The sequence below is a fragment of the Mercenaria mercenaria genome, chromosome 11 (genome assembly GCF_021730395.1).
Source record: "Mercenaria mercenaria strain notata chromosome 11, MADL_Memer_1, whole genome shotgun sequence".
NCBI lineage: Eukaryota > Metazoa > Mollusca > Bivalvia > Venerida > Veneridae > Mercenaria > Mercenaria mercenaria.
In genome coordinates this window covers 59,457,549-59,601,727 of record NC_069371.1, presented here as the reverse complement: position 1 = coordinate 59,601,727, position 144,179 = coordinate 59,457,549, and the positions used below count along the sequence as shown (strand labels likewise).

General features: G+C 34.7%; 2 protein-coding genes across 4 annotated transcripts; one reads left to right on the top strand and one right to left on the bottom strand.

Moving 5' to 3' along the window:
* Positions 1 to 63,759: 63,759 nt before the first annotated feature.
* LOC123532884 (uncharacterized) lies at positions 63,760 to 67,035 on the top strand. Its single transcript, XM_053517523.1, has 4 exons — positions 63,760 to 63,911; positions 64,938 to 65,052; positions 65,785 to 65,997; positions 66,901 to 67,035. Exons 1-4 carry the CDS (start codon positions 63,869 to 63,871, stop codon positions 66,962 to 66,964), a joined length of 435 nt encoding a protein of 144 aa, XP_053373498.1. The 5' UTR covers positions 63,760 to 63,868; the 3' UTR covers positions 66,965 to 67,035.
* Positions 67,036 to 72,575: 5,540 nt separating this feature from the next.
* On the bottom strand, positions 72,576 to 143,811 carry LOC123532902 (solute carrier family 28 member 3-like). Of its 3 annotated transcripts, none has more exons than XM_053517519.1 (14): positions 143,687 to 143,811; positions 124,015 to 124,290; positions 121,529 to 121,676; positions 90,529 to 90,760; positions 85,990 to 86,143; positions 85,165 to 85,356; positions 83,784 to 83,945; positions 82,253 to 82,378; positions 80,932 to 81,062; positions 79,444 to 79,618; positions 77,967 to 78,090; positions 77,367 to 77,509; positions 74,387 to 74,567; positions 72,576 to 73,237 (listed from the first exon to the last, which is right to left on the bottom strand). In XM_053517519.1, exons 2-14 carry the CDS (start codon positions 124,270 to 124,272, stop codon positions 73,212 to 73,214), a joined length of 2,052 nt encoding a protein of 683 aa, XP_053373494.1. In that variant the 5' UTR covers positions 124,273 to 124,290; positions 143,687 to 143,811; the 3' UTR covers positions 72,576 to 73,211. The 3 variants fall into 3 exon arrangements, with proteins under 3 accessions (XP_053373494.1, XP_053373495.1, XP_053373493.1); XM_053517520.1 differs by lacking the exons at positions 74,387 to 74,567; positions 143,687 to 143,811 and adding exons at positions 74,139 to 74,319; positions 130,893 to 131,063; XM_053517518.1 differs by lacking the exon at positions 143,687 to 143,811 and adding an exon at positions 130,893 to 131,060.
* Between the last annotated feature and the right edge of the window lie 368 nt (positions 143,812 to 144,179).

Sequence of the window (144,179 nt, the reverse complement as noted above, 5' to 3'; positions counted from 1 at the left end):
CTCTCAACAATGAGCACCAATTTCTTCTATAGGGATGGTCAACAATATCTTGGTCCAAAATATATCGCCTTTGGCATATACAAACTGCTATCTGGAATTATTTTACCAAACGTTCCAGTCTAGACGAATGCCTGCAGCGAAAATGATAAAATGTGTACAATTTATCAGAAACTATCTAGATATTGTACCGTTCTTAATTATGATGCATTCTTCCAGAGATCCGAATATTGCAGACAGTATTTGTTTAAGGCAACGCTGAATCAAACGTAGGATAAATATTAATTTACTAGCATCTTTTATACAGCCAGGAAATATTGATCTATCTGGAAGTAGAAGCTTTTACATAAATAACACTAGGTGAGCCTGAAATATAGCACACACTCGTATACCTACGAAAGACCCATGGTGACATTTCAACTTCATTATTTCACGATTTCTATTTCAACTTCATTATTTCACGATTTCTGCTTCCTGATTTCACGATTTCCACTTCATGAATTCACGAATTCACGATTTCTGCTTCCTGATTTCACGATTTCCACTTCATGAATTCGCGATTTCACGATTTCCACTTCATGAATTCACGATTTCACGAATTCACGATTTCACGAAAAAACTTCACGATTTCTTGATTTCACGATTTCATGATTTCACGATTTCTTGATTTCACGATTTCCACTTCATGAATTCACGATTTCACGATTTCTGCTTCCTGAATTCACGATTTCCACTTCTTGAATTCACGATTTCACGATTTCCACTTCATGAATTCACGATTTCACGAATTCATGATTTCACGAAAAAACTTCACGATTTCTTGATTTCACGATTTCCACTTCATGAATTCATGATTTCACGAATTCATGATTCACGAAAAAACTTCACGATTTCTTGATTTCACGATTTCCACTTCATGAATTCACGATTTCACGATTTCTGCTTCCTGAATTCATGATTTCCACTTCACGAATTCACAATTTCACGATTTCCACTTCATGAATTCACGATTTCCACTTCACGAATTCACGATTTCCACTTCACGAATTCACGATTTCCACTTCATGAATTCACGATTTCACGATTTCCACTTCACGAATTCACGATTTCCACTTCATGAATTCACGATTACACGATTTCCACTTCACGAATTCACGATTGTGAAATCGTGAATTCGTGAATTGGAAATCGTGAAATCGTGAATTCATGAAGTGGAAATTGTGAAATCGAGAATTCGTGAAGTGGAAATCGTGAATTCATGAAGTGGAAATCGTGAAATAGTGAATTCATGAAGTGGAAATCGTGAATTCAGGAAGCAGAAATCGTGAAATCGTGAATTCATGAAGTGGAAATCGTGAAATCGTGAAATCAAGAAATCGTAAAGTTTTTTCGTGAAATCGTGAATTCGTGAAATCGTGAATTCATGAAGTGGAAATCGTGAATTCATGAAGTGGAAATCGTGAATTCAGGAAGCAGAAATCGTGAAATCGTGAATTCATGAAGTGGAAATCGTGAAATCAGGAAGCAGAAATCGTGAAATAATGAAGTTGAAATGTCACCACGGGTCTTTCGTACCTTTGCCTCATATGCTTAGAATAGCGAATACTTTTCATCAAAAAAATTTCATTGCCCATTAATCATTTTAAATTAATATCAACTTATGCTTATTAACATAGAGTTTCAGGTGTAAACCAAATGTTTTTATCTTTTATTATGTATGAAAATCGAAAATTCTGCATTGATTATGTTGGTTAGCTCGGGATTAATTCCAAAATTCTCAAAGAAGAGCAGCTCATGGAATAGCTGTCGACATAAGAAAATGTGCATAAAAGTTTGTATTGAAAGGAAGCACGTGTAATGGTTTTGTAATTATAGCTCGCTTTATTGGAACACATTTTGTAATATTATACATTCACAATTCCTAGGATATTTAATACAGATATCTATTAACAAAATGAAGTAAGTAGTTAAGATTTCGCCATGTAATCAAATATATGGGCATGTTTAAATAAAGTTTAATGAGAATAAAATAACTAAAATTAAACTAGTAATCAAGTGCTTTTGCACACTATTTAAAATCAATTAAAAGATATAAATGCTATATAGAGTAAAAAAACAGTACAATTTTGTTGAACATTTGTTTTACTACCGCGTCTAAAACGATGATTCAGGGTAAGAATTTTTCCTGAGTTTAAAGTATCACACCGACACAATTAAATGTCAAATGGCGACTTTCCAGCTGTACTTAGTGGATGAAGACACTAAGTGTCCCTCCGAGGAGGATTATGGCACGGGTTGGAATCGTGATAGAAACACCCAGCTGGATGACTTCCTCACATGAAAACATTCTACCACAAGCGTTGCTCTGAACTCACAGCGGTGAGGGGTAAGTGACCTTTCCAAACCAGTGACATTTACAACTCGGGTTAGGAGCCTCCTCTGGGGAAATGTTGAGGTATCATGCCACAAAACTTCTTAGACTCCCAACTGTCGCGCCATTCCAAAGCATTGTTCCTATTTTTAATGTGCGTTATGTTCTGACTAAATGGTTTTATTTTTGGGTTTCTTTGTTGATCGTGTTTTACCCTGTATTTATATTTATTTCTTTACGCTAAAATGTACACCCAAGATGAGTATTAAACGCACACCGTCTCTTGTATCGTTCGTGTGTTGCTCTATTTTCGTATGCTATGTCCAGATATTTCCACGTATTCTACTTTAAATTCTTTCAGTTGTTATTTGTTTTGAATAGTGTTAATTTCAGCATTTACTGTATAAAGAAACACAAGATATCCCAGCAAACATTGATCCTTTTTAATCTACCAGAGAAAGTTCATTGTACAAGTAAACAAGGATCAGCATCCAGCAGGAAAGGCCAGTCTCCAAAAATGCAGATGCATCCCCCCCCCCCTCCCCCACACACACCTTAACAATCAAAATTGGAAAATATTCATTGCCCAGACTGTTTCGAAGTTTGTTTAAAGTCCAATAAGATTTAGAAACTCTAAAATCAGCATCTATTGTTTTTTATAAATATAAAATTGATATATTTCAAGGTCAGTAAGAGTGCTTTCGTTTTGAAAGATTAGCTCGATTATTTCTTTGCGGAAAATGTTGTTTTTAAAGATTTGGATACTTCTGCTATATCTATATACAAAATAAATCCCAAATGTCTAATGAAAGCTTATACATTTATACGTTGTTTCCATCCTGCCTGTATGACGTTCGTTAACGGTGATGATCTTAAACGTTTTAAATATATTTGATACTCAAACTAACCTATACCATGCCTTAAAAGTTATTCAGAAGATATTTCTTGATATTCATTAGTTCGTTTTGGAATATGAATTTAGATGGCCCAAATCATTACCTGTACTAAATTAAACCGTAAAGTATTTTCTACTACATGTACTACTACCTGTTAATTAGTTTTGATAAAAACATCAAACTATTAGTAAACAATTATAAAACACAGAATAAACCTGTCAATATCGTTTTTTCTAGGGTGCCTCAAGTAAACGGATTTAATGAGACAGAATTGTAACTCCAACATTAGAAAAAAATATGGTTGAATCCTGCGGGTCTGTTTTGAATTTTGCTCACTTCATTCAAAAATAACCTTGGGGCAGAAGTAAAACCTACCTACATTTCTTCCACAATATGTAATCTAAAGAGTGAAGGCAAAATAGAGAACTTTTACCGCATGTAACTCAGTATTTTTAAAGATGTCTAACTCTACCACTTCTGTTTTAGAGGTAAATTCCCTTTGAACAGCAAGAAATCGCTTATCAAATGAAAATTTTCCACTTTTGTACTACAAATCAATAATAAGTCTTGAATAAAGTAAAAGCTTACTAGAAAAAAGGAAAATAAGGGAAAAAATTTGATTCAGTGGGGCTTCCCCCCCCCCCCCCCCCCCCCCCCCTTTAACATTGCAGTCAAAGTAGGTTTATGTTAGGAATTGAATACTCTTCAAAAAGGAAGTACTCTATTTCGGGTCAAATACCTTAAGTTTACCCTCACATCAACTATAACTGTTATGGTCATTTGCCTCCTACTGCCTTAGACAGCTTGTGTGAATTAAATTGTAATACATACCAGATTTATATAGCGCCCTTTTCATGATAAACACGTTCAAAGGCGCTTTACATATAGCAAACGCAGTCACACAGGGCGCGAAATTCATTATCTACTAGTAAAGGCACAGAGCGATCTGTCCGACTATAACTTAATCTAGCTCTTAGCGAACAGACAGTCTGGTTCTTTAACGTGCCCGGTGTATAGCATCGATACTAGCGAAGTTGTCTTTCCTGTGAAGAACAAGCACAGGCCTCTTAGTTATGTGGGATCTCAGGAATTTCCAGTGCCTGGACCGGGATACGAACTCCAGACCTCTGGATTGACAGTCAAGTGTGTTACCACTAGACCACCGGTCCATCTCATAATGGCTGCTTTGAAAACCATCTAACGATGTACAAAACTATTTCATTGGAATACAGTTCATACGTTGCTTATACATCAATGTGTGTTAGGCTTAAGAAGCACAGAAATGCATATTCATGACTTTATCATACTTGGACTTTGTTGTTATATTAAAAACTCGCAAACGACATCTGCAGGTGCATTAGAATGTAAAGTTAGAGGTCGTTTTGGCTTTTATGATAAGATGTTTAAAAGATCGATCGCCTGACCTTTATTTTGATTGAAAGAAAGCAACTTATAGCTAGCTGCTATCAAAATGAGGATCAATTGTTAGCTTTAGCGCTGACAGACGAGTATGAACCACTTTTTGACTTCTTGTCCATTCACGAGTCGCACTTACAATTTTTTCTGTGACGCAGTGGTTCACAGATTACGCAAAACATATAAATACCATTATATGATTCAACAATGTATGATTTCACTTGAAGTTCTTTCAGTCCTGAAATAGACATTATTCTTGACATCATATCTCTCCTACTCTCCTAGGAGGATGCAGCTGTGACCTCTGTTCCATATATACAACTGTGTGGCGGAGAGAAAATCAATCACATAAATAATAAAATAAAAGACAAGCCATTTGTGCCATTGAATGTTAAGCTTCTGGGGACAAATTGACATTTATGTCTCGGAAAAAAAGTTCCCTAAATGTCATTGCGAGTTCGTTGTTTGCAGATACAGATCCATTGCCTTTTGATGGCAAAAATAAATGGTAGATATATACAATATGTAAAGTGTTTTAAAATTGTATTATATTTACATTAGCAAACACTACCGGGTTTGTCATTTGCACTACCACGTATTGGTGACTTGCTTCTAACAAATAGAAGATTATTTCTTCTTTCTTAATGAGTATGACGTTTAACAAACACCTATGTTAAAATTACCATAACCATCAGCTAAAGTGCAAAGTTGTTTTAGTTTATATTCTATAATACATACATTTCATTATTATTACAATTAAAACAAAGAAAACATTTTTAATGACTTCTCATATAAATAAAATACTGTTGAAACGATTCTTTTTCACCTGAAATATCAGTGCTGATGTTTGCTTGTAAAGTACAGTATAATAGAACTGAAGAAAAATATCCATTTAATGACTTTGATATTATAAAAGGGGCATATATAGGGACATTTTTGAACTTAACTGGTGTAAATAGACGCTCCCAAAAAATAAATACGATTATATCATACTTATCATCAGTTTCTTGCCCTTTTTGCAAATTGTATATAATGATATGTACCACTTGTCATTTTCTTACCCTACTTGCAAAGTCTGATTATTTATATGTACCAAGCTCTTAGAGAAAAGCGTTAATTTAGTGAATTTTTCATACTTAAGGTTCTCCATTGCCGTCAACATATGATAAATAGCATTTTATCAACATAAGCATTTTATCAACATACAAGTAGGTGAATGCTGCAGGCATACGCCATGAGCCCAGTGACATAAGAACATATATATTTTGAATAGTATTTGTAAATAAAACAACTAAACAAAACGATTTTTATCTAAAATTCAAATCAAAAGTAAGGTAAAAGACAGATATTGAAAGTCTTTATTGCAGAAACATTTAAACTAAAAAAGCAAAACAGTTAACGTAGTTTAGTAAATTAGTTAGTAAAACTGTCTGAGGATCAAAACGCACCTAAATATATTAATATGCATTGCATTGCAACAAATAAATGGGTCACAGGAAAACCCATATATTAATATGTATGTAAAATAGTATTAAATGTCTGGAGTATACTCATCAATATGGTGTGAGCTTAACCAGTGACCCCCAAAAATGGAAGAGGAATCCTTCATATTCTCTATGTGATTTCAGACCATGCATCGTACGTAAATGCACATGCACAATAAAATGTCTTGTCAGCGCTCTGGAATAAGTAAGAGTCGGATAACATCACGCTATTTGAAAATCAATCGCAGTTTTTTTATCATTCATTAAGAGTTTGAAAGATGGGCAGGAAATTTATGTTTGTCAGAATGGTGTGTAGAATGTGCTATTATCATTAAAAAGACATTCATCTTTCATCTTGCGATTGCAAATGTATTTCCTGTATTTCTGATTAATTTAACATTGATAAATTGAAGATTAATTTAATATTTCTAGTAAGAATTAATATTAGTTTCACTGTGTTACAAAATGTAGTTTTAAGAAAAGAATGAAATTTCATCTGAAACAACGCTAAAAGTCTTTTGTCCCTCACTGATTACTAATCGGAATGAGAAATATTTGCAACTGCTTATACCCCAACAAGTGCAACTGCTTATACCCCAACAAGTAAACATTCCTATCAAGACTGAAACACACTCATTATCTATTTTGTTTTGTGAATTCACCATTTTATGAACATACTTTGATAGCTGTCAATCACGGATCGATACATGAAACCTGTTATCTCGTCATATACAAAATCTGTTCCATATTTGCGAACAAAAGACCTGTCGTTAAATAATTATGTAACTAAACTGTCATGTGTTCAAGTCATTAGTGTGTTTCTGTCGAATACTTTTTATCTGATATTTTTCCATTGCCTGTATTATTAAGAAGACTTAGTTACAAAATGAAACTATCATAATTATGACAATTAAAACGGCAAAAGACAATGAAGGAAATATAAATAGTTCAAAGGGTCTAAGTGCTTTTGATTAGAATGTGGCTGCCATATGTTTTGTTATTAATATAAAATATATTATTTTCATGTTAAATCCAATGTTTGAGAATTGTTTCCTCAATGTATTTGTCATAGGTTTGACAATATGATTAACATTATAGAAAGTACTATAAACTGCACTGTTTTGATTATCTCCCTTTGTGATGTTGACTGTCATGTGTAATATTGAAATTGGCATTTTTTCTAACTATTCAATTATGTTTTGTCTCTAACTGGACAGAAACATTATTCGTTTTTAACATAGAATTAACAGCCTTATGGAATTTTACGGAATTCCTTTTCTCGTATAAAAAACAGGAACACATAACACGTATTTCTGCCTTTATCTTGATTTTTACCTATTACCTCCCTCTGTGAGTTTCTATAAATAAATGTCTACAATATGAATAAAAACTTTGGGGATGAATAACATTACTCATATTTAATCGCTTTTCTCCCAGTATTTGTTGGTTGTGCCTGCAACTTCAAGTGGCATATCGAGGTTATAAATACTTAATTGTAAAATGTATTTCAAAATCAAACAGTCAGTGTCACATAATGGATTCGTATCTGTTTCAACATTAAATATCATTAAGAGAACCTATCGGTTCTGAAGAGTAAGCATTAATAGAGAGCAAGTTTTAAGTATGTGATAATACGCACGTATGTTAATCACCTGTATATATTTATTTTTCTTGAAACCATCTCAGCAATATGATGGTTTTCATCCATTGACTTCAAGTCGCTTGTCTCACACCAATGCTGGTTCCTTGCTTTGGGTATTGACTTTCTTTGAAAGCAATCTAATTGGCTTACGGAAGTTCGGTTGTTCAACCCGGGTGCACGCCCGTGCATGAACAATGCACGGATGGGCCTCTTAATCTTCCTTCTTAATGAAATTCTTGATGTTCACATGAATTGTGTCTATGTGACGTTACACCTAACATTAATTCATTTGATTATTTATCATAACTAATGAGAAACTGAAACTTATTAATCCATACCATGACATATGCAATGGCGTTGTACATTTAATTAAAAAAATCTTAAAAATATAAATGATGAAATGTAAAAACGCACAAAAATCTAAAAACTAACACCTGCTGTTATCACATATAAACAATTATCAAAAAATAAAACAATGCCATGATGTCTCTAAAATACAGTGTCTTAAGAGTTCATTTTAATGTATCAAGTGATTTACTTTTGTGTAGTTCTAAGATAGTTGATTCTGAAACTGTTATTATCAAAGGTTTTGCACTAAGTCTTGTTGTATGGGACAGCATAACGATATTCAGAATTTTCTGACGATCTCAAACCTTGTCTACTAGAAATATACTATATATATAAAATACTGTAAGCAATTCTGTTAGGTGCATAGGTGCTCTGCCAATGTGACAGCTATACATGAAAGAAGGTAATTCTAATGCTTTAAGTAGCTATAAAATACCCTTCTTGTATTTGTAGTTGTGAGTTGACTGAAAATATAAGGAATATTCTACTACAAACTATTTGTTACGCACAAAGAACCTTCATTACAAACGAAACTATTTATGTTACAAACATTAGAAATTTCTGGAAATAATTGAAATTCAGTCATGCATAGAATATGGGAGAAGATGATTTAACTATTTCAATTTTAATTAAATTTGTGACTAAGAAATTTCGTTTCTATTAAATTAAAAACTAAAGTTTGATTAAATTAAGAAATATTCAGTGATATTTATATTTCAGCAAATTGTGGGAATTCTTTCTACAGTGTCTTTGGATAAAATGTCCATATAATGTGTTCGGTGTTGATTAATCTGTGTCAACCTTTACTATCAATGAATACTGCGTGATTTTTTGTTTGCTTTGATACTGTATATCTTAGGACTTTGTTTCTTGTATTCACTCTACATTGTTAATGCATTCTTTTAATTTCTTTGAACGAATTTTATTATTGTTCTCGTTACATATTTATAGGAGAGTTCCATCTGAGAGCTTTACAAACGGTTATCTACCGAAATTTATATCCCGAATGAAATATACAGAAAGCCCTTTGAATGTCAACTTTCAGTTATCACACTGAAGTATTAAAATAAATAAAAAAATACCTGAAATGTTTTGCAAAAAGATAATGTCTTTGATGAAAACTTCTTCAAGACGTATATTTATTACAATCGAAATTCTTGTTTCTATTGTCAAAAGTAAAATTTGAAATATTTTTTAAAATTAGGACCATTACTTCCTGCAAAACACATGTTTTGTACTTTTGTGCAAACCATTTCACGGTGTACAAAATAAGAATTAATAATGCTTCTTTTATAGACTTGTATACTTATCATTAACCTTTAAGGAAAAGGCGGCCATCTCTAAATCGATAAATGGTGAAACCCGTCCGCATGGAAAAGTGATATGAATTGTCTGGAAACTAAAAACTCGATTAAATTAACGAAATGCAATACACAAATCAATTCGTTATATTACATTATTTAACAGTAAAGCAGCCTAAAGCAGGTGATTGTTATTATATGTTTCCAGACTGTGAGAGAAGTGAAGGTTTCAAGACGTGCAATTGTAAAAGCAAGTACGAATGAATCATTTCCGAAAACTTGTTGCAAACAATAATCATACATTTATTGCAAACTGTCTACATATCAAACATTGGTGCAAACAGGAAGACCTTAATGTTGATTTATTTGTACGTTACTCGTTACTGAGGAAATGATATAAATAACGATGTTAATTGGGTTGTTTACAATCGATGACATTTATTAATTTTGTTCTGCTTTTCGCATACGACGGAGTTATTTAATTGTGCACACACGGCTGAAGTTTTGCAATCTTCAAATAACAAAAAACATAAAGATTTCTAAACAGAAAATACATTCGATCTTTAACCTTAAACTAAGTAATGAGACGATAGAAGTCGTGACACTATATAAATGCTTAGCAGTAACGTTTTTTAAAAACGATATGACGAAGCAATCCTTCCATTGCAATTTCTATATAAAGTACTCAATGCTAGAAAATCAACAAATCCAGGCGGTTTGTATGGAGGGCTTGGAAGACAGTTAAAAATACAGCGAAACGCCATACTCCATACTGATACAACAAAAAAAAATATATTGTATCCTTAAAATGATTCTAATGGTGAAAATACGTACAAAGAAAACAACTGGGCTTATTACGTCAAATGCACCCTAAATGAAATGGGAATGTCAAACCTTTGGTTAACGAATGATTAAAATAAAAATAATTTCATACATAAATAAAACCTTAAGAAACAACTCTGTACGTTATCAAATGTGAGACTGGCTGAATCTGGCCGCTTGCTTTATTAAGTGTAGGAAGACCAAGTCATATTTTCTGATTTTGCGATAAACTTGCGTTAATACAGATCAGCTCACGCGGAAAACCCATTCTACTCGATCCTCGGAGGATGGCCAAAACGAGTACCAAGGCTCCGACTCGAAGTTATTTCGTGTCAGCCGTTTTCCGTCAAGGAATTTCGATATCTGATTTATGCGAAGTCACTCGAAGGAAATCCTCGAAGTGATTCAAAATGAAATCTTATTAGCGGAATACGCACCTATATTGGTCTCTTTCATTTCCGAGTCACTTGACGGAATTCCTTCAAGTGATTCCGAGACGAATAATTAATTACCTACAAAAATTTAAATGGGCCTTAGAATAACTTCCAGGACAGATTTCAGATTAATTGGAGCAGGGTGATTATATTTTACATAGTGATAGGCGAAATAACACAGTATTTCTAAATAAAAATAATACTGTTGTATTTTCATCCTACTTTAAAATAAACCATTTTTTTCTGTTTACTTATGATATTTTATCACTTTTGAGTGGACACGGCTGTAGTATCTTTTATCCTATTGATAATTCCTTCCAAATGAATTAATTAAAAAAGGACCATTTTCATGACGAAAATTAATCATTTCTCCTAAAATTTTCATTAATTAATAAAGGTCACTTTTCTTTCACAGTCCTTATCTTAACGTTTATCTAGTCTTATACAGTTTCTAATTAAGTCCATTTTAAATCAATTTATTTCTAAATCTAATTTGCACTGTCAGAAACTATTTCAATATAATATTTAACAAATCACTATTTTTAACGGCAGTTATTTGAAATTTTGTTTAGTTTTATATAATTCTTAATACTTAACAATTTACATTTCTAGCGGGCGTATTTTTAAAATTTATCTGGTTATAAATTATTTATAATTTAGTGCATTTTCATGACTTGATTTTTAAATTAAAGTCAGAAATTATTCCTAAATCAAAATTTAACAAAGCAGTTTCTTTTGACGGCGCTCATTTGGAAATTAGTTTAATTATATATGATTAATAATTTAGTCCGTTCTACATAAATTTACTTCTAAATCTAATTCGCATGTATTTCAATATCATACTAAAGAATTACTTTTAGCGGGTGTTATTTTAAAGTTTATCTATTAATAAATTATTCTAAATTAAGTGCATAAATTATTACACGACTTTTTCCTAAATTTAATTCACAAAGTCGGAAATTATTTAAATATAAAAAATTAACAAATCACTTGCCTTTAACGACGGTGATTTGAAAGTTTGTTTAATTTCGTATGATTAATAATTTAGTTTATTATACATTAATATACGTCTTAATCTAATTCGCATGGTCAGAAATGTGTATATTATTTTGCGATAAACTTGCAGGAATCTAATGTGTATATTATTTTGCGATAAACTTGCAGGAATCTTATGTGTATATTATTTTGCGGAAAACTTGCAGAAATCTAATGTGTATATTATTTTGCGATAAACTTGCAGGAATGTAATGCGTTTGTTATTTGCGATAAACTTGCAGGAATCCAAAGTGTATATTATCTTGCGATAAACTTGTAGAAATGTAATGTGTTTGTTATTTGCGATAAACTTGCAGGAATCCAAAGTATATATCATTTTGCGATAAACTTGCATCAATACAACGTGTATATTATTTTGCGATAAACTTGCATCATCCAATGTGTATAGTATATTATTTTGCAATAAACTTGCAAGAATCCAATAGAACGTTATTATCAGGCACGTGATAGTTTTACATTTTACGTTACAGCCGGAAAACTAAATCTTATTTATGAAAATATATATCTATAGTAAATTAAAGTTAAAGTAAATAGCTCTCTTGTTTCTCTCATTCCTTATTTTGTTCTAAATATGGGTCTTTATGAATGAATTAAGAAGTATTATACCCATTGCAAGTGTTATTAAATCGCCAAGACGAATTATGTACTATTTTTTCCCATTTTTAACAGGGATAGAAAGAAAAACTACTCTCCCTCTCTCTATTTGAACCTTTCCATACAAAATGTAAAACGCTTTTACTTAAATTACAAAAATGGCAACACCTGGCTAGAAATACAGTACTTCACATGTACGTACTGCATGTACATCTGCTGACTGGAAGTCACACAAAAACGACGTGGCTTTCAAAAAGATAACTTTATGATACAGGTGTCGTACTAAAGCTTACAATCCGCCCTTGATAATGATAAACTGACCACAGCTGCAATCCTTAAATGTCTCTACTTGGTTTGCTGTGATAGTCCCCTTTTCCAGAACACTTCTTGCTTTAACGCTTTGCTCTCTGTGGCTAATGTCAGTATATTTAGAAACTTGTCCCATGAAAGTGAATGACAATGAGTTTTTTCCTTTGCATTAGTGACCATCTGAAAGAGAATGTGCTGAAGTTATTCGTCGTAGAAAAAAAAACGAAACAAAATTGCAGCCCTACGAAACCTTTGTAAAACATTAAAAGAGAACCATTTAAATTGTTAAAGTGTCGTGTTTGGTTGTGCTATTTGCAAAATGCGAGATAGATAATAGAATAACACAAATGATTTGAAAACCTCATAAACTTTTTGTCTTAATACAATTCGCTGACCATCTTTTTAAAAGAGATTTCTTGTTTGGTAATTGCTATATCATATATACTTGATAGCAAAGGTTAGAATATTTTATTAACATAGTAGAACATTTATTGAATCCATTTATTTTTATTAACTCCCTTTATGATTCTGACATTGAAATTATCATGTGTAACATTGAATGTAGCGCTTTTCTGACCATGAAATCAAGCATGTTTTGTTTTTCTACTTGGACGGATGTTTTATCCCATGCAAACATAAAATAGTAAGTACAATGACACTTTAATAACCTCTTCAAATAAAACGTTTTCAGTATTACTAGATACACACGAGCGCAAGACAAAGAATTTTCCGAAGTCCGTGACACTTTGTCACAGAAGTATCTAGTAATGACTAAAAAATCTTGAAACTTAATCGCAAGTACGGTAGAAAATGATAATTATATATATATTAAGTTCTTGTAAAGTAAAGCAGCAACACTTTAACCAATTTGAAAGTAATTATATATGACCCGTTATTTTTAGCGAACAATTTTGAGACGCACAACATGTGCTACGCTACAATTATAATATTGCCTGTGATGACTAGGATGTTGAACTCTTAGATAAGAAAGAAATTACTATGGTAAATGCATGTTATCATTTTATTTTAAAAGACTTGATACATTAAAGACATATTCCGGATGGGCAATACAGAATTGATCATAGAAGAAAGAATAAGGAATACGGATTAACCTTTAAGGAAAATGCGGCCAACACTGACTTTATACTGATTACTGGCAATGTCTGCACCGATAAATGATTACATTCGCTGGAAACAGACAAAAGAACATCTATATTTAATCTAACGAAATCTCGTCTAGACTTTGATTAGGTAGCAATACCAAGAATATACAGTTTTATTAGCATCAGACAAACATTTTGTAGACGTGTACGTGCACACCAACATGTAAGGGCAAGTGAATTATTGTCCTAAACTTGATGCAATGTCTCATTGTTATGCACTCCAAATTTGGTCTTAATTCATATTGCTAACATTTAACTGCTAAATTGTACAAATATAGACCCTGCCATTTCTTAAAATAAGTTGAGGGTATCCTCACAACAAAAATGTCCGTAAGACAGCCAATGCTCGACTGATTGAATTATTGTCTCATAAGCAAGAAAATATTATCCTAAATGTTAAAATATCTATCGTTTCAATCCAGTATATGCATTATTTTTGGAGATAGAAACTTGCATGCAAAACATAAACCAGAAGTTTAATGTTCAAAAGGGGACATAATTTGACCAAAATGCATGTCAGAGTTATGGGACTTGATGCTATCAACTAGTTTTATAACAACGATGGCACATGTGAAGTTCCAATTCAATATCTGCATATGTTCTGCAGATAGTTACTTGCTCGCAGAACTTTAACCAGAATTTTCTGAGTTCAAAACGGAGCATAATTTGCCTAAAATACATGTCAGAGATATGGGACTTGACCAAGTGGGGTTGATAATTGATCTAGAAAAAGAAAAAATAAGTTTCAAATCTATATGCCTTTAAATAATTGCTGGATTTCTAAGTTCAAAAGGGGCATAATTTGGCCAAAATGCAGGTCAGAGTTATGGGACTTGATGCTATCAACTAGTTTTATAACCCGAAGACACATGTGAAGTTTCAATTCAATATCTGCATTAGTTTTGGAGATAGTAACTTGCATGTAAAACATTAACCAGGATTTTCTAAGTCTAAAAGGGGCATAATTTGCCCAAAATACATGTCAGAGTTATGGGACTTGACCCAGTGAGGTTGGTAATTGACCTAGAAAAAGAAAATATAAGTTTCAAAGCTATATGCCGGAAGCACAGGGTCGTCAAAAGCATTGTCTGTAATTCAATAGATATTGCAGAACAAAATATCTAATGCGCTAGACTCACATATAGAACTATACTGCGTTTTAAAGAACCCTTAAAATCAAAATATAATTTCAGTTACGAGACTTTCTTCCTATCGAAGTACTACAATTTGACTCTATCATATGATTAATTGTTTATAAATGAATAATACTGTAGAAGAAATTATGTGCTTTAATGCATGTTATTAAAATCATAAAAGATGCTAATTTAGCCTGTTGCAGGTCGTTCAGCGTATCGTCGAAATGACTGAAAGAATGTCGGAGCATGCGCATGGTATCTGAATTTCATGCTTTCCTAGAAAGAGTCATAATTATTTCATCTTTAAATATTTTGAGTCATAGAAAGACAAATGTATCATAATGTTTATTTTTTGCATTTAGGATGTCATTTTCGTATTTCATATGAGTGATATAGTCCTCAAACATAATTATTTGAAAATTCTATCTTTAGCATGTAACAAACAACGTGAATTGAAAGGAAATGTGCAGATATAATGAATACATTTTTAACAGAAACTAAAATGGCCTACAATATCTGAAATACCGTGAATGGGAAGAAGAAAAGTGTTCACAAATGGAATGTTATTCTAGACGGTGATGGTAAAAAAAGGAAACACAAATTAGGAAATATGGAAACGTACAACCATAACAGATCGAATCACGTAGAAAATGGCAATTTATTTTACATAAAAAACTTAGAAAGTTACGTGATTGATCTATGTATTATGTGTTATCACAGGGTTTTCTAGTAAATAATAATAAAACATAGTCTGAAGCTTGGAAGCTGTAGTTTTATTGATAATCAAATGTTAGACTGGTGAGAATTAGAGACTTTGTTACTTGTCTGACTGAAAAATTATGAGTAAGCGTTCTCTTTAATATTAGCGGCAAACTTGCAATAAACTGACGCAACCGTAATGATATGGAGACTGCATTCCCCTCCAGAGAGCCAAACCTTTTCTATGTAAATGTATATTTTTAGTGTGCTAAAGTTAAGAGTGAGAATGTCCATGTTTCGTCTTTTGTTTATGTATAATTTGGGGTTTTCTTAAATAAATCTGAGATATTTCTATTTTCAAAATAGAACAGCTCTTCGAAGAGCTTTTTACATGAATGTGGTGATGTTAACGAGAATGGTCTAAAAGTTGTAAAACATGCAAATAAAATCAAATCTATTAGAACACTGTCCTGAAGCAATAATGTAATTGTGCAAATTGACTAGACTTCATTGAGTCCTATAACGAGAGACAATGAAATACTATGCTAGTGTGCAAACCCCATCAAGCCCCCATCATTTAGCACCGGTCAATCGTAGAATAGAAAATTCCGTACGAGACGACTTAACGGCCGATACACGGCACTTCAAGTTACTGATAGCAAGTGATTAAATACAGAAAGAAAATCATTCGGAAGCATAATGCAAGCAAAATAAATGAGGACTCAGTTTATCTGAGTCTGTTCGCGGTGAATGGTGTAACACCTCTCACGCCCCTTAAGCAGAATTCTATTAAATAAGCATGAAATTACTTCATGATCCCAAAATACCTAAAAATGTTATAACACCGAGTCAAAGTACGGGTAAACTTTTCATGGCATGCACGCGACACTCAGTGCCTGTTTTGTTGCGATAGATAGTAACATCTGTGGAAGCATAAACACAGCCAGGAGAAAAAATAGAAGACTTGGTATGTTTTCGTGAGATGTAATAAAATTTGCAACACCTTTTACACCCCTTAGCCTCTAAGTCTACCATGAATGTTGATTTTGCGATGTCTTCATGATTAGTCGTTTGGTATGTCCTGAACTGACCTCAGTAATTTGCCACATCTATCCTGATGAAGGTCTTTAATATGGCTTGTAGCGGACTTAGTACTGTTAGATACAGTATCTTGACAGTCATTTTACACAATTAAAAAGAAAGGAATTCACATAACATCGTATTCGGCATGTATATCTGATTATGAATCGATCTTAAGTATTGTGACAAAATGACCTTGTAGACTATAAAGGTTTTTTTTCTATTTTATTTTCACAGCAGGCCCATTCAAGTCTACCCTTACATTCAATCAGAGCTGTTATATATCGATCTCTTCAGGTCGTTCACCACGACATTCATGTTGTATTAATGTACTGTATAATATTTTAACTTGATCATTCGGCCTGCGTGGTTCGAATTCTCCCGCTTTATCGGCCTTTGGTATTTGGATATGGAGCCTGATTTTCAATTTTGTATTTTTGCAGTTTCTGTGATATGAAGGCTCCGTAATCTCAGATCCCCTCTCAATCTTCCACTTTGTTTAGTTCCGCTCATTTTTTATTTCTCGTTTAGGGCAAAAGGCAAACTGGGGACCATACGTTGTTTTCATAGAATTGCACCCTGTGTGCCATTGAAGGTTCCATGTAAGCGCAGTATGAATATCTCTAAATGCATTTTTGTACTTTCAATATGTATGAATGTTGAGTTCTGCTCAACCCGAGGCTAGAAGGCGTGGACGGTAGCTTGCATTGTACCGTCCATGAACAGGCGCAATCAAACCGAGCCTGCAACATTTTCATTTTTGTCGTGTTGGGCGACCTTCGGATTTCCACTTTTTCCATTTAATCTCTAAAAATCTTTTAGACGCTTAACATATTCCGGAACATTGTTCTTAAAGTTTACAGAGAAAATATGCAAATATGTCCAAGTCAATAAGTTTATAGCAAATGCCACACTTCAAAAATTGAACTTAATAAGTTCAGATGACTGTCACAGTAACTTGTATTGATATATTATTTTACAATTTTAACTTTTCTCCGCACAATACGACACAAATTTAAACCTAAATGATGAACGAAAAGTAATTCCCGCAGGCATTATGTACGGGTTTTATTCAATTGTGGTTGCCTTTTGCACTGAAAGAAATCGATCGCAACATCAGCAACAAAACTTCATAATTATGCCTTTGAGACCATATTTATCAAATTATGTGTTGAAAAATAACTTAACCGTGTATTTTCGCTTCATCACAGATCTTTTATCTATACACCTCAATATTATCATGGTGCATGGGTGCTTTGAACTTTCGGTCGCCATGACAACACAAATATCATTTATTTGTAAAATGTTGTAGAATTTCATTTTCCTTACATAACTGATTTTCAGTGTACTATTTTTTAGTTTCTGCATAAACATAAGAAAAACAGTGATTTTTCAGAATTATAATACATTTTTTTTCATATTATATACTTATCATTGGAACCATTAAATCATTGGAGAAAATCTGCTTAAAAAGTGTTCTTTTGTTCTTTTGTTAGTTAGCTTTCCCTCTTTTAAACACATGCATGTATTTATCTAAGGTTGTGACTAAATCACTTATCATTCATAAATGTTAACTATATATAAAAACATATTATTTATTAACACAATTAACTTGAAGTTGGGAATTATGATTTTATCCATATTTATTATTGACAGTTGTCAAAATTTGTAGAATAAGGTCATTCTTAAATCTAACCTCTGGTGTCATTCTTAAAACAGATTCAAAATGGTCGCCGCGCACCTACTCTGGCTTATACAAATATTTCATATCATTTCTACTTAATTTCCAATTTAAATATTCCTAATAGTCGTGAATTTGTAAATAAGACTGATCATCCCAGGTAGGTATAAAATGCCGTCAACAATAATTTACACCATTTCGCTTTTGTAATTTAGTAAATGACCTACGCCTTGTTAATTAGCCTCTAATTCTGTGTTATTTATCGGACAAAAATATCGTGAATCTAGCCAGAGCAAATTAAGGCTGACGAGGTAGACCTAAGAAGAAATAAAAACTACTATCTGGCAAAGCAGTAAAGCACAGTCGAGCGATCAAGGGCCGGATGACCCTCTTTAACATTTAAGCCGTAAAAACATAATGTTTCTAAAAGATATAACATAACTTAAGATTTTCCCGCTTTGTTGACGTTAAGAATGCTTGTGGAAAATTAAAGTGTTACATATTAACAATGAAATATTTAATGTTTTTTTTTTATTTTAAGTGTAATATTGGTCGTAATACTGCGGGGTATTCTAACCTGAAAACTTGCAAAAGAATGATGATATCGAGAGATTCGAATCAAATGATGTCATATCAAATTCATTTCTGAGATAATTAAATTATGTGACTAAATTTCAGTGAGAAAAAGAATGTGAAAATCTAATATGCAGAAAAAACTGTAAATAACTGCACATAGGGTTTATATAAGTTTCCTACCAAGCCACATTGGCGCCTTTCATACTACCAACGCTGGATCAACGGCGATATCGCAGAATTATTGCCATAACTGATTTACCATGTGACACGAAATTAAATTGCTTTGTAGGAAAGAGTATTTAAAAGTTGGGCAAAATATAAAATCTTCTGAAATTGATACAGCGCCGGAAAGGCTGGATAATAGGATAGTTCATTTGCTGTTTCGGGTATTTTAAATAAAATTTCAAGTTTGCTACAACACGGTTTCCTACCAAATTGCCTTTTTGTGCTTGCTCAAAGTGGAAGTAAAGTGTTGTAATATATGAACCAAGGAAAGAGTGTTTAACCAACTTCACATTTCTTACTTCATACGTCATAAGCATTCTTACATCTTAAAACATATAATGAAAGCTTGACAACATACCTTGAGTCAAGACGGACGGCATGAAAGACTAGGAATAGGGGTTAACGTATACCTATTTTCAGATGCAAGTGTTGTTTAAAACAGAACTGCTATATCTGTTAGGAAAATGAACTAAGCGTAAAATTGAAGTGAAATCCTAAAGTCTTCCGTCAAGCGTTTATCTTAAATACTGCAATTCTTATACAGACAGTAGTCAGATTAATTCCTGTTTTGAAAATGTCTGGTCTTTATTGTTGGCGCATGTAACGCTGCTCTTTAAGTTTATATCCTACTTAGATATTTTCCGAAACATCTCTTCCAGACAATTCAATATCTCAGGCGCTGTTTTTTTAAAGTACATACAACGAGCTCTTGTTGCAGAATTGATTAAGATGCTTTTTAAGCTTACATCCTTATTCTTAATCTAATATAACAGTTACTGTCTGTGAATACAAGTACAAAAATATGTTAAATACAAAATGATCAATTAAGAACAAATAAATACGATGAATTACAAAAGATACAGTTGTTATGATACAGAATCGAATTTGAAATTGGCGAAAAAACCACTGACAATTTTTACGACGGTCTGGCTTAAAACCTTTATCAGTAACACAAGTCATTCTTTATTCAATTATTAACTTCTTGTTATATTTTTAATAGGAAAACTAATATATAATGACATGGAAACATCTAAAACAGGTATTTTTAACTAAAGGGGTGTTGTTGTTTTTTTCACACACAAAAAAAATCCGAAAATGCCTGAACATGTTCTCACTTTAACAGAAGATATATATATGTATATAAAATTCAGATAAAAAGAAAGAGAAATTAGGAAAAAATGTTGTTAACATTTAAGTATATCCAGATAGTAAATTGCCTGGAAACAACTATGACGTTCCGTCAGAAGTTGGAGATATATGTGTAACGTTATTAACGCTAAACAAGACGAACGTCATAATCAATGTAAACTCCGATCAAATCTAAAAAATAACGTTTGTAATTCTTTCATTTTGAATTATACACTATAATAAATTTCTAATTACACACTAAGCAAATATTATTGAAGCACATGCCAAAAATAACGGTACACATTTGTCAACATATCAGATGGTATAACTGAATCAAAAATATTCAGTCGTGTGTAATCTGTAATACCTTCGTACATACAATTTACAGTGAAATATCTAGTACTTTCAAAACTGATACATGTCCGTCTTCATGCAAAATAAATGTTTTGTTTTTGATTTTACTATTTTCAATAACATGATAAATAAAATGAATAGATAATGCTTTGATAAGGGCTTTTAGTTCCATTTAGTTCATGAACTAGAGGATTGGATGGTGATATTACAAAGTAATGTCCTCTGATAAAGAGTCATCTGTAGTACTTGCTTGTAGGTAGAAAAATGTCAGGTTTTAATTGTTTCTACGGAACCACTTTGAAATGTTTGTTTAAAGGATTATCATTATATTGAAAGGTTCATTAGATGGAATGCAGATGGAATGGATTTAAAAAGGATGTATACAAAGTTGTCAATTATTTCCCTAAAATAAGTTATGACATAGATTAGGTTAGCGAGTATGAGATATTCCGATAATTACCGACGTTTAGCGGATGTGGTTTATTTCAAACACCTTGATAAACTCCACGAATTGTATTTTTACTTAAGGAGGTAGGTTACCTTGTTACCAGGGTAAATTCAAATTAGTTGAACCGCAGCCTTTTTTTTTTGTATTTCGTTTAATTTAATGTTTTGACTTCTACAATCTCAATTTCGTTTATCTCTGGCCCTTCAAATACAATTTTTATACAGGTTTGAAGAACATGACCCTCCAAATGTATTTTATATAGAAAGAAGAAGGAAAATACGAATATTTAACAGTTTTCAGTGCATTTTTGTTTCATTGTCATCCGTAGAAGTCTGCATAATTAATAATTTTACTAGTATACGCGTTAGCTTTCTAAAATAAGCTTAAAAATATATGTCGCGGGGCTCGTGTTTCTGACCAACATGGAATATTTGGGTAATATTATTAGCAAAATACCAAGCACTTCACATGGTACCCTATTTTTCTTAAAGTTTAAAGTAACCATGCCAACAGAGATGTTTAAAATAGCTTATATCTTGCTTTTTATTGTGATTTTCTATAAAAAATATTAAATAAGATAATCTTCTTGTAAATGTAGCTTTAAAACATTTTCTTTCTAACGTAAGTAATATTTTCGTGTTAATTGCATTTGTTTAAACAAATTTCACAGCTTAAAATACTTACAGCAGTACCCCTCTATTGACATTTTTTATGGAAAAATCGTTCTGCATGCTGCTATTGTTATAATGGATATTGTTGAAATGCAAATAAAATGCAGAAGCTGTGTTCCTTAAACAAACCAGTGTCAACGCTTTTGAATTTTACATTTAGATATATAGGTCGCGGGCTTCGTTTCCATGGTAACATCAATTTAATTCAAGAAACCACAATTTTCTACTGAAATTGGAACAATTTTAGAGCTTAGTTTTAATATATAAGTAACAAATTATCAACGGAAACTGAAAAATCAGACTGCCCAATTTTATTTGAAAATGACCGTATTAAGTAACCTTTCACCCAGCTATATTCCCAATAACATTGGTTACCATCATCCATTTTCTTACATTCCGCATAACATTACAATATAACTACATGAAAGAAGCAAAATATTGATTATTATTCAGAGCGAAAGACACATAAAAATATTTAAGCAAATAAGGGCTGTTTAAAAATAGTTCAAATAAAGAAAATGCACAGAATTACGTACTTTCAAAATAAAAGCTATTAATTTTGCGCGGTAACTGACACGTATGTCATGACGTCAATGACGACATTTTAAAGCAACAATGTTTTGAAGCGTTTCTGCTGCAATTTATTCATTATTTCTGCATTATTAAACCATTAAGCATCAGATCGGAGACAGGTTCATGATTTTTTTTCTGAAGAATGCACATACAAACACATTTAATTTGTCGTAAACGTCGTCGTAAATCGTCACGTTAGCTTCCGGTTGGACATGCGCACATACAAATATTAAGGTAACCTACCTCCTTAACGCGGCCATTAATATAACAATTCATAACCCTTTTAAAAGCTTTTATCAAACATAGCAAAAGTCTATTATTTATTTGAACATAACATTTTCACGTACATAGCATTCAGTAACCTAGCTTCTTAACTTTGAGTCTCATAGTTCTCTCCCATCTGTTTACATCAAAAATATTTTCGACATATAAACCAGTCTGGCGGCTATGTAAACTTATGCTATTTGTCGTGTCTCTTTCTTTCAAAGTTATTACTTTGTACTTGGAAAATGAATGATATAAATAAACATTACCTATGGTAGATAAAACAACCCCTGTTTTGTGACAGGTTTGACAGGTGCACTATCATTCAAACATAGAAAATCCAAAATTAAGGATCTATTAAACCTGTTACACTACAGTATCAGACTTTTCAACATTCGTGTCAAGTGGGTTTGGAAGTTCATTAACGACTGGAAACTTAAGAAACATATGTACAACAGTACGATCTTGTTAATATTATGTTATTATTTTTTATTTTGGAAAACGTAGAAATATAAATGAATGCTATTCTTTTTGATTCGATATTGTTACATGCAATGTATATCTAAAGGTTAACAAAAGTAGCTGTCCCTTTTAACGACTGCTGACAGATACTATGTTATCTGAATAACAGAAAGTGCCAATAATATGCCAATTTATCCTCTCATTTTCTCTCAAGGCGCGTGAATCTATTTTAGGAGAGAAGCCGAACTATCATCTGTTAACTTTTTTCCATCAAAAACAGTGCGAAAAATTGTATTAATGGGATTCATTTCTGTCTTGGTTTATTTTTTTCTGGCAGTCGTTAAAACGTTTTCGATTTAAGAAACAAACGATCAATCTAGATGACGGATCAATTTGGTAATCCGCGCACTTTTCGACATGTCTTAACCAACAGAATGTGTCTCAAACAAGATCAAAAGGAAAACAGTAGATACTATTGCAACATTTAAAGCAAGTTTTATAATGGTGTTTATCTTAAGTGCAGGTTTAAATCTTTTGAAAGTGCACACAAATTAGATTTAGATGACAAATTCCAAAGTTGAGGCCGCACGCTTTAGTACTCTATCTCTGTCAAAGTATTGAAGTTGCTTAAACCTTATTTATCTTAAATACATCACGTACTTAAATCATATAATGCATATTCAATCAAGTTTTCTATCAATTTTTTGCAAAGGATGTGAAAACGAGCTTTCATTGAAAGAACTTTACTATTTCACTTCCTTTCTTTATTTACTTTATCACTTCATACATTATATTTGGCATTTTAAAACTCCAATGTAATCGTATGCTATAAGACCGGAACAAATGTTTTTAAATATTTTTATATCTCTTGCAGACAATTTATATTGGCACTGGTTTTATAATTTATTTGGCGTTCTCGAGCTAGTCATTTCTTTTCTCTCAATGACCTACTTTTACCCGTCTACAGCTATGGAGTAAAAGTCACACTTCATCTGAACACAAATTAGAATCTAAAACTGTAATATTGAACATATAACTTTAATTTGAAAATGTTAAGAATATTAAGTTGTCTTTAAGTGTTGTTTTTTTTCTAAACAAGCATTAATTTATGCCAACGATAAAACATGTATATAGACTAGAGAATTACCCAATGAAGAAGAATGTTTATGTCTACGTCATTCAAGTTTAGCCTAAAGCAGAGAATATATCTTGAAAAAGGTAACTGAAATATTGTAGATGACAGTAGGAATCCTGTCATTGATAGAACTTGCAATTTAACTGTATTTCTGCAGATTAATTATACTAAAGTAAATATGTTAAAAGCAATTCAACACTTTACAAATTTATATAACTAATCAATTTCTCCTCTTTAATTAAATGTAAAAATATTTATTCTAACTGAATATCTTCTTGCTTCCAATTTTGTTTTAAAAGTATCACTATCACTTACATTGAACATAAAGTGTAAATCACTAAAATGTACAATTTCTTTCACCTTAGAGACAAAAAAAATGTTTTCCTAAATATGAAAACTTATTAGCACATAATTATGTAGGTGTTCATACCTTTATGAACATTATGATAACATATTTACAACTTGAATAAAGTAAAATGTTTCTGCTTCCATTTAACGTCAAACTGAAAACTAGAGGTGCTTTTGAGAAAAGCGCATGTCTCCCACAACTGCCCATTGAAAAATGTCTAGTTTCTCTCGATGGCTTTGATAAATGGACCCCATTGAAAAATGTTCAGTTTCTCTCGATGGCTGATGAATGGACTAAATCAGTAATTCAAGGGCCATAATTCAAAAGTTCCTGGGCGAATTTGGCTAGTTATCGAACTTGGCCGAGGTCTTATGGTCAAACACATTTTGTTCAAGTTTGGTGAAGATCGGATGAGAAATGTTCGACTTAGAGTGCGGACAAGCTTTGTGACAGACAGACACACACACACACACACACACACACACAGACTGGAGTAAATCAATATGTCTCCAACACCACTGTGTGGTGAGAGACATAACTAGCGTATTTCTTAAAGCTCACAGTGTCAGTTTACAGATCAACATATACCAACAATTGACAATTCAATCCAGGGGGATGAAATGATAACGTTGATAATAAGAAAAAACACAAGAGGGCTATGATGACCATATATCGCTCACCTGTTAAACGTGGCCTTAGAATCATCAAGATAAACATTCTGGCCAAGTTTCATGAAGATAGGGTCATAAATGTGGCCTCAAGAGTGTTAACAAGCTTTTCATTTGATTTGACTTTGACTCCATATAACCCAGTTTTAAACGTGGCATAGGAGTTATTAAGATAAACATTCTGACCGAGTTTCATAAAGATAGCGTCATCAATGTGGCCTCTAGGATGTAAACAAGCTTTTCCTTTGATTTGACCTGGTGACCTATTTTTTTATTCTACATGACCCAGTTTCTAACTTTGCCTAGGGATCATCAAGATATATATTCTCTGCAAGTTTGTATCAAATCAAAGCATAAATGAAACCTCTATATGACTGAAAGGGCCAAAATAGAAAAGTTTGCCCCTTTCAGGGTCAGTAACTCTAGAACCCATGATGGAATCTAGCTGGTTTACAAAAGGAACCGAGATCTTATTGTGACTTAAATTGCGGTTAAAATCGAACGTAAAATGTCAATTCTATCGTGTTCAAAAGGTAAAAAATAACAAATTTTGGTGTTTTCAGGGGTCAATTAGGGGCCGTAACTCCGGAACCTATGATTGAATCCAAGATCTATTGTTGTTAAAGATATTTTGCAAGATCGTATCAAATCAAACCATAAATGAAGTCTCTATATGGCTACAAATGCCAAAATAGCAAAATTTAGGCCCTTTAAGGAGCAAGCTGTGTGCAAGTTTGATGAAAATTTATTGCAAAATGTGGTCCCTGTCGTGTTCACAAGCCAAAATAGTAAATTTTGGCCCTTCAAGGGGTAATAACTCTTAAACCTTTAATGGGATCTGGCCAGTTTTCGAAAGGAAACGAGATATTACGCGAATCCAAGTTGTGTGAAAGTTTGATTAAAGTCAGTTTCAAAATGTGGTCTCTATCGTGTTCACAAGAAATTGCGAACGGACGGCGGGCGGAGGGACGACGGACGAAAGGCGAATAAAAATCTCACCTGGTCACTACGTGACAGGTGAGGTAAAAAGGGCGGAATGTAACCGAACTTAACTGAACAGAACAGAACAAAGCTTTTATTTCACCTAGCTGTTTATGGAAAATATAACCATGAGGTTTGAGAACAATAATTTTCAGTGTAAGCCATGAGAAAAGTGTGCATGTTGTATATCAAATACAGAGAGTTTTGAACATATGTAGGCCATATTTTGTCTGCCTGATCAGTTGTTGGGAAAAGGGCTTATTAAGTATGTTTTCATTTTTGACCACTTTTTCATTACAGATTTTATTCAGTTTATTGGACAATTCGGAGTTATATCACTTAGACTTTCGTCGGTAGGTACCAGATCTACATATTTCTGATATGAAGCAACTTTAATATTATCATATTAATTCAAAACCTTAAATTATAATGGCATTATATTTATTGTTGAAAAAAAGGCCAGACGTAAGTATCGATAGGATGAAAATCTATATCTGATATCCGAAGTTCTTTGTTAAATAGTATCTACGCGAGTAGTATTTGCAGGATGCATTTACAGTTCTAAAAGTACTATAAAATGAAATTACATAAATGTTCATTTCATTGTAGAGCAAAAGGTTATAGACTGTAAAAGGCTATGCAATATGGATAAATGCGATATGAGATTTAGAAATTATTAAACAGTGCATTTATTAAGTATTTAAGTTTGAATTGTTATACATAACTATGAGCTATCATTTTCTCGATGTTGGATGCTTATGTCCTCTTCACTAGCGAATGTTCCTTGTTAATCTAAGGGAGAGTATCCGTTACGTATCAAATTGTTCTCCAGCAACATTTGCAATAATACACCGTTACTTACATGTCATTCCCCATTATGCTTCACTTGATTATTCTTTTTATTTATTGATGGCTCATTGTTAAATGTAAATCATGTCCTAGTTTAACTCATTGTTTACTGTAAAGCATGTTCTTGTTTTGAGACACCATGTATGTCAACAATTTATTTATAATCTAGGCCTCACCAAATTAAGAAGTTGTTCATCGGATTTGCCGCTCGTATATTTTCAGAAACATAAAAAAAAAATTTGTTTGTTTTTGGCTTGCGCTCGCCTCATTGAAAAAAATCAATCCAAAATTGTTTGGTGCGCTACCTTTTACGGACGTAAAAGTGTATAAATGCTTATAAGTCCAGTCCCAGATTGTTTTCAAATGGATTTTAATCAAAATAAATACATACTACGCACACATCGTCTATAATAAATCATAACACTTATAGTTAGTTGCATTAAAGTTATTTCCCCTTTATGCAGTTACGCCAATTTCTTCAAAACCAAATTACATGCTAAAAAAATCGGTTTATTTCATTGAAAACTGGATGAAGAAAAGCTTACTAATTTATTTGATAACATCAATCTACATTATTTTGGTAAGGGTAAATACTTATTGATGCATGTCACTTATCTGTTTTCTGTTTTTCCTGTCCAAATGATCAGCATTTGGCAAACGATTTGCATACGAAAGTTGGTCGGGTAAGGAATTTACATTATGAGTTGTTTTCAGAACCGTTTCGATTTTCAAATTTTCCAATCATTTATTTGACTAATGTTAATGCTAATGCACGTTAATCTCCATTTCAGACTTTAATTGAGACTTTGTTTCAACAAATTTAATATGTTATGAAACTTTAAAGTTAGAAAAAGAGCTGTAGGCTACAAGAAGATACCATGCTCGACTTTTCTGAATTAGAGCTTTGCCAGTAAAAGGGGCATGACAGTCAGAAGCTTTGAAAGTACAGAGCTATTGGTCATTATATAAAACTTAATATTTGATTTATCAAGAACTTTGTAAAGTCAGCTAAGAATGCTACATTATTCAAGTCATATATGTATGCGATAAGTATGGTGTAAGGTTATGCATTGTTGTTTATTACATATTTTCTAACAGCATTTTCAAAAGCATGCATTATTTGATTACAGTGTACTGTATGACACTGTTAATACATTTTTTTCACGAGTTCGCTTTGTTTGGCGTCTGCAGGTCAGATTTTCTCAATCCCTGGGGAGTTACTTTTTAATTTAAAAGGGCTATGCATTCTATTTTAAGGTTTTTATTAGTCAGCCGAGAGCCAAATGAAGATAAATATATTTCTTCGCTCTTCGCTCGCTCCTGATTTTCTCAAAAACCTAAACAAATATTTAAATTATTTTTTCGCTCGCCGCCTCAATTTTTTCAGAAAAAAATCCGATAAACAATTTATCAATTTGGTGTGGCCTAATCTCCATTTCAGACTTTATTTGAGACTTTGTTTGAACAAATTAAATATGTTATGGAATTCAAAGTCAGAAAAAGATCTGTACATAAGACATCATGCCCGACTTTTCTGAAACAGAGCTTTGCCAGTAAAAGGGGCATAATAGTCAGAAGCTATTAATGTACAGAGCTATAGGTCATTATATAAAACTTACCTGGGTAGATTGAGTAGCTTATGAGGCTTGATAATCTTTCACTTTACTAACCCCAACGCAGCCATTATAGTCCAAAAGGACTGCTTGCCATTATCGAAGATGATGATGATGATGACTTAATTAAAAATATTCTATGTTAAAAAGGGGCATAACTCTGTCTAGATTCAGACTTAAGAGTATTGCTTCTCCTGGTGTAGACTTTGACAGTAAATAACTGTTCTAAGTTTCAAATCAGAAGCTTTAATAGATCTAGTAACACTCACATAGATATTTGATGTATCAAAAACTTTGTAAAGTCAGCTAAGAATGCTACATTTTCATAGCAGTAAATATTCAAGTCACATATGTATGTGATAAGTATGGTGTAAGGTTATGCATTGTTGTTTTTACATTTTTTCTAACAGCATTTTCAAAAGCATGCATTATTTGATTACAGTGTACTGTATGACAATGTTATTACCTTTTTTTTCACGAGTTCGCTTTGTTGTGCGTCTGCAGGTCAGATTTTCTCAATCCCTGGGGACTTACTTTTTAATTTAAAAGGGCTATACATTCTATTTTAAGGTTTTTATTCGTCAGTCGAGAGCCAAATGAAGACAAATATATTTCTTCGCTCTTCGCTCGCTCCTGATTTTCTCAAAAACCAAAAAACTATTTAAATTATTTTTTCGTTCGCCGCCTCAAATTTTTCAGAAAAAAATCCGATGAACAACTTATCAATTTGGTGTGGCCCTATGGCTATCTTGAGCGTTCCATCACAGATGCTGATAAATGGGGTGCTAAACATTAGTTTAAAGTCTGGGTCGTTTTCAGGGGTTACCATAATCTTCTTTAATTTATTTTTGGTGAGGCAAGAAAGAAAATGCCTTAATCTTCCATGATATTTTAAAAAGGAAGCTGTATGATGACAGAAAAAGAACCTAAGCAAGATCTGGATTCGGACTATTCCTGCACATTAGAATTGGACTTTACGACTTGTTAACATTTTCAAGGTATTTCATGTTGTTAATAGTTGCTGGTTTGTTTTTCTGTTACCTTTAATAATTTAAGTAACCAGCAGTTGATGCCTTTTAATATAACAATAAAACTATATTATTCACACAGCAAATGATGTTTCGATTTCTCATTTTCCTAGCACTGACTTCCAGACAGAATCTGTATAGACATGTACAGTAAACTTACTCGAGTGACCACGCCTGTTCAGTATGGTGACTGATTTCTGCCATTTCGTGTTTTCGTGTTGGCGGGGCGAAAACACGACAACACCGAAACACGAAAACTCGACAAAAACCTAATTTGTCGAGTTTTCGTGTTTTCGTGTCGGCGGGGCGAAAACACAAAAACAGACAAATTTTACGCGAAAACTCGACGTTTAAAGGGCGCCGTCACAATTTATTTATCTGTCGGGTTTTCGTGTTGGCGGGTATAAATATGTCGTGTCGGCGCCCTTTATTTGTCGTGTGTTCGTGTTTTCGCCCCGCCGACACGACAACACGAATAAAACGAACAATTCTTTTCAGACATCCCTTATAAAATGTAGAGTAATTCTGAAGCCAGTGGCAAAGGGTTTTAGAAGCATTTTTCTTTCTTTTCGAACGAACCGCCAATTTAAAATTTATTTATATTCACTAAAACTGCATTAGGAGATTTGAGATTATAAAATGATACAATAAAATGTCAGATGTCAGTTATCGTTTTAAGAATACAAAGTGTATGTATTACTGACCCGGTTCCGGAAATATTTCACTGGGGTGCAGGGAGCGGCAACAGTTAAAGAATGAAGGCGGCATCGGCGAGCCGAGTGTGGTTAGGTACGGAAGGGGGTAACCCCTCATGTTATTAGTTGGGTTGGGTGCAACTATGACGAGTACAGGTCATTTTGGGGGTTGGGGTTGGGGGTGGTGGCGATATGGCACGGCCATCGGCCCCGGCCCAGGACCCGAGCCTGTACAATTAGAAAAATAATTACGTATATGCGTAGGCCTCAATAAAGATTAACTTATTCACACGAAATACTCAACCCCCGTATTTCAAAATTTGGGCTCAAAAATGCAGCAGAGGCCACCATTCCATACATATATTTCAAACATTTAAAGGCAGACACGCCCTGACCAACCTAACATGAGGGGTTACCCCCTTCCATACTTAGCCCCACTAGATGTTTAAAAAAGAATTTGTCGTGTTTTCGTGTCGGCGGGGCGAAAACACGACAACACGAAAACTCGACAAATTATGTATTTGTCGTGTTTTCGTGTTTTCGTGTCGGCGGGGCGAAAACACGAAAACACGACAAATACATAACTTGTCGAGTTTTCGTGTTGTCGTGTTTTCGGCCCGCCGACACGAAAACACGAAAACACGGCAAATAAAGGGCACCGACTCGACATATTTATACCCGCCAACACGAAAACTCGACGGATAAACTGTCGTGTCGGCGCCCTTTAAACGTCGAGTTTTCGCGTAAAATTTGTCGTGTTTTCGTGTTTTCGCCCCGCCGACACGACAACACGAAAACTCGACAAATTAGACTTTTGTCGTGTTTTCGCCCCGCCAACAGGAAATCACGAAATGGCAGAAATCAGCCACTATAGTTAAGAGACAACCTGAATTTAGGGACCACTTTTTCAGTTCCACTCACTTTCTGTTGTGAGCCGGCCCGCTTAGCTCAGTAGGTAGAGCGTTGGTCTACGGATCGCGGGACGCGAGTTCGATTCCCAGGTTGGGCGTATGTTCTCCTTGACGATTTGATAAAAGACACTGTGTCTGAAATCATTCGTCCTCCACCTCTGATAATTCATGTGGTGTGGGGAAGTTGGCAGTTACTTGCGGAGAACAGGTTTGTACTGGTACAGTTTCCAGGAACACTGGTTAGGTTAACTGCCCGCCGTTACATGACTGAAATACTGTTGAAAAACGGCGTTAAACCCAAAACAAACAAAAAAATCACTTTCTGTTGTTAAAGAACATATTTTGCTGTTGAATTGTTTTAGGAAAGCTGTTGGGTTAAAATATGGCAATTTGCCATTCCATTATGTGGTCTCTTAATTTTACTTGTTTATTTTTAGTTTAACACCGCTTTTAAACAGTATTTCAGTTGTGTAACGGCTGGCAGTTAACCCAACAAGTGTTCCTTGATTCTTTACCGGTACAAACCTGCTCTCTGAAAGTAACTGCCATCTGAATCAGAGATAGAAGATGAATTATTTCAGACACAATGTCTTTTATCAAATCGTCACGGAGAACATACGTTACGCCCAGGGATCGAGCTCACGAACCCATGATCCGTAGATCTGCATTTACGCGTAACTATTAGCTATCATTTTCTCGAAGTCGGATGCTTATGTCCTCTTCTCTAGCGAAAGGTGCATGTTAATCTAAGGGAGAGTATCCGTTACGTATCAAATCGTTCTCCAGCAACATTTGCAATATAATCAGACATTCTGTAAAAGAAAGCGACCATTCCAATGCAGTATCGATAGGTTAGGCTGACCTTATCTATAAAAGCTGTAAAGGCACAGTTCTCCTGAAAGGTTGCACAATCAATAACGACTACTGACGTTACATTTGAAATTGCCTGCAGGATTTCATTACCAGTACAATAATGATTTATGAGTATTCTTGGCTTACGTTTCCTCTGAAAATTAACGTAATGAACACGCTGCAGTGATATCAGTGAGCTGCTTGCATGCCTGGCTATCTAATTAATGTGGTCTAAGATAACTGTAATACTTCACTGCAGGAAATGATTTGGGAAAACAATTACTGGAGAGTTGTTTAATCTGTTTAAATATTTATCCCGTCCATTCATGTCTCTGGAGGCTGCGAATCCCTTTCTTGTGTTAAACAAAGAAGATTTAAGGCCACCTTTGAAAATATGAAAGGAATAATAGGAATTGGCAAAGTATGTTGTCGGGTAGAGTGTGACATAAAAATATTCCATTCAATAGTTGATGTGAGAACATTGTAAAAAAGTAAGATGTCATGGGGATAATAGTTAATGTTTCACAGAGCCTGCTTGGGCGACCTGTGCTTTCCACTTTTTGATTCTATGACATACAAACTGTGATTTTATTGCATAAAACTTCTTTTTTGTTGGGAAAATAAACTGGATCGTGTTAGAATCAACGATGAAACGTTTTGAAATTTACATTCATATATAAAAGCCAAGATATTCTGACACAAACAACATAATCCTGTACCAAAAACAAATGTGAACGAGAAACTTCACATTGTGAAAAAAATGACAATAATTTAAACTTCTATCAAGAGCGCCATTTTGAGGAATTAAAATGTCATCGCTAACAAGCTTAGCAAGGAGACAATCGAGAAGAAATTGTGACATATTTCCCTCCGGGGTCGTGGCTAAGTCTGCAATGTCTAGGATTACAACAGCGTTAAAGTAATGACAGGAACATGTAAAAGTAGTATTACATCAATAAGTTCTAAGTAAATGCAGTCTACACAGACATTTATCAACATAATTTAGGCCATTGCTCAGGTAAAAGCAGACAAAGTTTCTTCTTCCGGCATTATTTCAAAGATCGGCGAGTACCTGTTGCAAACTGGATGACTTCCTTACATGACGACCAACACAAGAAATGGAAAAGCACCCGAAGTCGGAGACCTTAATCACTCCGATGCGGAGGATCCATTTGAATTACTGAAATATTTTATAACTGCCCGTCCACCAAGAAGCAAGATTACCTCTGGCGATAATAATTCGAACTATTAATAAATTTACAAGAAAATCAAAAAAAAAGTATTTTAAAAGGAACATGTCAGAGAAACAATAAATATCAAAATGTCTAGTACAAAATCGTATATAAAGATATCCAATATGTATCTTTTATTGAAGTATTTTAATTTTAGGTTCTAACTTTAAATGGAAAATTCTGTCAGAATAATTTGTATATCTGATATATTGATAACGTAACACATAAGCACAGATAGTGCTTGACTCCCTTTTTATGATGTCATTGCTATAATTATTGTTGAATTGCTGTAAATAATAGGATCTGGATCATTTATGGACGATTTGGGTTAATTACAGCGATAGCTGAATCCCAGCATCACACATTATGTGATATACAATAGTTAAGGGAACCAGATATTTGATAAAGCAAGTACTCGTTGTAAAACACTATGTAAAAATTTGGACCAATCAGAACTTATTCTATAAATAGCACCAATCAAAGCTCAAGTCTGCTAAGATATAAATAGGTAGATGGATGACAGAGAGCTCATTCGGTATCCAGCGATAGAAGAAGACACATCGAGAATTCAACTAATAATTTATCCCAGTACCTTGATAAGGAAGTTATTGCAACTACACTGTCAGGGCAGATAAATTATTAAAAAGAAGACGTTTGAAGTTCATAAACTAAAGAAGAGTTTCAGAATTTCAACAAGGAGTTTTACCTTAAGGGTAGTTGAATGCTATAGACGATAGCATATATAGGCTGAGCATCGGGAAGACGAGACAGAGATCCAGAGTTTGGTAATCTAAAGAGATAGTAGGAGACTTCCAGCTTATAGATGGTTCAGCGTTATTGGAGAAGTACAGCCAAGGCCTAGGGGATATACCTATACGGTTGGTGAATGCTACATATGATAGCATATAGGCGCTGAGCATCCAGGAGTCAGGGCGATCATATAGAGTTGTAACTTCAATTAAGAGGACAGAGGCCGAGCATCTATGCGATAGGACTCGTATGTTGTTGATTCAAAGACATTGTCTGACGGGAACTTCAACAAAAGGACCAGTCAAGTATAGAGTCTCCAGCCTATAGGAGTTTGAGCTAATTATTGTTAATTGAAGATTGTTAGTTTGAAATATTTAGTGATTCGCCTGATCCCTGGAAGTATCTAGCTCATAATTGAAATCATTTAAGAATCATTGGTACACGAATCATTTAGGCAAAGTAGCCAGAGGAAAATATTATATAAGAGATATTTGGTCTCACCAGCTATACGTTTTAACAAAGGACATTCTATTTCGTTTGTCAGCTAGTCTAAGACATAGTCACCTTAGCGATAGGACCCATTTCATTGTTCAAGATACTAAAGGCGTAGGCACTTCTCTGGGTCATATAACTCGTATCCTGACAAATTCTTCATCAAGTGATGCTTTTAACTTTATTTAACAGAATAATTGTATTTGCGGAGCTACATTCAAAATTTAATAGCATATAAAACAGTCATTTGTTTACAACTATTTCAATATTTTTAAAGTAGTACACATTTATTCTGTGCTTAGCTATACATGAATTAGGTGTGCACTATTTTTACACCAGATATATTTTACTGAATGTGTTTATGGCTCAATACTGCTTCAATATTTAACATGAAGCTCACCTGAGCATGAAGTGTACGTGGAGAGCTTTTAGGATCGTTGGATGCCCTTCGTCTGTCTATTCATTCACATTTTTTAAGAGAACATCTCTTCCTGAATCATCTTAAAACAAACTAAAAAGGAATGTTCTTTTGAAGGTTCATATTCATATTCCGTCACGACGAGGCAATCCTTGTAGATTTCTGTTTGCCATGGCATGAAAAACTTGAAATAAAATCTTTTCAGAAACAACAGACATACTGACCCGGTTTATCAATAATTTTAACAAATTCCTTCAAGCCATGATAATTTGTTAATATGGACACCAGTCTGTGCTGTAGGTTTTCATTATATCGCTATATTGGACTATATTTTTTCACTTTATTTCAAAATAATTTAATGTTTACCAAAACTCCTTCATATAATTGCGCTTGCCACCAGGGAATCGTGCAAGATTTCTCAATATGTATGTGCAAGTATGTTGTAAAATTTTGAGTTTTCTTTGCAGGAATTGCAATCCGATTTCAATGTAATTTTATTGTAGTATATCTTTAAGGGACGCTCTAATACCCGGATTGCTAAAATTAATTTGATTCATGAAAAAAAACATCATTGCAGCCAGATGATGGCGTGATTACTTTCCCTACGTAGAGATACATATGAAAAAAATGCTGGTCCAAATTTGAAGAAATGTCACAGAAATGTTCCTTCGTTGACTCCAAGCCATACTTCTTCAAATCATTCCAGTTTGTCAAAGTATGGCTACAAGAGAGTATTTTTTTCCTAAACGTGTATTGTGCAGATATTTTAATTTCCAAAATTGTCTAAGAAAGCTGTGGAACTCAGGTCCTACAAATTTATTGACATGACGTAAATAACAGCTCACTTTCTATTAGTTCGACAAGTATTGTGATATATGTCAGTACTGCATTTCTTCTAAAGTTTCCATTAATAAATGAATTAATGTTCGTACCATTACCACCTAAATAATTCAGTTTAAAGTGCTTCAATTTAAGAGCATATTATTTTTCGACATGAAACAGCTCGGTTAGTTTTTACTAATGTATTTTAGCTCAAAAGCTTCAATCTTATTTAAACCTATTTCAAATCTGCTTCCTTAAAACTCAGTACTGGTGATATGTCAGACGCTGTGGTCGCGACCTTAGTGGGGCTCGAACCCACGACCAACGAATTGAGCGACGGAAACCTTAGCCAATAGACCATCGTTCAGTTGGTTACTCTTGTTTACATACATAGCATCGCCATGCAGTCGTTTGTAATTAACAGTGGAAACTTGTAATATCATGTGCTGCAGGTTATAGATTCTTTGATACATTTACTGAATGACTTGTAGGGTGTTTGTAATTAACAGTGGAAACTTGTAATATCATGTGCTGCAGGTTATAGATTCTTTGATACATTTACGGAATGACTTGTAGGGTGTAGAACAACTACTTTTGAATATTGACCGGCAAGTTATTCAATAAGTGTTTGTTTACATGGCATCAGAAATAAATTGACAGGTTAGTTTCTTTCTGTCAGTGTTTTACTTTAGCCTAAAATACCTGTGTTTAACTAAAGACCGGTCAATAGTAGAAAGTATGGACCGGCTATTTATTTAAGATATATCCTGGTCACGTAAAGCAAGTTGTATTGTATTCATTCTCTTTTTATACTAAAAGTAACATATTAAAGAACAAGCTGTTCAAATATGTGCGCGCGAACGTGCGTGCATGCGCGCGTGCGTGCGTATTTAAAAGTGTCACAAACATCAAAGCAACATATTCCAAACGAATCTATAAACAGTGACAATCCGACATTTAATACTTGCTTCTTTCGAAATTCTACCTAGGCTGGAGAAGTTTGTAATTCCTGTTAATGTCTTTCTTTATGCGTGACATATCCCTTCACATAATTTTGTATTTTGTTTATGGGACTAGACCTTTAAATATTTTAAAGACGACAGCCTTAACGAAGTAATAACATTTGATACGAAGTATTGAAATGCAAATATGAAATAACTTTCATATTTCTGATATGATATAACTTTAATAGTATCATATTAATTCAAAACCTTTAAATTTCATTGATAATGACATCATATTTATTGTTGGAAAAAAAAGACGAGAAGTAAGAAAATCTATATCTTATATCCTAAGTCCTAAATGCCATTTCTTTGTAAAATAGTATCTACGCAAGCAGTATTTGCAGGAAGTATGTACTTCAAGATCAAACTACATAAATGTTCATTTCATTGTAGAACAAAAGGTTGTATACTGTAAAAGGCATTGTAATATGGATAAATGCAATATGAAATTTAGAACGTATTAAATAGTGCATTAGTATTTTAGTTTGTTTCGATTTTTTGTTGGGTTTAACGTCGCACTGACACAATTATAGGTCATATCGCGACTTTCCAGCTTTTGATGGTGGAGGAAGACCCCAGGTGCCCCTCCGTGCATTATTTCATCACGAGCGGGCACCTGGGTAGAACCACAGACCTTCCGTAAGCCAGCTGGATGAAGAATTCGACGCCTCGAGTAAGGCTCGAACCCACATCGATGAGGGGCATGAAGAATCCGACGCCCCGAGTGATGCTCGAACCCATATCGATGAGGGGCAATTTTAGTTTGTTTCATTATAGGAACATATTAGCTCTCATTTTATAGACGTTGGATCTTTATGTCCTCTTCACTAGCAAATTTTAATCTATGGGAGAGTATCCGATAAGTATCAAATCGTTCTCCAGCAACATGTGCAATATAATCAGACATTCTGTAACAGAAAGCGACCATTCAAACACAGTATCGATAGGTTAGGCTGACCTTATCTTTAAAAGCTGTTAAGACACAGTTTTCCCGAAAGGTTGCACAATCAATAACGACTGCAGAAAGACGTTACATTTGAAATTGCCTGCAGAATTTCAATACCTATACAATGCTTTATGAGTTTGCTTTGAGATGCTTGCATGCGTGGCTATCTAATTAGCGTGGTCTATGGCACTGTAAGACTTCACTGCAGGAAAAGATTTGAGAAATAAATTGAGTGTTGTTTAATCTGTTTAGATATTTATCCCTTTTTCGTGGTTAACATAGAAAATTTTCAGGGCACGCTTCAAAACATGAAAGAAATAATAAAAATTGGCAAAGTATGTTGTCGGGTGGAGTGAGACATAAAAATATTTCATTCAGATGTTGTTTTGAGAACATTGTAAAAAGTTAGTTATCATGGGGACAATACTTAATGTTTTATACAGCCTGCTTAAACTGGTCAAAATTACTAAGGGTAGCTATGTTAATAGGGAAGGTCAACTGTCTTTTATTATGGGCCTTCTTTGTTTGTTCCGCTTTTCAGAACAATATGTGTAACTAACTAGGCCGTTAGAACGAAAAGTTAAACTTTTTAACTCGCCATTTTCAACAGAAAAAAAAACGAAATAGAGGAAACACATTCTGTACAGAGTTGGATACTAATGTATAGTTTATATCGGAAGACTAAGAAAAAAGACTAAGATGAAATAATTGTATAAAACATATGAAAAGTAATGGATTTGTTCATCATAACAAAAGCATCTCGGACGCTTTACTCTTTGTAAATCATTGTGCTTTTCCTTACGAAATGATATGTCACAAACAGTGATTTGTCGTTGAAACAAATCATTGTTTGGACAAATCACTGTTTAGAGTTTAGGTACGAAGGCGTTACAAAGATAGGCATCTGAACGTTAAACAACGAAAATTATTGAGATATATTATTTAGATTCTAACGCATTATCGATATTCACCAAACATTTGCCTACTGTATGTGGTTTTCTTGTCCAGCTTGCCGCTATGACTGGTAACTCCATGACATACAAACTGATTTTGTGACTTTGTTGAATAAAATTCTTTTTTTATTAGGAAAATAAATCAGGTCGTGTTAGAATAAACGATGATACAATTTGAAATTTATATATCAAAAAGTAAAAAGATATTATGACACAAACAATATAGTTTAAGAATTTTTGACAAGACTTCTTGTACCAAAAAGAGATGTGAATCAGAAACTTCACATTTTGAAAAATGACAATAATTTATGAAATACGTCAATTTTGTTAACGTGATTATCCGCTTGATATTATTGTGTTTCGCTGAAGTCTTTTTTACCAAAAGGAAATAACGTTGGTTCGGAGAATATTAAGAACTCTCAGATCCCTTTCATTAATGAAAAGCCGCATTAAATTTTGAGGAATTAAAATGTCAACGCCGACAGTCTTAGCAAGGAGAAAATCGAGAAGAAATTGTGATATTTTCACTCCAGGCGTCCTAGCTTAGTTTGCAGTGTCTGGAATTATATCAACGTGAGGCGGATCACAGGAAAATACTACATCAATAAGTGAATGCAATATACACAGACATTTATCAACATAATTATGGTCATAATGAACTTCTGCGGTAAAAGCAGACAAACGTTCCGCTTCAAACATCGGCGAGCATCTGGGCAAAATCATAGACCATCCGCAAACTGGATGGTTTCTTTACATTACGACACAGGCGTGGACTCGAATCAACACAGGGAATTGAAAAGTACCCGAAGTAAGCGACCTTAATCATTCTGCTACGGAGGACCCATTTAAGTTACTGAATTATTTTATAACTGCCCGTACACAAAGAATAAAAAATACAAACTAGTAAAAATAATGCGAAATATTATTAATAATATTTCAACATCTGAAAAGTATTTTAAAAAGGACATGCCAGAGAAACAATGAATATCAAAATGTCTAGTACAAAATCGTGTATAAAGATATCCTATATACATCTTTTACTGAAGTAGGTACTAACTTAAAATAATAAATTCCCCATCAAATGCTTTTAACTTCACGTAAAGCATAAATTGTATTTGCGAAGCTACATTCACAATTGAATAGTGTCATTTGTTTACAAACATTTCAGTGTTTTTCAAAGTTGTACACATTTATACTGTGCTTAGCTATACATGCATTACGTATGCACTATTTTTACACAAAATATATTTTACTGACTGTGTTTATGATTCAATACTGCTTCAGTATTCAACATGAACACGGAGCTCGTAGCGTTCCCGTGACAGGGGAATAACACCGAATAGAAAGACAACTCCGGGCCATTTATACCCCGGTCACAAGAACGCTACAAGCTCCGCACGAGTAGGTTTCCAGTCGAATTGTGACAAACTCGTACGGCGTCCATACGGACATCGTTGACTCGCACGAGCGTCGTACGGATCTTTTGATCTCGTAGAGGATTCGGGTTTCACCGAACTCGTAGATATTTTCGAGGCCGGGGGCAGCTCGCAGGAGCCCGTACGGGAACCGCACGGGCCCAGGAAGAGCTCATACGGGCATACCACGATGTCCGTGCTGATTTGGAAAGCTGCGAGGCTTGCCGATGCTCGCTCGACTATCGCAGAGGATTCGCACGGTCAACGTACGATGTCCGTAATATATTAAGGACACCGTGCGGAGAACGTGCGATGTCTATACGGAACTCGCAGGGCGTTACGATCGTCGTACGGGCTCCGTCAGACTTCCTTGGTGGACATCGTACGAGGTATAGCCGGGCTCCTTGCGAACTCCGTACGACTTGTCTGCGATGTCCTACGATTGAAACTGAAATTTTTTCAGACGTCGCCGAACTGATTTATTCTTGTTGCACCATACCGTGCGAACGCCGTACGAACCCACGAGCACCGTACGAGGTACGGCCGGGCTTCTTACGAGCTCCGCACGAGTTGTCAGCGATGTTCGTATGGATATCCTACGATTGCATCCTCTAAAGATCGAACGGGGGCCGTAGGTACCAGGCGCTACGATTGTACAGAGACCATAAAGATTGTAAAATTGGTGGACTCGTACGATTTTTCAAAAACCGTACTGACATCTTACGGTTTTGTGACCGAGGCATAAATTAACTAGTTGTACACGCGTCTCAGCTGTCAATTCACCTCTCATGTGTTACTGTTTTACCAGAAATGTGTAATTTCTAGTACCGATAAGAACTTGTGCTACTCTTATAATCTGTCCGCTAAAGCATTTATTGTAGCATCATATGTCGCCAACGTTAAAGCATGTATTATACCAAACAATTACGTTTCCAAAATTGCATCTTTATATTCAGAAAGTTTGGCAATGCTTATAAAACTATTGAAAACGACAGATTTTTTTAATGTAAATTCAGCTAGGAAATCGTTTTTAGTTTGCCTTCTTCGTCTTGTGTTATTTTGTCGGCTTCCATTATGTGTTTTGATTGTGATGAATAATTTTTATGTTTTGTTTCCTTTCTGAACTTCCATGTAAATAATTCAGCGCATTCAATGTCTACAACAGGAGAAACAATCACCATAACTCTGATTTGAATTTTGAGTTATGCACCTTTCTAACTTTTTTTTTTTTTGTTTAAGTTTTTTATGAAGTCAAATATCTTGCCATTCAAAGGAAGATACAAAGAATTATGTCATTTACGCATTGCAGAGCAAACAACATACAAAGAATGACACTATTCAGAAGAATGGACAATATCAAATTTGTATCTTCTTTAAAACATTATAAACGTTCAAAACATACTTGTACAATAAATCGAATTGACATTGACTTCCTTTTTAGACAGGAACAGCCATAGACACTTAAATCATCAGGTCAGAATGCTCGTTATCTATTAAAGCGGTGAAGACCCAATTTGTCTGAAAGGTTCCATCAAAAGGCTTAATTTATCACATCAACTGAAAGCCTAGGTGAAGAAAATTAACACAAAAAAAGAAATTTCTGTCTAGAAATCCATTGATGCTTCGATTTATTTCCCGAGAAGATGGTAATTAGAGGCGCACAGGTGTGTATTTTGTATTATTCATTGGCTACTCAATTATCCAAAGGAAGTCTCTTCTATACACCAAAGCGACTTTATCTGAACAAACTGACTTGGAAATAATATAAATTATAGATAACATATTGCAATAAAAGTATGTTTTCAGTAAATTAGATACTCGCCTACAGTTTTGGTACAGTTTTTTCAACATGTCCAACAAGTTTTGAATAGAACGTACATATGATATTGAAAAATAAAAAATGGGTGAAATTAAAGTTAGATTTTGGTAAACGTGCAAGTAGAATGTAAACTTTCTGCATTATTTCAAAAGCGTTGCAACGGTTTAGTACCTTGAAGCCAATACTTTTCGTTATTTGTAAGAATATCTTGCAAAATCACTATTTCAATCAGTTTGTACCACTTGTCACTTTCAGATTCCTTTTTTTTATTATTATTATTTTGATATTCGAGTTAAATTACTTTTCGCCTAAAATGTGTGGGTTAGTCTCTTTAATTATAATACGTTGTCGGTATTTCATGGTTTCATGGTTTCAGCCTGGTCTTGAAAGTGGACATTTTAATTTCACAGATAACATCAATGGTAATTATATTTAATGATCCTTTTATTACATATGTCCACTTTTTTATTTAAGAAATAATATATTTTATGTAGTGATTTGGCGCTGAATAAAATCATTGTTTGGAAATCAGATGCGAAAGAATTATATCACGAAGACGCATCTGAACGAGAGATCATTGTATGAGATATATTATTTCGATTCTAACACGTTACCAATGATTTTTAAGTACATCCTTGAAGACATCCATTAAATATTCGCCTGTGTTCTGTTGGTGTCTTTTCCAGTGCGCAGCTATGCCTTTTAACGCTATGACGTAATAACTGGGACGTCAGAAAAAATGAATTGTTTAAGAAATAAGATGTGTGTTGGGGGTGTAAACGCTGTCAGCTGGGTAATTGCGTACGAATACACATCAACGTACCGGGGATACGCCACGAACCGGGGAATTCCCCAGTTCAATATAACAATACCTGACCTTGAAATTAGTCATCTCTCACCATTTGAGTCTATTCTGAGCGATAGAAATTTTTTTCCCCGGTAGGTAGGTTTTAGTCATCACACAGTTAGAATTTCCTTCGCCATTTACTGCAGTTCGCCGGTTAAGCTGTATACAACTCGTAGTACATACACACCAAGGTTTAAATCATTATCACTGATCTAACTATGTTTTCGACATTTTTAGCTCATTGGTGAAATAAAAATTTTGATTATTAATTAATTACCAATCTAAGATGTTCTCCGTTCACAAGACAATGTCATATATATCTATATTTCCAGATATCTTGTCCGGCTTATTGTTTCACCATTTCGCTTTTATTGCTATGTTAATAAAATGATTTGATAATAGAAAATACTAAATTGAGAATATCATTATATTCAGGAGCATCACTCAGAATTTTGGTCTATCAATTATACAGTTTACAAAGTTTCAACTTCAAGCTACTTATATATATGCATTGATTTTTTCCGGAAATATCTGTTAGTATTAGATCTATAAAGAAGTTCTTCGAGCTGTTCACTACAGTCAGTGCCATGTGTTAATAGATGACACCACTAAATTATAATAATGTTATAAAATGCATTGTATGTTACAGTCTGCGTTTATACTGTTAAGCGTGCAAAAACAAGGCATTTCATTTAAGAAACACAGAAATAATTGAAAGTAACATCACCCCCTAACACTGCCAGTTTCAGTTACATTCGTCCATGATTCGTCTCTATGAAAAATAAATTGGATAACACCTCTTCTGTTGGTTCCATGCCATAAACCCATTTCTATGTTACAAAGTTCAACGGATACACGGGTGCAATTTTATCCGAAAATAGAACGCACGCCGTGCTAGTTAGATGGGACCAAAACAAGCTCTTTGGAGATGTAATAAAATTTCGATTAACTTTTCTAGCAGGAATTGAGTTTTAATTTAAAACGTTTACAAAAGACGCAACTTGGTTTTAATACCGATTATAGATCCACGCGGATGGTGCTGAAGTACTATAGTATTTTTGTAGGTTTTTTACAGTTCATTTTGGTCACGTGATGAAGAATTGTTTTGGTCATGTGATCAAAGCAAGCATGCTCATTTTCATACGACAAATTTGTACTTAAGCAGTGCATTTTTTGATAAAGTTGAATCTCAGAAGCTTTCTGAAAGTTAAACAGACTTGAATTTCGTAAAATTTATTGAGGACATGGAACTACTTGTTCTTCGGTTTCGGATAAAAATATTGACCGTAAATTTGTAGTATGGTAAATCTGTGGTCACGCTTAGCTCACATCGTCACAAAATTGGAAAAAAGACTTTCCGAGTGTGGGATTCGAACACCCGACCCTCGCAAATTCTGGAAGGTTAACTATGTAAAGTAAACGTATTAGTGAAGCCTGGTTTTCTAAAAAAGATAAAAACAAAATCTTTTTATACGAAAATATATTGGTAACAAAATAAATATGACTGGACATGCTGTTAACTTTGTTTAAGTCTTTGTTAATAAAATGAAATAAGGCACTGCCTCAATCGGTAATTTCATGACTGACATGCTGTTAACTTTGTTTAAGTCTTTGTTAATAAAATGAAATAAGGCACTGCCTCAATCGGTAATTTCCGACTTCAACTCATCCCATAACATTTGAGGGTCCCCGATAATGTTGTTATAACTTCCGACCTAACTTCCGACCTAACCCTTTTGTATATTTACATTGATGTATTTATGTATGCTTGTTGTATGTATGTGAATAGAATATGTATATGTATACAATAATATATGAATAAACTGATTAAACTAAACATTTGAAAAGAACTGTCTAATGACGGCACGGACCGAAGGACACATTATCGCATGTAACCGTAGAGGGTTCGATCCCGATTTTCGTCGCTTCGCGCAGGATCGATTACCTATCAATTTAAAGGTACATTTTGGAATAAAAACAACACTGCCCATATTTGTACTAATGTGCAAGACGTTGCGGTTCGGACAAGATATGTGGACGCTTATTAGGCACAAGGAAAAAGCGTATTCTTCCAAAAAATCCGAAGTCAGACGCTCAGTGCACGTGCCGGAAAAATCTTTTTTAATTCGATAGTATATATCTCATTCGGTATATCGCATGTTGCCGTAGAGGGATCGAATTCGATTTTCGTCGCTTCGCAAGAAATAACAATTTTTATGCAAAATGCAGGGATTCCGTATTATTGCGGAGTTTGAATGAACGGTTCCCTGATTTTTGGTTCCTGTTCACACATATTGAACCTAAAATTTTACTTTGCAAATAAGCGCGAAAGTTTTGTCGGAGAGAGAAAACGCAAATAAAAATAAATGCTTTGTCACTGTCATTCTTCCTGATTTAGGGTTATGTGCTTGTCTCAGTTCTATCTTATTCAAATTAATTACCTACATACTACTATTGTTTTCGTCTTAACTTTAACACATATTTGCCTTCACTCTCAGCGAGGGTCATGGGTTAATATCCTACTCTTGGGACGTCATTTTTACCAATTTAAAATACCGTATCTTTTTTAAACTTATCATGATAAAATATCAAACGGTACTAGAGTTTAAATCATGATAATGTATACAATTTATATATAATAATACACATTTCAAATGTAGGAACACAACAACTGAAATATTACCCCGATTGGGAGATAATCCCAGTAAGTTGTCTGGTATTTTTTGGAGGGGGGGGGGTGTTGTTGTTGTTTGCATGATTTCCTTATTCCGAGTGTTTTTATAGGAATCACTAATATGTTAAGACTGTTAATTCTGCCTTCGGAATGAGTAGAATTGAAGCAAAAATAAATTGTCTGCTTAGCACAGATTTGTGAATGCTTAATGAAAATATTTAGTTAAACATGAAGAAGGAACTAAAATATACAATATTACTTAATATCGAAGTTCAACAGTTGCTGTAGGCAATGAAAAGTGATTTAAACATAAAATTGAAACAATCAGATACTGTTTTGTGCTTTATTATGTATCTTTATAATGTGTCTGGTTTGTTATTCGATTGTTCTATATCTTTTCATAAACAGTTATTTTAATGTTAACATTTGATATAGACAACTTTGAATGTCGAATATTAACGTACTACATGTTCTTACATACAGAATATAGAACTTCCTCTATTGACTGACCGCCTCTGTGTTCGGGTGGTTAGAATCGCTTAAAATCAGTCTAATCTTTCACTAATTTAGGGACATGAGTTCGATCCCTGCTACCGACAGTTTGAGTACTAGTATTTGATATTTCCAGGAACGATTTTTGGGTAAACTGCCCGTCTGACATAACTGAAATACTGTTTAAAAATGGCGTAAATCCCATCAAATCAAATCAAATCCCCCTATTTATTTTTCTCATATATATGGTATGTAACAGGAGCTTAAAGTAAAGAAAAGAACTTCCGCATACACCATTTTAATAGCTAGTTCCTCGTTTCAACTATACACACGCACCCGCTTAGTAATACACTTGTACCTCTGTTAGTCTTTACACTAACTCCCCGTTTCCTTGAAACACACAATTCCGCATTTCGTCTATACACAAACACCCGGTTTGTTACACATTCACCTCAGTTGGTTTAAACACAAAATTCCCCGTTTTGAATGTGAAAAATCTTATTGCTTAACAATTGAAGATAGCTTTAATCTAAAGCATGGAATAATTTAAAGATAAGTATAAGAGTTGATAGAAATATGATAACTGTAGCTACAGTAATAAAGACGTTCCCAGTTGGTAGGTTTATAACTTACATCCCCGATTGGTATTGTTTACAAGTATGTGTGCGCGTGTGTGTGCGAGCGTGCGTGCGTGCGTTCGGGTTTAACGTCTTTTTCAATTTTTTTCAGCCATATAAACGGCGGTGTCTACTTGTAGTAGTGAGCACAATGCCCAACTTTATAGTGCTGCCTCAATGGAATATCACGCCGTAGACACGTGGAATGATACCCCTCCCAGTCACATTATACTGACACCAAGCTAGACTGGTCTCAGTCCTTACATTTGCCAGTCATAGTCTTTTTTCATATTTTATTGAGTCGGCTAAACGCTGAAAGCGTTTGACGAGTCCTTGCTACCGCCCGATTTCTCATTCTCATTAAATGGCCTCACAACACAGCGAATTGATGTAGTTCCATTAGATTGTCTTTAATTTCAAAGAGTTCATTGATCGGATGAAGTTCAGTTATTTCAATCCCATTTGCTACGACCAATATACGATGTAATCTGTCAAATTCATGAAGTGTAATTGTGCAATACTCGAATAAAGCCGCGTATTTTCTTCCGCGGTAACTCATTAAGCATAAACAGGCATAACGATTCTGCGGGATTTGGTAATACATTTGCGCATATGATTATGGTGACTAATTTTATGACCTTTTATCTCAAAATTGCAAATCTGATGTTCACAAATTCAAATAAAAACTGCATATTAACTTATTAGCCAACTTATCCATTTGTTACCCTGTCCGTTTCAGAAAATAATCTTTAAAATCATTGCGCAAATAACAAATTTATTGCGCTGTGCATTTCATGAATTGCGCAGGCTTACAAAGATTGCGTAACATCCAGCGAAAGACAAAGTTTAGTTCCAGAACATACTGCTAGTATTTTATAGGGTCGGGTACCTCTGAAAGCATTGGAATGTCTCTTATCAAAGAGTTTACCACATCGATGAAATTAAATTATGACTGCTTCATTTTAAATGACCCGAATAATATATGTGCAGTACGTTAATTCTTCCGCGAGACTTCGCGGATGAATCCTAACTACATTCTGGGCACTTGTCGGAGAACACACGTGACCTGTTTATAACAACGCTCCTACGACTTTGCGTTTGAAAATACGGACTTCGGTTTACCGAAAAAATACTACGAAGATCGGCCAGATAAAAATGATGCAAAATCGCGAGTGACGAAAATGCAAACGTCTATAACTTCTTTCTAAATTGAAAGCTTTCTGGAATTTTGACTGGTTCGGATGATTTGCGTACGATTCAAGTCGCAAAAAAATGAAACCGTCACCCATTCATGATGACACATGGTATGAAGTCAGTAAACGGATAAATTATCGGAAGAAGAAGCTGTTACTGGTTTGGTTAATTACTACTGATTTTAAAAATGATTTTATTTCTTATTTTTCGAGAAATAAACAATCGGCGAAACATTAAATTGTATTTTCTTGTGGTTTTGGAAATCGAAAGTAGATCGTTTGTGTCAGACTGCTTTGACGAAACGAAACAACTTTTTTTATGAAAATGATTTAAATAAGAGGTAATTTCACCGTAAACTTCAATGTCAGATACTGCCAATTGCTGCTAAACTTTCTTCGTATCATCACAATTTGAAAAACATATTGTTGAGACTGGAGATTTTGGCGGTATTAAGAAAAGTGTACGTATCCAGATATAATATTTTTGATAAATATCAAGCTGTGTTAGGAAATTTTAACATTCAAGTAACAGACATGATAGATATTATTGTAACAGAAATGATTCTAGAATTTATGTTTATAACACATACATAGAATCTATATCAGACTTCTATTCTCTTCCTGAGGCATGACCTAAAAGTAAAAATATGAAGTGACAGTCATTCATACTTTGGATATTGTAATACTAAAAAGAATCTAGGTAATATTTAGAAATTGAAACAATCATAAAATTTTCAGTTAGAAATCGCACCAAAGGCTGTATCAAGGGTGTACATTTTCAAAATTTTCTTGTGGTGATACCCAAACCCTACTTGCAGGAGGGGGTATCCTCCCACACCCTACCCCCATATTGCCACTTTACAGTTTGATACATTTGCCCTTTTACCACCTGCAACAATGCCCATTCAAATCTGACTGCAATTCAAGGGAACACCCCTCCCCACACCCACCCTGCTACCGACCACGTAAAAATGGCTCAAATATTTTTCAGCCCAGTCTAGGCCTGTCTGTTTACATGAATCAAAATGGATAATTAAAAGTGCATGGACTTGGGGACTACTGACATGGTTTTGAAGGGGTTAACAGGTCTGAAAAAGAATAAATGATGGTTTTAACTAAAAAAAAAGAACTGCATTAATTAGTATCGGTTTTCTTTTCCGAAATTGGTAGCTAGTCCGAGTAACTTCCCTTAGTTTCGAATGCGCAATTTTCCTGTGTAAACATTCATGACACAATATGTTAACACTCAGCAACATTAACATATCTTTAAACGCAAAAGTAAGTATACTTTAAATTCACATTACTTATAATATGATTGAACAATATCTAATGTATGACACGGTTATCGCCAGGCCCGTTATCTGTAAAATATCTGAACAGTTCTTTCGTCCATCTGTTACAAATTGCATGTGGCAGTACGCGCTATAAAATTTCAATATATAAATTGTCATATTCAAATTTTATCATGTGCGGATATATACCAGCCGATACTTGCCTGCTTTGGTAATGCCGGAGGCAAATGTTTACTGGAAAAATATATATAGTCATGGGCAGTATCTTAGTGTCAGCTGTCAAATTGTAGCTTGTACTTTCAGCATTTTTATTTTTGCGAACCACTCCTCAATTTTAGAGAAATATATTGGGTTTAAATACTTGTATAATAGGCATCGATTGAATGTCTATTTCATCGATTGTAACAAAATCTCTGTTCTGTTGGGGGAAAAATACTAAAAACAAACTGAAAGTGGTAGGCTATACTACCAGCACATCAATCATTAGCCGACTCTCAGGCCCTTCAGGCCTTTGATGTTAAATTACTTCCCTTCATAGTTATAACATGGTTACCTTTTCTTGCTGCCGAATGTAAGGTCTGATAATACAGCCAGATATTCAAAAGGGAGCAATCTATAAACAGGGAGAAATCTATATATGAAAGATATCTGACAAGGAAATACATTAGTATATAAAAAAACTTATCATCAGACTAGTAGCTAGTCTAACACCAAGCTGACCAGTCCTAGCACTATCCTCTTAATGCTGAGTGCAAAGCGAGGAAGCTACTAGTACTGATTTTTTTCGTCTTTGGTATGACGCGGCCGGGGATCGAACCCAAGACCTCCCGCACTTGTAGCGGACGCTCTACCACTAGGCTACCGAGGCGGTAAAAAGAAATAATATATCCCAAACAGTAATTTGTCTCTGAAATATTGCAGATGACAGTAGGAATCCTGTGTAGTCATTGTACATATTGGTAGTACTTGCAACTTAACTGTATTTCTGCAGATAACATATTGAATTCAACAGGTTCCAATTTTATACACCTGCTAATCTATTGATTCAACAGTTTCCAAATTTACTAGTTAATTAGGGAATTGAATTGTCATATATTGTAATGATTCAATTTGTGCTGTCGCTGAGACATACAGCAGATGCAGTCAAACGTTATCCAGAGTGAAAGGTTTATGAAACCTCTAGAAGACATCGTTATTTACATGTCATTCCCCATTACGCTTCACTTTTCATTTATTGATGACCAACTGTTAACTGTTAAGCATGTCCTAGTTTTACTCATTCTTTACTGTAAAGCATGTCCTTGTTTTGAGCCATCATGTATGTCAACAAGTTATTTATATTATAGGGTTTCCCAGAGGGTTCCAGCACAGATGCTGATAAACTTGGTGCTAACATTAGATTAAAGTCTGGGTCGTTTTCATAATTTTGTTTACTTTATTCTTAGTGAAGCAAGAAAGAAAATGCCTTAAATTTCCATTATACTTTTAAAAGGAAGCTGTCTGAGGACAGAAAAAAGAACCTAAGCTGGATCTTCTTGAAAAACCTTTCCTGTATTTCTTAATAACAAAATATTACCAGTTTGGACATTTAACATTTGATGGATTTACATACATTAACACTGTGGATTTAAAAATATCATTAAAGAGATGACTTATATTCTTGGTATAATATTATACTAAATTTAGTTTAGATTCTGTGTGAAATTTTGAATTAATACTGATTGAATTTAAATTTGACCAGAACAGGATTTGGACTATTCTTGCATATTAGAATTTGAATTTACGGCTAGTTTATATTTTCAAGGTTTTTCAAATGGTTTATAGTTGCTGCTTGGATTTTCTTTATTACCTTTAGTATTTAAAATAACCAGCAGTTGATACATTTTAAACATAACAACAAAACTATACTATTCACTCAGCAAATGATGTTTCAATTTTTCATTCTCCTAGTTCTGGCCTTCCAGACAGAATCCGTGTAGACACGTACAAGCAAACTTACTCAAGTGGCCACGTCTGTTAAGAACCATCTGCATTTAGGGACCACTTTTTCAGTTCCACTCCCTTTCTGTTGTTAAAAAAAAAAACCTAGTTTGTTGTTAAATTGTTTTAGGAGAGCTGTTGCATTACGATATAGCATTTTGTCATTCCCAGAAGAGGTATCTTAATTTGCTTGTTTGTTTTGGGTTTAACACCAGTTTTCAACGGTATTTCAGTTATGTAACGGCGGGCAGTTAACCTAACAGTGTTCCTGCATTCTGTACCAGTACAAACCTGTTCTCTGAAAGTAACTGCCAACTTCCTCACATAAATCAGAGGTAGATGATGAATGATTTGAGACACTATGTCTTTTATCAATTAGTCATGGAGGACATATGCTACACACAGGAATTAAACTCACGGCCCCATGGTCCGTAGATCTACACTCTTCCTGTTGAGCTATGTAGGCTGGCGGTCTCTTAATGCAAGTTGTACTGTATATTTTATTATATTTTTACACTCTAAAAATGACATATGAATGAACAAGCTGTTCATTTTTCAAACTTACCCTAAGCCTTCTTTACACAAGGGAAACAATCTGTTTATATAGTGAAATTGTTGAGTGAACACCGTTTGTTAAACCTAATCCTGTCCATGATATATCAGTGCAAAGGAAAAGTAACCTATCTATGTTAAATGCTATCCATGATAACACAGTCAAGCATCTAACAGTCCTGAAATTGATTTCTATGATTTTCCCCTATTTCTAGATATTTTTCCCATACTTTGACGCATATACATGGGTAGTAGAGATTGTTCTCTTTCCAGCAGTAAACTTTTCAGCATATTTTACCTTGTGAAATTCTGTGGGTTTTGACTTTTTCAAAAAAATCGTCTGTTTGTTGACTTTCACCACAGAAATTGTCACATTTTCCCCATGGCATTAATTTATTTGATCTTTACATAGTTTTCTATTCAGATTGCTAATCCGTGTGGCAATTATGCATGCTTTTTCCCTGCCTAGAGGTAAAAAGTGCACAGTTTGCAGGACGTTCTAGGTCAAAAGCCACCTAAGCCTACCATAAAGTCTTAGCGGAGTTGTCTCCTTTTTTTCCAAATATTTTACCCAGGATCATTTTTCCAGCTCAAATAACATTTTTTTTTTCAGAAAATGATATTGTAATATTTTTTCAGTCTACGTACTTTGATGCAATTAACTACACATATATCTAAAATAGATTGTTCTACCTTAAGTTTGTACTTTTAGTTACATTGCCTACATAACTTCTTGCTTTATGCGTGAAATTGTGCCCCCTTAGCACAGTTTTAACATGCAAGCTTATTGTGTATGTTATCTTATTTGTCGTGCAAGTTTGTCTTTGTGGTCGTATTTTGTTTATGGGACTAGACCTTTAAATGTTTTAAAAGACGACAGTTTTAATTAAGTAATAACATTTGATACGAAGTATTGAAATGCTAATATAAAATAACTTTCATATTTCTGATAAGAAGTAACTTTAATATTATAATATTAATTCAAAACCTTTAAATTTCATTGACAATGACATCATATTTATTGTTGAAAAAGAAGACGAAAAGTAAGTATCGATAGGATGAAAATCTGATATCCGAAGTCTTAAATTTCTTTGTAAAATAGTATCTACGCGAGCAGTATTTGCCGAATTTACAATATTACAAGTACTACAAATTGAAATTATATAAAGTTAATTTCATTGTAGAGCAAAAGGTTGTATACAGCAAAGCGCAGTACAATATGGATAAATGTAATGTGAGATTTAGAACTTATTAAACAATGCATTTATTAAGTATTTAAGTTTGTATTACTATACGTAATATTAACTATTATTTTATCGACGTTGGATGCTTATGTCCTCTTCACTAGCGAATGTTCCATGTTAACCTAAGGGAGAGTATTCGTTACGTATCAAATTGTTCTCCAGCAACATTTGCAATATAAGCACACATTCTGTAACAGAAAGCGACCATTCCAATACAGTATCGATAGGTTAGGCTGACCTGATCTATAAAAGCTGTGAAGACACAGTTCTGCTGAAAGGTTGCACAATCAATAACGACTACTGAAAGACGGTGCACTTGAAACTGCCTGCAGAATTTCATTACCGATACAATAATGATTTATCAGTATTTTTGGCTTATCTTTCTTCTGAAAATTAAAGTTAAGAACACGCAGCAGTGATATCAATGAGATGATGTTTACATGTGTGGCTATCGAATTAACGTGGTCTAAGTCAACTGCAGGAAATAATTTGGGAAAACAATTACTGGAGAGTTGTTTAATCTGTTTAAATATTCATCCCGTCCATTCATATATATCTGGATGCTGTGAATCCCTCTCTCCTGTTAAACATAGAAGATTTAAGGCCACTTTTGAAAACATGAAAGGAATAATAGGAATTGGCAATGTATGTTGTCGGGTTGAGTGTGACATAAAAATATTCCATTCAGAGGTTGATGTGAGAACATTGTAAAAAGTAAGATGTCACGGCGATTATTCTTAATGTTTCACAGAGCCTGCTTAATCTGGTCAAGACGAAGTTGAGGCAGTTATGTTATTAGAGAATGCCTAAAGCCTGCTTGAACTGTTCAAGATTAGTAAGTGTAGTTATGTTACTAGCGATGGCCAATATCCTGCTGAAACTAGTCAAGATATGTTACTAGAGAATGTCGATAGCCTGTTGGAACTGGTCAAGATTAGTAAGGGTAGCTATGTTACCAAAGAAGGTCGATAGCCTGCTGAAACTGGTCAATATTACGAAGGGTAGTTATGTTACTAGAGAAGGTCCACTGCCTTTTATTATGGTCGCTCTTTGTTTGTTCCGCATCGAAGAACAAATTGGGTAACTAAATAAATCACAAGAATGCACAGTTAAAATTTCAAACACGCCATTTTCTACAAAAAAGCAAGAAATAGAGCTTGATCTAAATGACAAGCGTAAATGGTTTAAAACATTTAAACCTACTTCACAGTTGTTATCACAAATCCGAGTAACTTCTTTTTCACGGAGATTGATACTAATGTATATCTGATATTGAGAAAAAAAGAAGAGAAGACCAAGATTAAATAATTGTACAAAAATATATACAGTTTAATATGGTTTTGTTCATCATTTCAAAAGCATCTCGGACGCTTTACTTTTTGTGAATCGGTATACTTTTACTTACGAAATGATATATCCGTCGTTGAAACAAATCATTGTTTGGAGTTCAGATGCGAAGGCATTAAAAAGATAGGCATCTGAACTTTAAACAAAGAAAAAAACTGAGATATATTATTTAGATTCTAACACGACTTCATGCATTATTATCGATATTATCAATACTCACCAAATATTTGCCTGTGTTTGTAGTTTCTTTTCCAGCTTACCGCAATGACGCGTGACGCGTGTTGGGCGACCTGTGTTTTCCACCTTTTATTTTATGACATACAAACTGTGATTTTGTTACATAAAAAAGTCAAGACATTCTGACACAAATAACACAGTTTGAGAATTTTTGACAGGACTTCTTGTACCAAAAACAAATGTGAACGAGAAACTTCACATTGTGAAAAATGACAATGATTTAAAATTCAAGTCAAGAGCTTCATCAATTTTGTTAATGCAATCATCCTCTTGACATTATTCGGTTTCGCTGAACTTTTTTTTATCAAAAGGAAATAACGTTGGCTCGGGGAATATTAAGAATTTTCAGATCCGTTTGATAAATGAAAAGCTGCATTACATTTTGAGGAATTAAGATGTCAACGCTAACAATCTTAGCAAGGAAACAATCGGGAAGAAATTGTGATATATTTTCCTCCAGGCGCCATGGCTTAGTCTGCAATGTCTGGGATTATAACCACGTAAGACGGATGACAGGAAAATGTAAAAGTAGTATAACATCACTAATTACTAAGTGAATGCAATATACACAGATATTTATCGAAAGAATTTAGGTCATAATGAACTTCTCCGGTAAAAGCAGACAAACGTTCCGCTTCAGGCATTATTTCAAAGATCGGCGAGCACCTACCGCAGACTGGATGGCTTCCTTACATGACGACACAGGCGTGGACTCGAACAAACTCAGAGACAGGCGTGGACGCGAACCAACACAGAGAATGGAAAAGTACCCCAAGTCAGCGACCTTAATCACTCTGCTACGGAGGACCCATTTAAGTTACTGAAATATTTTATAACTGCCCATCCACCAAGAAGAAAGAATACCACTGGTGAAAATAATGCAAAGTAGTATTAATAAAATTACAACATCTGAAAAGTATTTTTAAAAGGACATGTCAGAGAAACAATGAATATCAGAATGCCTAGTACAAAATAGTGTATAAAGATGCATCTTTTACTGAAGTAGGTACTAACTTAAAATGAAAAATTCCTCCATCAAATGCTTTTAACTTCACGTAAAGAATAAATTGAATTTGTGAAGCTACATTCACAATGGAATAGCAAATAAAACAGTCATTTGTTTTCAAAACTTTCAATATTTCTAAAAGTAGTATACATTTATACTGTGCTTAGCTATACATACATTAGGTCTGCACTATTTTTACACCAAACATATTTTACTGACTGTGTTTATGATTCAATACTGCTTGAATATTTAACAGGAATCTTGGGGAAATCCTTTAGCTCACCTGAGCACGAAGTGTAAGTGGAGAGTTTTTTAGGATCGTTGGATGTCGTTAGTCTGTCTATTCATGTACATATTTTAACGAACGAGTCAAAGATGTCCGTACGGACGCCGTACGAGTTTGCCAAAATTCGACTGAAAACTTACTCGTACGGAGCTCGTAGCGTTCTTGTGACCGTAGTATAACACTGAATATAAAGACAACTCCGGGTCATTAATACCCCGGTCACAAGAACGCTACGAGCTCAGTACGAGTATGTTTTCAGTCGAATTGTGGCAAACTTGTACGGCATCCGTACGGACATCGTTGATTCGTACGAGGGTCGTACGGATTTTTTGATCTCGTAAAGGACTCGGCAACTCGATGAAAATGTTTCACCGAGCTCGTAGAGATTTTCGAACTCGGGAGCAGCTCGCAAGAGCCCCGTACAGGAACCGCACGGGTCCGGAAGAGCTCGTACGGGCATACGACGATGTCCGTGCTGATTTGGAAAGCTGCGAGGCTTGCCGATGCCCGCACGATTATCGCAGGGGACTTGCACGATCAACGTATGATGTTCAAACGACATTAAGGACACCGTGCGGAGAACGTGCGATGTCTATACGGGACTCGCAGGGCGTTACGATCGCCGTACGGGCTCCGTACGACTTCCTTAGTGGACGTCGTACGAGGTACAGCCGGGCTCTTTGCGAGCTCCGTACGACATGTTTGCGATGTCCGTACAGAAAATGAAAATTTCAGACGTCGCCCAACTGATTTATTCTTGTCGCACCACACCGTGCGGACACCGTACGAGTGTCATGCGCGCCGTACGAACCCACGAGTACCGTACGAGGTACGGCCGGGCTCCTTACGAGCTCCGCCCGACTTGTCTGCGATGTCCGTACGGATATCCTATGATTGCATCCTCTAAAGATCGTCCGGAGTCTGTAGGTACTGTGACCAGATGCTGCGATTGTACAGAGACCATAAGGATTCTAAAATTGACTCGTACGATTTTTCAAAACTGTACGGACATCGTACGGTTTTGTGACCGAGGCGTAAGTTAACTTGTGTCATAAAAGTTATAGTCTCGTCTCAGCTGTCAATTCACATCACATTTGTTACTTTTTTACCAGAAATGTGTAACTTCTAGTACACAGTTCCAGATTATCTTCTTTATTATTCGTCCGTGGAAAACCACACAGTTAAAAAATAACAAGTTCGTCAAAGGTTATCCTGACGTTAACAACTAAAGTACATATATTTAAAAGAGTATCAAATTATTTTCTAGTGGAGAACCACAATGTTATCACTTGGAAATCCAAATCTATTCTCCCAAACTTGCTGTCTTCAAAATATATTTTTTCTCAGCATATCATAACTGACCAATTGAAATGATCCTTATAGTAAGTGCAATTAACAGTATAAACCAATCAAATTCAAGAAAGCATACAGGGTAATAAAATTACAAGTATTTGAAATATTAAGACGTTTTGACAGCAATCAACACCTTATCAGTCAGGAAGTCTTAACATTTAAATTGTCAAGTCAGTCACAATGACCTTATCACAAATAGATTTAGAAGCCTTTTAGCACATTCTGGACTATCAAAGATTAAAGTTTATACATGTGTCAAAGTTTGGACAACAATAAAGTTTTGACAAGTGTCATGAAAACATAAAAAGAATTTTCGTTATTTAAAATTTTAGCAACATAAACTTATTGAATAATTTATCCTTATTGTAGTTTCTATGTTAAAAGATATACATTTTTGTGCTATCTGATTTTTTAACGATTTTTCTGATTTTTCACTGCACAACACCACCAAAAACTTGTGTTACTTTTAAAACCAGGAAATATAACCTTAAACACTTCTGTACGGTATAACTTTTATTGCAGCATCATATGTTCGCTGTCCAAAAGCCAACGTTATAGCATGGAATATACCAAGCAATTACGTTTTCAAAAACGCGTCTTTATATTCGTAAAATTTGGCAATACTTACAAAACTTTTGAAAACGACAGAATTTTTTAACGTAAATTCAGCTAGGAAATCGTTATTAGATTGCCCTTTTCGTCGTGTTAATTTGTCGGCTACCATTATCTGTTTTGACTGTGATGAAGAATTTTTATGATTTGTTTCCTTTCTGGACTTTCATGTAGATAATTCACCGCTATCAAAGTCTAAAAGTCTACATCAGGAGAAATAATCCCCTTAACTCCAAATTGAGCTTCTCAGTCCAGTAAAACAAACACACCACACACGACGTCTTGTAAACAAGCGCGACATTTTTTGTCAAAGAAGAGAAACAGAACGCACGATCGGACTGTTAATAAACGTCAGTGCTTGTTATGCAATGGTATTCACTAAGCTGATGTACTATAATGCATCCACGCAATTCTTCTGGTTTGATAAATTAGAATGTCTGATTATAACCAAATTCAGTGAGCATTAAAGAAGGCCTAAGGGAATCATTAAACATACTGACTGGTATTGATAAATAACTCTTATCTAATGCAAATGGATTTTCTTACCACAACATGTAGAGAAACAACATGCTCAAAATATGTTTCTATTTTCAAATTAGAACACGAACACCGAAGCTATTAACATGCTTAAATGACGGTTGGTTTTTACTTTGGTCAAAGGGAAATAAATCATCGTCTCCGCGTGTTACTTATTTTAACCAGTCACGTTCTTATTACTTCAAAGGTCAGTGTTTTGAAACTGTGCGTATGTCATACTATGCTACAGAACAATTATCTTTCGTATTCACGTAAATACCATTCTTATACTTTGATACACGTACAAATAGGAATAAAAATTTGTATGACCCCGTGTTTCAACTGCGAACCTTTGATTGAAAAAGAATAGCAAATACAATGTAATACAAAGGTAACAACAAGGATAAAACAAATAAAAATGCCTTTTCTGTGAAATTCACGGCAGTGTTCCCAATAAAAATGAAATAACAAATATATCAAATTAAAACTAACATATAATATAATAGTATGTAAGAAATAGATCAAAATGAATGTAAAATAAAACTCGGTCATTAAATGAAATAAAAACAAAATCAACTACAATAAAGGTAATCAAATAAGAGCAAGGTCATTCCGCTTAAAACGTACAATGCCATTGAAGTCACATACAGAGATTTCAATACAATGCCATTCAAAGCAAGATACAAGAATTATGTCATTTACAGCAATGCAGTGCAAACAACGTACAAAGAATTCAATGTAATTCACGTTTGTCCTTCAAGTACACACGCAACATCATAGAGACACTATTCTATTCAGGTGAATGGACACTATCAAATTTTTATCTTCTTTAAACCGTTGTAAACGTTCAAAACATACTTGTACAATAAATCGAAGTGACATTGACTTCCTTTCTAAACAGGAACAGCCATAGACACTTAAATCATCAGGTAAGAATGCCCCTTATCTATTAAAGCGGCGAAGACCCAATTTGTCTCTGAAGACTTAATTTATCACTTCCACTGAAAGCCTAGGTGAAGATAATTAACACAAATAAGATATTTCTGTCTAGAAATCCGGTGTTGCTTTAATCCATTTCCTGAGAAAATGATAATAAGAGACACACAGGTGCGTATTTTGTAATATTTAATGTGTTTTCAATTATCCAAAGGAACCATTTCTTCTATAGTCAGAAGTGACTTTACTTGGAAAATATATTTATTATAGATACCATATTGCAGCAAAAGTACATTATGGCGGCAAGTGGTTTTACCTTTGTGACTAGTGCAGACCAAGATCAGCCTCCCATCACACGGATGTGCAGGCTGATCATTGTCTGCACTGTTCGCTGTTCAGTCGCTGTTTTCAGTGAACATCCATTTAAATAATAAGTGCTAATGCCCAAATTGAATAATGGACCAGTCCATTTTCGAAATTTAGCGGGGTAAAGGTTAAATATAATACGGTGATAGTATTTCATGGTTTCAGCCTAGTCTTGTAAGATAACATCAATGATAAATATATTTTTGATGGGATTTATATTTTGACTAGACGCAATGTTTAGTCTGGTCGGTATGAATATTTTACAGTTCCCTAAATGGGAAAAATGCTATGGAGACTGTTTTTCTTTATCCGCGCTACATGTTATTAACGCAGTTAATAATGTTTCTAAAGTATGACCTGAAGGATAATCTGAATTTATTCTTAAGTCTTTAGATGCGGCAGATAAATCCGATGGTGTCCTCAACAAATACAGGATTTACAACCCTGACTATATTCTGATGATGTTTTAACAACTAACTCTGTACGTAAAGATGACGTATACCAACTTTTAGCCGAGTACACAGAGATATACCTAAACAATCACTTAACCTGTACACGGTTGCCCAGATGACAACGCAGAATTTCCTTACATGCAATAATCACAGAGGTATCTTTGAGAAAGGCCAACTGCACAGTTTACACAGGCATGATAAAATACTCCCATCTTCAATACACACTCTCTACACACTTCAGCTTAAACACATGAAGCGAAACTTCCGGGAGCTTTTTACCTCAGAGAAAAAGGATGTTGGTAATTTGTATCTCATAATTATATTTTGTTGGCTGTATTTTTATTTAAACTCGATGAGATAAATTTCAACAAACTTAATTATTATTTGTTCGATGCGAAAGACTTGAAAACTTTGCTAGTGATGTGCTGTGTTATTATAGGTCTGGATCCTGCAAGTGCACAGTGTTACCCTCACTAGGCTTCTTCCTTGTGTATCCAATTTTGACAGTCGTTGAATGAGAATAAACACGTCCATGAAAAGATTATTAACGCTAAAATAATTATTGTTTCTTTGGTATTGTTGATTTCAGACAATGACAACATAAATAGGCGATAATTCCAGTAGATCATCCTTTTATCTTAGTTATATATATATACAAATTTGGTTAGAAATTCTCTGTTCTGAAACACTTCTGACAAAGATGGTAAAATACTAAATGTAGCTTACCAGTACTTGCTAGAAATCTTGCAATATCATTTTTTTTATATTCAAAGTAAACATTTATGCTAAAGTATATCAGTAGTAGAACAATACAACACATGGTCCTTAGTAACGGCCACAATACACGGGCTGTATCAGACGTTACATCAAAATTCAAGAAGCAATATCTCAAAAATGTGCCCTGATATTCTGAGGACTTTTTTTCTGTGTTTCATTTCCTTACATACATTGTACTACTTATTCCACACCAAAACGTTTATGTTGGACTAAGTTCAATCCCAAAAGTTAAAATAACAAGCCTATTACCAGTTAGAGAGAGCAATATAGGGTCATCATGGTCTATTTGTATCTACAAATCATTTTGCTTTTATACATGACGCCACTTGAAAGAGAGTATTAAATGATGTCCGGACTCGATGGTCGAAGAAAATAAAGCAGTTCTGTTAAGAAGGACGTGTAATAGTGGACCGAGTCTCCATGATATTAGTAGTTCAAGTACATTTCGATTGTATCAGTTGTAAAAAAAAATGTAATTTTTAAGTTAGGTTTACAGTCATTTATCTTAATTTATTTGCGAAACAAGTTCGTCAATTTATACTGTATCCATCGTCACGGCACAATGCCAGAGAAGAGGCCAATTCCGCCTTTATTACAGCACGACAATGAAGGGAGCTACTGGTATCTTTCTTGATGTTTAGCCGACGGAAAGAGAACCCATAATCTTTCGCACTCAAGTAGGCGCTTTACCGCTAGGCTACTGAGGAGGTATACTAAAGCGATATCAAAACACTTGTAAAGTACATATACGAGGATTGTTCAAATACGAATGTATCTAAGCACAAAAAAATGTATCCTTGATAGATTTCAATGAAAATTCTGTTTTGTCCCCTCGAAGTATTCACCTCCAACAGATAAGCAAAGTTTCAGTCTTCTAATCCAATCTTCATAGTCTTTTCTAGGTATACCGTGAAGACACTGGAATATTGCAGAACCGAGGTGTTTGCGCTGCACAAAATTTCGACCAGAAAGGTATTTTTTAGCCTTGGGAACAAAAAGAAGTCACACTGGGCAAGGTCAGGCGAATAAGGAGGGTGAGGGAGCACAACAACCTTTTCCTGCTTCAGAAAGTCTTGTACAATAGACGCCTTGTGCGATGACGCATTGTCATATAGCAATCTGACATTGGCCAAACCAGTTGCGGGTCTTCGATTTTTTGAAATATTTCTTCAGTTTTCGAAGAACTTTAGTCTTGTTAAACTTCGCATTTACGGATTTGCCTTTAGGTACAGCAACCTGAATGGCAGGACCCTGAGTTGTGAAGAATATGGCATACATTACCTTCTTGACACTCACGGTCCGCTTTGCAATGCATGGTCTTTTGCCAGACTTTGTTGCCCATATTTTGTTCTAAATCTTTCGTTTAGGCTCAAAAAAGTGAATCAATGTCTCGTCACCAGTGACGACATTTGCGAAAGACCGTGCATTGTGATTTGGAAACTGTTTAAGCAACAATTTTGCGCATTGCACGCGTGCCTTTTTCTGCTCATCTGTCAACAGATAGGGAATCCATCTAGCACAGATCTTTCTCATTTTCAAATTACGTTTCAGAATTGTATAAGCTGCTCCTAATGAGATGCCAACCATACTAGCTATTTGCCTAGCGGTGTATCTTGCATCAGTAGCAACTATTTCTTTCACTCTAGCAACCATCTTAGCAGACGTTGCTGTTTTCGGCCGACGGCCATGCGGTGCATCTTCTGTTGAAACTAACCTACATTTGAATTTATTAAACCAACGAATAACTGTCGAAAAGACATTTCATTATGCCCATAAACAGAACATATTTCATCAAAAATGTCTTTACACCCTATGCCAAGAATACAACGATTCTTAATATAGGACCTATTTCAACGGCGTATTTTGTATTAGTATACACGAGAAGGCAATGTTTAGCGAGCGATAGACACAGCTAAAGTGAACGGATTTTAATGGGTGTGGTATCAATGTAAAGCTAACATGTTTATCTATCCAATAATCTTAATTTCCTTGTGATTTTCGCATTAATGAGCGAGATAACGTTCTAGATGCACTCATATTTGAACAATCCTCGTAGAATATAGAGTGAAAACCCTTTCCATCATTAGTAACGCAGCAGAATATCCAAGTAAAACAGAATCCATGCCATGCGGAGATAGCATTAGACATTTAGATATAGATATCGTGACATATCTCTGGTAGGATGTCCCTTTAACAAAACGTCTTAATGTTTCCATTTTTGTATTAAATCTTATCTAATATTAAACTCATTTAGGAAATGGCATTCATAGAGAAGACATATTTAGAACATTCTTACGTCTATCACTGAAGTTAAATGTTTGTCCACACGGTGGCTCTTAGACTGATATGAAAATATTTATTTTATTACCGCAGATGTTCTAGGTTTTCTCCCAGAATATCAATGTTCAGAATAATTATTAACGTTTTGTCTAGACATGATTTATAATATGAATACATCGGATGCAGACAGTTTAAACTACTTTATGTAACGTAAAACTTTGCAAAATGACAACCTAATTCAGGTTATACTATAAACGTTTCTAACAACTGCAGGTGTAGATGGACACACCTGTATCAGTGTATGAATATCAAAGGCATGTGCAAAAATTCTCGTTATTGTATTAAGTTTAATCCTAACCCCTCCGCAATTCAACTTGTATCTATTTTACAAATACACAGACTATTTTGAAATAATTCAGTAACATTATAGAGGTAGATCAATTTCGAAATGATTCAAAAATACAGTGTTTTGTACAATTTAATACTGCATTAATGCAATATGAAGTGTAACTTGATTTGCTGACTGATACTAAATAATTTGCAAAAACGGAGTTGTATAAGAGCTCCTACGTATAAGTTAACTTGATAAAAGTGACCGAACGGTAGGTGACGCTCCTTTAGCCGCGATTACGAAATTCTTTTATAATCACGTCACGGCCACAAACGTGACTAAAACATTGTCGGAAAGTCTATAAATACTGCTGTATGTGCACAGGCAGTTCAGATTAAACTTGAAGGAAAACAACAATGAGGCTTTCAGCGATATTGGTCGGTCTTCTGTGCTGTTCTGGTAAGCTTTTTTTCAGGGATAAAGAATAAAACAACAAATTAATATAAGATAAACTTTATTAGTATGATTAAGATGCTGAAATTGTTAAAGAAATTTTGTTCATTCTAAGAAATATTGTCTTATATTCTCCTAACATTTGACTTCTAGTTTGTCTGTAGAAGCAATACCAATTAAAATATCTAGTAATGAATTTACGGGCGATTTAAGATTGAAATAGTAAATAAAGATAGTATCTAAAATTTTAGATTATAAAAAAAATAATTAAAAAGATAATGCTGGTTGCTGATATGTAACATTTAAGACTGAATATAATACTTAAGTCTTGATTTTGAAGCATAATAAATAATTTAAGATTTTCTGAAACTTCTTATTTAACTCTTGCAGATAGTCCTGCCTATCAAGTCATTGATAAATATTTAATCCCCAATAATACATGGATTAATGCAGAAAGAACCTATCTCAATCCAAAAAAGTTGTCAAGTATACGATTATTGTGTGACGCCAGAAAATGTTTGAAGTCTAATAGAATAAATTCATATCCACTATTTAAGCTGAAATTTAGATATAATGTTGTTTATACCATATCACACATCATATTTAAAAACAAGAAAAAACTCTTCAGTATGTACCATGAAAATTGACATTACAACGAAATGACTTATCACTAAGTTTTTAACCATATATTTACTGCATTATTCCTTTTAACTTGTGTCATGCAGGTCAACAGGTAAATGCAGGATAGGATTAATATTTGTGTCATTGATTGATCTCTAGTACAATGCCTACAGTAAATGACTAAATGTACACTTTACATTTCAGTAACTTGCCGTCTGTTCAATCGTTATTTTAAACAATTTATTGGACTTTAAATACAAAATACAAACCAACACAAGCATAAAGAAGAAACAGCATTTATCTCTTTTCTGCGAGAAATACATCAGTTTGAGATAATTGTTGACCTTAATACTTCGCTATTGGGAGAATTTTTTTATCGTAAAATGTGACGAAATCTTTATCATATTTCAGGAACATTTGGTGCAACATTCTATCGATGTTACTGGATTAATTCACCTACTGTAGACTGTGACAGATTTTCTCCCGAGCCAACTTGCGGAACTAATCTAGTCACTTACAAGAATAAGTTAGTATACGTAAATTTAAAAGATCTGTTAATTGATTTACATTAATTTAACATCTCGCAGATTTTCTTAACTCTCATACAATTTGGTAATGCACTCAGTTTTGTAGAAAAACTTAGTTAAACGCACATTTTTTACAACTTTCATTACCTGTCAAGTATTGAGATTAGCATAATACCGTATATAAACACTCGAAGTCCAGCGACGGGCTCGCATCTTAAAAATACATGCATTCATCTACTGAATATGTTTTATATGTCTATTCAGCTGTAGGGAGAGCGCTGATCGCGCGGCCGAGAGTTCGATCTCCGGGCGAGGCGTACAATGTATGTTCTCCGTGACGATTGATAAAAGACATAGTGTCTGAAATCATTCGTCCTCCACCTCTGATTCGAGTGGGAAAGCTGGCTGCCGCTTGCAGAGAACATGTTGGTACTGGTTCAGAATCTTCCGTAACATAACTGAAATACTGTAAAGACGGCGCTAATCCCAAAACAACAAACAAATCACTAGGCTTATTATAATATCACACTCAGGTGTGTCAAATATTGATGTCAAATGAGGAGATGTGGTTTTATGTCATAGGGGAACCATCCCGTTGCCTCCAGCTTGACCGACATCGTATTTACGTTAAAGTAACTTTCTCCTCTCTGTTGGAGAAAACTATATATACTAAATATATTTCAAAACAGAGCTGCGATTTCGGGAAATATTAAATGTGAATATTTTTTCAGATGTGAGTTCAGCAAAGCTCACTGTGTCGACAACACCATTGACTTGAGACATACCGGAGCCTGTACATCTGCTGATGGTACAACTCCGGCACCTGTGAATGCTGCTGGGTCCGAGATCGTGTTTGACTTCATGTGCACAAGTCTTAGCCACCTGTCCTGTCCAGCAGGAGGAGAAAAAACTTGCACATCTAACGGAAGGTCGTTTGAAAACTAGTAAGTACATGTATATACACTTGAAACATTTGCGAGTCAAAATATTTATACGTGCTGTCTCTTTAAACGAAAATATTGCATAACGACATAATGTTGGAAAGATTTAATTATTTGAAATAATCACTGTTTTACCGCATTTTGCGGGTAATCGTTATATGGACATGTTTTGTCAGGACTTGAACTGGTGTTATGTGTTGAGCTATACCAAGGCTTTTATTGTGTAAAACATGTTTCCGGACTTTTGTCTATATTTTTAAGCAAACACATTTATTTGTCCTTTTTAGAAGTAAAAGGTTATATTAATAAACTGACTTTTGATTTATTGTTTGAGCAAGCACTTTGAAGAGTTTAATTTAATTATTTTCACATGTGATTTTCCCGTCTGCCAGCCCATCTGATCATTTTGAAAATTAATACTAAACCTTTCAGTGCAAGATAGAATGTAAAACCATACGGACATCTAACTAAACATCCATAATTCTATATTTCTAGTAAACATCCATAATTTTATATTTCTAGTAAACATCCATAATTTTATTATTCAGTAAAAATACATAAATCTATATTTTAGTAAACTCTATTAAATTACTTAATTTTATATTTAGTAAAATCATAATATATTTTCTAGTAATAATCCTAATTCTATATTTCTAGTAAACATCCATAATTCTATATTTCTAGTAAATTTATATTTCTAGTAAACATCCATAATTTTATATTTCTAGTAAACATCCATAATTCTATATTTCTAGTAAACATCCATAATTCTATATTTCTAGTAAATTTATATTTCTAGTAAACATCCATAATTCTATATTTCTAGTAAACATCCATAATTTTATATTTCAGCTAAACATCCATTATTCTTTATTTCCACTAAACAGCCATAATTCTTTATTTCAGTTGCGAGTACGAAAAATACAAATGCACACACCGTGATGTACATGTTGTAGACTGTACTGTTTAATGTTTCCGTCTGATTTGTTTGTTAATATTTGTACTTTTTATTTATTATAGAAGTAAAATACAGAAAAAATACGTTGTTTAGCTTCAGCGAATTACCTAATTTTAGAGTGAAAACATATATGATATCAAATCATATATTTTACAGATATGCAGCTATAAAATTGTTTAAATTTAGCAAACAAGAAGTATGAGGAATTAAGTTCCTTCTGTGTGAGCAAGAAACTATCAGAAACTATCTTTCACTCGTGAATACAATACATTAGGTTCACTCAGTGAAAGATGTTTCGATCTGACACGGAACTAACAAGTGTCCTTTATTTATGTCATGATGTTTCTGTTACACATCCGGACCGGGTTTCGGACTCGCTGTGGTAAAGGGAAAATGACTCCTAGCCAATGAGATTAACTACTTGACCATGAAGGCCAAAATGAATACAATAGAAAGATCAACCGACCGTGTCTAAACAAATATGAAAAGAGACATGTCGGTAAAGCAAAGCTGGTCAAGAAAAGGAAGTATTTTGAAAAAATGAATTGTATGCATATGTGTTAGAAAAGATAAGTGTGATATCATGAACACATTGCAGATCCTTAATGTTTTTTACCACGCTCTTAAAGTTTAAGTAAAACATCTGAAGAGTTTCAAGTATTAACTAAATTGTGGTAATTTAAGAAGTAAGAATAGTAGAGGTATAGAGCAAAATCCCTTCGATTGTTCTTGAGTTATGCTCCGGACATGGCATAAATAAAATAATTGGAAATAATCTAAAATGTTGGTACAGCTATGGTTCTTATAGATAGCGGAGTTATGCTCCGGACAAAATGGCATAAGTAAAATAATCGGAGATAATCTAAAATGTTGGTGCAGCTATGGTTCTTATAGATAGCGGAGTTATGCTCCGGACAAAATGGCATAAGTAAAATAATCGGAGATAATCTAAAATGTTGGTACAGCTATGTTTCTTATAAATTGCAGAGTTATGCTCCGAACAAAATGGCATAAGTAAAATAATCGGAGATAATCTAAAATGTTGGTATAGCTATGGTTCTTATAAATTGCAACTCCCCGTAATAGCTTACATCTTTGTATGCCGCAGTTTATGGAGTTATGCTCCAGACAACAGAGCTTCGACTTCATAGAAAGGGAGATAATTCAGGAAGTAAGTAAGGCAGACTTATGGCTCTTGAACTGTGTACTTTGTCTTAAAGGTCTCTTCGAGTGCGGGAGGTCGCAAGTTCGCTCCCTGGCTGCGTCGCATCAAAGACGTTAAAATGGTACTAGCAGCTTCCTGGATAGGCGCTTAGCATTAAGAGGATATTGCTAGGACTGTTCAGCACGGTGTCAGTATAATTTGACTGGATGGTGTATCATGTCAAGTGAGGCAGCTCTATACACTTTGTCCTCACTGCTACAAGTAGACACCGTCGTTTACATGACTGAATTATTTAAAACGACGCTAAACCTGAACAAAACCACACACACCGTCACTGTGTAAAGTTTTAATAAAATCCCTTCAATAGTTTTTCATTTATGCTACAGACTAAAAGTGTGTCGGACGCACGCACATACACGTACACGGACGGAGACCATAACTATGTACCATTCGCTTTTCAGCGGGGGAAGGGAATAGCAAGCAGTATTGAAATATGCGAATTGTCTTTGCTCACTGACGTCGGCAGATAGTACCTCAAACGGTTCGTAATACTTTCTGGGGGCAACACTCCCTTCTTTAAAACACTGAAACATATGTTTTATAACAGTCGTGTTCGGTAAAAAGCCTAGTAGTTGCTGAGAAACCTTGCAAAACTTTCAACGAAAAAATATGTGAATAAAAGCTATGTTACCTGCCACGCGAGGTCATCTCATGATCCCAAAGACCTGTATAGAGTTTGAACAATACCTTTAGATATGGCAGGTTTAGACTGGCTCCCGTCCCTATGCTTGTTCTGTCATTGTTTTTTCAGTAATAGTGGAAGTAACTCCAGCAGGCTCTTTCTATATTGACATTTTTACTGCCCTGTTTAGCCATCAGATGCTACTTTGGTGGCTTAAAATTTACTTATAAATGTTTGCAGTATTAATATAAAAAAAAATAATACCATGCAGCCAGGGGGCTAGGCGATGGCGGGTTAGATAGATTTATTTTCTGCAGTGCGCCTCAGTGCCACAAGTTAACAGTTGTTAAATCAGATTTTAGATTTAGTCTGTTGAAACACGGCATGTCACTTGTACAATATGAGATTTTATAAAATCTATCTGAAAACAAATCCTCAAGAACAGAAACAACAAACAGTTTATATGTACATGTATGAGAAAAAGTACTGTGAAAAATTAACATTCACAACCTCAACTTTAAAAATATCGCATTTAAAAAATGCACAATTAATAATATACTTCTAGTCTGTATTTGAAATTAATCAAATGCCAAAATATCAAAATATTATCAAAGCCTACTTTTTTTAAGGCTATATGACAATAAAAGAAACTGTTCTTTGTTTCATATAACATTCAGCTACTTCAGATCAATTTTGATGCAGTTTCTAGATTTTCACTCCGTCGTAGACCTATTTTCCACAAGATATCCATACATTAGCTTCAGGAAAACGAAAAGAAAAAGGGGTGTTGAGTAGTATGTAGTGAAATGTAAGTAAACTGAACTATAGTACCCTCATATTGCCGCATAACACGCTCGCTTAGCTCAATAGGGAGAGCGCAGATCTACGGTCGTAAGCGGGCCGTATGTTCTTCGTGACGATTTGATAAAAGACATTGTGTCTGATATCATTCGTCCTCCATCTCCGATTCATGTGGGGAAGTTGGCAGTTACTTACGGAGAACAGGTTTGTACTGGTACAGAATCCAGGAACACTGGTAAGGTTAACTGTCCGCCGTTAAATAACTGAAATACTGTTGAAATTAAAAAAAAACAAAAGCATTTCAGAAAGCGATCCGCAGATTAACATCCTACTTTCGTCTCGAAAACATGCAAAAATAAGCATGAAAAGTGTCTTATTTGATGAAAATTGCATCCCACGAGTGAAATAATGTCCTTTTGGCCCCCGGTTTACGCAAAAATGCGCGAAAAATGGAAAAAATATGATCTATTTATTAGGGGGTTTTGTTTTACTACACCACGGAAGCACATTTCTAACCGAATTACTGCTATATAACCTATAAATGGGAAACAAATGCACATGTGCCTTAAATATAAGATGAACTGTATTTGACCTCACGTGTTTTTAAATGTTCACTTGGAAAGCAGTGATGTAACCATGGACTGGACTACCTTTCCTTCAATAAAACTTGCATAATCTAAATGGTCAGTTTGAATGAATGGAGACATGCTAAATTAGGACTGCTTTATCAATGATAATTCATCCGCGATGTTCACGAATGGACTATTTCGTAGGGCATAAACAACTTTTTGATGTGATTAAGAATAAGATAAGGATACTACGATTTTCACGAGTAGCTATAACTCTGGTAGCGGGTAAACCAGCCCACGAATACCCGGTAAGGTACAAAACGATCCCCAAACTTCTAAGTAAATCTGTGCTCCATGATAGTTCTTTTTTTTTTTTGCCATATACTTTATGTTAAATAGAAATATTCTACCACCTAACTTCAAACCTTTATCAAAGAACCGATTTTTGTTGGATTTGAATAAATAAGATGGAAAAAAAAACAACGGAAAGCTGACACTTTTCTTAATCTTGTAGAGACATAATTATAATTATTGTTTATAATGTCAGATTTCTACATACAGAAACAAACATTCTTCTTGAACGCAGAGAATGTTTCAAACGAAATTTTTGTTTAAACTCCAAATATTAGTTTAATTAATTTAATCTTGAAACTGATGTGTGAAAAATACAATGTATTTAAATCAAAATAACAATGAAATTTAAAAAAAAAAGGCCGACAACGAAGTTACATTTAGTGTTCCGAACCTTTAGATAAAACTGCAGAAAATCATCTAGGTTTAACACGCATTTAAATGGTGAAGAACAAAGCAATATCATAAACAAATATTTTCAGGCAACAGTTTACAGTTTTGACTGGCTATTTTCATTAAAATATGTCCAGTTTTATTGTTCTAAATACTCTGAAACAACAAGGCAAATATCATGTAAAAACGACATCTTTCTCTCTAGGCAAGACAAGCCTAGATTTAGCCATTTTCACAGGGCGAAAAGTAACATTAATGTAGATATTTTCCATTTAAAAACAGATGCAGGCAATAATTTCATGGCAGAACTTTTGTTTTCAACAAAAAAGTCAACAAATGCTTTCCCAGATTTTCACTGAAGGAATGAGTTAAACTGTAAGGCGTAAGTGTGTGAGTAATAGCAGAATAACCTACGCATACGCTTCGATTGGACGACAGCATAGGATAAGATAAATGCCGCATTCCAGTCCCCGTATCAGTTGTTCCAGATTGATGCTAGTTTTATCAAATTCATTTCAGTTATTAAGAAAATATGGAGCGGACATAAATTTTTATCATGATTCACCAAAGGCTTTACGAGTACATTACGATTTGTTTACGAGCTGGTACGAGTAGTTACGTGTTAGATACGAGTATTTACGAATATCATGTTTTTACAATTTAAAATTGCACGAAGGCGAGCGTGCTCTCCTCTTTTTGTTGACTACCTTCTTTTTAGGTGGCATTGTTGCAGATAGGATTGAAGTCTCACTCCTTTGACGTATTGACAGCAACTGAAAGGAACTGTCCGATTTGACAGCTTTTATAACTCCCATAAATCGTAAAGCATACGTACGTACTTGTAAAGTACTCTTAAAGTGCCCGTAACAAATCGTAAACCCCTCGTACCGTATCGTGAAAGAAATCGTAAGAACTCGTAAGAACTCGTATACACATCGTAAACACATCGTATTTAATCGTAAAACAAAGTCTTTACGATACATTTACGAGAGCTTACGAGTGGTTTACGTGTTGTTTACGATACTTACGACTTGTTACGAGCTCTTTACGAGCTATTCACCCGTAATTCAAATCGGGGACGATCGTAAGAAATTTTTGACATGTCAAAAATTTTACCTCAACATTCACGATTGCTTGCGATCTCCTGCGAGTAGTGCCGAGCTATTTACGACTACCGACGAGCTGTTTACGATTGCCTGCGACTGTCTACGAGTTGGCAAATCGTAAGGAATCGTAAGAAAAAGTCGTAGATGTGAAGGGGGTATAACCTTGAATCTAGTTTAAAGACATAAGCTACTTGACCTATGATCTCCAAGGGTAACCTTGACATTGGACCTAATGACCTGGATTTTGCGCTCTGTACGTTGTCTTGATGAAGTTAATAACTGATGCATGTTTCATGAAAAACTTCCCAGCGGTTAAGAAGATTTGGAACGGACATGAATAATGACGGACGGACAGAAGGACGTACGGACGGACAGTTCTAAGGACGAACGAACCAACGGACGAACATGCGTTTGTATCTTGGGGTATAATGATATATATTCTCAGAAATATTCAAATTACGAAATGTCACCCTCGTTCGTTTGGTGGGTAAATATACTCAACACACACACACAAATACCTAACAGATTGAATCTATACATCAATCAAACAACATAATAACTTTATTGAACACATATTTTATTTTATAAGATGAGGTTATTTAAACATCTATATGATTATGATACGTTAAAATATAGTACATATGTAAGGCATTATGAACACATGAATTGTTTAGAGTAAAAGTGGATAAACATATCTATATAAAATCTACGAACACAAAACGAAAGCAAACTTTTGAGCTCAGTAAAATCTTTGTATAAAATAAACTCTTGAATACAAATGGTTAATCGTAAAATATACAAACATATAAAACATTGAAATAAAAAACCGGCCAATATCCAAGGCCTACTTGCATTGTTGTGTTAAAACTATGGATCTGTCTTGAACACTGAAATAAAAACCGACCAATATCCTAAGCATATTTGTATGGTTGTGTTAAAACTATGGATCTGTCTTGAACATTGAAATAAAAACCGGCCAATATCCTAAGCATAATAGTATCGTTGTGTTAAAACTATGGATCTGTCTTGAATATTGAAATAAAAACCGGCCAATATCCTAAGCATAATAGTATCGTTGTGTTAAAACTATGGATCTGTCTTGAACAATATCCTAGGCATATTTGTATCGTTGTGTTAAAACTATGGATCTGTCTTGAACACGGCGAATTTACATAGTTTATGAGTACTGTCTTTAGATGGGTCCTTTATACAAAAGACCTGAAATCATGAAAAAATGCATATATTATATGGAATTTTTCTGTCACATAACTGGCAAAAAGTTCTAAAAAGAATCTTGTTGAAACTTAAAGCTATTTAAAGTCAATTTTGAGTGTGTCTTTAATTTTATGAATTAGAAGACTGGTGTATAGATAAACCGTTTCTAACTACATGTAATACGGTTGTTTTTTTACAAATTTATGTGTTCTAGACTTGATCATTAATGACGTCATTTCGTAGTCACATAGTGAAAGCATAACCATTGGTTTGTTCTTCATTTTATGTAATCTTTTATTTATAAAATAATGTACTTTCTCTCATGCTTTCATATTGAAACATCAACTCAGAAGATACATATACATACCAAAAGCAAACCATATATAGAATAAACAATAAACAGCATGCATATTAAAAACCATATTCCATTGCTTACGGGATGGTAAATATTGCTCTATTCTATGATTATCATAATGGTGTTATATTGGCACATAACTATACTTATATTTATAAAGAAACGCCGTTTAGACGAGCTGCGGCTATTGCTCTTTTAAAAAGCATTTAATAACATAGTAATGTATATATTACCACATTGCTTCCTACGGTGCAAGATTTTTTGAACATGCACAATACTTCAAAGTCATCTTTTGCAAGTAGCATGGAATATGCGTTTTCATTAGACCCCAAAACATGCTTCGTGCACCTATCCGCTAGTCTAAGACTAATTCAATCCACTTAATTCGAAGATCAGACTGTCAAATTTAAATCGTTGATGCGCTCAAGTGTAAATATCTACAATATGTACAGAATACTCTACACCAAAAACTACCCGCCCCACATGCCAAAAGTTTTCTGCATGCCAGCTATAGATGTAGCTTCCTTCCGGGCAACATGCTATATTTACCTGCTATACACGCTGTCATAAAACATGCCACATTTCCAGATATCATTGCCCTTATGACAATTTTAGTTATGTCCCTTCTCCTCGAGGGCGCCATTGCCCCAAGAGCACCAATCATGACCCCTATGGATGCAAGATTGGAAAACCCACATAGGGCGTACGTTGCAATGACTATTGACCTATCCTGTAAAAATCCAGCATCATTACATTATAACATGTATTTATAACTGCTCAAACATACGACTACCCACCTGCTATACACGCAGTCATAAAGCAAGCCACATTGCCTGCAATCATTGCCCGTACAACAATTTTGGTTATATCCTTCTTCCGGTTTGGCGCCATTGCCCCGAGGGCACCAAGCATGATGCCGATGGAGCCTACATTAGAAAAGCCACACAGTGCGTATGTAGCTATAACAATTGATCTGTCCTGTTAAAACAAAATAAATACTAAACCAGTTAGTCAAAAAATCATTTCGAAACAAAATGAATGCTAAAACTGAATTAGTGGAGGCGATATACATATACTGTACTTATCTATGAATATTGAAACTGCGGATGGAAATGTATGTGACTATTTTTGTTCGTTTGTGTTTTTTTCGGCGTAAGCTGTATAACATGAATTTTGACCTATATTCTATAGTAATCGGGGCACGGAACCGGTGCGCGCTAAAAAGATAAACCATTTATTACCAAGTCTTAAATGACATTGAACATCAGAAAGCACATATTAAATGGAGGATATTTAGTAGTTTTGTTACCCAATACTAAAATAATTTATTCTAATTTTAAAGTCTTTAGTAATTTATCATCGCAAGAGAAATCGAAAGTAAACTTCTTCCCCCGTTGCGTACCTCGCTTAGGAAAGCTAAAAAATCTTGAATTTCATGCAAATAATGACTATGCAAACAACAACAATGTGCAAATTAAATTGAAAAATCAGTATTCCATCATATATGTAAGTATTTACCTATTAATTTACCCAGATAAAAAACATTTCAACAGTTATTGAAGTTATCCCAACCTGCAAATGTTTCTAGGTTACACTATACCAATTCAGTTCCTTCTTTATTTCATATAAACAATGAAATCTTGAGACCTTATTATCAGTACTTTAGAGCATTTCAGTGATATAAAAACCCATATGTGGTCATTTAGTATAACATGTCTTCTTATCAAAAATAAAAATGTTGACATGTTATGTTACATATAAGAAAAATAATCTGTACTGAAAAACATCACCCTCTGAAAATGCTCCCATGAAAATAGCCGTTTAGCAATTACGCGTATTTAGATATTTTCCCAATGAATAAAACTAAAACCTGGAAATTCACAATTAAAAAGGGTCTACATCTTTTCTCAATAAAACTAAGCCAAAAATATAACTGCCACATCCTCGTATGACTCATTATACCAGATTTCATCAACAGCATGGAACTACATTTTAGACTACTTCACTGAGTAGTCACTTCCTGTTTGGTGTAATCACTCCTCAACTTGATTTTTTGCTTTGTTTTATCAAAACTGAGAAATTAATCGAGTAATTAGAATTGTTGGGTAAGTAGTGATTCAAAAGCTTTTAGGGTTTTATTTTCATTTCTAGTCAAACTAATTGTGGGTCGAGATATTGTGCTAGTGGGTTACTTATAGGGTATTCTGACCCAACACAAAATTATTTCAGAATCGGCACAGGATGTCAAATCATTTTGACCTTCTATCACTGGAAGGATACCTATTGATCATTCAAATTTGCTGCATAGTTGAAACATTTGCAAATGAACCATGTGTTCATAGATGCATATCAAAATCTTTTCTGTCTGTACATCCTGTTTAATTCTGAATTTTCCATGCGCCAAACATTATTACCTCTACGCCGTTTGTCTTTTTTAAAGACATTTCTTGTTTAAATCTAACTATACACAGACATAACTTCAGTAGTATGTCATACAGCGACTTTCAAGCTTTTCATGGTGAAAAAAGACCCAAGATTAAGACACGGGTGGGCATCTGGGTAGAAATATAGACCTTACGCAAGCCAACGTGATGATTTCCTTTGGAAGAATTCTACAGCGAAGCGATGTTTCAAACTGACATCAGAAAGGGGCAAGTTATTCGTAGTCAGCGACCCTAACATCTCAGCCACGGAGGCCTCTCAGACGTGGCCAGTTTGCGTTCAGTATTGTAGTGACAAGTGCCGTGAAAAAAAATAATATCAATCTCGGCTACAAAATGACTGTCTGAATTTGTGTTGAGCGGTTAAGAAATCTGAAGCTTCACTATCAAATTATTGCTTATTTGTCGTCACAAAACTACACGAAAAGTAATACTTGACTTTTTATTACAAGATGTTAAAATCCTTTATACATATTATTTATTAGATCATTTCATATAGGGCACGACAACGGTGTTATTTTGTATTCATTTTAATTTTCTTGTCACATAAAGTTTACCGCTAGTTTGTAAATTCTAAATATTTTAGTGTAGTTTGTGGCTTTTCAAATATGGGCTGTACAAAGTGTCAAAGAATAGTTCTTAAAGCATTCATGAAAAATTGACCAGAACAAATATTTCAACCAAGAAAGTCTGTAAAGGGTCATAATTTTGACAAAATGCAAATCAGAGTTATGGTTCTTGGCCTACATATCAAATCATGATGAACAAGTCTACAAAGTAAGAAAGACCTAAACAAAACATTTTACCAACACCAATATCGACGATGAAGTGACGACAATATCTCATAGATTTTTTTTAAATCAGACGAGTTACCTCATTTGTAAGATATTGCCAAACTAACAGATGGCAGTTAGCTGTTTTGTTTAGTATAACTCATTAGTTACTCAGATTTTATACTTCATTGCACTATACTAGGAACTACGAAATGGCATGAAAAACGTCCCGGTATGATTGTCATAATGTCATATAATTATTGATCGAAAATTTATTTCATTCTAGCGGTCAATGTGACCTTGACATTTGATCTACTGATATCAAAAACAATCAATTATCCTATAAAATTTGGTCTGGCGGGCCGATTTGCATGAACAAAACAATATCTTCTTCAAAGGAGGGCACAATGAAACCTGTAAGAATGTCCTTTGGTAGCATAGAATGCAACCAAACAAATTTACAGCATACGCGGTTTGCTGAGTCTGTAGATGAGAGGTATTGCAATATGAAACATACCCCTCACGCTCCCAATGACCAATGACCACTAAAATAAAAAAATTACCGTTAATATGCCCCCAACAAGGATCTCTCCAGTATAGTTGATAATGATGTCATCATTTATGAAGGTTGTTCCGTTGTGGGTACCTGTCTCATTGCTCATGTAAGCATTGTACTTCGCCGTATTATTTATGAAAACACTCAGTTCTGAAATCAGACAGGCACAGCTTTGTCATGTGGCAATTTTAAGTTTCAAGGGATGACTACAGACCTTTGTGATCCTCCAGATATTTCTGAAGCATCGGTGGGTACTTTTGTAGACCCACAGTGACATAGTCCCAAATAGCCGTTGAAACGCTACATTGCATGAAGATTTTGAAGCAACAGTTTTTATACTAGGCAAATGATTATTACAGCCTTAGTGAAAATGATATAGATTGAAACCAAACGTTCCTAACCGTTCAAAATTTTCACTCAAACTGTCAACGAACTGCAAGCATATATGCAGACAAACATAACACCAAAAGCTGTTTAATTGAAACCAACATACAATTTAAGCCAATGACTAACATACAATTTCAGGATTGTACAGTCTTTTAGAAAATGTAGACATTTACTTGACAAAAAAGAATTAATACGAGGTAAAGCGAATGTTGTTCCATACCTCCATAGGCTACGAACTCGTTCAAAAATGTTTTAGATCCAATCATCCCAGCAACCTTCCTTACATCCGATAAAGAGGTACCAAGTAGCCAGGAAATCGGATAAAACACATAGGAGCAGATAAGCTGAAAAACAGCAGAAGATTTGCGTATATACAAGAATTCAAAGGCAAAGTCAAAATAAATCAGGTACCTCGTGACGCGGGATATTACAGATTTGGAACTAAAGGATTACGCAGACGGATTTTCTGAAACATATTTTCTTGAACGTTCGAAAATACTAAATACGTAAAAGGACAGTCCAGAAGGCTCTGTATTGCTCACCTGACCTAGATTGTCTTCCAGATAACCTAGTTTCTAATTTCATAGAAACAAACATTCTGACCATGTTTTAAATCAAGGTAGATTACTAACCACGTTTTTTTTTTCAATGATTTGACATAGCAACATGCTCTTATACCGAGCTGACTGAGTTACAAATTTTTCCTAGAGTTTAAACAAATAAACATTCTGACCAAGTCTTATAAAGGTCTGTTAGAAAATGTGGCCCTTTGAGTGTTAACAAGATATTTCTGTGACCTAGTTTTTGTTTTAGATAATCAGGTTTCAAGCTTGACCTAAACTTCATAGAGAAAAAAAAGCTTTACGAAGATCAAGCTGAACATACTCAGTACAGTATCTATGAAGTTAGATTTTGACCTCAGGTACTCTAATTTAACGCTTGACCTAGGTTCATTTTTGTTCAACTCAGATTCTAAAAACAGCCGAATAAAAAGTGATTCTACTTTACTCCTAAGTTCTAACTTTGTCCTAACTAACCGTCATAAACGTGCTCTTGGTGTTGGTCATGTGTGTCCACTCTAAGAACCTTCGCCTTTTGTCTGATTTAGGTACATTATAGAGTCAAATGATATCAACAATTTAGTACTGCCATTTTCATTTTCTTTGTTTTTACTTGTGAAAAACAAAAGTCTGAAAATTTACCATATCTATTCAATTTTAACTCAAATGAAGGCGAAAAATGTTCCCTGCCGTCAAACTGAATATACAATAGTACATTTGGAGCGGGGGGGCAACATGTTTCCTAAACAGAGCAGGCACTACGTAGTCAAATATTAAGGGAACTAAACCAACCCCTTGGGGACTAAATAGACTTCGTTTTCTCCCGGGGAAGAAACCAACTGAGGGAAAAGCAAACCGTTACATAGGGAGATGGAAATTTATACAAGGCACAGTTTCGATTTCCTTCACAACGTTTGTTGTGTTTTAAGTAATGTTTCCGCTGTCGTAGGACCATCGACCTTCCGCAAGCTAGCAGGATGGCTTCCTAGCATGAAACAATTCTATGCCTAAGCGAGTTTCGAGCCAACAGCGGTGAGGAGCACTGAATCTGAAGTCAGCGACCATAGTTACTGAGCCAAAGAGGCCCTATCAACAACAAATTTTGTAACTAATAGCATCATTCAAAATGACACTTACAGTAAATGTGAGTTCAGGATTATACATGTCCACTCGGTGACCGATCCAGATGAGGGTCTGGTCGAGGAACTGGAGGATCGCAAGGAAAGCAATGAGATTGACAGCGATGTTAGCGATAAGTTTGATGGAAACCGAAGCACCGTTACTGGCCGCCTCGATGATATTTGTCTCTGTTCTGGAAGCAACAATAATAAACGGTCCAGATTAGACATATCTTATTGCATGTTCTAATACGAAAATTCCATGCACATTTCCATTTAAACACGGAAATCCGACGTCATGTCGCCGTATTATTTGGTGACATAAAGGCGCCGAGAAAGAGTGCTACTGTATTTGATCTACTATTCTATATAAAAGATGTTTCAGAACGAAATGATGTTACACTTAATTCACTTACACTGTACAGGTTATACGGTGAGAAAAGTAACTTTTCGTTTTGGTTTTAACGCCGTTTTTCAACAGTATTTCACTCATGTAACGGCGGGCAGTTAACCTAACCAGTGTTCCTGGATTCTGTACCAGTACAAACCTGTTCTCCGCAAGTAACTGCCAACTTCCCCACATGAATTATCAGAGGTGGAGGACTAATGATTTCAGACACAATGTCGTTTATCAAATAGTCACGGAGAACATACGCCCCGCCCGAGGATCGAACTCGCGACCCCGCGATCCGTAGACCAACGCTCTTACCTACTGAGCTAAGCGGGCGAGAAAAGTAACTCGTTAGACGTCTAAGCACTCCACGGGATGCATTACTTCCCGTATTTTAACACTGTTAAAACCCAGTTACGCATTGACGTCACGTCGGTGTACTATATTTAGCGCCACACACGCGCCATGAAATAATGCCTCCTTATTTCATCAACTTGTGTACATAAAAGACATATTAGAATCGAAATAATATTTAGCAGAACTATGTTTTAACATATCTCAACAATACGAATCGGTTATATGCCAAGTGAATAATTCACTCGGGCTGAAATTATTCCACAGGCGTATAACCTCATCGAATTGTACATAATTCTGCTATATATCATTTCTCAAATGAAAACATCACATTAATACAAGCATACAAACAAATCCGGTACATGAAATTAGATGGTCCAAGCATATTTATGTTTGTATATTACTTTCTAACAGTACTGCTTTATGATTTCTAATGCCAAGAGATTTTATCATACGTTCTTTCAATCTCAATCTGAACCTGATTAAGAAATTTTCTGCTTTACCTAAGAAACTCAAACTTTAGATATAAACCACATCCTCCAAATTATCAAATTGTTAAACATGCTGGTAAATATTTAGATAATTCAGAATTTAGCAATGTTCTGCGCTCCCGATATGGCCACCCATACTGCCACCTGATCTCACAACTATATGCCTCATGAAGGAACTTAACGCTGAAATTCTATTGTGCTGACGATAAATAAAAGAAACATGGTATGGAAAGCTAGCAATGCCTCAATAATTATGCAGACAGTGTCTTACCCTTTTGGCATCTTATACACGTCTTCAGCTCGATGTTTTGTCTTTTTCGTTTCTGGATAGAACAGTTTGGCCATAGCTAAGGCTGCTGGAGCACTCATGACTGACGCCGACAGAAGATGATTCGGCGGAACCTGAAATAAGAAAAATATTAATTCAAGCGTGAAATACGAAATAATTTTCAAATACCTAACCGACAACCCTTTGGTATCATTTCTTTTGCATCCAGCGATGCATCATGACCGATTCAGTAAACAGTAAAATTTGATGTGAGCACTCCTTTTCCCAGTTAGATCATTTCCCATCCATGTTTTCCATTCAAGACTTGTTAAAATTTTCGAAACTTTTGGCGCTGTCAGTAAAATCATAAAAACTTGAAAAATGGCGGTAAAGGATTGATTTGGAATTATAAGGTTGGTTTTTGAGGCATATATTTAACATAAAACTCCATCGGACCTATATTCAAGATGTGATTCGGCATGAATAAGCCAATGTAATACTTTATGTTCTCTTTTTGACATTTTACGACATACATAATGACTTTTTCTTTGACCAAACCAATTTTACTATCCACAAATTAAAGGTCACACTGAGACGGACAAAGCAGGGTGCAAATTTGCCTCTTTTCAATGCATAAATTACATTTAGCATTTTCGTAAACAAATTAAATGACAACATTTGCTGACCTTGAAATATGCTAAAGGCAAAGTAGACCGAGATAATGGATAGATAAACCGTAACAAAAATGGTCAGAAATACTCCAACATCAGTTACTGTTTGTCATATATTTTGTGTTTGAAATATTCAAACAGAAGCAATTGCCAACTGTTGTTGTGTTTATACGTTACGAGACTGCTATGCTTTATATACAGCCAAAAACCACTGGCTTTGGAAAATCAAAAAGTGGAGTCAGGCCCAGTCATATTATCTGTTAATGCTATATGATAATAATATACATAACGAATACTATAAAAATCAAGTGTTTTCTTTGGGCCAAACATTCGCGAATTAGCAAGCTTTATTAATCACATTATCATGAGCTTCCCTGCTTGTGACAATTTGGGAGAGCTGGTGAATGTTAATGAGTTACTTAAAACCAATATAAATTTCAATGTATTCTTTGCCGAATAACAATCTTATATCATTTTATTTACCTACTAACTAGATGGTCATAGAATATACTTTTAACAGTAGTAGAAGTTTAGGTAAACACATCTTTAAATAAAATTTGTGGATAGCCAATTTCGAGGTAAAACGGAAAACGTATATCTTAATATCACTACAACTCGATTTTTCGCGAAAATGCTTCAGTTTATAAGCTTACGTCCATGAGAATATATGCGGCCATAACAGATCCAGCAATCGTGGCGAACCCTCCGGTGCAGACAGCGTGTAGCTCAGACTTCGTCATTTCCTTGATAAATGGTCGGATCATCAGCGGTGACTCGCTCTAAAAGAAAAACAAGAAAAGCGGAAATTTAAAAAACATCTGTAGGAAGACTTTTGTTTCAGTTATGCGTCAACATATTATATTTTGTTCTGTGTAGTAATCTTTAGAGAGATGGCATACATAAACGCCAAGGTCCGTGATGTCTTACACTGCCCTGCATGTGGGATTTTCTAGAAATTTTGCCCAACATGTGAATGACCAAAGTATAGAATTATACCTTGTTAGTCCTTCCTGCCATTTTGACCATTCCAAGGCATCCTGCGAAGAATATCAGAGTTTCAGGGCGTATTTAATGCAATGCTTATCCAGTCAACTTTAAGTAAGAGATAACATGCAACTAGTAATTTATGATAAATACTTGTATCTATTTGTGCATTTTATCATATTTATAAACATAGTGGTCCCGTTATAATAAATTAGCCGTGCCATGAGAAAACCAACATAGTGAGTTTGCGACCAGCATGGATCCAGACCAGCCTGCGCATCCGCGCAGTCTGGTCAGGATCCATGCTGTTCGCTAACAGTTTCTCCAATTCCAGTAGGCTTTAAAAGCGAACATCATGGATCCTGACCAGACTGCGCGGATGCGCAGGCTGGTCTGGATCCATGCTGGTCGCAAAGCCACTATGTTGGTTTTCCCATGGCACGGCTCAAATATTTTTTTTATTTCCACCATAGTTAACATTAGCACTTTGTTTTGTTTATTACGACGCATACAATGAAATTTACTGAATCAAATTAAGTATTCTTTTGCACATATAAAACTCGTTCTTTTTTATACTGACCATGTCTATTAACTGTTTTATGGTCTTTCTTATACACACGGCCTCAAAATCAACTACTTTTCCTCAGAAAGGAGGAGACGAAAGTTTTAACCAGCGTTAAGAACATCCAAGGTGGCGGGCACATCATCAATTTGGTGTAGATGGCAAATTTCAAGTACATAACAAGGTGGCATCCACATTTTTCATATACAATGCTTAATTCTAATATGCTTGTTTCTGTTAAAACACGCTTACACTTAAATGACGTCACGTTAACGTGCGATGACGTCAATGCATTTGTTGCGACCAAGAAAGAGCGCTACTATATTTTTACTACTCTTTTAGATAATGGGCATATTAGAATCGAAATAATGTATAGAAAAATCGTATTTTAACTAAAACTAAAACACTCAAAAGCGGTTATACGTCGGCAGAATAATTCACTCGGGCTACGCCCTCGTGAAATTATTCCGCGGACGTATAACCTCTTTTCGTGTATTAATAACGTTAAAACACGGTTTTTCTATACATTATTTCTTAAAAAAATCTCTTTAGTGTAGCTGCCCATAATGTTATATTAAAATAAAATTACACACTATTCATAATCGTACGACCACAGAAAGGTGTAGACAATATCTTACCTGTCCAATAAAGATATTTCCGGCCGCATTAAGGGACTCCGTCGGTGAGGTACCTAAGCAAAAAGCCAAAAACCTTGCCAAGTATCTGATAATGAATTGCATGACGCCTAGGTAATACAGCACAGAAATAATGGCACTGAAAAACACGATCACTGTCAGAACCTGAAAAACGGTGAGGATAAAGAGGAAAAAATATATAAGACAACCAAAGTCAAGGAAATTGTTCCAAGATGTTTTCAGTACATATCTGAACATGTTTCCAATGCTTAAGATGAATACTGCGTTACGAGCCAAGCGCAATTAAAACATCAGCAACAAAACGCAGACAATAACAGCAATTGATTTCTTTAAATTTTGTTGCATTTAACGTCACACCAACACAATTATAGGTGATATGGCGACGATTCTACTTTTTATGGTCGTGAGAGAGTCCAGGTGACACTCCGGGCATTATTTCATCACAAGCGGGCACCTGGGTAGAACCACAGCCATCCGTAAGCCAGCTGGTAAAAAACCAATTGGCCCTCTACATTTCAGACCTCGGGCAAAAGTTCTGACTATTGACTGGCAAACCATATATTCTTACACGATCCGATTCATTTCCCTATTAAACAAAGAAGGCAGAAAACAGTGAATTATTATACAACAATCACTGTTCTGACGTCACAATTATTACGTCATGGCGTCATACGGCATATCGGCGCGCTGGAAAAGAAACGATTGAAAAGGGGCAAATTTTCAATGAATGTCGTCAAGGATGTACTTAAAAATCCTTGGTTACGTGTTAGAATCAAAATGATATATCTCATTTAGTGATTTGCTCTTGAATAAATCATTGTTTGTCGTTCAGATGCGTGTTATTATATCACTCGGGCTGCGCCCTCGTGATATAATTCCTTCGCATCTGAACTCCAAACAATGATTTATTCAACGACAAATCACTGGATGAGATATATTATTTCTTAAGTAAGTGTATGATATAGGACTTTAGAGTGTTCCGTGTACGGAAAAAACATAAATATATACATTGTCTTTTACATATCTTGTCTAACCTGTCTTGCCTAACAGAAAAATAGCAACTTCATGAAATCAGAAACATATTAAAGAAACTAATGCACGAACAAATGAAATACAACACAGAACTTTACAATTGCAGTGACAGATAAAACAATTAAAGGGGCATACACGTTGCTTTATGATTCAAAGATATTTATTTATGTTATCCGGAACAAGGTTCTTCATAGATTTTTCTTTAAATATTAGACTATATAATACATTTTTTGATCATTCTAAAATATTCAGGTGGTGCTAGGAACTTTTTTAAATTTTGCCCAATTTTTACGGATTTTGTGATCAAGCAGTAGGCATCCCAATTTCATACCTTGAAGGCGAAGAAATGATGTTCATAATCATTTCCGAACACAAATCTCGAACCAGCGTCCGTATGTGCAAGAAACTCTCTGACCCGTTCCCCTAGCCATTCAAATGCACGGTATCCGAACTCGGTCCGTAAGATTAGCAAGGCAAAGTAGAACTGCAACGCCAGGCCCCAGAACACTGGCCGAAATTGTACCTGTATGAAATATTTGAATCACGATCTCAAGATAATATATATGGAGGAGCGGTGTCTAAGACAATTTTTCAAGAAAATATAATAGAAATCATTGGCAAATAGATGAAAGCAATTAAGTTATAAAAAATATCTAATAAAGTTCTTCAAATGCTCCAAGCGATACGGATGGCATCCGGATTTTAAATTTTAAGAGTAGATATTATTTCAAAATTCTAAATTTAAACCAGCAAAATTTTAAGCTAAATGAATAAATGTCAAAAAATATCGAACTATCATTTCATCAAATCTCATGTTTACAATCACATATATATTTATTTGTCGTTCTTGAAAAAAACAGCTTCAACAACCTTTACCATCACCAACGTCTAAATATATTCTTGAAGAAAATACAGGGATAAATAGTAAATTTTTCACTTACATGGTTAAATGAGATACTCAGATAGTTTCATGTTTATCTGCTTAATATATATTAAATTCTTAACATTTTTTCATAAATCAGCTGTGTGTAATGTGTAGCCATTCGTAAAACGACGCAAAAGTAAATACTACATTGAAGTTATCAGAGCTGAAAATGCGATTAAAATCAATACTTTTTATAAACATTTTGCATTCTTTCGTTATTAACTCTATTACCTTTGCTGGATTTTTGGATGCAACAAAGAACAGCAAAACGAAGACAAACATTCCAAGGGCGGATATGAGATTTTGCGGTCTGTCTACTGCCACATCAACAACGATAAATGCAATGAAGAATAGTATAGTTCCTATGACCAGACACCAGTAAAGACTGAAATGTATAAAATGTAATTTACGTATTACCACATGAATAAGCAAACACAAGTCTATATAAAAAGGACTCCCCTGTATATACAAAATCAAAGTGGGGGGTCTTTTTTAACTTGTGTTGACTTATGCATAGAAGTTCAGGTTCCTGTGGTATATCATTATGTTTCAATGATGATGATGATGATGATGATGATGATGATCATAAAAAGACGGCATTGATGATGACATCCTGAGTTTAATGAATTAAGACAAGAGTAATAATGTATGCGATTTCGGCAATCTCCGGCTTTTACGGAGTGTTTACCTACACTTACGTCCGGAGAATGCCGAACTGACTAAAGAGAATACGTAATCACACGAAAATAATGTTCGAGTGCCATTACCAGTTTACTACATTAACTTACATGATATATAACTAATCATAACGCCTCTTAATTAAGCATTTAAAGGCAGAAAAAAAGTCATGTATGCTCTCTCAATTTAGTACCATTTAAAGCCCTTGGGACATAATGTGATACAAAGAGGCAAAATGGAAGAATCATGAAACAATGTAAGCATCAGGAACATATACGTAGACTCGGGAACATGTACGTAGACTCGGGAACATGTACGTAGACTCGGGAACATGTACGTAGACTCGGGAACATGTACGTAGTACTACGGAAATATACTAGACTCGGGAACATATACGTGGACTCGGAACATGTACAAGACCGGAAAGAACACATGAAGTTAGACTCGGAAAATGGTTAATCGAAACATTTTAACATATGCACTCGGATTAACATACTTCGATTAGGATCACGAGAAACATATACGTAGACCAACATTAAGGGTAGATTCGGGTCTATTGCACACACACGAAAATGATGAGATAGACTTCTGGAGACACAGTAGGTAGACTGAAATGTATAAACTGAAACATTACAATGAATAGGCAACAAGTTATAAAAGACTCCGAGAAAATCATGGTCTTTAACTCGGTGACTTATATAGGTTAGACCGGGAACATTACGTGTTCGGACATGTAGGTAGATCGAGAATCATAAAAGACGCATTGATGAAATCAGGGTTTACTGTAGACCGAGTAAATGTAGTAGCATTCGGCAACATATACGGCTTTTAGGGAGAACATTACGTACCGAGAACAAGTAGACTAAAGAATACGTAACCGAAAATAATGTAGATCGGAACATTACGTACTCTAACATTACGTAGACTAATCATATAGGTTTAAGCTCAGGAGAAAAGTATGTAGACTCTCAATTAGTACTAGACTCTGGGAACATATATGTAGATCGAGGCAAAATGGAAGAATCTGAAACATATCGTAGACTCAGGAACATATAGTAGACTCGGGAACATGTACGTAGACTCGGGAACATGTAGGTAGACTCGGGAACATGTAGGTAGACTCGGGAACATGTACGTAGACTCGGGAACATATACGTAGACTCGGGAACATATACGTAGACTCGGGAACATGTACGTAGACTCGGGAACATATACGTAGACTCGGGAACATGTACGTAGACTCGGGAACATATACGTAGACTCGGGAACATATACGTAGACTCGGGTAGACTCGGGAACATGTACGAAAGCACAATTTGAGACTCAAGAACATAAAGTTTCTTGATAACAATTTAAAACTCAACATAATAAGTCATATACATATGATGTAAGTCTCAGGAACATAATATCAGTGCAAATAGCAAAATGTAAGACTCAATAGGAGTACATAAGACTCAGAAATATCATGACAGACACAGAAGAAAACAACTGTATGTCTAATAATCATAAAGGAAGTCTGAGATCACTAGGAAAGACTTGGATCACATGGTAAGACAGGGATCACAAGTTAAGACTGGAATCACAAGGAAAGACTGGGGTCACAAAGTAAGACAGGGATCACAAGGTAAGACTGGAATCACAAGGTAAGACTCAGATCACAAGGTAAGACTTGGGTCACAAGGTAAGACAGGGGCCACAAGGTAAGACTTGAATCACAAGGTAAGACTGGGATCACAAGGTAAGACTGTGTTCACAATGTAAGACTGAGATCACAAGGTAAGACTAGAATTACAATGTAAGACAAGGATCACAGACTAGAGTCACAAGGTAAGACTTTGATCACAAGGTAAAACAGGGATCACAAGGTGAGACTGGGATCACAATGTAAGTTACGGATCACAAGGTAAGACAGGGATCACAAGGTATGACTGGGATCACAAGGTAAGTAATGGGTTCACAATGTAAGACTTGGATCACAAGGTAAGACTGGAATCACAATGTAAGAGATGGATCACAATGTAAGACTGGGATCACAAGGTAAGACTGGAATCACAAGGAAAGACTGGGGTCACAAAGTAAGACAGGGATCACAAGGTAAGACTGGAATCACAAGGTAAGACTCAGATCACAAGGTAAGACTTGGGTCACAAGGTAAGACTGGGGTCACTAGGTAAGACTGGCTTCACAATGTAAGACTGGGATCACTAGGTAAGACTGGGATGACAAGGTATGACTGGGATAACAATGTACGACGCGAGAGTGCAACGAAAGACTCGAACATAAAATTAGATTAAGGGACAAAATGTAAGGCACAATTCAAGACTCTGGAATATAATGTGTATGTGCTTGTGTCTGAGTGACTGTGTGTCCTGGTTTGGCGTATTTTTAACATTTCAGCCATTTAAACAACGGTTTCTATTTATAGAAGTGAGCACTATATGAAGCCTTACAATGCTGCTTCACTGGAATATCACGTCGTAGACATAATTATGACGTGATGCTTCAGTCACACACATTATACCGATACCGGAGCGACCAGTCCTGGCACTATCCGCTTAATGCTAAGCGCCAAGCGAGGAAGCTACAAGTACCAATTTTTTCACGTCTTTGGTATGACGTGGCCGTAAGACTTTTGAACATAATGGCAAATATAATGTATAATTCATAGACATTTAAAGGTGGGCCGGTGGTCTTGTGGTAACACGCTTGAGTGTCAATTCAGAGGTCTGGGGTTTGAATCCCGGTCCAGGCATTGGAAACTTCTGAGATGCCTGTACTGGTTCTTCCCAGGAAAGACGGCTTCGCGTGTATCGGTGCTATACACCGAGCACGTAAAAGAACAAGACTATTTGCAAAAGAGCTAGGCTAAGTTAGCCCGACAGGCCTGCATCTAAAAAGGAGTTCTCTTTTTCTGTTCTGGGGGCTTTATCTCATTCTGTCCCTCTGGTCAGATCGCTCTTTGTCTCTGACTGTGTTTGCTATATGTAAAGCGCCTCTGAACTTGTTTATCATGAAAAGGGCAGTATGTAAATCTTGTATAATAATAATAATAAATATAACATAAAGAATGGGATGCATAATGTCAGACTCACGGATTTAAATTTTAAGACTCTGGAACATATTGTCAGACTCATTCATATTGTGTAAGACTAAGGAATATAATGCAAGACTTAAAAATATAATGGCAGACTCAGTAGAATAATGTTAGAAATATATCACAAAACTTGGTATCCTACCTATCCAGAAGACATCCTAATTAAAAAAGTACCGTCTAATTATTTAATGTGCAAAGCACCTACACGTGACCACCTAGAGATTGTTGATTATTTTAGTTTGAGAATTTGAGAAGTCTGTCTAATTCGTGACCACTTGTAGTCTTTTATATTACTTCTATAGACAACTGTATTCGTACTAGGATCTTATAACACAATAACAAAACGCATCGTTTCACTTAACCATCCGACATCGGAATGTTATTGTATTTACAACCTTGATATTCTGTTGCTTTTATTAGATTTCAGACATACCCTTGATCGTTGACAAGAAAAAGAGTACCAAACAATCGTTTCAATTTTACAAGGATTTGTAACTTAAGAAAATCATTGACATGGGCAATTTATAGGAAAAACTATCAAATTTAATGTAGGATACTTAAATAAAACCTATCATAAATATAATACACCGTGGTCTTATGTTTAAGACATCCACCGTGGGAATGATAGGCCAAATGTTCGATTCTGCTGGCAGCCTGTTGGTAAGCCGCTTAGTAGTAAGAACACGTTTACTGAATGCTTACCTGACCGAATGCCTCGTATTTAAGACGATTCGGGAGGCGCTAGTTCGCAAGGCAAAGGTGTCCAGACAAAACTGACTGATCCTTTCAAAAGGGGTGACACTATTCTAAATACTCACCCATGCCTTTACCTTTATAAATGTTGTGGACCGTTTTAAGATGCTAAGTGTTCTTTTGAAAATAAACTGAACTCTTATTACATTATACAGGTCCCAGAAAGTATTTGCATCATGTGCTCAATAATTTGTTTAGACGTAAATCTATATATTTTAATCAGGATATACATTTTTCAAACTTACACCAATCTAACTTTTTGTGCCGTAGGGTTTTCTGAATCAAACACACGGATTTCTTTGTCTTTCATAAAACGGCCCCACAGCAATCTGCCGACGACAAACAAAGTTCCAAGAATAGTAACAATGAGAAGACGCATAGCCCCTTCGTCGTCGACGTCGAAAGTCTTCACCATGGCATAGATGAAATAAGCGAAGTATAGGCAAGCCAGGACAATCCAGAAACAGGTCCAAAACTCTGGAAAGAAAACACGATAAGTATATAAGTGAAAGTACATGAAGAAAGAGATTTTTTTTTATATATATAATTTGTTTTTTCTCTTTTATGACATACATCATACAAACACGTTACACTTGTTTTGTACAATTCTGCAGACCTATTAAACAATAATAAAACAGAAATAATATCTTTGAGATTCATAAAACAATTGCAATTATTTCCTCTTCAGCTTTGTTTATAAAATCGTTTTGTATGTCAAAAAAGATAAATAAATGTATCCACTTTGCATGATAAGACGCTTAAATTGAGAAGGAAGTTAACACTGTATAAGATGTAAGTAGAGAAAAAACATAGAGTATACCCATGTGCGCTCTTGATTACCTTTAAAATAGACTATTTCAAAAAAAAAATTCATGTGTCTCAGTGATGTACATGGTAAGGATGCATATTAAAGATTTAAGAAAGACCATTTCTTTAAATGATAATCAATTTTGTTTTGCATTATTGTTATTTCTTTTTCTAGACAAATTCTGATATTTAAATAGGATAAAAACTGGTTGAATACGGGAACTTTGTCTATTTTTCATTAGAAAAATAAAATAGTTCATCAAAAAAAATCATGAAATTTATGGTATTGCTTTTTAACCCCCTTTGAACAATGCCAAAACTTATACATTCTAGACTGAACAGGCACGATATTCCCTTTTCTGCAAGTTACTTAGTCTATTCCACAAAATTTGAACATGATTACATTCCCAAAATAGATGTTCTATACTTTCCACTTGCATGTTACAAAAATCACATAAGTTGGTTCTAGACAATTTCATTTTGTACAAGTATTTATTTGTTGGAACTATTCGCATTAAAAATTTATACTGGAAGTTTCTAATTTTTGTGTCTATCGTTGCTTTAAAAAATTGTCCATAAATTTTGTTCCATTTTATGTTATTGTTTTCAACAGTAGATCCCCATTTCTTTTCTGATTTTATTTCTGGTTTAAGTTTTACATTTAATTGTTTGGTGTATAGTAATTTGTTTGGTGTTTTTGCTGCCTGAATTTTATTAACCAGGTTGTCTGTAATAGTGTATATAATGTTTTCTTTTTTAAGTGATTCTTTTAGGTCCGGCTTAATGCTGCTGATAATTTGATAATATTTTAGGAATTCATTATTTTCTAGACTGTATAAATACTTGAATTGTTCAAAAGAATAAAAATCTTTTTTCCTGTAATCAAATAAGTGTTCTAAATATTTTATTCCTTTTTCATACCATTCTTTGTAATACAACGTTTTATTCCCATTCCTTATGTCAGAGTTGTTCCAGATTATTTGTTTTCCACTTATGTCATTTAGTTCAACCTTCTTAATGGTATGCCATGCAATAAGAACATCTTTAAGAAATGTGTTGTTTTTACATATGTTTTCAATGTCTTTATCATTTAAATTACATTCAAATACTAACTTTCCCCCTGCTGTTTTGAGAATTGTATTATAGAAAGTACCCAAAATCACACTTTAACAGTTACACATAAATCGTTTTATCCAACAGACTTTTATCGAGTTAAAAAAAAACTTAATATTTATCATTTTTAATCCTCCTTTCTCGTAATCAAGTTGTAGTACATCTCTTTTGATTTTTTCTGGTTTATTGTTCCATATAAAATTATACATTATCTTTATTATTTCTTTTAATTTTTCTTCAGACGGACTTGGTGAAACTGTAAAGGGATATATAAGCTTCGGTTACGCAAAGGTTTTTATCACTGTAATTTTTCCTAGTAATGTTAGTTTTCTGTGTTCCCATTGTTTCAAACTGTTTTTAAAGCTATTTAATTTTGGGTCTAGATTAAGGTCTACATTTTTATTAATATTGTTCCAGAATGTCATACCAAGTGTTTTTGCCGATTCAGATGTCCAATTAAATTTTTAATCATTACACAGTTTCATATTTGTATTTACTAAAGATCCCGCTCTTTAAATTGTTGATTTGTTGAAGTTAAGTTTTAATCCTGATATGTATCCGAAATTAGTGATGACATCAATAAGTTTTTCGAATGAGTTTCTTTGTCCGTTGTTTAAGAAGGTTGCATCATCTGCAAAAAGTGTTTGTTTAATTTCTTCTCCATTGATCGTCACTCTTTTAATAGAATTATCAGTGTTGATATAATTTGCTAAAAATTCAATGCATATTATGAAAAGCAGAGCTGACAGTGGACATCCTTGTCTTACACTCCTCTTTATTGGAAAGGATTCGGACAAGTTTCCGTTATTTATAACTACGCTACTTATATCGTTGTAATTTTACCCAATCAATAAAAGAGACACCAAAATTTAAGTGGTGTAAGCACTGAAACATGAAAGTATGATCGATGCTGTCAAAAGCTTTTTCAAAATCTGCATACAGTAGTAAGGCCGGGTTCATTTTTAGTTTGTAAATATTCCATAGTTTCAAATAGTAACCTAATATTTTCAGCGATGTATCTGTTTTTCAAAAATCCTGTTTGTGCTTTATCTATTATGGAATTTATAACTTTTTAAGACGATCCGCTATTGATTTAGTTGCAATTTTATAATCAACATTTAAGAGACTTATAGGGCGCCAAATTGATAAAGATAATGTAACTTTTCCCTCTTTTGGTAGTAATGTAATAATTCCTTGCTTTTGTAGGTCTGTTAGTTGTTTTGTTCTATAGGAATAGTTAATTGCTTTAACGTAGTGTGTTTTAATTGTTTCCCAAAAAACTTTATAAAATTCACTAGTAATCCCGTCTGAACCAGGACTCTTTTGGTTTTTCATTTCTTTTAAAGCTTCTAAACACTCATATTCAGTTAAGTACCCGTCACATGTTTCCTTTTCATTTTCATTTAGTTTTTTTATATGCTGATTGAAGAAGTCAAAATCTGTTTTTATTTTTGATCGTTTGAATACAAATTTTCATAAAATGATTTTTCTGCTTTAAGAATTTCGACTTGATCATTTATTTCAGCATCTCCAATTTTATTTTGAATATGTTTTTCCTCTCTGCATTTTTCTTTTTTAAACTTGCGAAATAACTAGATTTTTTTTCATTCCCTTCAATGCTTATTGCTTTGCTTCTAACTAAAAGTCCATTTATTCTTGAATCGTTCAGTTTTTCATGTTCTTGTTTTTTTTTATTTCTAAACTAATTTTATTGTTTTCTGTGTCATCAGTCACGTTAACTACTTTATCTTCTAGGCCTTCTATTTCTTTTGTAAGTTTTTTTTTCTTTTTCCACGTCTGTTTTTTCTTATTTGTGGCATATTTTATTGTTTGGTTTCTAAGTGTACCTTTTATGATTTCCCACAATGTATTTGGATTACATTCTTTGTTTATTTCTACAACTTCATTAATACTACTTCTTATAATTGTTTGATATTCATCTTCATTTAACAGACTGTTATTCATTTTAAAATAACCAGGGCCTCTTTTAATGTCTGTTAAGTCAATTTTAATCTCTACAACTGAATGATCCGATTTGTATCCTGGTTTTATTTTACAACTATGAGTAATATTTACTAGGGTATCAGAAATTAAAAAATAGCCGTCTACTAAAAATCATTGGTTTTGTATTAGAGTGCCATGTGTATTTTAACTGCGTTGGATTATTTTTCCTCCAAATATCAATAAGGTTACAGGAACCTATCAAATCAGTTATTTTTTCCCTACACATTTTATAGGTATCATTTCTTCCATGTTTTTTGTCTAAGTTAATGTCTAAAATCGTATCAAAATCTCCCCCTAAAATGATGTTTGTGTCATATTGTTTTAATATTTCATTTTCAAGTTGACCAAATACTAATGCATTATCATCGTTTGGACCATAAATATTAAATATTGTTATTTTCTATCATTGATAGTAAGTTCTACACTGGCTAGTCGACCTGTAATTAATTCCTTATAAGTCATATTATTGCTTGAATAAGAAAATGATTCGTCAAAAAGTATGGCTATTCCGGCTCTATAACTTTTATTCCCGCTAAAGAAAGCTTCTCCCTTCCATTCACTTTTCCACGTATCAGTTACATCACTTGTTGAATGGGTTTCTTACAACAAACATACTTTATATTTCTTATCACTTAACCATTGAAATATTTGCTGTCGTTTTTTGTAATTACCTAAACCACGTACATTAAGAGAGCACATATACAAAGTTTCCATGATATATTGATATAATACATTCTTTATGAGAGCGTATACATGGGGATGATCTAATCACATTCTTCATTTGTTATAAAAGAGAGATCAGGGCAAAAATTCATGTCAAACCTACGGATTCCATATACCGATATATTCCTTCTATATTGCTAAAGGTATAACTACAGCTACATATTAAGCATCAACTAAATCGATATAACATTCCAAGTGCAAACGAAAAAGAATACATGACATTGATACTAAAAAAAAACAAGAGCTGTCCGTAAGACAGCCAAGCTCGACTATTCGAAATATTGACCCAGAAGCAGGAAAATATTACCCAAAAAAGTTAAATATCAAAAGAGTTTTAAGTTCAAAAGGGGGAATAATTTGACCAAAATGCATATCAGTTATGGGACTTGCTGCTATCAACTAGTTTTATAACCCCGAAGGCACATGAGAAGTTTCAATTCAATATCTGCATTAGTTTTGGAGATAGTAACTTGCATGTAAACTTTAACCAGAATTTTCAAAGTCCAAAAGGGGCATAATTTGCCCAAAATTACATGCCAGAGTTTTGGGACTTGATCCAGTGAGGTTAGTAATTGATCTAGAAAAGAAAAAATAAGTTTCAAATCTATATGCCTTTTAGTAATAGCTGTATGTACTTGCACGCAAAACTTCAACCAGAATTTTCTAAGTCCAAAAGGGGGCATAATTTGGCCAAAATGAAAGTCAGAGTTATGGGACTTGATCCTATCAACTAGTTTTATAACCCCGAAGACACATGTGAAGTTTCAAATCAATATCTGCATTATTTTTGGAGATAATAACTTGCATGTAAAACTTTAACCAAAATTTTCTAAGTCTAAAAGGGGGCATAATTTGCTCAAAAAACATGTCAGAGTTATGGGACTTGACCCAGTGAGGTTGGTAATTGATCTAGAAAAAGAAAAAAATAAGTTTTAAATCTATATGCCTTTTAGAAATAGTTGTATGTACTTGCACGCAAAACTTTAACCAGAATTTTCTAAGTCCAAAAGGGGGCATAATTTGGCCAAAATGAAAGTCAGAGTTATGGGACTTGCTGCTATCAACTAGTTTTATAACCCCGAAGACACATGTGAAGTTTCAAATCAATATCTGCATTAGTTTTGGAGATAGTAACTTGCATGTAAAACTTTAACCAAAATTTTCTAAGTCTAAAAGGAGGCATAATTTGCTCAAATAACATGTCAGAGTTATGGGACTTGACCCAGTGAGGTTGGTAATTGATCTAGAAAAAGAAAAAATAAGTTTTAAATCTATATGCCTTTTAGAAATAGTTGTATGTACTTGCACGCAAAACTTTAACCAGAATTTTCTAAGTCCAAAAGGGGGCATAATTTGGCCAAAATGAAAGTCAGAGTTATGGGACTTGCTGCTATCAACTAGTTTTATAACCCCGAAGACACATGTGAAGTTTCAAATCAATATCTGCATTAGTTTTGGAGATAGTAACTTGCATGTAAAACTTTAACCAAAATTTTCTAAGTCCAAAAGGGGGCATAATTTGCTCAAAATACATGTCAGAGTTATGGGACTTGACCCAGAGAGGTTGGTAATTGACCTAGAAAAAGAAGAAATAAGTTTCAAAGCTATATGCCTTTCACTGATGGCTGTATGTACTTGCATGCAAAAACTTAACCAAGGTGTGACGCCGACGCCGACGCCGACGCCAGGGTGAGTAGAATAGCTAGACTATTCTTCGAATAGTCGAGCTAACAAGAGGGCCATGATGGCCCTATATTGCTCACCTGAGTTTAATTCCTTTCTTGAAAAAAATTCTTCGCTAAAGCTAAACAAATAACCCCATGGGGTGGGGTCAATTTGACCCCAGAGGTCATGATTTGAACAAATTTTGTAGAATTCTATTAGGCAATGCTACATGTCAAATATCTAAGATCTAAGCCTTCTGGTTTATTTTTGGAATTTTTTTGAAGATTTTCCTATGTAAAATCAAGTGACCCCTGGGGTGGGGTCAATTTGAACCCCGGGGTCATGATTTGAATAAATTTTGTAGAGGTCCACTAGGCAATGCTACATGTCAAATATCTAAGATCTAGGCCTTCTGGTTTATTTTTAGAAAATTTTTTGAATATTTTCCTATGTAAAATCAAGTGACCCCGGGGGTCATGACTGAATAAATTTTGTAGAGGTCCACTAGGCAATGCTACATGTCAAATATCTAAGCTCTAAGCCTTCTGGTTTATTTTTAGAAATTTTTTGAAGATTTTCCTATGTAAAATCAAGTGACCCCTGGGGCGAGGTCAATTTTGACCCCGGGGTCATGATTTGAACAATTTTACTAGAAGTCCACTAGGCAATGCTACATGTCAAATATCTAAGCTCTAGGGATTCTGGTTTTTGAGAAAAAGATTTTTAAGATTTTCCTATGTAAAATCAAGTGACCCCCGGGGCGGGGTTAATTTTGACCCTGGGGTCATGATTTGAACAAACTTGGTAGAGGTCCACTAGGCAATGCTTCACATCAAATATCTAAGCTCTAGGGCTTCTGGTTTTTGAGAAGAAGATTTTTAAAGTTTTTCCTTTTGGTTGCCATGGCAACCAGAATTCTGTATGGAATTCAATTCTTTGAACAATTTTTAAAGAAGACCATCCAAGAAACAACCCTGTGAAGTTTCATCAAAATTGGCCTGTTGGTTTAGGAAGAGATGTTGTTTAAAGGAAAGTGTGGACGGACGGACGGACGCCGGACGGTGAGCGATCACAATACCTCAACCTGAGCACGTGCTCAGGTGAGCTAAAAAACAGGTACAAAATCCCCTGTCCTGAAAGTTTGCGTTAGTTGTTTTTCAGTCACCAGATATGCTAAGAAAACGAAGTACAACACTTGTCTTAGCAAAAATGATAATTTACATCTATATACCGTGTATATATCAAATAGTCCTTGAACAAAACAAAATTTAATACAAAACATTAGTTTAAAACTATGCCTTTATAAGTCTGTGATGATGGGGTGTACTTCTCCGATACATGATGCCACCGATAAAATGTACACACTTATGTATATCATATACAAACACATGCATATATATGGCCTGTTTTGCCTAACGAAAAAAATTGAATAGTTTTACTTCTTAATGTCACAGTATACGAATACATTATATGGATGTTCATGTACCAATTGTATCGTACTCGTTCTATCTATGACATAATGTATACATATATACCTTCATCTATAGATACATACATATCTGTACAATAACAAAATAAATTCATATTAGTTGAAAGTCTTCAAATATACTTCGTATTATTACATTATTAACAAGATTAACCCACAGTTTATAAGTAAATTATTACTATATACTTATCATATGTTTTTGTGCAAGCAAATGCAAGATTAATACTCTCATAAAAATTAAACATAAAAAGCGTTTCAAAAAGTCAAAATATAGAAAATCTTTTTATTATGCGACTACATGTAAATTTATATACATGTATTTCAATTTGAAAGAGTGTTAAGGTTTAGCTGTATATCACAAAACAACATACTTTTTTAGTAAATAAACAACATCTTTAACACAACTTATCTGTCCAATACATGCCTTACTATTCTGTCCCACAGAGTTGGATACTAAAATTATTCAAAATGAGTTGTCCCCATGTAAATAAGAATGCTATTTGTAAAGAAATAAATGTAAACAATTGTCAAAAACGATGTTTTACCTACTTATGTAAAGTTTAAACACTCGCAGGATGTTGCAAATGCATCAAAACGAAGACGATGTAACAGCTTTTCAAAAATGGTGAGTTTTTAAAGCCGCTGAAATGTCCAGAAGTGTGACCCCTTCATGCAGTCCCTTTCCGGAATTCAATACATGTAAGCGTAAATTGACAATGGTTTTGTAAAATAATATAAATGTTTTATATGCTGTTAAATTTTCATGTAAGACAATGCTTTCTTTCTATGATTTGATGACGTTTGAACTTTTTTCTCCGAAACATGGACCTATACCTTAAAAGTATACACTGTAAAGAGTTAGCGACGGATTAGCGAGTTATATCGTATTCAATTACTGGTCCATATCTCTCGAACAGTTCGACATGTATTATTTGTAAGTCACAGAAAATGCTGTCTGTTCCTTATGTACTGGCACACTTTTCCTCTCTGATTTTTATTCAGTTTGTTCATTTCGCCTTTGCTTATGATCTTTCGGCCATGGAAGATCGAACCAATCTTGATATTTGTGAAATTTCACGTGATGTACATTTCCAGTTTTGTTTTCATAGTATATGTTTCCGTTTCTTGTCCACACTGATTTTATGTCATCTGTCATTTTCTTTTTTACGCAAAGGAATGCATCATGGTTTACACTAGTCAGATCCTCATAGATGAATAGCTTTGTTCCTTTGAATGTTTTCAAATTTTTCATCACCATATTCTTTGAGAATCTGGACAAGGATTGTACTATAACCTGTCTGTTTTTATTTGGCCTTTTTGGCCCTAATCTGTGAGAGATGTCTACATCATAAGGGGTTAACTTTATTCCTGGAATTTTCTCATTTAATTTGTCAATTACAATTTGCGTTGTTTTATGCGCATTTTCTTTTGGTTTTTCTTTCAAACCGCTAGTCCTGATATTGTTTGATCTGCCATATTGTTCTAGATTATTCATGTATTCCATTGCCTTGTCATAGTTTCTTTCAATGGTATGACGAAGGCCTTCGTTTTCATCCTTTTGGCGCTCTATTGTTTTATTAAGATGTCCAATATCAGCTTTTAGTTTGTCGTTTTCTTGTTCTTTATCAAATATTTTACTTTCTAGAACTTCTAATTTATTTTCTACTGATTTTAGAAGTTCAGTTTTCATTTGTTGGATCATGTCTTTGATCATAGTTCTTAAAGATCCGTCATCTTTTGTCATTACATTCGAAAATTTTTTATTGATCTGATTTAATTCCCTTTGAATGTCGGATATACCTACAGCATCATCATCAACAATTTTGTTCTTTTTCTTGTTTTCTTTTTATTTGGTGGTGTATTTATGCTCGAGTCGAGCTCACTTGTGCTGCTGACTTCCCGTATTCCTCTCTTCTTCATAATCTCTGCTTTCGGCTCCTGGTCTTTTTCTGCCATTTTAACGTATCCTATTAGTATTTTTAGTATTTGTGAACTTGCCGAGCGTGACCCATGCGTGAAAACTAGTTTTTCAACTTTTGACTTCGAACAAAAGAAAGTGTTTATCGGTCAATAAAAACGGCGCTGCCCATTGTGATTTCTGATGAAGTTTACGATTTACATAGTCAAGATATAATGTTTTTATTTAACACTTTCGAACTATGATGAGTAACAGAATCGTTTACCGTGTTATAAAGTCCAAAATATAGTCGATATGTCCATAAATCCAACTGTTTTCATATTTTTTATCGGAGCACTTTCTAAACGACCTATCATGCAAGGGAGATCACTGTCAAATTATATAGAGATTATATCGAATATGAAATATCTTTCCCCGATTAGACAGATGTGGACTCGTGAACAATTTTGTTTTATTTTTTAAGGTTTTGGGTTCAATGGTTTTCCTACTCTAAACTCATCCCGCGAAAAGCGTTATTTAAATTATCGAATATTAATATAGTTATACACAACTTGAAGCAGTTAATGATGGTGTTTCAACACTCCACCAAAACAGTTTTTGATAATTAGACTGCCATGCTAAAAATCTTTATCTTACTACTTCCAAGTATACCAGCTTCGCCGGCCTAGATGCATGCTCATTCCTTAGCTATACAGACTTCACGTCATACCGAACTACTATTATGGAAGAAAGATTAAATTCATATGCTGATATAAAATGAGTTTTTTGTTTTAGTCGAGTCCCGAGTCACACACCGACATAATTTGGGTAAAAAGGCCATCTGTCAGGCTTTTAATGGCGGCGAGAGACCCCAGATGCCAACCTGGGCATAATTTCAGCTATGGACGGACTTCTTGGTAAGCTAGATGGCTCCCCCACATTAAGAATTTTACAACACTTGCGAATCCAAGTCGGTGAGGCGCAACTGATTCGAAGAAGTCAGAAAACTTAACTAATCGATGAAGTAGCCAAACTTTTAACACCTATAATAAGAGTTGTCTAATGACAGAAAGCTCGCCTATCTGAAACCCTTTCACATAATACTAGCTTACATATAAAAGCTTTAGTAAAACTTTCTTAGTTGAAAAAGGGACATAAGTTTGCCAAAATCAAAGTCAGCGTTATTGAACTTAACATGTGAGGTAATCTCACGATGTCAAAAACATATCCACTAAGGATTTTGTTTACCTTGCTGTTTGTTTTTTTGTTTTGGGTTTAACGCCGTTTTTCAACAGTATTTCGGTCATGTAAAGGCGGGCAGTGTTCCTGTTCTCTACAAGTAACTGCCAACTTACACAACTGTTCTATTGTTCTCTGCGGGTTAATAACCAAAATGAATACTTACATACCATTCCTGCGCACGTGCACAAGTATCACACCATACCTGCGCTCGTGCACAGGTATCATACCATACCTGTGCACGTGAAAAGAACGTTAGATGAATTCAAACTGTAATGTTTATTTAATGCCATGTTACTGTCCTTAAGTATTGACATGACACTCAAAAATATTCCGTATATTTTCCGTTAATTAATTCTCGGTGTCTGAAGTTAAACAGCGATATAAATATTGCATATATATTTCTTTATAATTTTCACAAGGTCATATGTGCAAATAGCTACGTTTAGCTGCTAAACTGCATTTTTGGTTCAACTCCTGCGTACTGACCCCCCCCCCCCCCCCCCCCCCCCCCCTCAAACTTTTATCGCTAGAAATATTGCCATATTTATCTGATCGAATCTTATGGTCTATAAACGTTATGGAAAATGTTGAATAAAACATTTTAAAAGTATCTTAGATAAAAAGACAAAGTATTTCTCACCAGCGTTTCCTGAAAAATGAATACTAGATCTACAGGAGAAAACAATCAGATTTCGTGAAATATGTTACACAGATGTTGTAAGAGTAAAAGTAAAATCAATAACAACATTACATTGCATTAAAAAAAAAATGGTCTGAGGTGATATTGAACTCATGGTATCGTGCGTGGCAGTCAGACAGCTACCACTATGCCACCGTGCCATTAGTTATTTATATTGGTTATTTTAGACAAAGAGCTATAAAATAAATATTATGTATTTTTTTTATAGTTCTTTGTTTTAGAATACAAATATTTCGTAAAGTAATGGAAACCCCCGAAAATACTGGTTAAGAAAAATGAGTGCCAGGTCAATACTTACGGAAAATAGACAATACCTGCGTCAAGTAGCATTTACAAATGTATACTTCTTTTTTAAATATTTTATATTTTGACATTTGAATTACGATCGTCATGTTTTCATCTACAAGATACAGTCACGGCTCAGTACTAAACAGGGAGGAGTAGAAGACGAAAATAATCATTTTAATTATTGTTGTTAGATGATGATGATGATGTTGATGATGATGATGATGATGATAACGACCACGACCAAGACGAAGCCGTAAATGCAGAATCCGAAACTAAGTTTATCATGAAAAATGTTTTATAAACGTGCAACCAAAGTGTGAAGTTGTGCATTAAAAGATAACAAGAAATATCTTTAAAAAAGATGGTCGGCGAATTGTAATAAGGAAAGAAGTTTATGAATTTTTCATCTAACATTCATCTTTCATCTTACATTTTTCAAATTGCAAAACTAAACACCGCACTTTAACAATTTAAATGGTTCTCTTTTAATTTTTCGCAAAGGTTTCGTAGGGTTGCAATTTTGTTTCGTTTATCCATAGACGAATAATTATAGCAGTAGTTTGATGAAGATTCATGAAGCGGTTCATGAGAAGAGGTCATTAAACGTGATTATATTTTTAGCTAAATTGGTCCCTATCCCCATTTGTAACAAAATAGCAGGAGACCTTACGGTATTGTTACACATCGAGTTTGATAAAAATCCATTACATTTTAGTGGTTAATGCGAAGAAAGGCATATCTACTTTTAGCTATAGTGGTCCCTAATAGGGCCCAAGTTCCTATATAAAATTTGGAAGAGGACCTTATAATGATGCTCCAGACCAAGTATGACAAAGATCCACCAAGCTGTTCATGAGACGCTGTATAAAGGCATTTCTAGTTTTAGCTCTAGCAGCCCCTAAAAGGGGTCAAATGTCCCAGCTGAACAAAGTTGGCTGCGGGCCTAATAAAGATGCTACAAATCAAGTTTGATTAGAATACATGAGAAAAAATCAATTAAAGGATTTTTTTTTATTTATTATTTTTATTTATTTCTAAAATAGGCCAATTGATCCCGCTTTAACAAATGCATATTCGCTATTCATGAATCTTTGGACAATGACGTCACGCCTATAAAAAGTGAAGGTCAAGCAAAACATACAATTGTAATTATTTCAATATTACTGTTTCATAAACAAAGTTTGACCGTAGTCATATCACATAGATAAACTGTATGCAGCGTAGCTTCATTTCAGTGTAAATGAGATTCAGTCATTATATACCATATATATAATGAAACAGATTTCAACTGAGTTCAATATTTGCATACCATACTAAAGAAAAATATTCATATATAATAAATCAGTTAAATAATTTATAACAAATATATCAAAGCAAACAAGTACTCATTTTAATATGCAATCTGAATAAGTTATAAAAGCAAGAAACCTTTTCATATACAGACGACAATTGTAACAAGGAAAATCTTTTAAAAAGCACTTCTCTACACAAAAGACTCTTATTACACCCTTATTCATGTGATACGCAGACCGTATTCTTCTCTTTCTTTAATTTGATATATGTTGGTATTTGAACAGGTTTTTATCATATTTATTAAACTTACTTATCATTTTGAGATATATCAATATTCTTTCAAGTCAAGTCAAGTCAAGTCAATACTTTTATTCAGAGTCACAGTTTACATGGTGTAAATACATGTGAACAAATAAATACACATAACTGATAAAGTTCATACGGGAGTGGTAATTTCTGAAGGGGAAGTGATCAAATCAAGAAGACACTTTAAATAGAAAAAAAAATGAAACTATACGATGAAAAATATCAATAACATAATGTCAGATTTAAATAACAAGTAGAAATAAAAAACAAAAGCAAAAATAGAAGTTGAAAAATAAAACAACAAAAAACAAACATTGCTTTCAAATTATATGGCACGTTATTTTTGTTGTGTAATATAGAAGTAGCTAGGTTTGCATATACTCTGTTTTGATTGGACGAGTTCGCAGGGCGCGCGAAGATCACGGAATCCACGTGTACAGTTTATGAATGGAGGCTACTGTCGAGAGTTTATCTTAAATTGTAATAACAAAATAAGTCCGAAAGTACATTTTCCTTATGCTGATATCAAAATGGATTAAGATTTCGGAATGCGTGGACTTACACGAAGGTACTTTATTTTCTTTCTTGACTGAAATACAAACGAACAAGAATTCGTAATGCATGGACTTACACTGGTTTGTTAAATCTTATTAAATCATTTGGTACACAGTAAACACTGTTTAAGAAAGGTATGTATACAGATAGGAAATTACTTAAATTCTCGCAATACATGTTTAACAAATAAGCATAAATTATGAATAATTGTTTCATTTTTGCACGTCATCAGTTCTTTGTATTTCAGGATATTTGGTCTATGGGAAAATCTATGAGGAATATATTTATTCCTAAGAGCTGTAAAGAAAGGACAAATTAAGAGGTAATGCATTTCATCCCCAATATCGTTAAGTGGGCACCGTGGGCACTTTCTCTCCTCATGTGCAACGTAAGATTGTCGCCAGCGCCCGGTTTCAACCGGAAGTCGATGGTTTCCTGTTCTGAAATGCAGGAGACTTAGTCGGAGCGAGCAAGGCAACGACAACAAATAGCTTTCCATCAGAAGGTTATCTTTAAATAGGCTATAGCCTGTACCTTTTGATGATCCAGTTAGGGAAGTTGACCACTGCTGGTTAAATTGGTCTGTTAGAACCCTTTTAACCAAAATATCGATACCTTTACAATTTAATGTCGCCTGATTAAGCCAGTAACAGGAATAGCCAGTATTGTCTAGAATGCTCTTAATACAAGATGACCATTTAAAAGCGTGTACAGACTGTATCATGTTCTGATAACAAATATAAACAATTTTAGAATGCTTGGATAAGATTATTTTATTCCAAAACTTTATCATTCTAGCTTTAATGATAATTTCAATTGGGTATCGCCCAAATTCTGCATACAGCATATACCTAGGGGTACTGCTCCTACATTTTCCTATTTTACGTAAAAAAGTACAATGGATATTTTCTATCATGTCTAGATTACTATAGCCCCACACTTCGCATCCGTAAGTTAGTATTGGTAAGATGGTGTGATCAAACAGCTTTAACTGAAGATCCACGGGAAGATCTAGATTATTTATTCTTGAAAAAAGTGCAAACATTGCCTTATTTGCTTGTGAAACAATATTCTTTTGGCATTGTAAGAAACTACCCGATGATGCGAACAGCACTCCTAGATATTTATATGTTTTTACGACATCAACCACTTGTTCACCTAACAGAAAATTATAATTCTGTGGCTTATTAGTTCCGAAAACAATAATTTTGGACTTTGTAAAATTTATATTGAGCTTCCAAGCGCGGCAATACGAAGCAAAATCATTTAGGCTGTTTTGGAAATCTTTTTCGTTATCGCTAATAACAATAGTATCATCTGCGTAAAGTAAAACCAGTAGTTGTAGAAATACGACTGCGTTGTCAATTTCAGCATTTAAATTTATTCCTGCATTTTTCGTGGATAAAAAGTCTTCTAAATCATTTAAATACAATGAAAACAAAACTGGAGACAAATTCTCGCCCTGTCGAACCCCGCAATGACTTTCAAATAGATCAGAGTTCTGTCCATTTGCCGAGACACAAGACTTAATATTTTGGTACATGTTGGTTATAACATTGAATATTTTACCACGTATCCCACTTTTAAAAATTTTACTCCATAAACCTGATCTCCAAACTAAATCAAAGGCGGAAGAAAAATCAATAAAACAACAAAATAACTTTTTTTACTTGATCTTAACTTCTCTATTAAAAAATTTAGTGTAAATATATGGTCTATCGTAGAGTAATCAGCTCTAAAACCAGCCTGATTTTCATGTAACAAATTGTTATCATTCAAAAATAGTTTAATTCTGTCATCTAGTATCGAAGTAAAAAGTTTACCTAAACAGCTTAAAATAGTTATGGGCCTATAGTTACTGGGTGATAGTGGGCTACCTTTGTTTTTGAATATAGGTTGAATAGAACCGATTAGCCATATATCGGGTAAGATACCTGTGTCAAGGATTTTGTTAAATAACAAACAGTAAATGGGAAGCATTAATTCGGTTGTACTTTTTAAGTATTCGTTCGATATTTTGTCAAAGGGCGACGTCGCTTTATTTCTCTTACATTTTGAAATCATTTTTCTGATTTCGTCCGCTGTAATTGGTCTATTTAGCGAATCTAAATTATGTATGTTTGGGACAAACGAGTCATCATAAGGTTCATTAAAATTTTCGTGCCGGGTTTCATTTACCGTTTTATAATAGTCATAAAAAGACTCGATGTTAGGCATTGTTTCTGTTTTCTTTTTATTAATACTGTTAAGAAGACGCCAGTAATCTCGCGGTCTATGTGAGCTCATGTCGCGTAACTTTTTCTCATGACTATGATTATGCTTACTCAGGTAGGTATTGACTGTTTGTTTATACGCTCGGCTGGTCGCACTTAGTCTGTGTTTATTTAACATCGACCTATTTAACTGATAATCTTTTCTCGCCCTGTTATATTTATTCCTTGCGCGTTTGCAGTGCGGCCCAAACCATGGTTTGTTAGATTTATTTTTACTAAAATATTTTGCATTGGAAAAAGTGCAATCCGCTGAGGTTAGAAAAAGACGAGATATATTTTCGGTAGCTTGATTAATGAGTAATTTAGAATTTTAAGTATTATCATTCCGTAACATTGTGTCTATTTCATCTAAAAGTGACGTATTTAAATTATTAAAAAAATCGTTTTGTTTTCTGTTATCCCATTTCGGAGGGCGAATTGAATTCGGTGTGTCACAAGCTGTTTTCTCTTTTGCTGCGTTAGCCTGAGTACAATTCATACTCAAACAAATCTCTAAAAGACAGTGACCATCTGAGAATATTGGATCTGTTTCTAAAACCTTAAAGTCCTCAATCATGGGCAGAACCGGAAGTGACGAAATAGAATAATCAATAACCGATAGATTTCGGAATGTAAATGCCCCATCGCGATCAGAGCCTATCCTTCCGTTATGAATGAATAAATTGTTATATCTGCATATGTCTAACAACTTATGTCCAAGCCTATCAACTTTGGTACACATGGATGACCTATCAAGTCGGATATTATAATCGCTTAGTAATCGATATTGGTTAAAAACATTTTCATCTAAATCAAAATGGTTAATTAAAAAATCATCAAACTCTGCATAGTCAGGTAGCGAACCCGTATGCCCATTTGTGTCACCTAATAATAAGACGTTCTGAAATTCTATACATTTGCTTGCAATATCATTTTCAAACAGAAAATATTCATCCTCATTTAAAAAACGCGACTGCTCAGGCGGTACATACATAGCCCCTATTACAAAATGTAACTCATCTGTTTTAATCTTGAGCCAATAAATGTAGTCACTGTCACTTGACAGTATTTCAATATTATCTAAAAGAGAATTTTTAACGAAAAACCCTATTCCGCCAGATTTCCTTATCACATTTTTTGTCCTTGGTTTTGAAAAAAAAAAAAAAAAAAAAAAGTATAATTAGGAATGTCAATAATATCATACATATCTAGTTTTGTCTCTACCATGCATAAAATAGAATACTGAGAGATCATATCAAGGAATTCTGGAATGTTAAGCCTGGCCTTAAGGCCGCACACATTCAGCGAGTCTATCTTAAGTTTTTCATTACCTGCTGGGCTACAGTTATTTGATACAGAATTTACCATGGATAAATTACAAGTTAAAACGTTTTCATGACTGAGTGTGGCACTTTCAAAGTTAGTGGAAGTATTTTCACAAGCTTCATTTGACCTGGAACAACTGATACGGGGACTGGAAACTGGCATTTATCTTATCTGATGCTGTCGTCCAATCGAAGCGTATGCCGTAGGTTATTCTGCTATTACTCAAACACTTACGCCTTACAGTTTAACTCGTCCTTTCAGTGAAAATCTGGGAAAGCATTTGTTGAAATTTTTGTTGAAAACAAAAGTTCTGCCATGAAATTATTGCCTGCATCTGTTTTTAAATGGAAAATATCTACATTAATGTTACTTTTCGCCCTGTGAAAATGGCTAAATCTAGACTTGTCTTACCCAGAGAGAAAGATGTCGTTTTTTACATGATATTTGCCTTGTTGATTCAGAGTATTTAGAAAAAAAAATTAGGACATATTTTAATGAAAATAGCAAGTCAAAACTGTAAACTGTTGCCTGAAAATATTTGTTTATGATATTGCTCTGTTTTTCACCATTTAAATGCGTGTTAAACCTAGATGATTTTCTGCAGTTTTATCTAAAAGTTCGGAATACTAAATGTAACTTCGTTGTCGGCCTTTTTTAAAAAAAATATTGTTATTTTAATTTAAATACATTGTATTTTTCACACATCAGTTTTAAGATTAAATTTATTAAACTAATTTTTGGAGTTTAAACAACAATTTCGTTTGAAACATTCCCTACGTTCAAGAAGAATGTTTGTTTCTGTATGTAGAAATCTGACATTATAAACAATAATTATAATTATGGCTCTACAAGATTAAGAAAAGTGTCAGCTTTCTGTTATTTTCCATTTTTTTTATTCAAATCCAACAAAAATCGGCCCTTTGATAAAGGTTTGAAGTTACGTGGTAAAATATTTCTTCAGGGAAGTGAGCTCGAGTTAATTCATAATAATTAAGCATATCACCACATGCAGTCGCATGCTGTTTTTGCTTCAGAATCCCTTTAGATCAATCTCTGATCATCTAATTATCGCCACTTAACATGTGACTGTTAAACCCTTTGAACAATAAGTGTTATAGCTCCATGATTAACATTAGGTAATATGCTAATTACGCGCTAATCGATAGTGGCGAAAACAAAATATCGATCGCTAACGACTGGTCGATATTTACAGGTATGGACGACAGCATAGTACAGATAAATGTATTGATTTATACGGAGTTTCTACTCCCCGTATTAGACCTTCCTGATTTGACTTACGATTTTCACAGTTACTGATGAATGCATTTTCACAGTTTTTGTTTAAATCCAAATTGACAAATAATTCCTCATTTCCAGTTTTGACTGTTTTAGATCCAAGAGTTAAAGAATTAATTCCACTTTTATATTTTTCAGAAAGATGAATACAGAACAGTTGGTTGGAGGAACACGGCAAGTTTACACATTTGTCACAGAAGTAGGTCACGTTCCCCACGTGATCCTAGGCTTTGTTGTCAATGTTTGAATCTTCGTTGTCAGAGGGTTCCGGAGGTACAGATTGCTGGATGGGTGGGTGGACTCCAAGTAAATAGCCAGGAGCAGTGTTAATTTCTACTGGAACCTGAGAAGGTTCCCCTAAGGTTACCGGTTCGTCATCTGAAGATTGCTAAATATACTGAGCCAAAGTTAGCTTCAAAACTGTGAACAGCGTCGTTTAGGATAAACGCTTTGTCTACATTTCACTCAGCGTAGCACAATCAACAGAGTGAAAGAAATTGACACTCTCGTCCAATCAGGCAGAGTGTTGCATAAATCTTGCATTTTGATAAATTATCTATAATGCGTTATCAAGTAGTTTGATTTGCAAACTGAAGTCACGTGGCATAGATAACGAAAACGAATTTAATCGGCGTCGCCGAAAAAAAAAAACTCCCAACAAATAATTGGTTAAGGTTTAGCCGTATATCACAAAACAACAGATTTTGTTAGTAAATAAACAGCATCATGACACACAACTTATCTGTCCACATCCCCAACTTTGAGCGTGAAATGTACGAGAACCGCAGCTCTTGTCGGTATTGATTTTTTGCCTTGTGCGCCGTTGTAGTTGTTTCCCTTTACACTAAAATATCGATCTACGCTCTATATATGGGTTTTTGAACAGCGCATCTTGGTTAGATAGAATAATTAAAGCAGAATATAACACATCTTAAAGCTACTTTAATTAATTGTATTTTAATAAGGAAAAAATGTGGACTTTGCTAGATACCGACATTGTACCATGATTTAATTAATTATATATTAAACAACTAAAATGTTCAAAATATTCTGCCGTAATGCACAATGAGTTTCAAATGAAACTGCATGGATTTTACAGTAAAAATACTTGTTCAGCATGACCGAATCATTATGCGTATGTAATGTGTATTTTCTGTCATGTATATGCTGGGTGAAGTTATAAGTTTCGTTGAATGTATAAGCAAAAATGCCACCTTTTAGTGGTAAAGGATATACATAAAACATCACACAATACAATTCTCCTTTTTACAATTCCCTTTTGAAAGCTTTTTTCCCCTTTTTGCAGTGAAGCGTAATGTTGTAAAATTATGTTCTCAAGTGTTTTTTTGGTTTTTTTTTTTTTTTTTTTTTTTTTTTTTTTTTGTTTAATTTATCGCCCTGAAAATTTCAATCTTGACAATTACTGCATATTGACTATAAATGTTTTACGCGTGATGTTTTATGGACCTTTGCGAATACACCGGATGGAGACGAGATAAACACCCCAGGCTATGCTAATTACCCACAAAATACGTCTGTAATAAAAAAAAAACATCAACTGAGACACAAATTATAAATGTTCTGCCATATATATGGTGCATCTTCTTATAGCTTAAAAAATAAAATAAATACTTATTTATTAAATTATTTATAGGCAAATTAATAATAGAATTTAATGTACTTTTTTACCTATAATTATACTTTTTTTGCATAAAATTTGAGATAGGTTCAATGCAAATTCATGCAGAAAATTATAAAAGAAATCTAGGTGATGGTTAAGCAGTTTGTTTCAGGATAGTTTTGAACAGCTGAACAATACAACCTAAACTAAATTAAACACAAATATACAATTTTGGCAATTTCTAGTGTGATGTGTGTTTTTAATGCCTAGATCCACTACTATATAAGTTCAACACTTCATTTGAGTCTCATCTTTGTGCACATTTATATCATACATACATACATACATACATACATGTAAGATCTATATTAACATTGTACCACAAAGCCAAATTATAAAGATTTACAATAGGCTATCACATTTTATAATTGTCTAAAACACATACTATCTTATATTTTACAATTAATCTAAAATATCTATTTGCAATTAAAAATTATTGTATTACAATAAAACTTCACTGTTTCACAATATTCGCAGTAAGACCATAAAACATTTGTCAAGTATATGGCTAAAGAAGCATCCCCCACGCTAATCCAATATACAACCCCCGTCTTATCTGCTGCTTATCAGCGATTATGTAATAGTCGCTAATTGATGGGCAATTTTGCACAACAGGGGTCCCCACTGGACCATGAAGATTTGTGGAGTAGGAATAAATTTTCCTTGTAGAATATAATAACGACCACGACGAAGCCGTAAATGCAGAATCCGAAACTAAGTTTATCATGAAAAATGTTTTATAAACATGCAACCGAAGTGTGAAGTTGTGCATTAAAAGATAAAAAAAAACTCCCAACAAATAATTGGTTAAGGTTTAGCCGTATTTCACAAAACAACAGATTTTGTTAGTAAATAAACAGCATCATGACACACAACTTATCTGTCCACATCCCCAACTTTGAGCGTGAAATGAACGAGAACCGCAACTCTTGTCGGTATTGATTTTTTGCCTTGGGCGCCGTTGTAGTTGTTTCCCTTTACACTAAAATATCGATCTACGCTGTATTTATGGGTTTTTTGGGCGATGCGTAAGCTCCGCCTCCAATGGCATTAAGACGGGAAAATGAAAGCCCGTCACTTCTTAGTGCAAAACGGCAAAGCGCATCCACTTTCTACATCCTCTCATAAAGAAGAGCACCTACAAAGCGGATGAATATGACCTATATTGCGGCTATTTTTAGACTTGTCTGGTTCCCGTCGTACTATGTATTTTAGTATGACAGTGAAGGAGGGGCAGGTAAACCAGACTATTTTTACACTCTGACGTCATGAGGGAAAACCCCACTTGGTTTTAATCTGAATTGTCTAAAATATACAAGTCAGTGACTTGTAGCCTGGCGTATATTTCCTAAAACGACGCCATCTTGTTCTTTCGAATAACTGCAAACATATCTACGCGATTATTATTATAAACTGGACTTTTATTAGGTTCGTGAGACCATGGTACAAATGTATATAGTGTATGCATACCGTATTTGCAATTACTACAGTACATAAAAGTTTTTATAACGGAAACGCTTGAGGAAATGGAAAGTGATTCATGTTAGCATTTGTTCAGGATTTTAGCTTTCTGCAATTCAATCTAGGAAGATATTGCATCTGGAATGGAGTGTTATTGAATAAAATCATCAAGGATACGGGTTGCCTATTTGTTCTGTCAAGCGGCGTTATGGCGTGTGTATAAGTCACGTCATTTGTTTGCTTGGTGAAGATGGGTAATTCGGTAACCACTGAACTTCGGACAAAATTTTGCAGCAAATCGAAATTATTCAAGAATGTTAAGCAGAACAGAGAGGTCGTGCAAAAAGCTAAACAGGTTAGCGTTTGTTAATCAGCTCATATTTTTAGTCCTATCAATAAGACCTGACATAACATATTTTAACATTTTGACGTCTATCGGTTATGTCAGGTCTTATCGGATCACCATTTATAACATGTAGTCAGAAGTGAACACACATCATATCGCCTTTATTCTTCAAATTACAAACAACATAACCCAATCCGAAGTGAAAGAACACTACTTACACCGAAAGTAATCCTTTTTTCAACTGCATATGTGAATAAATACAAAATAAAAGTTACTTTTCATGTATAAATATCGAGTTGTTTCTTTCCGCTGTATGTATCGCTGTGTATCTGTGTTATGGTTATCAGAACAGAACAGAAACTTTATTTCGACTTAAGCATTTACAGCTCATCGTCATAAATGATGATCACAATATACATTTATACATTTACAATATACATTTACAGTTTTACAGATATATATGGAATATTATAATAGGAACATGTAGGTAAAAAAAAACGCACATGCAATGTATGAGAGTGTTTAACTTGGAATACACAAGATATGCTCAATTGTTAAGTACATCATTTCTAAGTTTAAAACCTTTAGTACAAAACGTAGCTAATTTATTTAACACTGACTTTTTATCCGAGTTGAGTAAAACAATAAACTTGTACATACTGGGAGCTGTATAGAAATATCTTTGTATATATGTCTTTCTTAAATCGCTATATAATGGACAAATTAAAATAAAATGATATTCATCTTCGATGTCGTTTAAAGTACACAAGCAGCATTTCCTTTGATTTCTTTCTATATTTCTATGGCGTCCTGTTTCGATAAATAAATTATGTGAATTTAACCTTATTTTCGCCAGCGCATTTCTCATTTCAGGATTTTGTATAATTCTCAAATAACAAGCACGTTGAAAATCAAGCTTTAATTGTTTATATAAAAATAACGAGGAACAAGAAGAAACGTTAGTATGCCATTCTGAAATATATATATCCCGAAGACGGGTAGTAAGAAGTGGAACAAAAGAATTAATATTAACAGATTCTGGGTATAACCAAACATCATTAAAACCAGCATTTTGCAACAAGTTACGTACATTAGCTGCCCAGTTTTTTTACATTTTGATTGCTGATTAATTGTTCTATTTGAGATTTTACGACAGTAGATAAAATACAATTACAGTCTTTACTTGAGAAAAGCTTTAACCAATATTTAACAATTCTAACGTACCTATTAATATATAATGGAAATCTTCCTAATTCTGCATATAACGAGAGAGAATTTGTAGACGTCTTTACATTTAAAAGCCATTTACAGAATTTTCTATGGATTCTTTCTATATTTTCAGCTTTAGAAAAGCCCCATACCTCACAGTTGTAATTTAAAATAGATAAAACATAAGCATCAAATAAATTAAACATGATATCCACAGATACATAAGATCCTTTTGTAACACTAAACAGTGAGTGCATTGCTTTTAATCCCTTACCAGCTAACATTTGAGTTGCCTTAATAAAAGAGCCACCGCTGGAAAATACAACACCTAGATAGTTAAAACTGTTAACAATTTCAATTTCTTTCCCGTCGTATGTCCATCTGTAATTTTGGTTTATTCTACCTCCTTTCTTAAAAACAACAATTTTCGTTTTATCTACATTTACAGTAAGGTTCCATTTTTTACAATATAATTCTAACTCATTTAAAGATTTTTGTAAACCTTCTTTCGTTTCTGAGAATAACACAGCGTCATCGGCAAATAATAACAAATATATAGATAATTGATCAAGCGTAATGCCTGCATCTAAATTATTTTGCAATTGCATTTCTATATCATTTAAAAACAATGAAAATAGTATTGGCGAGGTTATCTCCCCTTGAAATAAACCTAGGTTGCATTCAAACAAATCTGAAAGTGAATTCATATGACGAACACATAATTTAACCTCGTCATACATAGATCTGATTATCGCAAACATATTTCCATCAACGCCGCACTTAAGTAACTTGTACCATAGACAATTTCTATCGATCAAATCATATGCCTTTTTGTAGTCCACGAAACAGCACATGAGGCTTAACTTATCTTGAAATTGTTTCTGAATTAAAGCGTTTAAAATAAAAACTGCGTCTACTGTGCTGAAATTTGCCCTAAAACCAAATTGGGCATCTGTTAGAATATCATATTCCTCAGACCACTTTTTAAGTCTATTATTTAAGATAGTTGTAAAAAGCTTTGCAAAACAACTGATAAGCGTTATTCCCCTGTAATTGTTCGGGTCGCATGGATCGCCTTTCTTATATAACGGAATGATAATTCCTTTTGACCAACTACGTGGAAAGACTTTATTTCGCCAAATATAGTTGAATAACATTTCAATAGAATGTGCTGTTACCTCAATGCTCTCTTTCAAATATTCGTTTAGAATATTATCATGTGAGCACGCTTTATTTAACCCTAAACCTTTGACCGCTGCAAAAATTTCAGCCATTGAAATTGGCATATCAAGTTCTTCAAACGTACATTCTCCAGCATTATCGTTTAAATATTGACTTAAAAAATCGTCAACATCTTTATTATTGTTTATTTCAGTGGTTTGCGATAATTGTTGAAAATGATTTAAAAAATCTTGAATATCTATGTTATCACCTGCAGGTTGGTTTTTGTTAGATTTAAACATTTTCCAGAATTCGCGCGGGCTCTTATGTTTCATTTCATTCATCTTACTTCCAAGCTTTCTATTGTATTCATTTTTACTTTTTCTACAACAGTATTTATAATCTCGCTTTGCACTCATTACAGCCTGTCTTGTTATATTGTTTTTCTCCAAATTGTATTTATATATAGCGTTTATATATATTCGCGCTTATCTCTACACATTTGATTAAACCATTTTTGTCTGTTTCTATCTATAGAAGAAAATACAACTTCGCAATTTCTAACATTTTTCTCAAAGTATTTTTGACCTTTTGAACTGAGAAATTCACCTAAAATATTTGTTAGGTAATCGGTATTCTCGCCGTTTTCTATTCCCTCTGCCAGCCTCTCCTCTATATTTGTAATATTTTCTCTAATTTCTGCAATAAAAGATTCTTTATGTTCTGGTAACCATTTATAAAAAATCCTTGACTTTGTTTTATTCATATTTGTATTACAATGAGTTTTGAAGTTAAACGAAACAGGCGCATGATTGGAAAATTCATTGAATTTATGAACTTTGAAATGGGCTATATCATCAAAATTAGATGATGAAGTCAATAGATAGTCGACAGTGCTTTCCCCGTTATGGGTCATGCACGTGAAATTTCCACTCGTACTATCATCATACAATCTACCGTTAACAATTCTAATATTGGTAGATTTGCACAGGTCAAGTAAATAATCCCCAAAACGATTTGATCTCTGATCACGTGAATAACGCGGTATTGGTGTATCAATTATCTGAAAAGTATTCCGGGCTAAATTATAATCATTATCGACAAAATCTGTTTTACGGCCAACTCTAGAGTTCATATCACCAGTGACAAAAACTTTGCCTTTATTCTGAAAATAATTTATATCAATTTCCATCTGTCGGAAAATGTCGATATCGTACATATCATGAGAAGTGGAGTTTTCAGGCGCAATATATGTTACGGCCAGATAAATATCATTTTCTATTTGAAAAAATGTTTTATCAAACTTTAACCATACAATGCAATCTACAGTATTTTTAACTAATTTTATTCCTTTTCTTACATTATCTCTTATATATATTATTATTCCGCCACTACAGCGTTTTGCTCTTTTATGCTGAAATTTGCGATACGAATGAAACGGATTACTGTATCCTTTTAAGGATATAATTGATTTACTGTTTGTCCAAGTTTCACTTAAACATACTACATCATACTGGCTAAGAATATTTAAAAAATCGTCAGATGACCTTTTTGCTAAGGTAAGTCCTTCTACATTCCAAGACACACATTTTATAACACTCTCATAACTGTCCTAAGCTTCTCCTCTGTATAGACGTTTATCTATGTACAATTTGTCCACGCTTAAATATGCCTCTTTGCCTTCACTCCGGGCTTTCTTCATAACTGGGATTAGTCGCTTCCGTGTTTCGACGATTTCCTTTGGGAACTGCTCCCCAACTCCATACTGTGTACCACTTAGATTTTTCGATGCCTTTCTAACTCTCTCTCTCTGTCTGGGAAATCGGAGAATTTGGCTACTATCGGACGTACTTTAGACGCGTTATAGGGACCAACCCTATGTGCTCTTTGTATTTTGATGTCCGTTTTAGCATTTTCAATTTTGAGCTTTGATTCTATAAAGTCCAAGATTTTTTCTTCACATTTTCATCTTTTTCCTCTGGAATTCTATAGAAAAGTAAATTGTCCCGCATACTTCGGCATTTCAAATCGATAATTTCACGCTGTAATTGCCTTCACGGCTGCGTTGTTCTGACTCAAGTTTTCGAAATTTCGATAGCGATAGGTCAATATCCTTTTGTTTTTTCTCTAAGTCTCTCATATTATCACTATCAAACTGGCCGCTATGTTCTATTTCATTGATTTTTTTCTCCAATTTTGTGACCTTTTGCTCTACATTATCCATGCGTACCGTTACAGCGGTAATACTCGATTGTATTTGGTCTAACTGGGACAGTTTACTGTCCATTGAATCTAGGCGTTGTATAATCATTGTCCAAATATCTACCTGCTGAGAACTGTTCACCGGAGTTGATGGGACATTATTCATAACTGCGGGTGGCGACGCTGAATTCATTTGCACATATGGATTGTTATTACTATAAAACATTGGAGTTGGCATATTAAAGTTCTGACCTGTTTGTATTGGCCCAAAATGGCCTAGTTGTCCTGTTTGTCCTGTTTGTCCATTGTTCAAATTTTGATTTGTGCTCGCGCCATTTTGTGCCATTGTTGTGACTCTTTTTATAGAGTTTTGTGTCGATTCTGGCGACTCCTTTGACTTTTTTCGCTTTTTTGTCATGAATGTTTCTATATTTACATCATTTACATCACATTTGATTCACATAATCCCATATATATTCCACAAAAAGCAGTAAATATCGGTATATTCCTTCTGTTTGAAAATTTGTGACCATCTTGGTTCACGCATGCGCAACAAACAATTATTCATCGTGGCCTTATTGCAAAACTACCCGACCTTAACAATCTCACTGTACAGGATAATAATAGCAATCCAGTTAGTGTTGACAGTATTGTGACTGAATTCTCAAATATAATCGTGAATGTTGCATCGCCGTTATGTAAACGTGTATTTAAAAGTAACCAAACTGGCTTAGCGCAACATAATGTAGGCATAGGAAATAGAGATCAATATAATTGTACCTTTACTAATCCTACCAGGTGTTCTGTATTACAAAAGTGGATCTATTGTGACATTTTGATACAAGCAAAACTGTATTATCTGCACTATTATTTACCTACTGGTACTTCATTTTATTATTGGCTTGTTAAAAGTTAATTTTTTACCATATGTAAGTTGACAGAATCATAGGAACCATGTCTTGAGGGGTAAATCAAACACAAATGAATAAAACCTTAATGATTTTGTTGTGCAAAAAAGTATTTTATTGTGTCTGAAACAGTTTTCATTTTCTACTCAATTGTGTAATTGCAAGGGAAGTAAACTAATAGATCTCTACTTATAAGTACTAGCCCAAGGCAAGAGTTGTCATTCTTTGTGGATCATAACTTTAAATTACAAATTAAAACTTCTATTAACAAAACTATCACAAACTTCACATTTGTGAAATCATTTTTGGTTATTTCAAGGACTTGGAAATTAATTTCTATACTTTATTTAATGTAATACTATCATTGAAAATTTTAGGGTCTATCTCTACATAATGCGAACGAATGGTTTGACAGTGAATGCTCTGCTATGAGAAGTCTATATAAATTGGCTTTGCGAAATTACAACAATACGAGAACCGATTATAATAGGGAACAAGTATGTAATGCACGTAAATCATATAAATATAAAGTACGTAAGAAAAAACGCGCTTTCAAATTAAAACAAAGTCGTAATCTTGCCGAACTTCGAAAGAGGAAGCCTCGAGATTTCTGGAAGCATTTTAAACGTAAAACACAGTCTTCTGGATGCGATATAAGCGTTGAAGATTTCAAAACATATTTTTCCGATCTATTCGGCAATATTACTTCGACGATTATCGACGAAGTAGAAAGTTTTAATGAGAATAGTGATCTAAATATCTATAACCCGACGTTTGAGGAATTGAACCGATCAATAACTGTAGGGGAAGTAACTGCAGCGATAAAGAAACTAAATCGTAATAAATCTCCATGTCCGAGTGACAATTTGTTGAATGAATACTTCATTGAATTTTCAGATATACTTGGCGGGCATATTACTGACATATTTAATAAGGTATTAGATACAGGACATTTCCCTGAGGTTTGGGCCCATGGCTTTATTGTACCCATTCACAAGAAGGGTAACAAAAATGATCCCAACCAGTACAGAGGTATCACACTTTTGAGTAATTTTGAGAAACTGTTTACTGGGGTACTGACTGCACGTGTTGAATCATGGTTTGAAAGAAATAATATCATGTCCGACGCCCAATTTGGATTTAGAAAAAACTGCAGTACCGTTGACGCCATATTTGCATTACACAATCTGATAGAACATGTCGTGTCTCAGGGGGGTCGTCTACCTTGCGCCTTCATAGACCTACAAAAGGCATTCGACTCTGTGTACCGTAACGCCCTCTGGTTTAAGTTGCACCACTTAAGAATTGACGGAAAAATTCTTAGGATGTTTAAATCCATGTACGCAACTGTGAAATCTTGTGTCAAACACCTGGATTCATACTCCGATTTTTTCTATATATCAATAGGTTTGAGACAGGGACTAAATCACCTGTTTTATTTGCATTATTTCTCGAAGATCTCGAGTTATTCTTACAAGGGACAAATACATCCGGGTTATCGCTGTACGATATGTGCGTTATTATCCTCTTATTTGCAGACGATATGGTTATCGTCGGAAACTCGGTTACCGACTTACAAGAAAGTCTTAACAAGTTGTATGAATATTGTAATTTATGGGGGCTGCAAGTCAACACAAGCAAAACCAAAGTTGTGGTCTTTCGTCGAAATGGTGGGGTTAAGCGCACCGAGAAATGGACCTTTAATAATGAGCCCCTAGAAATAGTTAACGACTTTAATTACCTGGGGGTTGTTTTCAATTACACTGGGTCGTTCGTACTTAATAACCAGTATATTGTGGGAAAGGCATTAAAAGCCTTAAATGTACTGACGTGTAATATAAATAAGTATGACATTAAACCTTCTGTATCGCTACAGTTATTCGATGCATTCGTGGGCTCAGTTTTAAATTATGCATGCCCGATATGGGGTTTCACAAAGTCGAAACAAATAGAGAGTATACAGCTTAAATTCTGCAAGTCCATTTTAGGGGTCAAACTTAACACTAGTAACGTAGCAGTTTACGGGGAATTAGGTCGTTATCCGCTTTACATAACGAGGTATCTACATATAATTAAGTATTGGTTTAAGTTAATCAATACAGAAAACATTATTTTGAAAAATATTTACCTTAATGCTTGTGAAAAATGCGAAAATGGCATAAATAATTGGGCAGGTAAAGTTAAAAACTTGCTTACTGTATTGGGTTTTGCTGAAATATGGCACTTTCCAGATAGCTTAAGTTTGAAGCAATTCTTGCCAGTTTTTAAGCAAAGACTTATTGACTGCTATTTACAAGACTGGCAAATGCATTTGCGAAATTCAAGTGTTTTGTCACAACTGTATATTCATGTAAAAGATAAGTTTGAATATGAGACCTATTTGGACAAACTACCGTGTAAATCTCTTAGAAGCGCATTGTCACGGCTTCGTATGTCCGCACACAGGCTTCGCATCGAGTGTGGAAGGTACGGGAGAGATCGCTTAGAGCGCCATGAAAGAGTCTGTTTGCTCTGTGATTCAAACGAGATAGAAGACGAGTATCACTTTGTGATTGTGTGCAAAGCGTTAGAATATTTGCGAGTACAATTCATCAAGCGTTACTATTATATCCGCCCGAGTATGTTTAAATTTACGCAGCTACTTCAATCCAAGAATAAAAAAACTTTAAAGAATCTTTGTCAATTCTTAGGTAAGGCAAATATTGCAAGAAACGAACTTACTTATTTAATGCGGTAATCATTTTCTTGTATTGATCAACCAACTATTCATACGACGTGCGTTGCGTTTACAGGACTCTTTAAAAGTTTAAAGGTCTTCCCTTTGAAACCTTGTTGAAAAGATTAAATACTTTTTCATTACTTTAATAAAGGAAATAGTATAAGATTCATGCATGAGTTGCCTCCCCTAGTAACGACTACCTAAATGTAGTAATCCATACTTTTATTATTAATAATTTAAATGTTTCATTCTTCACTTAAAGTTAATACTTAATCCATAGTATCAATGTATTTTCAATTAAAAACTGCTTCATTCTCCACTTAAAGTTAATAATGTTTTCTATCGAGTGGATAAAATTCATAGAAATGTATACACACACATTTCATTCAATTTATCTGGTCTTAACTTGACGATTCCATAATATTTACAAAATAATAATACCATATATGTATATATTTTCTTACTTCATGTGTTTAGTTCACTGACTTATACGAATTTCATTTACAATTTTGTTTGTATATAACGATGTACCAATATGTGTACAAGTTATCATAATAAAATTTTGTCTTGTCTTGTCTTGATGATATCCAAAAATCGTTGTTTACCTTTTTTATGATCTTCGTAAGCCGTCCATATTGTTTTTCTGGTTACGCCTATACCACGAGCTATTTTAGTATCGTAGTCATCATCATCGTCACTAGACTCTTCGTATTGTTCCACTTCGTCATCTAGAGCCAAAGCCTCACCGTTTGTCTTAAATATAATAGGGTTATTATAAAAGTTTTTTGATCTGAGGATTTTGCCATTACTAGATCCCACAAGTGTGATCTAGTCTGGTAAAATCAACAACAACCGAATGCTTATTGCGCTTTAATGACCTTACTATATAAACGTATAACTTCTTCTTTTATTATATCAGCCAAAATGGGCTATAATTTTAGACAATTACAGCCGAAAACTCGTTCAAACGATGGATTTCTTGATGCAAGGAAAGCCGCAACTAAAACTAGTACTCCTCGTTTAAATTGATCAACAGTGTTGTTGTACGTACAAAATAGACTGACTCGGTTTACAGGTTGGTCAGGGCTACGGATATGCGATATGTGTTGTATTTTTTCATTATTTTTTAGCATGGATCCCCTGCAGCTTGGAACCATCCATAATAACATACATATTTGTTTATTTTATGAGGAGTACGTAGTCCCACCATTCAAGTCGGAGTATTTTTCCGTATCCGATGAGATTCATACGTGAAATATAGCTGTATTTCAGCAAGAACATTTGTAGGTATATAATAAACTAGAATATCACAGTCAATTACAGGGACTTTTTTCATTTCATTAAATGGGTCCAAGTCAACTTTTTCATATTTACAGTTACCTTCCATAATTTCTATTAAAAATATAATAATTTTGCATTGAGCAAAAGTATCACAAACTGTCTTTAAAACTAATCTAAATTATTCTTAGCAAGTAAATTAAAACACTTATCAAAAGATTTTTTTTGCATGTATCTATAGCAATATTTGATAAAAATCATGCATAGATATCACAATCAAAACACAAAATATTGCGTCTGTTCTGTTATGGGTCTTAATAATATATTTATAGTTAACCATTCATTCACTCGCTCATTTATTTGTTGTCGGATATTCAAGTTTTGAAATACCGTATTTTATACTCGTTAATTTTTATGCAATGCAACAAAAATAATTTATACTATCATAAAATATTTTAAACATTGTAAAACGATATGTTCAAACAGTGTTCTTCATATCTTATTTCAAATCGAATGTTTACCAACTTTTACCGTTTGTTTCATCTGAGTGGGTGCTTTTAATTCAATATTCAAGAAACTTTTAGGTTCATGTGTTTGAAAACCCTCTCTTTAAAATTCGTAACCGTGATTATATGTTTAAGACCTTTTTGACTGATATAAGATTAATCTAAAATTCTCTGGACTGAATAAGAAAAAAATCTACATTTTGTTTATGAAACGGAGAATCTGTACCGGGGGCCTCCGTGGCTGAGTGGTTATTGTCGCTGACTTTGAATCACTTGCCTCTAACCGATGTGGGTTAGAGCCTTACTCGGGGTGTTGAATTCTTTATCTGAGGAAGTCATCCAGCTGGTTGATGGCTCTACTCAGGTGCCCGCCCGTGATAAAATAATGCACAGTGGGGGGGGGGGGGGGTTGCACCTGGACTTTTCCTCCATTATTAAAGCTGGGATGTCGCCATAGGACCTACAATTATTTCGGTGCGACGTTAAACCCAACAAAATAAATAACTAACTAAATAATTAAAGAACATCGATACTGTCATATTACCTTTCATTACGTATTTTGTGGTCTTATAACTACTGAATGACATTATATAAATGCAACACAAAACAAACAAAAAACAACATTAAGTTGCACTTTTTGCATGATGTATTGTAAGATAACTGCAACGTACCTGACTTCAAAGGCAACTGAAACCGTGCTACGGTCTTAAAATAGATCAAGACTTTGTGCAATCAATCTATCTATCTATTATGTAGTGCAACAGCCTGCTAGACCATATTTTTCACCATTTATATTCTTCGCATTCCTGCGAAGAATACGATCCTGTTCTTCAATTTTCGGACATGTAAAGAATGTGTATGGCCAAAATCGTGTGTTATAATTTACAGGAGGGATAACTACCTATATACAAATACAACTGAGGGAAAAAAAAATAAACTACCTTCAAAATTTAGAAAGTTCCTACAACCATCCCTGTAATAATATGTACGCTTAATTTAAATTTCAGCCCTGAAAAATAAAGAAGAAATGCCCGAAAAGGGGTGGTCTAGTGCTTAAGGTGTCGACCGCTAAACCCGGGGTCGTGGGTTCGATCCCCATTTGGGTCACGACCACGCCTTTTCGTATGACATCAGTACTGGTTTTTCCAAGAAGCGGAATAGAGAATGGTTCAAATAAGCTTGAAGCTTTTATCACCATCGAGCTAAAATAAGTTAGTATAAACTGAACGAACAGAACTGGTGGATCAAACAGTAGCTAACCACGAACTTATTGACCACCCCTCTAATTAAAAAACCAATTTACTCACATGTCTATGACGTAATCCGTTTGGTATTGTTTCAGTTATTTGAATCTCGTTATGGCCGACAGGGTACCCACCGTCTGGGTTAGTATTGTAAGGTGTAGCATCTAGGCTCTCCTGGCTACTGTTGTCGGAAACATACGCCGGATTCTGTCTCCCGTCTTTTTCTGTCTTCTCGATTTGGTTATACGCCGGCGGTTCGTCTGTATCGTTTGTGTTATCAAAGTGTTTCAAAGATTTTAACTGTATGTCGTTGCCAGACATTTTCCCTGTTCATAAGGCCTACAAAACATACAAAAAGTTTGGTATCAAATGTGTGTTACGTATCATTTTGTGTCAAAATGAAGTTTAATTAAACCCAAGTTTTGACTGTTTATTGTTTGTTTGTTTGTTCTGCTGGGTTTTAGTGATCCCGAAACATTTCAGAGCATACGTTGACTTACCAGTTTTTCATACCAGCGATAGATTCTAGATGGACGTTTACAGACACGTGCGGGTACCTGGAATCAAGCTGGCTGACTTCTCAACAAAGCAACTTGAGCGAGACTCGGGCATTCAAAGATGCCAAGCATGTGATTTGAAGCCAGCAACCTTACATCTGTTACATACACGGCTTCATTTTGAGTGCATAAATAACACCTGGCATGTAAAGAGTAAATAGGGTATTTATTTTAAAAGAAGTGGTACTGAATTATGATGCGTGTTAAACATCATAAGTTTTCCGAAACACGCAATGATATAGTTCAGACACATTACTAAAATATACAGAGTCACGAAAGTATAAAGAAAAGAATGCTTGCTACCTATAGTTTTTTGTTTGTTTTGTTTTGTTTTGTTGGGCTTTACGTGGCACCGACACAATTATAGGTCATATGGCAACTTTCAAGCTTTGATGGTGGAGGAAGACCCCAGGTACCCCTTCGTGCATTATTTCATCACGAGCGGGCACCTTGGTAAAATCGCCGACCTTCCGTAAGCCAGCTGGATGGCCTCTTCACATGTAGAATTCAACGCCCCGAGTGAGGCTCGAACCCACATCGGTGAGGGGCAAGTGATTTGAAGTCAGCGACCGTAATCACTCTGCCAAGGAAGCCCCTTGCTACATGGAAGCCCCTTGCTACCTATAGTTGGTAGCTTAGCTCCGTGGCCGATTGTTTCGAAATATTTTCTCCACACCTATGTGAGTCCAAACCCCCGACTGGGATACAAAATCCTTACATACGTGGAAACTATCCAGTTGGACTAAAGAATGGCACTGGTTCCACCCCTCGCCACCCATCCACCACGCGCCAGGCATAATGTCCCTATGGACATTTTGGAGCATTGCTCGATATGACTGAATTTCAGGCCACCATAGGACCTAAATTGTGTCGTTTCGACTGAAAGAACCCTACGAAAAAATCCGAAGTTACAGTAAACCTTGCACTATAGTAAGGACATTTAACTTGAAAGCATTCAAGCATGTATCTAAGCTTGAGTTAATGTGAACTAAATTATATAGTCAGTGTTGACCATAAGAATGGTTATGTGCACCCACTCATGTATTAAATATAAAATGTGTCTATTTCAACAACATTAAAGATATAATTTCTCTTTAACCTTGTGACCGGTTATCCTGTAAGAATAACATTCAATAAAAAATCTAACTGAGTGTCAATTAAAAAATTTATATCCTTAGCGTTGCCCAAATGTATCATTTTCACCAAAAACAGTCAGTTAAAAATATCAAACGAAGAGATATTCATCCTTGTCCAAATATGGGGCCTTTTGTTTCTTGTTGTTGTTTTTTTTCGCGGGTTTCAAGTACGTAGTCAGAATGTACGATGGAACACTATTTCAGGCCGCGTTGTTTAGCCTGCTGGCGGCAAGTGATTATGCCAATGCGACCAGTGCAGACCAAGGTCAGTCTACACGTCCGTGCGGCTGATCATGGTCTGCACTGTTCGCTATTCAGTCTGAAAATTTTCAATGGACTTCCTTTCAAATGATAAATGGTACTGCCCAAACTGAATGACAGACCAGTTCATTTTAGAAATTTAGCAGGCTAAAGGTTAAACAGATAGCAAATGATATGATAAACCAGTAATCTAGATGCGTATGATAGAAAGTAAAGTGAAATTCCTTTTATTCTATACAAAATTTTAATTGCTTGACTAATTATGCGTTTGAGACTTTTCTACATCTACTTAACATAACTCTTGCCTGACTGAGTAAAACCAAGATTCACATCTCCACATGCTGAACAACAATCCTATGATGTGTGATGACTCTATGTCATATATTTTTTGAGACATACATGATACAAGTTCAAGGACGGACGGACAGTCGGACCTTCTGTGTCCTTGCTTTCTTCCAATTAAAAACAAGAGCTGTCTCCATAGGATGACATATGCCCCCGATGGCACTTTGAATGAGTAGTTATGGCCGATGTTAGAGTTTAGGACCTTTGACCTACGGAGCTGGGTCTTGCGCGCGACACGTCGTCTTATTGTGTCACACATTCATGCGTAGTTATTTTAAAATCCATACATGAATGACAAAGATATGGACCGGACACGCCCATCAATGCACTATCATGAAAAATGACCTTTAACGTCTAAGTGTGACCTTGACCTTTGAGCTACGGACCTGGGTCTTGTGCGCGACACGTCGTCTTACTGTGGTACACATTCATGCCAAGTTATTTTAAAATCCATCCATCGTTGACAAAGATATGGACCGGACACGCCCATCAATGCACTATCCTTTAATGTCTAAGTGTGACCTTGACCTTTGACCTACGGACCTGGGTCTTGCGCGCGACACGTCGTCTTACTGTGGTACACATTCATGCCAAGTTATTTGAAAATCCATCCATCGATGACAAAGATATGGACCGGACACGCCCATCAATGCACTATCCTTTAATGTCTAAGTGTGACCTTGACCTTTGAGCTACAAACCTGGGTCTTGCGCGCGACACGTCGTCTTACTGTGGTACACATTCATGCCAAGTTATTTGAAAATCCATCCATCGATGACAAAGATATGGACCGAACACGAAAATTGCGGACAGACTGACAGACTGACAGACCGACAGACTGACAGACTGACAGACCGACAGACGGACAGACGGTTCAAAAACTATATGCCTCCCTTCGGGGGCATAAAGATGTGTAGGATGGCGTCAGAAATATTGGAGGTTCACATGAAAAATGTAGGCATTGTCATGAAACATGATAACTAAGCATGTGAATATATAAATGTAATACCTTCTAATGTTACACTGACAATGCATTTTAAGCGCACATTGAACCTGTATGTCTTTCTGAATTCGTTTTGTATGTCAGGGTCATTACCCGACTACATTACGGTGACATAAAAGTGTATTTATTATATGAGATCCGATCCGGCAAAATCCACTCGGGCCAAATACAGCATCCCAGATCGAGCTACTATTATAATAACCCTATTATATTGTACTCTGACCTTTGAAACAAGAAATCCTGCAAATAAAGGGGTTTTTGGTTTGTTTTTTCGCACTCCAAGCGTGGTATTATCATGCATGTTTGACTGTAGTTTCAAAAAGAGAATAAAAAAACATTGCCAAAATTAGGTCATTCGTATACATTTTATATCAGGTGTTTGTATTATCTCTTATAATTAATGCACCCACACAATCGGAATTAATAGCGAATTTTAATAGTGTCAATTTCAACATAACTGATTTTTCGCGTTGGATGAAGATTTTTTTCCTATATGTGTGCGATGAAGCGAACATCTGGTTTTTGTCATAGGTTTTACGGATGTGAAAAAAAAATAAGCGCACTGTTAGAAGATACTTTAATAAATAGCGAGTCATTGAAACGTCAATGCGTATGACTTTTATGACAGCTTGAGTTAACAGCTGATTGCATTGGAGTTATTTTCTTGATAGTATTTTATTGTGTTTCATTTTATAATACATACAGATAATTCACACACAAGCTGTATGGCTTTTTAAAGACTAAATTAACATCGATATCGATAAACAACATGTAATCATCATTTTCAAAATATACCCGTACATCCTATAATTTTCTCTCAAAGATGAAATTTCTTTATCCCATTTTATATAAGAAAAATAAAGAAAACAAACATCGTAATACATTGGTTTTTTCATTCATATTTCTTAATACTGCAATATTTTGCCGTAGAAAGTCTGTTGTAGAGGCTGATTACTTCTAAGCTTACACAGGTCATAAAAAAGTCCAAATACTAAGAGTCCTAATCAGTAATCACTCTTCTTTTCCTCGTGTCCTGTTTCAAAAGAATAGTGTTTTCTGTTACTTAATTGCGTTTATGTATCTGTAGAATTCTGTCAAATATCGCATGCTAGATGAAAATGGCAGCGTTAGAATTCTAGGTTCATAAAAGTGACATGGAAAGAAGAGAAAATGAGTAGATTTTGTGTGGGTTTTTTTACAGTTGAGTAAGGGTAATTTCTTATATAAACGCCAACCACCTACCCCCGCCCTCGCTCTGCCCTACTCCCTTCATTTTTCTTTTTTCTAGAGGTATAATTATTGAAGGAAATATCAATTAATGTAAGTCTTCCAAAAATCTGATTTTCTAGAAAATTTAACCAAGGTTTGGACGCCGACGCCGACGCAAGGGTGACTAGGAGAGCTCTGCATATACTTCGTATAGTCGAGCTGAAACGTATGACACACTTGTTTAGCTGGTTTTTTTTATTTTAGGAACAGCTCGCTGATTTTGCTGTTTAGACCGCAGTGAAACTATGTGAGAAAACAATTTATGAGAAAGCCAATGATGTGTTTACTTTATTCGTACAAAATGTTTAAAACTTAAGTACGACGTGTTGTAAATAACATGCTTTTAAGCTATGATATATTTTCGTTCATTTTACTGCCTCGCGTCATTTGTGACAGAAAGGTTGTGGTTTTAGAAAACTATTGAATATCATTTTCGTGATTTTTTACTAGAAAATGGTTTAACATCACACAATTGTTAGATATTGTTAGACACTATAGTATACTATTACATATACGTTTTTTTTTTCATTTTACGGCATATCTTTTTCATCGAATTCTTTCCCAAATAATGTTTTTCTTTTCACCACTGTGTAAATTCTAGACAAAAGACTTATCAAAAGGAGGTGAACAAAGTGGTTTGAGGGCATGGTTTTATTGTGTTGAAATTTTGAAACATCATCCATAACGCCTACGCTTAGTGTTTAAAGGGGCTTTAACAGTTAATCCCATATTTTGAGAAAAAAATCCAAACATCATATCATAGAAAGAAAGGATTGTTTAAGATGAAAAGTGAACAACATATAAAACATGACTGTATATTACTATATAAAACAAATGTCAATTTACTGATGTACTCATTGTATTCCGAAAAAGGACTGCGTATAGGGACCAAACTTTCGGACAGTTCAAAGCCTTTAACAGTTCTTCATGTTTTCAAAGAACTGTTATATATATTCGTTCTGATGCAATTGCATAATGTCCCAATGCTGAAATCTTACATAACTAGGTGGAATGTAGTTTTCATCAGTTGCAAATATTTTTAAGATGTTGGCAAAATAACAAAATGTGTGTTAGAGGAATCGTTCACTTTAGACGTGAGACTGACCCCATTCATGAAAGATTGTAGTCTTCTCTTTAATTTTATGGATAAGTTTTTCGCAACGAATAGACAAACGCATAACAAAGATAAGAAAATATGCATATTGCGGCCAGTTACTGCAATGTCGTAATGCTGGGTTTGGCCCTCCACTCGACTCTTCCCCTAGAACGAAAACACGACAGCAGAATGGATAAGTTGTGTCTTGTTGGCGAACCCTCCAGCACGAGAAAACTACAAAAAGCATATACACTCTGTTGCAGAGTTCATAGTTTTACGAAGATGGGTATGTACCGAATGTTTGTTATATTTTTATCCAAGCAGCAGCACTCTCCAAGTTAAAAAAGTTGAGCATATTTGCCATGGTTAAACATTTGTCGTAAATTCCTTTAATGTTTTAAAGAATCTTAAAATTTCTAGTCTAAGAATAAAGTACTGATGCTATCAGTAAAACTAGCAAACGTTAGGTACAAGCCGTTTTACGAAAGAGTCACCATCAATGCTACGGGTTGCTTCTGGGCGAAACAATCACAGAATAATTTGTCATGTTCTCGTGATGTCGCTTGTCGCTTGGCGCTCTCACAAGACCGACATAACGACAACACGATACAATGCTACGTACTATATTCTCTAGTTGCAGTGTGGTGCTCTGCCAGTACGCGAGCACGACAAATTAAGCCGCCAACATTACAGAAAAAATGTTCGTGTCATTTCTTTGCTTTTTTCAGGTCTGGGATATAGATGCTTTAAAAAAAATCTGTAAATATATGGATATTCTATTAATCTAAAGATTTTTCAGATTTTAAATATACAAAAAAAGTGTGTATGAAATATGTAGAAACAATTTAACTCAAAACCGCAGTATAACATTATATGTTCTACAGACTACATCTATAAATTGAAGGGATTTGTGCTTTCAGCAATATTGATGACACGGATTTATTTATTTATTTATTTATTTATTTATTTATTTATTTATTTTTTGAAAATACGAAAAGTTAAAGTGATCGAAACTGTCTGAAATTCTCCTATTAGTTTTAACTTCACATATATGCATTCAATTACTGAAACAGTTCATTTGTTCTTATATTTACAAAATGTTTGTAAAAAGTCATTGAAATCTTTATCGTGCTGTCGTTCTAAGCGACAACACGACAGCACGACATGGCAAAAACGAGCCACCATAGATTAACAAATTTCATATAGAAAGGTGGAAAACCAGAAAACAGTAAAAAGAATGCATGCGGCAAATATAATAATAGTATTGTGTTTACCTTGTTAAGGGTAGAATATCCTTTTTGATACACCTTTGCAGATTAAAATAAACTTTTTAAAATAACATTAGAGCCGCCCACATATATTTTATACATGAATCAAACTAACGTACTAACTAACGTTTGCATATTTACACACGAGCGACAAATGCAATGCTTCACTAGGCCTAAACGCTTGGCCAACTTAAGTTGAAATCGTAATTGTTTGTCAACAATGCGTTCGTCATCTATTTGATGTTCATGTACAGACTATACAGGTAGGTTTATGACACATTTATTTCGTAAAAAGGATATAAATGGAATGCAAAAATTTATGACTTTGCAATAAAGTCATTTCAGTCAGTTCGTAAAGTTTAAATACATTTATAGGTTATACTTCTGCACCAGAAAAGCAGAGTTTAATTATGTAACCCTTACCCTACTAAATTTATATAATGAACTTGTCCATCTTTCAATTTGGACAGTACCATTAACTGTTACAAGGGGTGCTTACCAAAAATATACTGCAGGCTGAGGTCGCAAAGGCAGAATCACTTGCAGCAAGAAGGCTAAGGGTTAAGCATGGGATTCGGAAATTTACCTACCCACATAATAATTTTCTTAAGCAACGAACTAGCCATGAAATTAAACATTTGCCCTTCACATTCACAAAATTGACAATGCAATCCAACTACAACAAAATAAAATTAAACTATTTAGGTGTGTTTTAATTGTGTCTCATTCGAAACCGCCTAACTTGCTGCATTATACGAAATCCTTGTATACACATAAAGACTTAATGTATACAAAAACTAATAAAACTTCCTCGCATATCAACGAGTTAAACTAGTTTACGAAGATGGGTATTATAACTAAAGTATTAAAGAGTATAAAAGGGCCCATGCTGTAAAACAGTTACAACAAAGTCTCGGGACAATATTTTACTCACCTACTGACGAACGTATTAATTTTGTTTAAAGTAACATCAGCTCACGCAGAAAATATACTAATAGAAGAAATCAAAGCCCTGAAAGGACTGATAGCCAGTGCTGATATTTCAACCGAAACACCTAAAGAATCAACATTTCATTGTGCATAGACTGGTCATGATTTGAACAATGTTTGTAGAGGTCCACTAGATAATGCTACATGCAAAATATCTAAGCTCTGTGCATTGTGGTTCAAGTGGTTCAAGACAAGAATATTTTTGAAGGTTTTCCCTATACATCTCTATGTAAAACTAAGTTTGACCGACCCAGGGTGGGGCTAATTTCAACCCTAACCCTAAACTCTAAACTCTAACCCTATCCGTAACCCTAACCCTAGAGCGGAGTGATTCCGAATATTTCGAATGTACATATAAAGTTCATAATTATTCTAGAATCCGTTGCTACTTGTTTTTGTTGTTTGAAACAGTAGTCCTCAGTTGTGCACACACTCACACAATTCCAAGATTATAAAAATAAATATGAGACAATTTTTACACGTCCAGAATACTTGTGTGATGCGGTCACATAGAAATAGAAGGAAAATTTAAACGACGCGAGGTTGAAACACGGTAGTTGATTCAGAGCTACGTAGCCAGTTGCTTAAGCACTAGCTAAAACACATCTAGGAGATCCCCCGAGTAACGTTGGCTGGGAGTACACAGAATTGTAATTTTATGGCATCATGGAAATTTTCTCCAGTCACCTCATAGCATTATAAATATTTACAAATATTTTGCTTCTTATCTTATTAAATTGTGAATACAATGATACCGTTGCTAACATGAAAATTTTGAATGGTCACAGCTGTTTTCAACAAACTATTTTTCAGATTTTATGTAATGTATTAATCATTTAAATGTTTATGATGTTATTTTGAATAACAAGCAATGTATTCATCTGCATGCGTCGTCATTATGTTCCATAGTGGTATAAAACGAATGCAGCCTAAGACATTAATGTGCTAAAATGATGTTTTATCTTCTTTCACTACTATAGGTAGACCGTGTTAGTATCGAGTTGCATTGTAATTATGTTTAAATTGTCTGCAATGTGGGTCAATGGCTTCATCTTTTACTAATTTTACATACATCTCAAAAACGTTATAACCTGCAGTAATTGACGGTTTGACAGTATATTTTCCCCGATCTTGTAATTTGAATCCGCTTCAGGTCATGCAACATTAAAACTAGAATTTGAATCTCAAAGGGCAACAATATCGAGCCCATTATATGTTGACACATCGGTTGAATGACTCAAACATTCAGTCAATTAAAACAAGTTTCATTTCAATATCTGGACCCAAACTAAGTTGTTAAAATAAAAAGATAATTCTTAGTCCACAAAAAATTCTTTACCAGGTAGAGAGAGGCCAAAATGCACCTAAAATTTGATGTATTATCATGGAGGTGGTATCATCCATGGTGTTGGTTTTCCTGTATGACCATACAGAACTTACTAAGCTATTTATAGGAAAAAAACAAAGTGAAGTAATTCTAAAAAAGATACAAGTCCACAAAAATATTTCATAGTTTACAAAAAAAAAAACCTTACAAGAAACAGATATGTCAAAATACACCCAAACATTTGAGGTACCATCCATGTTGTGCCGCAGAGAAATGGTTTCGGTTTTCCCTGTGGTCAATAATAAAAAAAACAAGAAGGCCAAGATGGCCCTAGGTCGCTCACCTGAGAAACACACCATAACAGTGTAAACATGTTTGACCTAGTGATTTCATGGAAACAAATATTCTGGCCAATTTTCATTAGGATTTGACCAAAAAGGTGTTCTCTTGAGTTTAAACAAGTATTTTCTTTGATATGATCTAGTGACCTAGTTTTTGACCCCAGATGACCCATATTCATATTCAGCCTCGACCTAGATTTCACCAAGGCAATCATTCTGACCAGCCTTAATCGCATACACAATGTTTTTTATTGATTTGACCTAGTGACCTAGTTTTTGGCCCCATATAACCCATATACAAACTCGACCTAGATTTCATCAAGGCAATCATTCTGACCAAATTTCATGAAAATCAATTGAAAAATACAGCCTCTATCGTATACACAATGTTTTTCTTTGATTTGACCTTTGACCTAGTTTTTGACCCCAGATGACCCATATTCGAACTTGACCTTGATTTTATCAAGGCAATCATTCTGACCACATTTCATGAAGATCAATAGAAAAAAACAGCCTCTATCGCATACACGAGGTTTTCTTTTATTTGACCTAGTGACCTAGTATTTAACGCCAGATGACCCATATTCCAACACAACCTAGATTCCACCAAGGCAATCATTCCGGCCAAATTTCATGAAGATCAATTGAAAAAACAGCCTCTATCGCATACACGAGGTTTTCTTTTATTTGACATAGTGACCTACTTTTTGAACTCAGCTGACCCATATTCAGATTCTTCCTAGACTTTATCAAGGCAATCATTCTGACCAAACTTCATGAAGATCAATTGAAAAATGCAGCCTCTATCGCATACACAATGTTTTTATTTGATTTGACCTAGTGACCTACTTTTTGACCTCAGCTGACCCATATTCAAAGCCGACCTAGATTTTATCAATGCAATTATTCTGACCAAATTTCTTGAAGATCAATTGAAATATACAGCCTCTATTACATACACAAGGTTTCCTTTGATTTGACCTAGTGACCTACTTTTTGACGCCAGATAACCCATATTCAAACTCGACCTAGATTTCATCAAGATAATCATTCTGACCAAATATTATGAAGATCAATTGAAAAATACAGCTTCTATCGCATACACAAGGGGTTCGTTTTAGAATTGACCTAGTGACCTAGTTTTTGACTCCAGATGACCCATATTCAAACTTGATCTAGATTTTATCAAGAAAATAATTCTGACAAAATTTCATGTAGATCAGTTGAACTATACAGTCTCTATCGGATACAAAAGGTTTTCCTTTGATTTGACCTGGTGACCTAGTTTTTGATTCCAGATGACCCATATTCGGACATGACTTAGATTTTATTAAGGCAATCATTCTGACTAAATTTCATGAAGATCAGTTGATAAATACAGCCTTAATCGCATACACAATGTTTTTATTGATTTGACCTAGTGACCTAGTTTTTGATCCGGATTGACCCATATTCAAACTCTTCCTAGACTTTATCAAGGCAATCATTCTGACCAAATTTCATGAAGATCAATTGAAAAATACAGCCTCTATGGCATACATAAGGTTTTTCTTTGATTTGACCTAGTGACCTACTTTTGAACCTCAGCTGACCCATATCCAAACACGTCCTAGATTTTATCAATGCAATCGTTCTGCCCATATTTCATGAAGATCAATTGAAAAATACAGCCTCTATCGCATACACAATGTTTTTATTTGATTTGACTTAGTGACCTACTTTTTGACCTCAGCTGACCCATATTCAAAGTCGACCATATATCATCAAGGCAGTCATTCTGACCGAACTTCGTGAAGATCAATTGAAAAATACAGCTTCTATCGCATACACAAGGTTTTCATCTGATTTGACCTAGTGACCTAGTTTTTGATTCCAGATGACCCATATTCGAACATGACTTAGATTTTATTAAGGCAATCATTCTGACCAAATTATATGAAGATCAATTGAAAAATACAGCTTCTAACGCATACACAAGGTTTTCGTCTGATTTGACCTAGTGACCTAGTTTTTGATTCCAGATGACCCATATTCGAACATGACTTAGATTTTATTAAGGCAATCATTCTGACCGAATTACATGAAGATCAATTGAAAAATACAGCTTCATACGCATACACAATGATTTGTATTGATTTGACCTAGTGACCTAGTTTCTGACCCCAGATAACCCATATACAAACTCGACCTAGATTTCATCAAAAAGTCATTCTGACCAAATTTCATGAAGATCAATTGAAAAATACAGCCTCTATCGCATACACAATGTTTTTCTTTGATTTGGCCTAGTGACCTAGGTTTTAACCCGAGATAACCCATATTCAAACTCGACCTAGAATTCATCAAGGCAATCATTCTGACCAAACTTCATGAAGATCAATTGAAAAATACAGCCTCTGTCGTATACCCAGACTAAATGTCGTAAGACGACAGACAGACATTGAGCGATCACAATAACTCAGCTGAGCTTTGCATTGCTCAGGTGAGCTAAAAAATTACCAAATAAGCTATTTATAGTAACAACGAAGGGAAGATATTCTACAAAAATGTAAGTCCACAAGAAAAGGATGTGTAAAATAAAAAAAAAGATCAATACATCTCAAGGTTATGGCCTAAGATATGACCTTTGATCCCTAAGTGTGACCTTGGCCTTTGAGATAGGGACATTGGGTTTGCGTGCGACGCTCCGTCTCATAAAGGGCAATCTTCAAGCTAACTATAAACAAGATGCCTATATGCATGTCAAATTTATGGCCCGGAAAAGATCTGTCTATTGACCTCAAAGTGTGACCTTGCCCTTTGAAATAGGAACCTGGGGTTTGCGCATGACACTCTACCTCATTGAGGTTAACAGTCTTGTCAAATATGAAACAAATTGCTGCATACATTTCAAAGTTATTGTCTGGACAAAAAAATCCGGACGGACGCACGAACTAATGCAATAAATCACATACATCGAACAGTCATTTGGCTGACAAAACCCTCTATGGTAAACGCTATCTTATTTGCCCATATCCATGCAAAATGCTGGTGTAATGCACGAGCACACTTGAATTTTTCCAAAAATGTGACGTCTAAGATAAAAAGTATTGAAGTCTTCTGTTAACACTTTCTATTGGGATGAAAAATGCATCACTTTTGTTAAACGTCCAATGCCTACTGAATGTCTCAAAAACATCTGGTAAGAGTTCATATATAGTTTACTTTGCGTAATAAAAACCGTACAACGTAGAAATCAAAAGGTACATAACGAGTGTTTCATATAGCATACAACTTTGCTTGCTACACCCCTGTGATGCACCCTGTACGTTACAATAAACATTACTTCAATACCACACAATGATACCACAAACATGTATACGTCAGTTATTTTCTTACAAAATCCGGTTTCAAATCACACCTAGTAATTGAAACAAGTGAAAATGGTAGGAAAGAGTATGGTGGCTGATTTCTGCCATTTCGCGTTTTAGCCCGCGACCCCGCCGAGCGAAAACACGAGAATTAACAAGTTTAAATGGCGGGGGCGAAAACCCGCTATTTAGCGGGGGCGGGGAGCGAAAACACGATAATTAGCAGGGCGAAAACTCGACATTTAGTAACTCTTATGGCTGGGACGCGGTGCGAAAACTCGACGTTTGAAGAGCGCTAATTATCGTGTTTTCGCCCCACGACACCGACACGAAAACACGACAGTTAGCGCTGCCTAAACGTCGAATTTAAGCATTACAATGGCGGGGGCGCGGGGCGAAAATAAAATAATTAGCGCTCTTCAACCGTCGAGTTTTCGCCCCGCGCCCCCGCCATTTTAACTTGTTAATTCTCGTATTTTCGCTCGGCGGGGTCGCGGGGCGAAATCGCGAAATGGCAGAAATCAGCCACCATAAAAGAGAGTACATAAAGACACGTAAACTTGGCATGATTGCCAAAGATATATTCCAGAATTGCGTGCTGTTTCTGTACAAAACAAAGTGTATAATTCAACAGCTAAAAGATGGTAGAATGAATTTAAAAGTGGGCGCGATCTGATTAAAGATGTCCCAAAACCAGGGCATTCAAAGGTTACCTCAGAAAATGAAGTCAAGACAGTTCTTAAAGTTACATTTGATGCCCGTCTTATGACAGTACAAATTTTGGCGTTTCATCGAATTCTAGTTGAAATAAGTGTGAAGAAATCAATGGTTTTGATATTCTTTAGAATTCTTGGTACGATTTTTCCAAATTGCATTGCCTGCCGAAAGGAAAATCTGGTACTGGATTATTCTAAATGAAAACTTTAAAAAAAAGCTATACTAATCTCCGTCCAGCTATAGATGTATTAAGTACATATCTTTGCTACATGACAACGCCCCTTCCCACAGATCAGCTGTTGTTGACTTTTTGAAACTAGAAAAGGTTCGTATTCTGACTATTTTTCTTTATCCACAATTTTAAAAAAACAAACAAAAAACACACACACACACACACACATTTAAGGCAAGTTCCATGATTCTCGACAAACAATATTCCTTTTCTAAACACTCCTAGCATTTACTGGTGAGCGCCAGTGGCGATGGCCTAAATTACTTTTTAAGTTTGAGAATGCTTGTAGTAAGGGAGACAACAAAAACAAGATTTTGAATCAAATTGTTATAAGTAACATTTCCTAACTTTAGGCCTGTTACGCCATCAATGTCCAGAACAGTTTTCATTTTATGTTTTAACATAGTCTTTGTTTATTTATTTCGCCGAGACGTATTGCTAGACACCCGGCGTCGGCGTCAACGTCGGCACTGGCATCGTGTGTGGACACATTGTTAGCGATTATAAGCAAGCTCATCTTATATCTCAGTTTTTGCCCATCAAAACTGAATGAAACTTCATACATGTCCTTCCTACGATAACAACAACTCAATGACTTACATTAGGTTCAATACAATCTGACTAAAGTACTTGATCTTCTAAACGAAGATCTGAGAACGACCCATTCACATTCGTCTTCTGTATATTTTGGATTTCCAGTATTGCTATTTTTATTTTATCCAATCAGACGACTTGTTCGAATGTCAAAGAGTAAGAAAAATGTGCAGTCATTCTAGGGCTCGAACCCGGGACCCCTGGCTTACAAAGCAAGTGGCCTACCGACTGAGCTAGCCGGCTATCTGATACATTACGACATAAGAATTGTAAATATCAAAAGTCAAGGCTACAGGTAGATTTGCAAGATGTTGTAAGTTAGGCTCTGATTGGCTAGCGAAAGGGTCGTCAGAACGAGGCGATGAATAGGTCGTTCTCAGATCCTATGCGTAGCGTAATAGGAGATGTACTTCAGTCAGATTGGGTTCAATAACTCTTCCTTTTATTTTATGTAAATATGCCCTTTTTGTATTTAGCCATTTCTTCAACAAAATTCTGTCAGCGACAATCAACAAGCAAGTATTTCAGTAACTACACGTAACACTTTTTGCTGTACTGAATGACGCAGGTCCCTTGCTTGTTGCTTTCATCTTCATGAAGTATGTTAAACAATATTTTCTTTCTTTTTTCAACAATATTCAGTTCGCGAATTCAGCGAGTTAGTATCTCATTAAGTACACACCGCAACTGAATAAAACACCCTCCTTTGCCATAATTATACAAACTGAATAGTATAGGTCCAAAAATTGGTAAGATTTTGCCACTTTTTGAACCAAGCCATTATTCAAACAATATAGATTTCCAAGTTTCTGTTCCTTTTGCATTTCTTGAATATAGGTTGTTATTCCTACTACGAAAAAAAGTGTGTGTGTGCGTGCGCGCGTGCGTGTATGTGTGTGTGTGTGTGCGTGCGTGTCAAATTGTCGACCCCTTTCAACCCACCCCCATCCAGCACCGCAACCCGCACCCGATATGAAATATTTGTTTTCTTTTTCTTGATATTGTCCCTTTATCTGCACTTGCGTACATTACTCACCCCCTCTTCCCATCCCCGCCTTACGTCATATTACCTCTACCACCTCCCCTCAAATAAAGTTGTATGTTTTTTTATTTATTTTGAGTTCCTTGTATTTTTGACATTGCCTATTAGTATCCCACAACTATCTCCAACCGTACACATTACCCCACCCAACCCAAAATATTTTTGTTCATTTTTAGTTCCATGTGTTTCTTGATAATGTCTCTTAGTATCCCTCACCCCGCCCACTCCCGGTTCTACACATTACCCGACCTCCACACCGACCCCACCCACTCCTGGTTCGACACATTACCCGACCTCCACACCGACCCCACCCACTTCCGGTTTCACACATTACCCGACCTCCACACCGACCCCACCCACTCCCGGTTCGACACATTACCCGACCTCCACACCGTCCCCACCCACTCCCGGTTCGACACATAACCCGACCTCCACACCGACCCTACCCACTCCCGGTTCGACACACCCGACCTCCACACCGACCCCACCCACTCGCGGTTCGACACAATACCCGACCTCCACACCTACCCCACCAACCCACACCTCAATGTTTTAAGTTCCATATGCTTCTTGATATTGTCTCCTAGTGCCCCTTCCCCCCTTCCCCCCCTACCACAACCTCTCCAAAATGCATTTAGTTTCTTGTATTTCTTGATGCTGTCTCTTATTATCTCTTCCAACGACCACATTGCCCTCTCCTATCCCACCATTAACCTTTTTTTTCTGTGTTTCTTGATACTATCTCTTCGTTTAGTGTCACCTCCTCTCCACCTTTGCAATCTCCACAACGATAATTTTAGTTTTTTATGTTGTCTCATATAATCATGTCACATCCTCCCCGTCGCCGCCATGCCCACATTCCACTTTCCCAGAAAAATATATTTCTGCTGCTCCCAGTGCCGAAGAACCAAGGTGCATATAGCGTTTGAATTATACGTCCGTCCGTTTGTCTGTCCGTCCAACACACTTTTTTGTGCACTAAACCCTTTAAAATGAAATGAAACCTGCTATACATAATACAAATGTAAGCACGCATATATTTCAGGAGTTTTATGTCCGATTTTTTTTTCTAGAATCATTACCCTTTTTGGACCTCGAAATATTTAAACTACATCAAAACATTGTGTACCCGCGACTTCTCCTACAATTTCCCTCAAACTTAAATGAAACTTGTATACATAATCATCAAGTGACATGCGCAAATGGTCATGAATTTCATGTATGGTTATGTTCTCTGTTGTTGACATTATTATTATTCTGTCAAACATTTTCAGTTGACACGTGTCATTTCTTCTTGTTATTTATTTTCAGCTATTTAAGTTTCTTGATATAAGCCCAGTTCCTCTGTTACTTAGTAATATTTTTGACGTTTACTTTATTATGTCTCAATCAATCTCCACTAACCAAACATTCAACACTCAAAAATAACCTTACTTTCAGAATGGCTCTTGTTAAACTTTTCATCTTTCGCGACAAGCATCACTCTCTTCTAAACAACTCTTATTGCACGAGAGGGGTGTTCAAAATATTTATTTTAGAAATGTGAGAGATTAGAACATTTAGATAGTCAACCATTTAATTATATAAATTCTGAACTGAAGCATATCTCGTTCATCGTCACCGCTGCTTACCCAATCAAACGTCTTTTATGAAGCCGATATATCGAATTAAATTAACCAATATATTTTGCAATTACCAGTGATTTAGTCTTTCTTGCCATTAAATGGATTTTCTAAATATTTCGATAAAAAAACTGTTCACACAACACTTATGTGGTATAAAAATAGGACTCTGAACTGCGTGGGATGTGGGATTGAGGGGGGGGGGGGGGGGAGAGAGAGAGTGGCAAGAACCTCCCCAAAGAGTTATTTAATTTTCAAGACACGACTGGATATTATCGTGGTCTGACATCCGATTTGCAAGTCGTCAGCGACAATCTACTAGTGCCATACACAACATTTTTATCGCAATACGCTTGTAATTTACGACACGACGTGTAAAATATGTCAGTAAAATTATAGGAACGGTCGCTACGTGTACCGTAACATTACTGAAATACTGTTGAAAACATGGCGTTTAATGTAACAAAAAAAACGTTAGTATATGAACCATCGCTAAATAAGTCAGTAAAGGAACCTTCGCTACATGTACTGGTCGCCGTAACGTAACTGAAATACTGTTGAAAACATGGCGTTTAAGGGGACGCATATTTCTACATTCACAGTTCATATAGGAATGCGGAAGGGATGCATATTCAAGAAATCGATGGTGGGAAAATAAAAAACATATTACTAAACTGATATAATACTGATGGACACCTGTAATATTCAGTATTCTGTAGATAAGGATGTGGTACTATGAATGTAATAGGAAAACAGAGGTCTTTGTGAAAGTACATTCTACACAAAATATTAAGCTTTTGTATAAGGAAAAAACAGGTTTTTTACAATAAAAGTGTTCCAAATAATGTTGAAGGGATGAGATTTTCTTTCTAACACACCAGGTTTGCTTAAACATGTAAAAATTTAACGCCACGTCTGTTCATCTCGGGATGGACGCCATATTTGTCATTGATAAAAAATGTAAACAAAAAACTCAGAGTGGGATTAGCATTGCATGGGCATAACATGACATTCTACACAATGAATACCTTAGAACAGATATTTAAGATGCTACACAGGTCAGGCGGGTTAAATGCATAATGTCGATCACTTGAAATTCATCTTGAAAAGGTGGTTAATTTTAGTTTGTTTACATGGTTTTTAATTTTCCCACGACTTCTCGGCGATTCACTGCAAATGTATTACTGCGCCGGACGAAAGGTAACTCTAATAAACAACGGGAGACAACTTAGGTGTCAGCACGTGTACGATTTTAAAAAAAACATGTCGATGATTATAATTTCTTATCAAATAATGAATCCTATTCAGATATTCGTCTTTAATATTAGAAAATTATTAATTTCTGTGGACATTTGTCAAATAATATTACTTACAGTGGACTACTTTGCGCATCAAACTGGTTTCCGCTTCAGTTGTGAGGCACTTCCGTTATACTTTTGACAACAATAACAAAACACAAAATGAATCAATAAAGTCACTTATAAACCGACTGCTACTTAAATCAGTGTAAGTAAAGTTGTTGTTACAACATTATACATGTTCGTTACGTTATGATATAAAGTTTATCTTGAACTGCATAATCCATTAATTACGTTTAGATGATATTGCATTTACAACTTATTTGACCCCGTTTTTTACGTGAATGACAGCATTCTCGTGCAACTCGTGCAAACAGAATTATGAAAAGTATGGTGGAGAATTCAAGGACAAATTATAAATGACATTAAAGTGAGGATAACTGTATATTCGTCCAGTTTTGATCATTGACATTCCTGCTGTTTATTAGTAACTTTTGTGAACAAGATTAGAATGTTGCTTTTGCACATATACACATTGATTGGACCTCTCAACCAAATTTCATACCTTATTTTGGGATTTTTAAGACAATACAATTCAAAAGTTTGTTGAATGTGTTTTGATATTTAAGTGCATTGTAGTTCATGAATACCAAGTTAAAAATTAATAATGGCAACATTTCTAGGCCTTTATTGTAAGCCACTAGACTTCTGTAATGATAAATGTTTAATGTATTAAGGGGAATATACTCTTTTAGTTTTGTAATGTGGCATTCCTTGACCACCGTATCTTTTCTTATGCACTACTTTGTAAACAAACTAAATAATGTGTTTTAGCTCACATATGCGAAATGAAAAGCAAGACACTGAACTTATTTCACATTCTTTCTTTAAATTAGAATCTGTAGGACATTGATAAATGTTTGGACAAAGTGAAGCACTATTATTTTCGCACCAAAAAGTCTTAATTGTTGACTTTAAATGTACACAAGAAGTCTTATGTAATTCAACAATAACTTTCTTGTTTCAGTTTTTCTCATTTTTATTTTAGTGAGCAATCGTTTGTGTACTTATAACAGTTGAAACAGTATTCATTTCATTTACCAAAACCTTGTACTTTTTTGAAGGTAAATTTTATAATACCCCACCCACTTTTTTCTAATTTCAAAGTATGCGTCCCCTTAATGTACATAAAGTACATAAAAACAAACAAGCAAACAAACAAACAAACCGGAAATGAAAATGCTATTAACAAGTAAACAAATGAGTATGCACTGTTTTCAGTATTACCTGTTGAATTTGAAGGCTTAAATTCCAGATACGTTTTGTAGTCCCAATTTTTTTCGAGGCGAGAAAAGTCTAACTTTATCTAAACCAAGACTATTCGTATGAATTTATGTGGACTTTTAAGTTTGTAATATTTATCAAGTGAAATTTATGGGGTTCTTTATCTTAAATTTGTTTATCAAGTCGCTTTTTTGCAAAATTGATTAGACATTTCTGTGCAGTTGTCGTGCACAAATGCACTTGCAAAGGCAGTTTTCAGTGGCGGATTTACGAGGTGTCACTCCTGTTGTGCGACTCGGATAAAAAGCGTGAAAAATGGGTTTTCACACTAACATTTTACAGGTCTTATATTACTGCCTGTGAAAGGCATTTTTTCCAAACCCCAGGGACAGTGTTGAGTGAAAAAAAAACCGAGGTTTGGTAAACACATACCTAATGTTTTTCTTGCTAACGTGTAATTGTCATATTTTCAAAGATTTTGTAATTTAAAAATCAC

Excerpts from the sequence above, each read along its gene's own strand:
- LOC123532902 (XM_053517519.1), bottom strand. The coding sequence starts at position 124,272 with ATGTCTGGCAACGACATACAGTTAAAATCTTTGAAACACTTTGATAAC. Across the intron at positions 82,379-83,783 it reads GAAATATCTTTATTGGACAG|AGCGAGTCACCGCTGATGAT; the intron begins GTAAGATATTGT and ends TTTTTCTTTTAG. Across the intron at positions 74,568-77,366 it reads TTGTTGGGGGCATATTAACG|GACAGATCAATTGTTATAGC; the intron begins GTAATTTTTTTA and ends TTGTTTTAACAG.
- LOC123532884 (XM_053517523.1), top strand. The coding sequence starts at position 63,869 with ATGAGGCTTTCAGCGATATTGGTCGGTCTTCTGTGCTGTTCTG. Across the intron at positions 63,912-64,937 it reads CGGTCTTCTGTGCTGTTCTG|GAACATTTGGTGCAACATTC; the intron begins GTAAGCTTTTTT and ends ATCATATTTCAG. Across the intron at positions 65,053-65,784 it reads CTAGTCACTTACAAGAATAA|ATGTGAGTTCAGCAAAGCTC; the intron begins GTTAGTATACGT and ends ATATTTTTTCAG.